Source organism: Typopeltis vanoorti, chromosome 20 (genome assembly GCF_054136105.1).
Source record: "Typopeltis vanoorti isolate ZY-2024b chromosome 20, IOZ_Tvanoo_1.0, whole genome shotgun sequence".
In the NCBI taxonomy this organism is placed as follows: domain Eukaryota; kingdom Metazoa; phylum Arthropoda; class Arachnida; order Uropygi; family Thelyphonidae; genus Typopeltis; species Typopeltis vanoorti.
The window spans coordinates 10,304,547-10,448,725 of record NC_143568.1 but is presented as its reverse complement, the minus strand read 5'-3'; the positions used below and the strand labels follow the sequence as shown (position 1 = coordinate 10,448,725).

Sequence of the window (144,179 nt, the reverse complement as noted above, 5' to 3'; positions counted from 1 at the left end):
CCCATTACATACAGTTCCATATATATATATATATTTTTTCCCCACCTTTACAATGCGTTGCCCTGGTGTTGTACCATCTTTAGACTTGAACTATGTTTCAGGCGCAGACTTAATTGTTTGCATACTTGGGTTTAGGAGTTAAATAACCAAGTTTATAAAATTACTTGGTAAGCCCAAGTTAAAAAATACAGTTTCCCCAAGTTAAAAAATTAAATATATATATATATATATATATATATATATATATATATATATATATATATATATACAGGGTGTCCCAAAATTCACGCAAGAAGTAATTTTGATAGAAAACACAGGTTTTTAATTAAAAATTGTAATTTCTTATTGATTCATAAAGCATACAGTATAGGGTTATGCATGGAATAGCATATCGGGTAAATGGCCTCCACGGCTTTGCTGGCACATACGCACTCTTTTGTCGAAATTTTCCATGACCGTTTTGCATAAATGTGGCTGAATTTCGTTGATACAGCGCTCAATTTCCTCCTTCAAGGCGTGGATGGTGGTGGGCTTGTTGGCATAAACCTTAGACTTCAAAAAACCCCAAAGAAAAAAGTCCAACGGCGTTAAGTCACATGATCTGGGCGGCCAATTCTGATCACCAAAACGGGAAATTACACGACCAGGAAATGACTCATGCAGTAATTGAATTGTTTCTCGGGCTGTATGGCATGTGGCACCGTCTTGTTGAAACCACATGTCGTCCACATCCATATCTTGCAATTTAGGCACAAATAACTGGATTATCATGTGTAGCGATAGCGAGCACCATTAACTGTTATTGCCTTACCAGCCGCATTTTCGAAGAAGAATGGACCGATGATACCTCCAGCCCAAACTCCGCACCAAACAGTGACACGTTGTGGATGCATTTGTTTCTAAACAATCACTCGTGGATTTTCTGAACCCCAAATGCGACAATTCTGTCGATTAACGAAGCCATCAAGATGAAAATGAGCCTCATCGTTGAAGATGATTTTGTTCGAAAAATAAGCATCCACTTGTTGTTGTTGTTCCATAATCCATTCAACGAACTCTCGTCGCTGTGTGTGGTCAGTAGGCTTCCGTTCTTGAGTCAATTGAACTTTGTAAGCATAAAGATGCAAATCTTTCGTGAGAATACGCCGTAGAGAGCTTCTCGCAATGCCCAATTCAAGACCACGGTGCCGAATTGATGTTCCTGGACTCAACTCAGCAACACTCTCACGAACTGCTTCGATGTTTTCTGTTGAACGGCTTGTTGATGGACGGCCAGAGTGTATAAGATCACTAATTGATCCAGTTTCCTTGAATTTTTTAATTAATCTTTTCACAGTTGATGAAGTTAAATCACTATTCCGACCATATTTTGTACGAAAATTGCGAACTGTAGCTGACAAACCTTCATTATTTTTAAAATATTGCTCAACAATGAAAATGCGTTGTTCTTTCGTATAGCGCTCCATTTTTAATAACCCTGAACTGTCAGCTGTCACGCTGTCTTTTTTTTTCTTGTTGGCAACACTTTACCGCACAAATGGCGCTAAATTTAAATCTTGCGTGAATTTTGGGACACTATATATATTTGGGACGCTATATATATATATATATATATATATATATAGCCAAAATTCAAAAGTATTCTCAATAGGTTGCGAAAACTTTATACTTCATATCAACAATAAACCCTTAGAAAGAGTAAAGGACTTCCAATACCTTGGATCGTACATCAGCAATACAAGCAAATGATATCAGAAAACGTAAATAGCTGGCCGTAGTCTCCCATAACAAACTCCTCCCCAACTGGAAATCACCATTAATATCATTAAAGACAAAATTAAGACTATACCAAAGGGCGAGACTTCAGGATGTCTGAGTTGATGCCCAAGCCATCTGAGTTGTAGTTTTTTGACTATACTGACAAGTAGGTTCTTGCTTAGCCAGATTTAGCACAGCAGATTTAGTGACGCGATCTATTCAGGTGTATCTAAGGATCAGTCTGAGACATGTAGTCCCAAAGGAGTTAATTAGATCTGTAGTATTTTTGGTGTTTATTGTCCAGGTTTGAGAACCATACAAGAAGGTGGATCTACTGGTTCTCAAACCTGGACAATGAACACCAAAAAACTACAGATCTAATTAACTCCTTTGGAACTACATGTCTTATACTTATCCTTGGATACACCTGGATGGACCGCGTCACAAACTCTGCTGTGCTAAATCTGGCTAAGCAAGAATCGCTTGTCAGTATAGTCAAAAAACTACAACTCAGATGGCTTGGGCATTAACTCAGACATCCTGAAGTCTCGCCCTTTTTTAAATCCCTCATCCTGTACAAACGAGAAGATGGCAAACGCAGTAGAGGAAGACCATGCAAACAATTTTGGCAATACATTTGTAAAACCATTAGTAGGCTGAACTGCACAACTCCATTTGACATCTACCAGTTAGCTCAAGATGGAGAGACTTGAAAGACCATAATTTGCAATATTTAATTATTAATATAAATCTCTTTTCCCTTTTCACATTATATCATATTGGGAATAAATTATGTATGTATATATATATATATAGGCCACTTTCTGGGTATTATAAAGTTCGATAAGAAAATATTGCTAAAAGGAAAATATTTCACTGTTTCTATATTGTCACAGTATACAAACAGTGAAAAGAAGCACAATCTGATGAAAGGACCTTGTCCAGACACACGCAATTCGAAAAGTGGAGAAAACTATGCTGTGTATTCTATTTACATCGTTAACGCTTTCACACAATCTGCTGTTTAGCACCTTTTTTTATGTGACTCGTGAAAGTTAACTGTTTCTGCAGTCAACACTTAGCCACTCCCTTTCATGCTTCTTTAGTTAGTTGGTACACATACAGTTGATTCACTGTAAGTTCCTGAGAGTTTTAAAAAATATATATGGGGACTGAAACAGTTTGCAAAACATTTTGAAAATATTAAGTCAGCAATAGAAATATTAATATTTGGAATCATCTTGTGGGGAGGGGACGAAAAAAGAAGGATGTCATACCTGGGTGTTCTTTGTCATGCCAATAAAATGTTGGTGATGCAATTCACATAAGCAGTCGACAGCAAAACTATGTGAACTCTTAGTCTCACGGGTCATACTGTTTTATTTCTATAAGTAAAATGTGGAAAGAATGGATACGTAAAACGATCTAAAATATGGATTGGAGAATGGAAGAGATTCGGAAAAGTGAATCATGAGTTTATGGCCTTTGTAACCAGAATCGATAGTATTTTCCAACTTGCGAAACGAAATGGGTGAGTTCACTTGTGATGGCATCTCGGTGACAGTCTCATACGGAGACAGTCACTGGGTTGAACTCTACAACTCAGATCTTTTCCTAATTTAATAGGACAATATTCTATAAGAAAGTGGGTATCGAACTCATTTTCCTTCTTGACCTTGCTTCATTGAATTCATTGGCACTTGTAAATCATAGAGTGTAAATGGCATCCTAAGTTATCAGTGTTACAACGTCGCGATGCAGAATTTCTTTGATGCTCTCTTCCAAAGGTGGCATCCAATGAAAACAGCAGTGAAATAGTAAGTTCGAATTCTGTCTAGTATGCGAAGAACCTCTTGAAGCCATTTCATAAATGCTAATTTTAAAATAAACTTCTACTTAAAAAGTAGCAGCTGACATGCTGTATAAGTTTGGGGGAAATGTGACCGCTCAACGCGGAAGCATGCATACTCTAAAGCTATTCCCAGCCGGCGGTTTACGCACTTGCAAACACTAACCGGCTAGGACAAGGACGTCTATCCGAAGATATGTTAGCCGGGGTTTTCATGCGACAGAAATAGGAAAACCGACGATAAAATACCCGAAATTGATAGGCAATTGATAATGCTCTTGTCTTATTATCTCATTTGCTTGACCAGAATTCCAAACATAAAGAATGGCATCCAATGCTCCTGACCACGGATGATATATTTGTTACTGAAATACAGAAATGGATTCAAACTCTTTTGCATCTCTCTCTCTCTCTCTCTCTCTCTCTCTCTCTCTCTCTCTCTCTCTCTCTCTCTCTCTCTCTCTCTCTCTCTCTCTCTCTCTCTCTCTCAATCTCAATCTCTTAACTTCACAAACATATCTGGACTTTGCGTGTAAGCATGCCCTTAGCTGTATGCTCTGTCTTCCTCAGCTGGCGAAAATTGATAGAATATTGGCTTTTCTTAATGAGCTCCATAACTGCACATCTCACACGCCTCCTGCTCTACGTTACGTCAAATGACATTCGCGTTTCTGTTCTTGATTATCTGGATATTTTCTAAGAATCCAGTAATGTCCAAAATGACCCATCAAACGTGTAAAACATTTTAATTCTTTTATGTGAACTCTCAGCGAAAGGTTATAAATCGAATCTTTAGATAATCTAAAAACTTTTTCAAGCCTCCAGGCCTCGAACGAGAAGTGCTGTAGTCTGGCACCGATCAGTGAAATTCATCTAATACCTAAGTGAACCCGAATGTTGGAAATCAGTGACAATATTCACTTTGACAACAGTTTATAATATAAGGAAAATCTTACTCATAATAGCATGTGGTTCAAGTAATAATTCTAAGGCAACTCGTTGGGGAAAAAAATCCTAAGTCAGAGTTTAGTATTTGTTCTTAATTCATTATCGAAATAGACTTGTACGAAACAGGCTTCTAGACTTGTGAACTTAGTTAATTTGACAAGATCTTTCACGCTCTCTCTCTCTCTCTCTCTCTCTCTCTCACTCTAAGAACTAATACTGAATTAACAAGCGGAAAAAAATTCCAAAATACAGGAGTAATATGGATTGAATGTAAGTATTCACTTTATCGCGATAAATCATTTATCCATACGTGTTAATAGCCAAACTTTGAACATATTATTTAAAATTGAATATTCACATAAATCCCGGATAACCGATGCTACTACTCTTTAAGTTGATTTTTTTTTTATTTCTTTGATTTTCTTTGCTCAAAACGTCATCTCTGGAATACTCTAGCTGTATTATCATTATCAAATCTCCAATCTAGAATAAATGGACACTAACGAAACATGAATATAAGTATCTCTCTGCGCATGATTTATCATAGAAACATTCTCTAAAATGTAAACTAAATATTACTCTTTTTTTTTTAATTTCCCAATCAGAATGTCTTGTATATCGAAATATTTGTCATTAGGGTTAAATCGTACAAAAGAATTTCCATGAACGATAAGGAATATTAAAGTTTGAATTTTGAAATATGTCATTAGCAACAAATTAATGTCTACCTAGATAGCTAATTTGTTCTTTTAAACACATATTGGATGATTAATAATAATTAATATAATTCTTCATTCACCTGCTACATCAATAAAAATAAGATGAAAAAATATATTCATCAAATATTCTTTCAGTTCTTGCGTTTGCGAAGCTAGTGGCGACATCTATGAATCTTGTTTAGAAGTTATACGCATTTTTCCGTAGTTAAGAAAAATAATACTTTTTTTATAACATTATTTAAATGGCTTTATCATGACCATAATTATCGTAATTAGTTATTAAAATTGCATAATTGACCCTATAATTTGAACTGTCACGTTTTTTAATGAAAAGATAAGCGTTTTTCAATTTTTGAAAGCGATCATAAATAGGTGATAAACACAAATTTAGCACAGCTGCAGAGATTCAGTTTCTAGTTTTTTATAATTATTATTTACTGCGACATCGATAATTCCTTAATTCATTTCTGATTATAATATTCCTTCTTTCAAATTATATTTAGTGTTTTTTTCTGTTGCATTTAAATAGACATGATAGCAAACATGTTTTCGTTGCAAAAAATTCCATAGCACACCCAATCTGGGGACGTTTATTGTTCTTCTAAATCTTACTGTTGGTATCAAAATTCGGATTCTTTCTAGTGATCGCGTGTTAGTCAATTTGGCTATTCAGTTGCTATGTTTCCATGAGCGATAAGGAATATTAAAGTTTAAATTTTGAAATATGTCATTTGCAACAAATTAATGTCTACCTAGATATCTAATTTGTTCTTTTAAACACATATCGGATGATTAATAATAATTAATATAATTCTTCATTCACCTGCTACATCAATAAAAACAAGATGTTTTGTTTTTTCGAGTAATTTGCCATTCTTTGAATTGTAGTTCGATAAATTGCTTATTAAATGAACTGATTTTTCTGTCAACTGTCTTTCGAAGAACTAGCATTCGATAAACTTCCTTTTGATAAATTGCTTTCCATGATTTTTAGGGAACCGGGAAATAAATTATCATAGTCCATAAAAAAACTAGGATCGGAACCAAACCTGGTATTAATAATTGTTAAATTTGGATCCAGGATTTTCTAACTTACCTCTCATAAACAAAGATATGTTTTATTAGGCTGAAAATATTTGAAATCTCATTTATAGTTGATTACTAAAGACATTGCATACTAAGATTCAGATTATAATTACTGTTATTTATAGTACAGCAAATGATAATTTGGAAAGAATTTTAGATTTTGACAAAAAAAAAAATAATAATTTTCTTTCTTGAAAAACTAATTATTGAAGCTTTCGGCTCTATATTTCATTCATCTAATTCTTTCTTTACATTCAGTGATATCCAGATTCTCAGGCAATACCATATGGCTTTAATTGGATATGATAATCACTACGAGCCAGTAATGACTGATGACTTTCTTAGCATAAAGATATCGTCCATAGGCATAGATACAGCGGTGTAGCTAGAGCTTTTGTCGCCTGGGGCGATCCCTGAGTTTGCCCCCCCCCCCTCTCAATACACACCAAAAATACTACAAAAAGTGAAAACGACGTATAGGGAAATAAATTAAAACACTATATTTATTTTTGAAGTAAAACTTTAATTCCAACATTCTAAAAATGTTGTTTTTCGTGCTTTTCCGTTAGCAAAATCGTCGATGACATTGGCGAAGTCTATTTCATCACTCAGTTGCTGTTCTATAAACAGTATGGCAAGATTTCTTAAACGCAAAATGCCGCTCGGGTCGGACGGCCCCCTCCTCCCCCATAGCTACGCCACTGCATAGATATCCATATGTCTGTGGACGGATATATTTATGCCAAGAAAATCGGAGCGTCCTCTAAGCCCTAGTTGTCGACTGTATCAATTTGTTTTCCACGAATCGTAAACCCACTTTAACATGGAGCAATTCTTCTATTTCGAGAGATATCAAATTGAAATTGAAACACTGAAGAATAAATGAAAGTACAAATGAAAATATAATACAATAGATGCAACACGTATTTAGAACAACACACGTGATAAGAATAGGTAGTAAAAACGTTACGCTATATGTGTTATAAAAATATCCTACAATTATTTTTCAAGTGGCAGTAGAGAGATTGATAGTTAAAAAAAAAGAGTTAGGAATAACGAACAGAAAATGGAAATAGATGAGAAAGAACTATACGATGTGTGTAATTCACAAAAATTTACAATGTTATTTCTTACATATAGAATACAATTATATAAAGAGGGTTTTTGTAATTGCAAAATGTTATGAATGGCAGACAGGTCATTGATTGAATATCCGAAGTCAATAATGGCTGTAGCTCTAATTATTCAATTTTGTATTCGTTCCAAAGGGATCAGAGTGTTACCGTAACAGGTAATACGGTATTGCAGTAAAGAATTCACCCATGAAAAGCGCACGCATCTAAATACTTCACTGATTTTGTTTTTTGAATAAACTACAGTTCCAACTTTGAGGTTCAGTACAATTCGTTTGATGCCATTTTATATTTCAAGTCATATCGTTATAGTTAGAGGTTCAAGAAATTCCTTAAACATTTAGGCCGTTCAAAAAATAAGTTAACAGCCGTAACCACCGTCAATACGCAGTTGAACTCTCATAAGGTTCATCCATCCCTCCACTAATATCATTCATTCCTGTCTACTTCTCATCCTCTGTAGATAATACCTTCCTCTTCCTTTCAAGAAGGGTCAGAAAGCTTTCATCCGAATTTTATTAGGTTAGATATTATTTTTATTTTAGATATTAGATAATTATTGAGAGGTCTACTTTTCAAACTTTCTAAGTTTTTATACATTTAGCTATCAAATAAGAATGGATTTATGATATCCCCTGTTTCTGCTAGTTATTAGATAATATTATATTGTCTGCCTGGTTAGCCAGGTGGTTAGCGTATCCGTTCTTCAGCCAAAAGTCTGCGGGGTTCGAATCCCAGTTTGTGATGGTTGGTGGAAATGCTAGTGTTGTTGGTGGGCGGTGGATGGTGTTGTTGTAGTTGTGGATTGAGTAGTGGAGACAGAGAGTTATAGAGTTGGTGCCCTCCCTCGCTGAGTCTTGGACTCTCTGGAGGTGTCACGTAATTAACTATGATTTTAGAAATAATTACATTAACATAATTGGTGTTTAAATTATTACAAGCTGTACAGCACACCCAGATGCCTTGAAGAACATGATAAGGATTGGATGGGGGGTTGGTTTTTGGAATTACAACCAAAGCAACTATTATTGATATGTTGATGTATTATGTCTGTTAATTCTTCTGGTTGGTTTGGCTGTTTTCGCATAAAAATCCTTGCCACGGTTACTTCACCTTATTTGAAGGATTTTTAGAAAAAATTTAGACAAATTTAGAAAGCTCTTCGCCCATGAGTTCCGAAGACGACGGTTGGCCAAGCGGCTCATACCAGTCACTCCCACCCCTGATTTTTTCCCTTAAATCCCTCCTCTTCCCCCCCCCCAAAAAAATCTGTCTTCAGCTCCATCTTTCATCCCTCCCTAAACGCTTTCTACCCACCCTTAATAATAATAATATTATACATATATTAAAAACCCGGGTTTTTTCAAATAACTCCCCCACATTACTTTATCCCACTTCCCCAAACCCCCTTCCTTTAACAGTCCGCCTGGTTAGAGGAGTAACATGGGAATTTTCCCAGAAATAATACCTATTTTTAGAAAAGTTCTCTGCTTCTTGAATTGGATTCGAACTCAGGTCTCTCCAACAGACGACATCGTCATTACACAACTATGAAACGGAGCACAATAAGAGGATTAGTCCACATGGATTTAATTCTCAATATAACCTCACGTTATACTGAGAATCAAAACTTGATCAACGTAATCCACTTCTATAAATCAGCGAATGATTTGTAGAAGTGGATGCTCGGTGGTTTTCTAGGACAAAACCAATAAAAGCTGAACGCGCTCTTGTAAACTCCGAACACGTGTTGCAAGCAAGTAGAACAAAGGACAAATTATTAGCTATAAATGTAGGTAGGAATTTCCTCATCTGCCCGTTAAAGAAATCGAAAAATAAACATGATCTACGTACAATCCTACACCATCTGTTAGACATCGATAGGATATGGAGACATCCCAAGTGCTATGTGGTCTGCAACTCAACATAATTTAAAGCACAGCGAAACTAAATTAACGCTGCTGAACTTTTATTATAAACTTAATTTTACTAACATTTATGTTTGTTTAATTTAAGTTAAAAAGGGCAGCATTAAAGAAGCAGAATGTTTTTATTTATTTTGGAATTATGTAAATGATGTCAACTATGATGACATTTGTCATCATAGTTGGCATATAAACTTTTAAATATCTAACAGTTATCTGTTAGATATTTAAATATCCGAATGAACAATTATCATAGCCTTAGGGTGTTCCACTGATGGGACACCCAAAGGCTATGCGATCATCATGCCACGTCTTTCAGTTCAATGTGTTCTTGTCTTTTATATACCTGTTTTATAGAATGAACACACCCGAGTTTCCAGAAGGAAATATTCTACCACAGACTAACCAACTCGTTTTATCTGAAAAGCCGTTATAAAGATTGCTCTCTTAGACGAGCTTCACACTCAGGTTTTTCCAAACGAAAGACAAGTATTACAACAACCTCGCGAATGTTTTTGATCCTAATAGAGGATATCCATTTTCGAAATGCATCCATAAACTATTAAAGAACAGTTAAATCGGTTTTCCTACTACTGTTATTCTATCTCATGTTTAATAAGTCCAATGAAGAAATCTGTATAAATGATCCCATTTCTTACCTACACTGATAAATGATATTTACGCTGAGTTAGCTTTGCCTTAGGAACGCCCACCTAATAACGCATTGGTCCTCCTCTCTGTGCAATCACAGCTCACAGACTCCTAGGAACAGATTTCACACGGTGTCGAACATCCTCTAGAGCATAACTCTAGAACATCCTCTATGCATAACTCGAGCCATGTCTGCTGCAGCAACTCCGTCAGTTCACACTCATTCTGGAGGAGGATGAGCAGTTCTTACACCCCGTTCTAGCATATCCCACACATGTTCATTTGGGTTACAGACAGGGAAGTTTGGGAGCCAAGGCAATGTGAGGAATTCGATGTCGTATTCCCCCGACCACTCAGTAGTTGTAGATGAAAGATGGCACTGTCGTCAGGGTAGACCTTCTGCAGATATGGATGGAGATGGTCAGCTAACAAGTCCCTGTAGAATTCATCATTCAGTGTTTGTGGGATGATAACCAACAGACCTATGGCGTGCCAGGAAAAGCTCTCTAGACCATAACACCACCTCCACCGGCTTGTTGGATCCCAACTGTACAACCAGGGGATAGAGTTTCATGCTGTTTATGCCAAATGCGAACCCGGCCATCAGCAGTGCAGCAGTAAATGAGACTCATCACTCCAGACGACCTTCCTTTACCCATGAGAGGCGTTGTTTGCGATGCCTAGTCATCATGAGTACCCTTGTTGGTCTCCGGCTGTAGAACTCCAGGCGAAGCAAGGTACGGCGCAAGGTGTATGTGGAAATGAGTCGAACTGTCCCGCTGTTGTACTGGTGGGTGAGCTGTATGACTGTTGCACGTTGTTGCTGAAATACCAATCATGACAACCGACGCTCACCTCTAAGATTAACACTCATGGTTAACAAATGTAGGCCTTTCTGCTGGATGTCTGTTCATGGTTAATCCAGTCCTGGTACACCCTTGATACAGTAGTACGGGAGCAACCAAGTGCGGCTGTTTCCGAAATACTAGCACCTGCCCTCCGGATCCCAACGATTTTCCCTCGGTTAAATTCGCTATCCTTGTACCTTTCCATGTTTCCCCATTCCTGGCAAATGTTCGCTGATTACGTACAGAGGATAGGCGTCTCATTTATAAGAATGAAGCTGCAGTCAAAATTTTTAACCTTTCATCATATAAAGACTTGCTTAAGTTGTCAACTTATTAATTGTCTGTCTTATTTACAAATAGGTATCCAAGTTTGGAAAGAGAATGAACAATAAAAAGATGTATCCAAGAAAAACGACATTCAAGTTATAAAGCGTTGTAGTACGGTTAGTGTGTAATGACAAGAGGAAAGCGATTCTGTTATTTGAGTATGCAGGTTGACGGACTGACAAGCGATTCTTAGGTAGATATCCAATTTGCGAAATGCATGTAAAAACTAAGTTAAGGACACTTAGATTAGATTTTTTTTTCTCTGAAGTGTGGCGATTATTTGCATTTTCTGAAAATAACTACGATATGCAATTTTGATTAGTCGTTTACCAATACGGTTGGCTGTTTTCGAAGAAGTAACTATCGCTTTTTTTCTGATGAGAATTACATTTATATTATTATATGTATTCAATCTTTAAGAAATATCTTCTTATGGATATCATGGATGATGTTTGCAAAATTTATGGTGTCGAATGCTCTTGTTTTCTGTTGTATTGTAACTTACCAATTAGTAAAGCAAGAACATCACGTTATTTCCAAAAAAAAAACTGCGGTTGATCTAAAGAGAAGTTAGTTAATTTGTTTGCTTGTTTCGTGCTTAGGAAATAGATTTTGTGTGCCGTAGGTCTGTTTATAAAAATCGAAAGACATGCGAACATTCGTTATTTTTTTAATGTCGTGTACAGTGGCGGCTTGTACTACAGAAATTAAATTTTGTTTGTGTTTATAAAGAATAACAATGCTTACAACATTATATAAATGCAATGCAACATGTTAAAGTTTACAGCTTATGTTTCGACATTGATCGAATAGTTAATAATTGGAATTGTTCGGTTATCCTTTAGATTACGAAACAAATGCACTGCGATCTAACGCAGTGTCGGAATTATCACGTTCGGCCAATTGCAGCTAGACTTTGCACTTGTCATTGGACGTAACAAGTGAATCTGACACTGCTCGTTGAGCAGTGTCGCTACACGTAAATAGTATGCTTGCGCGCGTTATATCTGTGAGATACGAAACTTTTATTATTGGCGTGGTGAGGGTGAAATATTTTTAATAAAGCAATTTTAATATGTAAATTTATTTATTAATAAATTGGTTACTGATTAGGAAAAAAGATTTTTTTTATTTTGTATATTCAACACCCCCCACTTAAAAATTTTCACCGGCCGCCACTGGTCCTGTATTTATAAAAAATAATAAAATTAAATCCTCTAATCTAACACCTTTTATTTTCGAAGGGTGTAAAGCGTAACGTTATTACCTCTCACTAACTTTTTGGAAGATCGTGGGGATCGCCAGTCTTTACCTTTAGTCAACACTGACAACTAATCCCAATGCCAGCTGGTGGTCTTGTTGCAGGAAGCAACGCCATTTCTACAGCGATGTCCAGGAACCCACTGGTTCTTCATTTGTTTCATTTTATTTTTTTAATTTTTTGAAACACGTTTGCAAATTATATCGTTTGGAAATAATTTTTTTTAAGCAGATGTTTAACCATAAAGAATTGTTTAAGTTAAGGGATATTACATCCCATATTGTTTCTTAGCCGAATAAGGAACTCAAAGAGTTTCATGCCGAATATAGAAACTATATAAAGTTCGGCGATTCTAAGTGTAAGCAAATACCTGGATAGAGCAGCAACTGACCCTTGAAGGTAGTGCAAGCTGAGGCAACTCATAAAAAGGGTGGAGCAAGCGCCGATTACTATTCTTGATATTTACCCATAATGTGAACTTTACTCCTAGGAGCTAAGTTTTTGAAGCCTTTGGCTCTTCATTATAATTAATAAAGAATTGTATTTTTTAACCATTTTGGGAACAATAATTTGTCCCGACCCTTTTTACTCAATACTTATGGGAATGAAGTTCAGTTTACTCTAATAATAGTACGGAGTGATTCTCCCATGTGAAAAGCTTTAACTGAAACTTTTTGAATTCTAATCCCATCATCAAAGTGAATAATTTTAAATATATTTATTACAAAACCGGCCAAGAACATGAACTAACCATTACTAACTTATGTCTATCAAAATTGGTTATAAAAGCCTACATAACATCGGTTGTATCTTCATATAAAACACGAAACAGAACAATAATTGAAATGTCCATGTTTAATTCATATTTTAAGAGAGGTTTAGATCTTTATAAAATTATAATGATGAATTTTACTAAATTGGCTGCGATTTAAAAAAGAAATGTCATTATTTATATATTTACGGCCAAAAAAATCTATTGCTTGCTAGATTTCATGCGATGAAGTTTTGTTCGTCATGTTTTTAAGATAATGATATGAAATGCAAACAAACTTTGAAAAGCTCTCCACAAGCTAATGATGTTGTTGAGCCTTCGTAAATAATTATGACTTATTTGCACCTCTTGTGAAATTTCATCAATTATTTATTCTCGAACTACAGAAATTACTACAAAACTTTTAAATGAGATTTACTTTCTGAAAACTCGTGAATATTGTCATTCTTTCGCCGTAAAAAATCTTCTTATACTGCCTATCTCTTTAATAGAAAAATTAAATGTAGCCGTAACCTAGGGGGTGGGGATGAATCAATGTATAGAAACTCGTATCGTCTCACTTGTATTCCCTTTGTGTTCAAGCTAATGAGATGACTGTTGCAAATAATCGTAACTTAGTTCGTACCAACAAGGTCCTTCACGCAAAACAGACAAATTGGCCATAACACACATTTAACAGGTATAATATATTGGCTTCATAACCTTAAATGCTTCGGCCATAATTCCCAACAACTGAACATAATGCTACAAATAACATATATTTTTCTGATAATTCCAGATGATAAATTATTCACCATATAGCACATGGATATCCTCACCGTATATCATCGATGGACAGAAAAATTAGCAGAAAGAGAGAACTGTATACATTAGATTGAATTGAAAAAGTTGCAAACTGTAGTACGTTTTAGAAAATATATATAAAAAAAAAGAAATTGTTCCAAATGGCAGCAGTGGAAGGAATTAATAAAGAAGAATTGAAACTCGTCTATGAGTCTGTAATCCAGTAGGACTAGTGATTGCCATTTGCAGCATCTGCACTGGTTTCTTCTTCTTCTTCTTCAACCTTTTGGTTCTGTCCACTGCTGGACGAAGGTCTCCCCCATGATTTTTCAGACCACTCGGTTTTCTGCCTCTTCTATCCATCTCACTCCTGCAATTTGTTCCAGTTCATCCCTCCACCTTCTTCTCGGTCTTCCTCTTTGTCTTGCTCCATCCATTGGCGTCCACTCTGTTGTTTTTCTAGTCCATCTCCCGTCACTGCATCTGGCAATATGGCCAGCCTATCTCCACTTAGCCTGTTTAATGTATTTTACAATATCCATGACATCTGTTTGAGATCTTATCCAGGTATTTGTCTTTCTATCTCTTAATGTTATTTTTAGCATACGATGCTAAAAATAATATAACTCCATAAAAATAAAAATAACTCCATGCGATGTTGTGTTGTTCTCAGCTTTTTGTTTAGGGCTTCTGTTAAAGTCCATGTTTCTCCTCTATATGTTAGGACAGGAAGTATGCACTGGTCGAAAGCTTTCCTTTTAGACTCATAGGGATGTCACTTCTGAATATGTCTCTCATTTTCCCACGAGCCATCCATCCAAGGTGAATTCGTCGTTCAATCTCTTTTCTTTGGTACTCCTCAAAGGATAACAATTGGCCCAAATATACATATCAAGTAACTTGTTCTATTTCATGGTTTTCAACTTTGACAGTTCTATGGTTTACGTATTTATTCATCATTATTTTTGTTTTTTCTCTATTTATTTTTAATTCAATTACTTTGGAGGCTTCATTTAGCTGATTTATCCTTTCTTCCACATCTTCAAGATTATCTGCTATTAGGACAATATCATCTGCAAATTTCAGATGGTGCAGCCTTTCTCCATTTATGTTTATTCTTTTTGTTTCCCAATCAAAGCTTCTAAAGACTTCCTCTAGTGCTGCAGCTGTAAATATGGGAGATGTGGTGTCGCCTTTCACTGGTTTAAGCAGATGTAAATGAAAGGGCAAGATTCTGCCGTTTGCCAATTATGATGACCAATGAAAATAAAAAATACTATAGAAAGCAGAAACTAGATACAGCTTTTAGGAACAAAGATAACAATTTTAGGAACCTCTTGAGTATTGCCCGAAATATAAGTGAACATTATTGAATGGATAAATAGATTGTAGTTTACACGAATTTAATAGTTATCAGAGATAAATCCTAGACCGGAAAGGGAAATCTAATGTGTTCGATATTGTGCGGACGATAATATTGAGATTTAACCTTCATAGAACCATCTTCACTTGTCCAGATATATGGATATTGTCAAAAGAGAACTTTCAGAGAAATATTCAAAATCCCATTAAAGAATAGTTGAAAGATCAGAATTTAAGATTGCAGAAGTAGATATTTAGGAAGTGTTGGCGATTTGTGTAGTGAAAGGTTTCTCAAATGGGAACGAAAAATTCGATGTATAGTCATCACCGAAGCTGGATAATATTCGTAGTCAGTTGGAGAAAGTTACTCACGTACAGAAAGACGACAGAAAGAATGGAGTCCCGTGGAATTGCTTTATTAATTATAAAGTTTGGGTATAATAACGATTAGTCAGCATCACACGTGATGTATGCTACCGGTTGCAAAAACCAGGAAACAGACGTTTAGCATAAAGTTTAGCTTAGCACAAAGGACTGTCGAACTTTATCAGGTGCCTAGATGTATCAAGAGCAACCACCCGAGTTACTTCGAACTTTTCCATGGCATTTCTCCAAAGGTAGTGACTTAAGCGGGAAACGTCTCCTGTTTATTAGTTCAAGAATTGGGAAAAAACGGAAACCAGAAGACTGGCTTTTTATATAGAAATGGTGCAATAGAGCTATTCGAGCCAGTTTGATTCTCCGGTCACACACACGCTCCTTCAAAAAAAAAAAAAAAAAACACAAATAAGAATTCCGTATTTCATTTAAAATATTAAATGGAACAATGAATAAATATATTCATACGCATGTATGAATAAATCTCGCATGTATGAATAAATATATTCATACATGCAAGAATAGTTCCAATAATGTGTTCAGTGGAATTTTATAGAAATCATACGAACAGTTTGTGTGTGGTGGTTGTTGTTGAGACAAAATGCAATCTCTACCAGCTGAATCAGCGCAGTTGGAAAAGGAAATCAAGTTGGAGTTCTGAGCATTAAATCTTCGGCGAAGACAACTTGGCAATTATGAAAGATGGACTGTTAACGTCAACATTTGAATAAAAAATAAATTAGTTCAAAAACATTGGCGCGATCAGCATTGCAACAGGGACAATTAATGAATCTATTCCTTCAAGTAGAGGATATTTGAATCAGAGAGAACCCAAGAAGAGGAGATTTTAAGTTAGATACTCTCTGATGCGGGATATCAGTTAACTGAATGATTGCCAGTGTTTCTGATGTAACAATACTGAAAAATGGAAGCATTCTTTTAAACCCAGCCCATCGTTTTTTGCTTCATATTTTCTACTTCGATAAGCTCGTTCGACTCTAATACATAGTGCTAAGTAAAAAAAAAGTCCTTGGTGCTAATGCTTCGCATTAACTGAGGTAACTTATAAAATCCTATTGCATATAAATGAAAATATCCAAAAGGGAACGTCATGTTAATATCGATAAAATAACTTGATCTGAATAAAAATACTAAGCGCTTTCTGGTGATAAATTTTAACAGCTTCGCTAGTGGTCTTATTTTGTTGCAAATACTTTTCTTTGGGAATAACTGTTGTTTTCATCGCTGATGACAACAATTTAAAAAAAAATGTAGAAACAATCTGCATAGCTTTCTGGAAATGTTGCCTTTTCCATAATACCTGATCGCTAGAATAATCGGTATTGGTTTAATCTGAGTCTATGACTGGATGATCGTTAGTCGGCCTGTTCTCAGTCATTTCCAGAGTTTATCAATCTTTTTCAGCCGTTCCCCCCCCCCCTCGAAACTTGGATTTTTAATCCTGAAATTCCAGACAATCAACCGCAAAATTCACTATTTCAGACAACACTACCGATGTCAAGGTTTGGGATCACGAGACGGAACCCTTGTCGACTATATTCTCTCCAAGAGATCTCACAAATCATCGATAGCCTAGGACTCAGTCGTCATTTATGTCGGAGGGGTAGAAATCGGCTGCCAACAGATTTTTGAAACAAGTTAGGGCTAAAAATGTTCCACAAACTGCTTTTGGGGAAGAAAACGACATTACTGGATTTTTTTTCCCTTTGTACCAGTACGCAATCTTTTCAGAAATATAATTCAAAATATTACTGTTACTCATTTCATGATGAAACCTCACACTGTTACATCTGGCTTACATCGCGACTTGTGGGAAGTATTCATATGCCAATGAATTCTAGTGCAAAGAGTTACTGATTTATTGTAAACTATATTACCATTAATTTATTATTATGCAGAGCTTGTACATGTTTACACTTGGCATTATAAAAATTAATATAAATTATTTTTTTTTTAATTAGAAAATAAAAAAAAAATGTTTTCATCTTTCCCTCTACTCTGAGATGAGGGGAAGAAAAAAACAAGTCTAGTATATATACAGATGAATATCTTTCTTTTTGTTTGTCTGTTTATCCAGTATACGAATTTCTTCTGTTAGTCAAAACACCGCCAAATTTTCCATAATCTTTAAATGTCATTATCTAAAGACAATAGGCTTATTTTAACTATTCTCCAATCAAATGATAAAAATAAAAAATCGTTTGCCCCTGTACATGTATCTTTGCTGCAGTGTTTACCTGCAGTGTGAATTTGCATATCATCATCATCATCACAAACCATGGGCTCACTGCCCGTTGGTGTCCAATTCCTCCTTCACTATCTTCTTCCACCTTTCTTCGTCCAGTGCACAGTGTCGCAGTTTCTGTACACCCAATCCACACCAGTCCTTTATGTCGTCTATCCATTCTCTGTGTGGTCTACCTCGTCTGTTTACACCATCCATAATACCAAACATGAATGTCTTTATCTTCCGGTCCTCACTCATTCTACAGATGTGTCCAAATAATTGCAGCTTCCGTTTTATAATCTTTTGCATTAGATTTTGTTTTGGTATCTTCCGATAGAGCTCTTCATTGGTGATTTTCTGTACCCATCCTATTCTTAGAATCTTCCTGTAACAAGTTCTTTCAAATGCCAAAATTCTTTTTCTTTATTCCTTATTTATTACCCACGTTTCACATCCACACAGTACACCTCCGAAGATGCATGTTTCCGGTACTCTTAGTTTTGTTTGCAGGCCGATCACTTTACTTTTCCAGATGCTGTCCATGGCTTACAGATATGTTCTTCCCTTTGTAACCCTGATCTTTATTTCTTTTTTACAATCCAAACCATACGTCATTTTACTTCCCAAATATGTGAATTGTTCTACATTTTCTACATGAAATCACTTATATCCTTTGTTCATGTTCTTCTCACCAAATACCATTGTCTTTGATTTTTCCAAGTTCATAATAAGTCCAAATCTTTCTCTTCCTCATTTAACAATTTCAATGTGTTTTGTAGTTCTCTTTCGCCTTCTTCAATAATAACAATGTCATCTGCAAATCTCAGATTTGCATATCACTTATTTTTAAATGTTGAATAATTTTAATGAAACGACCATAAACAATGTTTACGAGTAAATATTTTTTCCTCAAATGCAACAAAAGCTTGATATCTTTAACGTATGATATAGAAAAAGAAGTGCGATCATTAATACTTCAAAAAGAGCTCAATCCGCATATTTTTTGACACTTCAATGTTTTCTTTTCCTTTCGTTCTTCAGGAAGCTTACAGCCTTAATGACATTTACCACTGGATATGAAATGTTGGGTGTTACTTTTTTTTATCAGATTCAACTCTGTTTAATGGCGCCACACTTGAGGAAGTTGCTAATAGAGTGAATGTCTGTGATCGCTCGTGTGGCACTGATTAGGAGTTTGGAAAGTAACAGTCTGTACAGTTTCATACAAATTAATTGTAACATAAACATGAATTTAGAGCATCATTTCGATATATATTAGATGGCGTATAATTACTCAGTGTTTAGTATTATTCTCAGATATATACATTCCGACTGCTATATATATATATAGCAGTCGGAATGGCGCCATGTCCTTTGCTATTCTATTCGAAAGATCTGGGTTCGAATCCGATCTAGGAAGCGAGTGGCATAGTTTTCATTAAGATACAGATTTTCATCCCGAAATACAGACAAAATTCGTAAGATATTTGTTTCATTTTAACCATCTGTCCCTATGCATAATAATAAGAGTAATAATAATAATGGTCTGGGTGGAGAGATGTGATAAAATTTAATATTGCGATTGCTACAAATATGAAATTAATGAAATTTCATATTTAAGTGTTTTACTGAAATTGGTCTCACGTCACTTCACTATTGGTTGAAATAGGACGTGTTGGAGGCAAAATTAGTCTTACCTATTCGAAATACGAAATTGATTTTTTTTTTTTTTTTTGAATGACATAAAGTAAAATAAAACAGGATCTGTGCGATTTTCATAATTCTGGAAGTAGTATCAAAGGTGAAGGCGGCTGCACTGAAAATGAATGCGAAATTTCATTACACATATAAAGACTTTTCTACTTAATGTATCGTATATATATGTTTTTCATATGCCATCCATCTTGTGCATTTATTAGGCCACGATAAGCTGCTTATACGACATTAAAAATGGTCTCTCTTCGTTGTCCTTATTTAAATTACAGTCATTTTAATTTAATTTATTTATTATTTGTTTTTGCCAATGCTGTCGATTAGCACATGTATGAAATGTTACCCGAATACTCTGGTTTTGTTTTCTCCTCACAAACATAAAACTTCGTCGGAGCCATTTGAGAGTAGTGTAATATATAATTCAGAAACAAGAGCTGGGTAATTTATGAAATTTCAGCGTTTGCTAACTAGACAGGTTTGATTTTTCCACAGAAAATTCGAGAATAATAGTAAATGATTGATCCCAAGAGCAGGGATTTCTACAGTGTCTAAGAACTTGTCCACCTACAGCGATGCTGTACGATAGTCTTACAATTTTTCTTGGGTGGAATTCACATTAAAAATTGTATAAAATAAAGTTTTTATCATAATAAAAAGCAGATACATGATTACTCACTGCAGCGAAAACTCCATTATCTAGCATTTGGTTTGCAATTTTACGTTCGATTGGCTGATAACAATAAGCGGAACCTATGCTATTTTATTCAGGTCAAGCATATACACGTAATACCGGATACCATAAATTTAGTCACCCCGTGTGGTAGCCGGGATAAGAATAGCTCCACTGTAGCCCATGCATGTCGTGCGAGGTGACTAAAATGGGTACCTAGGGTGGGTAATGGATGGCAATGCTGTAGCCAATGAAGTTTTAACTGAGGCTCAGCTATTGCTGTTACCCTCCTGCCATGATCAGAGCTTATAGCACTATATTACCCTATCCATACATTTTCTTTACAGATAACGTGGAATATGAAAAGCATTTTTGCTTCACCCATCTAGCCAAAATAAATAAATAAATAAATAAATTTAGTTATCATTAGCACTGCACCCCTCTTATAAAAACTTTAACAATGATGGATCATTTGGGTCTTTGATAGCTACCCGTCCACCCTTAGTGTCACACATTTACATAACTCTCATTATGAGAGTTCTTCGGCTTCATATAATCCAGGCAACCAATCTGTGCATAGACATATTGTCTAACCAATAGGCCTCTTATAGAAACAACTTGTACAGTCTTGATCACGCTTTGCAGTTATTGGTTAATTGGCAATTATTTACCATTCTTCTCAGCTCTCTTACCTCTTCAGTTTCGTTCAGTAAAATTCACCTTTAGTGGAAAATTTAGTTATGCGCAGAACCATAAACCCAATAAAATTCGGTTTATGGTTCTGCGTTTTATCTTCTCTTGCACTAATGTAGATGCTTCAGAAACGCAGGCATGAGTACTTACATTTTCCCTTCACATGAAAAGAATAGAATTTGAATTCAGTCTACGATGTGAGGAGGAACTTTATGAGCACTTTTCAGCTGAAGTAAATTAGCTGTCTCATATTCGGGCCGTAACGTTTTACTTCCACAACACTTCGCAAAACAGTCAAATTACGATTATATAGTAACCCTCGTATAATAATACGTATAATAATAATCGTATAATAATGCGGTTTCGATATAACGCAGTCTGCAAATTGTAGTATCCCTTTAAAAACACTGTCTACAAACTGTAGTACCCTTTATCTTCTCATATATTTTTCACTGCGCGACTTAAAAATCAAATTTTATCTTCGTTAAATTTGCGTCTGCCCGTATTACGCATGCAGTTATAAGTAGTGAATTTATATTAGGGGAAATACCCTTCAGCACGAATGTACGTCAGTTGTTTACAGTGTTAGATCCTGAATGGAGAGCTTTACAAGGAAATTCTTTATTCAGGATTTAACATGATAACTACTACTAATTAAGGAGATATCTGCACATCAGCTAATAATTATGAAGTATTGTTTTATGTTTTGTAATAATGTGTAGTCAGTGTGTGCCATATAGTGAGAGTTATTGTTAGGTTATTTGTAATTCCCAAGTAAGCTGTCTAGTACATTGCGAGATGCTGAGAAAAATTATAAGTAGTAATCCGGAATTATTGCGTATAATCTGTACGAGTCGGGCATAGCGATGGAGGCTATACCCACGCGGAAAATTGACGTCAGAGCGGCTACCTAGAATAATGTAACCTGACAGGTTAGGGAGAGTGTAAGATCACCCAAAGGGCATGAACGATGGGGTTCGTGGGTGAAAACCACATCGAATAGAGGGCGCCCGAAGAGGGCGAATAAAAGACGAAGCACGCCGTTTTAGGGGGCTTTTTGCTGGATTAAGCAACCTTTTGATCGAAGATCAAAAGGTTGCTTAATCCAGCAACCTTTTGATCTTCGGTTGCTGGATTAGAGTTTTAGGGGGAGTTGGTCGGAGGATTCGTGAGAGAGCGATGGATCGACTACGGTAATGACGGGCGGCAGGTTCTTTTCTTGAGAATGCTTGAAGATTTTCAAGCAGAGTTGATCGCGATATGACGGCCTATGTGGAATCGAGCCTTAACAGAATGTCCCATTGGAGAAAGTTTCCTGTGGAGCGGTAGACAGCACGCAACAGTCGGAAACGATTAGAAGAAAAAACGTAGTACATCACCAGGCGCAAAGATGGCCGAAGAATATGCAGTAAGGTAATCCAGACCTACTGGCGGCATGAAATCTGAAAAGATCCGGTAATGTAAGAGTTTTCGTTCTATGTTAAAATTCGTTTAGAAGAACAAGAAATTTGTATGCATTGTAACTAAAGGACACTAGTAGAGAACTTTTAGTGAGAATTTGACTGAATTAATTAAGCCCTTGTGGGACAAAGAAGAGTTGTTAATAGGCAGTAATTTGTGAATGGCTAGGCTTGCTAAAAATGAAATTTAGAAATAAGATAATTATTGATAGAGTATTAATGAAAGCGTTCAATGCGTGTTCTGTGAATAACTTGTGAAAGGAATTAGATAGTTGTAGTATTGTGCTTAAACCTAATCTTATCCTTTCATAATTGAAGGATTTAACTTACTCAGATTCATTGTGATTTAGTATAACCCTTAACTTAGAGTGAATTTTGATCCATTGAGTATTTAAACTTATATAACTGTAAATGTTTTATGTTTTTCAAATAAACATGTCTTGTACCTTATACCTGAGTTTACACCTGATTACGAATTCATACCACCACTTATGAAATAGAACCTTTTTGGCGGGAAGGAATTTTGATATAATTGCTTAAGTGAGATTCAGTTAGCAGTCGTAGACCGAATCTCACTTAAGCAATTATATCAAATTAGCTTCACCTTCAGAAGTGAACAGTCAATCTGAGACTTACCAAAAATCAAGCGTAAAATTAGCAAATGACCAAGGTGTTACAGAAGAAAATTTAGGGGAGGATTGTCCGAGAACAATCGGGGTAAACTACATTGAAATAGTTAATAGAACTAGAAATGCCTATAACAAACCGAGACGGAACAAGTACAGAAAACATGAAGTTATTATACAACATCATCGGCAGTTTGATTATGCAAACTTCCTCTGTTTTCTTTTTGTGCTTAGAAAAGCTATAAGTGGTTTGTTGTGTTGGAATTTAGCAATTGCTACAAAGAGTGCGCACTTACTAACTGAATCTGCACAGCGCTAGCGTGAGATAAAATAACTGTGTGTATCCCTTTAGAATTTAGAAATATTTCCCTGAACAAGAGTCGCTTCTGTTATAGGATATTGGCTGGCGCAGCAAAATATAAGTTTTGCCAATATCCGAAGAGGAGATAGATCTGAATTAATATCTTAAGGACACGACAGTAGATTAGAAGGAGAGTTATTATAGAGGTAGAACAAGATATAATATAGAGAACGCAGCGACATAACAATAGTGTAGCCGGTTGGATTTTGATTGTATAAGGTTTTATGTAAGCAAAAGGATAGATTCAAGAAACAGTAAATTACCGAATAATAAGATAAACTGAAGATTTAACAATAGACATTACTATATAACAAACAGACTATTAACTATTTAACAACAATAAACGAACGCAATTAAAATTGTCTTCGTTTTCTGCCAGGAAAGCGCATTCAAAATCAGAAATGTGTTAATCTCAAGCTGAGCACTTTATTTTTTGGTGAGCAATATGTAATGCAATTTGAAAAGCAATATGTAATGCTTTTCTTATGTAAAAAATTTACTTTTATAGTAATGGCATTTCTATGGAACCTAACATCCGCGTTATACGAGGGTTACCTGTGCAGTTATAATCTACTAATTTGATAGTAACTTCAGCCATAATTCCAACCAGCCCAACCTAATAGCTCTGACAATAATGCTAAAAATATTTTGTACTTAAATGCTATATTATTATTATTATTATCGCTAATATTCGTTTATCTTTTAATAAACATGGTCCTCCTTAAAGTGCTGCGCCCTAATCACAGATGGAGGTAGTATGGTTCTCTTTCAAAATAATCAAGTGTTTCATCAAACAAATAGCCATACAACAGGGTCAATCACGAATATTGTGACTTATATTGAGCTTGCATAAAGGAGCCTGAATACTAGTGCGTAAGTTCTAGAACTGGATCATTGCAGAGGATTTATTTACTTGATAGCACCTATGGTTCTGGGATAATAGCACTGAAAACCTGCTCTAAAGGAAGGGACTGAAATAATCACGTTCCCAGGTAAAAAATCTATGTATTCCGCCAATCAAGTTCGTGAAGGAAGAAATCAGCAGATTTCTTCCTTCACGTGATCCACCTCTGTATATTTCCCATGGAAAGGTTTCGAGAAACCTATATGTTACATTCAACATTTCAAAGCATTTGATAAGGTTTGGCAGATCACCATCCATCACATAACCAACCAAATAACTAGGATTTAAAACAGTTGGGAAATCTATAACCATTCATCACTATAAAACATCATCTGCAATCCCCCTTAGCCCAAATGTAAACTTATACGAAACAACATTGCAATGCCGTAAAACCTCCTTGTCCATAATATCAGCTTTTTGAAGATACTATATGAGAATCATTACTTATCGCATTCCTTGAAATGCATCGCCTGCAAATAACTGCGTATTTCAAGAAGGACAATTCACAATATAGAAAATTATAGAAATTGAATAGTAGTGATCCAGAGAAAGAAAATTGAGGTAGCCTAGTAGTCACCTTTCTTGTCTTAGATTTTACAATTCCCTATATTATTCCGATCACCAAGGTTATTATTTATCACTCATTGTCAATTTACACAGTTGCTTCGCATCTTGTATTCTATAAGAGTCTTTCAAAGTTTACGAATATCACGGTTAATTCATTTCCCTCTTCTGATTCAATGTCAGTTTGTTATAAAACTATATAAAATGTGAGAATAGCATACTAAGAAAAGATATATCTTTCTACCTATTCAGTTCCTTTAAGACATTAGTAATATGAAAACATAAATTATCCTGGTCAGAGATACAGTCAGTCTTCTGCATTCTTAGCATGCTAGGTGAGACCTTATCTAATCCTTTCATCCTACACAGATGAAAGGATTATATATGAAACACAGTAGCAGGAAAGCGTGGTTCTTACTGAAACAATTATCTGGTGACCCCACAACAGCAACAATCGAAGTTAATATAAATGCAAATCAAATTGCAACTCAGCTATTTCTGAATGGTAAACCAAGTACCGAAGGAAAAATACCTAAAGATTATATTGCAAAACTTAGGGATTAAGAAAATAATCTCTTCGAAGCACCACTTACTAAAGAGGAACTAGAAAATGCCCTAAAAGCCTTAAAACCAGGAAAACCTGCCAGTATAGATGATATCAGAAACGAGATACTAAGCAATCTGGGAGAAAAGGCAACAGAGTGGTTGTTAGAATTTTTTAGCTTTTGTTGGAAATTTGCTAAAATAGGAAAAGAAAGTAATACCTATCCTGAAACCGGGTAAATCTGCTGAGGATCCAAAGAGCTACAGGCCTGTAGCTCTCCTATGCACAACACTGAAGCTGTATGAGAGGTTAATCTTGAACAGACTAAGTCCTGAAATAGAGAAAGTGCTGATAAAAGAACAGGCAGGATTTAGACCAGGAAGATCATGCACTGGACAAGTATTAAACTTAACAGTTTATTGAGGAGGGCTTTAAAACTTCAAAATTTACAGCATGACAAACAGCTATCGGTTAGTGGAGATATTTAGGTCGCTGCTGTTCAGCAAGAGATTCTTTGTTGATTTTCAAGGAAAAAAGAGCAGATGGCGTATCCAGAAAAATGGTCTACCTCAGTGAAGTGTGCTATCTTTCCTCCTCTTCAATATATATACTAATGACCAACCTATAAACCCACGGGCAAGAACCTTCTTATATGCAGATGTCCGGGCAATAGCTTAACAAGCAAAATCCTTTGATGACATTGAGAAGCAGCTCACACAAGAGCTAGAAACCCTTACAGTTTACTATAAGGAAAACCAACTGAAACCAAATCCCAATAAAATCCAAATGTGTCTTTTCCATCAATAATAGGGAGTGGAAGAGAGAGTTGAATATAGAATGGAATGGTGTGAAACTGGTCAATTATCCAAATCCAACTGTGTAGCTCAGTGGATGTGGCGTTTGCACACCACCGCGCTAGGCCGCACGAAGGAAGTCTTGGTTTCGAGTCTAGTCGGCGACTAGAGGAAATTTTTCTAAGCCTTTTTTCGACCGGTTCCCGAGTTAGTCGATCTCTGGCACGGGCAAGCAGGTTTTTCCTCCCGGAAACTCGGGTTTTTCGTCCTGTAAACTCAAGAAAATCGACCGTAGAACCCACATTATTTCAGACATTAAATATATTGTGTTAGGGTTAGAGACCACGAGATGGCGGCACATTTGAGCCGTCTCTCTTCACTGCGTACCGCTTAATTAGTGATAGCCTTGGGCCATCTGTCTCTGATTGGGTACCAGTGGAGATTGAACTGCCCACTCAGTCTCCAAAAGTTAGATAGGGCTAAATGGCCTTGCCTACTCCCGTATATACGGGAATAAAAAGGCGTTAGCTGAACTTACCTAAGTGTTACACTAGATAAGACCTTAAATTATAAGCGTCACATAGAGAAGACAGCAGCTAAAACTCAAACACGTAATAATATTCTGAGCCGATTAACATCATCTCGGTGGGGTGCAAATCTATAAGTACTGTGTACTTGTGGATTTACACCCCACCTTTGCACTGGCACTCTGCTTTTCGACAGCCTAGTATGCTAGCCCTGTTTGGGAAAGATCATCACATGTCAAATTTATTGATAAGGTTCTTAATGAAACATGTCGGTACATTACCGGCTGCCTTAAGCCTACAAAAATTGACCATCTATACTCACTGTCTGGTTTTGCACCTCCTCACATCAGAAGGACTATACAGAGTAGATATGAGCGGAAACAGCAACTAAATGATTAACGGCATCCTTCGTATGGACATGTTGCAGTATAAGAGGCCAAGATCAAGGAAATCACTCAGTGGAAACGTTGGTTGGTTGAGTCCATAAAAGCCACAAGGTTAACAATGTGGCGAGAACAATCTCCAGAGGCTCTGAACTTAAACGAATCTCTTCCTTCAGGTTTACATCTTGACTGGCAAAGATGGAAGACATTGAATAGACTTCGTTCCGGAATGGGCAGATCAAAGCACAATATGGCCAGATGGGGCTACACAGACAATGACAGCTGCTCATGTGGTGAAACACAAACCATGGATCATCTTCTGCAATGCTGCTTTTAATCCCAATTCTTTTAATGTCTATTTCTTTAAATGTATGCGTTTAATAATTTATATGTATGCTCTTACATTTTCTGTAGTTCGCACACGAAATAAATAAATAAAAATCCTACACACATTTAGACTCTGCAATATATTTAGCATCTTTACGTCGTTCACCTCTATTTGCTTAGCTGTTCCATACCATTCATCTAATTGTATGGAATTTATTCCTGTATTCGTTGACGAAATTATCATTAAATAATTTAATTGTCTTTCGAAGCCACGTTTTCTGCCAGCTACATTCAGCAGATGTATTCTCTCACAGTCTGGGTCCCTCCCCCCTCTAGTGGAGAGACTTCAGTCGATATCAATGATGCCCTTTTGTTGGACACACCTGGGTTCGAATTCTTCCAAGCGGCGAAAAACCTTGCTAAGGGTTTTTAGAGACCACGAGATAGTGGGTAGGCCATACTCTCTTACCGGATGCTGTTTAATCATAATTCGGGCCGGCTATCTCTGATTGGCTAAGGGTGGAATATATCCCCCCCCCCATCTCCAAAAGTTAGATAGGGCGAAAACGACCACAGCTAGTCCCTTTGGGGAATGAAAAGGCATTAGGGGAGTCCATTTTATTTTATAGGGTTTTTCATGAGAAGGTGCGTTAACCGGGCGCATGGGAAAATGGCATGGCTTCTCTACCGGATACTCTGGTTTTTAAAACAGCAAACTGACCAGAATAGTACATAATTTACAGAAATACTATACTAGCCTCATAGCCTTGGCAGAAATAAAAAAAAAATTTACTGGAATTATAACAAAAAACCCACTAGGATGTACATCTCCCTTAAATTATTATAAAATAATTCCCTCGTCAATAGATCTTTGGCACTTGCAAACTGGTTTTTACTCCCGAAAACTTGGGAATAAACCCGGAAATTAGACCGTAGAACTCATACTATTAGACAATAATAAATAGTGTTAGAGACCACGAAAGGGCGGTTGCTGTCTGCTGTATTCTTCACCTGCCACAACCTCCTGGGTACCAATTAAAATGACTAATAGTTTGAATAGCTATTCTGCAACTGGCTAGCTTCCTGCTTGTCTTCAAAAGGTAGACTAAATGGTTTTGCCCACTCCCTTTGGAAGAATAAAAGGCGTTATATATAATTTTTTTTATATATAAAAATTTTATCTTAGCTTACTTCTCATTATTCTAGGTTGCAGTGATTTACTGCTTATATACCTTTTCATTGATTCTCTCCCTCTCTCTCTCTCTCTCTCTCTCTCTCTCTCTCTCTCTCTAAAACATTGAATTTTTTTAATAATTTAAACCGCCCAAATAAATTAAAATAATAATATTCCATGCAAAATAAATAATTCTGCATAATTTAATGAACATTTGGCGTTTCAAATATAAATATGAATTATGCACAAAAACCCGATATATCTGATTTACGTTAATGAACCTCAACTGGCACTTTATAACTGAAGTTCATTTTAAGTATATACAGGGTGTTCGGGATAAATTTGACATATTTATAATTAATTATATTTTTCCGTAAGTTACATGTATTAACACACACTTCTCTTCATTTAAAAGTTTGGACCCTTCTTCATTCATATACAAGATGTCAGAAAGGATGGATAGCTGGAACCCACCTGAATCATGGAAGAGAATAACTTGTATCATGATGATTCGTGCCGCCATCGAAATAAGGATATTACGACTGCTGCCCAATGCTCCCTGAATACAGTAAAAACAATCAGGCATGAACTAGAGACTTGCAATGGTGACTACGAGGATGTAGCAAGAAGAAAGATCCCTAGCAGACGATCTGATTGCGTTCGTACAGCAGAATTCCTCGCAAATCTGCAGGAACAGGTGTTGAAGAACCCTGGCATTGGAATTCGGGCTTTGTTCGTGGAGTTGCTAACTGTAGTCAAGCCCTGGATAACAAGGGTAGCCAATGGTAGGCCGTATGTATGGCAGCAGGATTCGGCCCCTTGCTACACCTCTGGGAAAAGTCAAAAATGGTTGTCTGAAAATTTGTACGACTTCACCAGTCCAAATGTTTGGCCTCCAAACTCCCCAGACCTTAACCCCATGGATTATTTTGTATGGGGCGCAGTTGAAAAAGACACCAATCGCACTTCCAGTAATACAAAAGCCCAGTTAATGGATAAAATTAAAACAGTTTTTGCGGCCCTTCCCAGGGAGACTGTAGCATCAGCTTGTTCGAGGTTCCGAAGCAGAATTGAAGCTGTGATCGATGCTAATGGTGGTTATTTTGAGTAAATCTTGTTGATAGTATTGTAATTAACTCTGCCTGTAATGTTTTTTTTGTCAATTCATTAAATTTAATAGATACAAAGAAGATTTTCTTTTTCCTTACGAAACTGTCAAATTTATCACGAACACCCTGTATATTGACTACATTCTGTATGATTCCTTCCATAAGAAGAGCAAATCATGTGCAGTTGTCACATCTGAATTCCATGCTAGTTGTTGCTCATTCTTGAATCTCTATATGATTTGCTCTGGCTCAAGATTTCATTTCCTCACTTTGTTATATTCATCTGCTGCCATTATCACTCTCCAGTCTAATTACCCAAGTGGTCAGAACATTTTTATTGGAGAGTTGATTGTTCTTTCAAACTGACTTCTCTTCTCTAACTTCACAGATCAACCTAGAGACTCAGTCCATATTATTTTCAACACCACAGAGAGTTGAAGTTTAGAGAGAGAGAGAGAGAGAGTGTGTGTGTGTGTGTTGTAAAGTTAGCTGGAAAATACATTAGAATTGAGTGGTTGTTGAGAATTGCACTGGCAGACGGGTAAGAAAGGTTATTGTTGTTCTCCTTTCTAATCTTGTACTGTTGCCTGGATTCCGTGGGAATGAGGAGGTGAAGATGATCCATAGACGAGTAATTAAGATTGTGGCAAGTCTGTGGAATGATCCCTGTGGAGATGGATTGAAGGTGTGGATTTCCAAGAATGGTGGATTGGTCTGCAAATAGTGCCATGATAAAAACGTATATGTTATTAAGTTTTATAGGACTGGTAGTGAAAACTTTTTTCATCACATAGCAAGAGGTGAAGAACAAGAGATCTCCCCTTCTTTATGTGGGAGTGTGGTTGGTAAAGGTATTAGGATTGGATTTTTTGGTTGAGGATGGTGAAGATGTGGAATGGGTTGCCAGAGGAGTTGTGAATGTTTCTTCGGTAAGCGAGTTCAAGGCGAGATATGATAAGTATTGTATGAACAATATTTAATAGGCCTCCAGCGATGTCTTTGATTTCACGTAATAACCCGAGAAAATAATATTTGCTGTCATCAATTAGTTAACATAAAACGATCACCTACCGATGGGGCGAATATTGGATAATCGTCATCTTTCTCCAAACGTCATAGACCTTTTCTTAACAGCTCCTTCTATATATTAGCTTTACCAGAGTTTTGATGTACAGTGCTGGGGGAAAAGTCAAGGACACGTAGTATGAGAAATAAACAGCCATGACGCCCAACTTGACAAGATGTAGGACCTTCTTTCGCTGCGATCACTGCAGCAATTTTACGTGGAATACTTTCCACTAGCATACCATACGGATCAATGAGAATTTTGAACCATTCTTCCTGAAGGCATATGTAATGAAGTCCTGGACTTCATTTGATTAGGATTCAAATCACGGCTATATAGAAACCACTCAAGTGTGGCTACGTTCATATCCACACACACAGCAGCCTTATGACACGATGCATTGTCTTGTTGAAAGAGACAATGGTCAGTCCCGCAGAAACGTTACAAAGTAGGAAGCACTGCATTTTCCAAAATGTTCAGATACCACTCGGAGTTCAGAATTCGTGGCACCACAAACAGAGGTCCAAGTCCAAAGCAGGAAAACGATGACAACCATCATACTGCTTACTCCAAATTTCATGGATGGGGTTATACACTTTAATAGGAGACGTTCACTGAGCATCCGATGCACCCGTTCATCTGCTCAGAGAGGATGTAGCGTGATTCGTCAATCCACAATAAAGCTTTTCAAGCTTCCACATTCCACTGTACACTCTATTTGCATTACTGAAGAAGGCACTTCATTTTGGTCAGGGTAATGTAGGACTTACATATTTTGGTCTTATCATGAAAACCTATGTTCTTAACCGCTATTTTGAATGTTTTTGTGCACATTCGTATTCCAGTCGGTGCCCGGAAATCTACATTCAACTTGTTGGCCGATGAATGGTAGATTTTACATATTATCCTTCGTAGGTCACGTTTGGTGAGTGTCGTGGGTTGTCAACTGCGGGTAGCACTTGCAGTTGACTCCATGCGCTTATATCTCAGTAGGGTATCATTGGTTGTTGACCTGGGATGGCCCATTTTGTCAATAATTTGCCGAACAGATAGGCTTGCAACATGGCATCCTAGCACAACGCATCTTTCAAACTTCGTCTGTTCCCTTCTCGCAGCCATTTCACCTGGACACAGTTGTACTAACTTGGGAGCATCATATTTTTTGCAATTTGTACCGGCTAGAAACGTGACTGGGTATATTGCACGATGCACCTTGCTGGTGGTGGTGGGGGGGGGGGGCTCTTCACTTCTTTCCAAGCAGTGCACTACATATTTACAAACTTTCTTGGATGGGAAATATAAAGAAATAGTTTCATAGACAACCAATTGTCCTCTATCTTCCTTTCAACATGCTGCTTCTCGCTTGCACAACTCTTAACTCTTCATAAATTCCAAATCCTCCCGACCTTTAAAATTTTCTTCTGATTTAGACTGATGCAGCAAAAATCTGCCTAAAAATGCTCAATGCTCCATCTCCTTATCAGATTCTCTCCCTCTCTCTCTCTCTCTCTCTCTCTCTCTCTCTCTCTCTCTCTCTCTCTCTCTCTCTCTCTCTCTCTCTCTCTCTCTCAAAAACGGTCTTTCAAACTCAATATTTGATACGTCCACGTTCTGGTATAAATATGAATTTAATTAATTCGTGGAGGTCATAATATTGCTACCGTAGACGACTTATGTCTCCAAGAGAAAGATGATAATAATAAGATTGCTCTATCACAGACGCAATGTTTCTGTGCTGTATCCTTTCTGTCAGTATTTCTTAAGCACTATTCCATCCTAGTTCCTCAGCTTTCCTCTAATCATGTAAGAAAAGAAGCTGCTGCCGGTCAACATCCATACATAGTTCAGCTCCAAAATTATTACATCAACTTCTTAGCCTGTTCTTTGGTGGGGGGAGGACGTTTTCATACCATTAATAAATGCAGCCTCCAGCTGTTGAAAAAAAATTATTTCTTCTTAATTTCCCCACATAAGGGATTATTGAGTTATAAATTTTTTTATCTGTCATGTGTATGGTTTATAAAATGCTAAACGACTCCCTTGATTTCTCTTAATAACTCTGGTAATACATATCGTGAATGCCTTTTATAAAATAAAAGTTGACTTTTAACGCATTATGAACATCTATTCCTTTTATTTTAAATACTCTAATATGTTACTAGCTACCTCTTGTCTTTAGTACAATTGTATCCATGTTACCTTTTGAAACTGAATAACTCCTCTTCATTCGAAAAGCAGTATTCTCCTAATGATGAGAATAGAATCCAGATCTTTTCCAGTCGAAGTGCTCATGTCCTGTAATTTTATAATCTGCACTATTTTGGTATATTGGCACTTTTTATGTTCACTTCTTTTTGTTGCTCTTAGAATATCTAACACTAGCAAGTTGCTAGTAGCAACACTTATATACATCTAGCCATCCATGACATGACATGATAGCAAAATGAATGAAAAATTTCTTATTGTGCTTTCCAGGTGCTAATTTCTCCATTTATTAATGTCCTTATTGCTATAATCTGCCACAGTAATCACTGAATCTGTATTCAATGAATAATTGATTTATACGTTTGATCCTGTTTATCAGCTAACTCCTTTTATTCATTTATAGAAAGAAGTAGGCCATTTTAGTCCTATCTAATTTTTGAAGATTGGGAGAGTAGTTCAATATCCACTGGTAGCCAATCGGAGATAGTTGGCCTACTACTATCACTAATTTTCGGCATCCAGTGAAGAGACTAACAAACAAGTGCTGCCTGCCAGTTCCCAGTCCCTAACTCTAGCACAATATGTTATTGTCTGAAATAGTGTGGATTATAAGGTTGATTTTCACGAGTTTACGAACAAAAAAAAACCGAGTTTCCGAGAGAAAAGACTCGGAAATTCGTGTTTTTTTAGGGAAAAAAAAAACGAGAATTTTTAGAAAAAGTTCTTCTAGTCGGCGACTATCATTGAATCTAGTTCCTTTCTTTGGAGAGCCTAGTGCTGATGAAGCAAACATCACTTCCACTTAGCTACTCAAGCTTTGGTCTAATTTATTGATATCTTAAAATTGCTACCATTTTGCTCGTTTTGAATAACTACCTGTATGAGGATTTACGTCTTCTGGTTTTAATTAAATTTTTTAAAAAATAAAAAATAGTGGCCTTTGCCAGTGTCATCATCTTCCACCCCTCTGAAAATACCATTATCTAACAACCAAATAAATAAATTGTGAAAAAAACTGTGCTAATCAGAAAGTTAATCTCCTTTATTATGCATGCTTCTGGTATTAATAAATAATCACAGTAAAAAAATAACGAATTGTATAAAAGTCATAAAACACAAAATCAACCTCGATCATATTTGATGGTAGTTACATCTACATTCTGGTATAATTATGATTTAAGTAATTCGTGAAGTTCATGATGTTGCTACTATAGATAACTTTATGTTACCTAGTGAAAGGATAATAATAATAATAATAATCGATTCTAGTCATTGACTACAGGAACTTTTTGTACACCTTTCTTCGTCCACTCCCCGAGTTAGTCGATCTTTGGTTCTAGCCAGTAAGATCTATCCCCATAAACTCTTTTAACCGGACATCTCAAAAGCACCACTGTATAACTCACACTATTATATAATTAATACTATTGTTAGGGTTTACGAGCACAAGATAGCGTAACTCTCTCTCTCTCTCTCTCTCTCTCTCTCTCTCTCCCCTGTTTTAGCTTTGAATCATTGATAGCCCAGGGCTCACTATCAGTGAAAGCTTGAACAACGAAGACAGGGCGCTCATGTATCTTCAGAAAATTAATCAGGACTAAATGTAAAGGGACTCCAGCTTACTTCGTTTAGAGAAAAAGAGTGGTAGAGTATTTATTTATTTTTATTTTAGAAAACTACTTGACTTGGAAATATCATGGTTGCAGGTTTCGTATTGTCAGAAGATCTTATGTTGTAATAGTGTAACAATATGCCACGGTATGTAATGCCATCACAGAGCTGGATTCGTTCTGGAAGGTGTTTAAAAATGCTTTGTCTGATTTTTGATAATAAGATAATTACGGGGCGGGGGCGATGGTTATACCATTATAATCCGAAATATATTTCATATTATGCAACAACAGAATGTCTGCAGTGCCATCTATCGATATTGGTATTAATAGTGTTTAAGAATTGGAAGTGTGAATTTAAAGTTATGTTTATAGGTAAGAAATGAATGCTTAATTGATGTGTCAGGAGAGCAACATTTTCGCACGTTTTATGTTTGTGGTAGAATAATCAGACATGAATAAAGTTAGTTGACTTGTCGTCTTTAAATTACAAATTGTGATTGGACCAATTGTTTATCCAACAGATTCAAGTTAATTCTAGTTTCATATGGCTTAATATTTGTAACCATACCTTAATAAATTTAGTGTGTTCGTGAGTATACCACTTCGTGATAGGATAGCATGTTGAAAGTATAATTTTATGTTTTTTATCGTTCTAGAATTGCTTACGCTGAAGTTGTTATGGCAATTATTAGAGTTGTCAATATCGTGTTATATTCTTATAATAGTAAATAGTTTTATAGCAAGTAACGTCAACCTCGATCAATGTAGTGTGACTTCGATGGATAAGAGCCTATTTTTTTTTTTTTTTTAAATATACAAATTTCAAGCTTACGGTTACTATTGACTTTCTCAGCTGCAAAAGGGAGTTTTATCCATCCATACCAATAATGGGTTTTCTTTCAGTGTGGCAAAATGTAAAGTGATACATTTTGGAATGAAAAGATTTCAGTCTGCATATTACAATTTCTGCTCAGCATTATGCACACTGTTAATTAGAATAAAATAGCACTCAATGTTAAGGTCATCATCAGAAATATACACACTAGGACCTAGATGCATCAAAATAGACATGAGCTACAGCATAAGTAACTGTTGACCCTAGTTTTACCTCCAGCAAGAGAGAGAAAAAAAAAAAAAATGAGTTCATACATATACAAAAAAAAAAAAATAATAATAATACATGCATACATATATTGTTGTCCTTGTTGGGGATCTAAATAGCAGAGTAGGAAATAATTGTCAGACATACAGAAATATTTTGGGAAAATTTGGAGAAAAGAGCAAAGCTAATAACATTGGCAAATACCTGTTGGATTTCTGCTCAAGAGAAACTGGTTATTATTATTAACACAAAGTTCCAGCATAAAAATATGCATAAATTCACATGGAGAGAAGAAGCAAGGAATAAGAAAAGTCTCATTGACTATGTTATTCTTTATAGTGATGTTTTCTCACTGGTACAGGAGTATGGTTTTCTTTCAGTGTGGCAAAATGTAAAGTGATACATTTTGGAATGAAAAGGTCGCATATTACAATTTGTTGCTGATTAATCGTAGAGTACTCTGTAGACACCAGGATATTGAACATTATTATGTCTATTCTTTGGACGGCTTAAGATATATAATTTAACTTGGTAAAATATATATTTGAAAGAGTGACAAAAAAACCAATTACATATTACAGGAATATATTAAAGAATAGAACTGAAGCAAATAATAACAGAATGAGAGAATGAATCAGACTTTCTTATTACAGAAGGAACATTATACACTAGTGCCCAAAACCTAAGGATTAACACTATTTCTGAAGATTTGTCTGCAAATTCAGATGAATCAGCTTGTGACTATTTCAAGTAGAAAGTGGGTACATTCAAATTTCAAATAGCATGCAAAGGGATCACATGGTAGTACTCAGCAGAATAAAAGGCAAAAGGAATAAAGTTGCAAACTTGGATGTCTTGTTATGTCTCAAAGAGATCATCTGGATGATTTAATGTGTGGAAGAATTAATGGAATGCTTGAAGAAGGCTTCAAATTACTGATATTGCCAGAGAGTTTGAAATCTCACATAGGCTCTGGTCAGCATTTCAAACCATTGGAATGTGTTTCAGATATTTGCTAAGAGGTTGCCACTGCTCTACCATAGAGCATGAAGACAGATTTTTGGTTATAACAGCAAAACATAATTGACGCACCATGGCAGGTCAGCTCCATTCAAGCACAAGTGCGTGGATATCTTGATAAAATGTGACAAGTAGGCCTATGTGCCCAAAGGCCTGTAATCCACATTTCTTTATCCACAGCTCATTCTAGAGCATATTTTCAGTGGTGTTATCTCCATAAAAATTGGACAAAACACCAATGGGCTAAGGTACTCTTTACAAAATGAAAGTGGTACTGTTTACTATCATGAAAATATTCTTGAAAGGGATAGATATCACAGTGCTAGTGTCGTGGTGTGGGGAGGTATTATGCTTGGACCCACCGAGCTACGAGAAAAGAGACCATGACTGGTGAACTATATTGCAGCAAAGTTCTTCAGTGTCATGTTCGATTGTTCCGTGGTGCTGTAGGCAAAGAATTCATTTTCATGGATGACAGTGCTACACCGCATCATACATAAGCAGCGGAGACAGGAAATTGAATCAAGTGGCCAGCTTGTTTCTCGGATCTCAACCTCATAGAACACTTTTGGGATGCAATAAGGAGACGCATTGCTGCTTGAAATTTTCCTCCAGAAAACAAACAAGGCATTATCCTTGTTCTGGAGAAGTGGGCCAGATTGCCTCAAGAATTCCTGAAACACTTGGTGCTAAGCATGGTACAATGTTGTGAGAGCTGCATTGCAGTTCAGGATGGACATGTTCCATACTGAAGTGTCTCTCTGGATAGTTTTTCTGTAAGCACTGTACATAGATTTCTTAACTATGTCCTTAGGAATAATACTCGAATATCATACTGACACGAATATAACGCCCTCACATATAACTCGCACCTCTAATTTTACTTTTTCGAAAAAGGAAATTAAAATGTTTCGCATATACCTCGCACATGAAAAAGAGCTTAAATACGTTCACGTTGGGTGACAGTAACTTGCTTGCAGCAGTAAACAACACGCCCTCCCCAATAGCCACTATACTGCAGAGGCAAGAAAAACAAGTACTTTTATTCTGTCAGTGAATAAGGTATGAGCAGTCTCTGTTGTAATATATTTCTCAACAAATATTGCAATTAGAGACAGCTGGGATAAAAACAACACTAATTAATGAATCACATGCCCCCCCCCCCTCATAGACTCAAGCAAAACCATATGTTGCACTGGCAAACACAGTATCTAATTAAAAATTATTGCTATTAATTAGATGTGTGTGACTAAGCAGCCATTAAAATTCATAAACGTGTTAAAACTAAGAAATATATCATCATCAAATTCCTGCCATGTACCCTCAAGGGGTGTACAGGATATGATAGTACTACATGAAAAAATTCCATCATTACTAACTTCCTATCTACAATTTTCCTCCAAATCAGTCTGTTACTTGTCAAGACTCCAACATTATCAGATCTTATATTTCTATCGTCTAAGGCACTTTGTACCGTATCAATCCACCTATATCTTGGTCTTCCTCTGGGTCGTTTTCCTGCCTACCTAGCAAAGAACACTTGTTTTGCTAATCTTTCCTCTCCCATTCTATTTAAGTGACCATACCACCTGAGATTAGCTCTGTTGACGCATTCCTGGATGCTGACAATGCCAAGTTCTTTCCTAATATACTCATTTTTAATATGATATTGCCATTGATGCCATCTGTTCATGCCTCTAATCTTTCTCAGGACTCTCATACCTGCAGTCTCTAATCTTTGGTCAAGTGTTTTACTTCTGACCCAGCTCTCGGATCCATAAGTTAAAACTGGTTTGAACACCGTCTTGTATACAGCTAATTTAGTGTTCCGACTAATTTCTCTCTTATTCCATATGAATTTATTCAATTGACTTCCCACCATACCAGCTTTGCTGATTCTGTTGTCTATTTCTATATTTAATTTACCATCTTCACTAAAAATCGTGCCTAAGTAGCTGAAATGTTTTACTTATTCCACAGGTTCTCCATTCACAACAAAGTTGACATTTTCAATGATTCTGCCTATTTTCATTGTCTTTGTCTTTTTATTGCTGACCTTCATACCATATCTATTACAAAAGTTATTCAATTTAGTCAGAGAATCTTGCAGACTTGTAGCGAATTTATTTAGAAGTATAACATCTGCATAAAGCAAAGAGCTGACATTAACATCTCCAATTTTGATATCATGTTTAATACCACTTTCCTTCATAATGTGATCCATATAGATAATGAATAACAGAGGGGATAATGTACATCCTTGTCTCACACCAGATTTAACATTAAACCATCTTCCTGTACTTCCTACAATTCTAACTGCTGACTTACAACTCAAATAAAGACTAAGTATTGCTTGATGTAATGCCCCATTGACACCATATAACTGCAGCGTATTGAATAGCTTCTCTCTTGGTACCTTGTCATATGCCTTTTTCCAAATTGACAAAACTCAAATACAGATCTTTGTTATATTCCCATGATTTCTCCACTATTTGTCGTAAAGTCAAGATCTGATCCTGACAGCCTCTATTTGACCTGAATCCAGCTTGTTCTTCACCCAGCTTTTCTTCCACAATTCTTCTCAACCGTTTCTCAAGTATATTTGCATAGATCTTGCCAGGAACACTCAGTAGGGAAATACCTCTGCAATTCTCACATTCAGCTTTATTTCCCTTTTTATATATGGGCAATTTACAGTGGCTGCACTGAACTATGCAGTGCAGCCACTGTTAGACTTTTATACCACCATACTTCAGCATTTCTGGTCAAATATCATCTACTCCTGCTGCCTTTCCACATTTCAAGCCTTTGACGGCTTTTTCTACCTCAAGTATGGATATGTATTCCTGACTGCATGCCTGATCAGTGTTTTTTACCACTGTGCTGTCATCACTGCTTGTTTCATTTAGCAGTTTTTCAGAGTAATTACTCCATACTTCAAGGATATCTTTTTCCCCTATTTTCATGTCACCTTTATAATCTCTAACTCCTTTTACAGCACTCTTTCTTCCATTCCTAAGCTTCAACAACAACCTCCAGAATATTTTGCCACCTTCTTGATATTTATTTTCTATATTCTTGCCAAAGTCCTCCCATGACTTTTGTTTAGCTAGTTTTACACAGTGTTTCACTTTCTTACATTTGTCTCTGTATTCTCTAAGAGCAAAAGCTGACTTATTTGCCAGGAACTTTTGATATGCTTTCTTCTTTTCCTTCACTGCCTCTTTAACTTCCTGTGTCCACCAGGGAGTTCTGATTTTTTTATCCTTGCAGACAACCTCACCACATGTTTCTCTGGCAGAAACAGTCAATGTTTTCTTCAGAGTTTGCCACTGAATCTCCAAGGTTTGATTCCTGTTCTCAAAATCTTTCATTTTTTTTTTCAATGATCTTTCTGTATTTTAGTCTACAGTTCACATCTGAGAGCTGCTCAGCTTTTATTCGCTTAAAAATTTCTTACATGTTATTCTTTCAATATGAAATTCAATTTTATCCTGCTCAAGACTAAATAGTGATTACTTCCAATTTCAAATCCTCTGTACACTCTGGTGTCCTGCACAGGACACCAGACCCTTGACCCTTTAAGGGTCAAAGCTGTATAACTGAGAGGAGATCTCCACATAGCCTTTAAAGGAATGCGGAGAACCGACTAGGGCTTCTGACCTAATGTCCAATCTTCACCTTCTCGTGGTGCACCCTGTTGGATATTTACTTTGATACTGAACAAACGAGGATGGGCTGGCAATTTGGGATTTAGCCGACCCAATTGTATTCTTATTGGTTAAACCAAAATAAAAAATAAATTAAAAAAAATAAGAAATATATATATATATATAGTGCATGTTGTTATGGTAGTTTCACATATGGAATTCAGTTAAAAGGAGTTATCATTTCAACTCAATTGTCGGCTACGCTTTTATCTTTAAGTCTCTTGATCTTTTGTTAACACTACACCAATCATATGCATGTCTTAATAACCTGTCATTGCTGTCTGTTTCACTTTAGACTTAATTACCATAAAGGGAGAAAAGTCACAAAACAGAAAAATGTTCCTGTTTCGGCACATAAAAAGTTCCGGGGCCAGAACCCAGAGAGCCCTGGCTGAATTTAACCACTGTCTCTGAGTAAGTTGTAAATGACAACCTTGGTGTAGATAAAGAGAGAGTTACATATTCTGTGTCTCTTCTTATCTGTATCAAGTAGATAACAATAGTCTTCTTAGCTGTTTGTAGTTATGGGCACCAGAGGTTTTTAGGACATAGGTGGCCAGCTTGGCTGGCCGAGTGGTTAGCGTATCCGCTCTCCAGTCAAGAGGCTGCAGGATCGAATCCCGCCGTGGGCATGGATGCTTGTGATTGTCTGTGGAAATACCAGTGGTGGCAGTCTGCGTTAGATGGCGTTGGCCGGTCAGTTGGTGGATTGTGAGTGGTGGAAGCAGAGTTGTAGAGCAGATGTCCTCCCTCGATGAGTCTCTGGACACCCTGGAGGTGACAAATAATAATAATAATAATCAATTTCTTTGCAGGACAAGTCAAATATGTGTGTTCTGAGGTATCTGGGATGTTGCAGAAAAAACAAAGATCCCATTCACCATCCTTCAAGCAAAAAAATCTAGTCCCTAACACCCTTGCTAACCATAAGCGTACACAACTTCTGCTGGTGACCCCCCCCCCCCCCATAGTTCTCCCCCTTCTTGCCATGCACTGAAAAAAAGTCTTCATTGTCAATCCTATAAAATCCCTCTAATAATTTAAATACTTCTATCATGTCTCCTCTTTTTTACCTATCAGCTAGTCTTTGTAGCCCATTGACATTTCTCTGTTCTCATAGGGAGCATTTCATAGAGCTGGTGCAATCTTTGTAACTCTGCTTTGGGTCCTCTCCACTGCCTCTTTATCCCCACAGAATCCAGGAGTCCATATCTGTGGGCATTAGTTCAGATGTGGCCTTATTAAAACTGTATATAGGGGAACAATAACTTTTCTATCTCTGTTTGTTACTGTTAGTTCTTCAACAATCATTTAATTTAATGTGCTGTTTTGGTTACCTTCACAACATACCCTCTAAACTTCAACTTCCTTCCACAATCGCCCCCAAGTCCCTGGCTTCATCACTTTCTTGAAGTTCAGTTCCATCGATATAGTACACTGCTTGTTGATTTCTTCCCAAAGTGGCAGCATTGGCCGAGTTGTTAGCATATCCACTCTTCAGCCAAGAGGCTGCTGGGTTCTAATAAATCAAATAAAAAATCTTCCCGAAGTGCATCATCTTTCACTTGGCCACACTAAATTGACACACATTTACCTTTGCATGTAGCACTACATGCAAAGGTAAATAGGTGTCAGTTTAGTGTATATAGTCTATTTACTATATACACTATTATTATTTCCTATTATAGTGTATATTATTTACTGTGTACACTATTTGTTAGTGTATATAGTCAGTTTAGTGTATACAGGTAAATAGTCTATTTAATAATCTATTTGAAATTATTGCATTTATATCCTCAAGATGCTGCACTTAGGATTACAAAGAGTGGATGAGATTTGGGATCTGGAGTTAGGGATGGTTGATAGTGGATTGAAATTCAGAGAGTACATTGCAAATGTTGCAGTGATTGTGATTTCATCACATTGAGGTAGTGCATTAATAAGTAGAGATAAGAAGGTGATTATATCGCTGTATAAAGGCATTGGCCTGACCACACACACACACACATAGACAACTCATCATCATCATCCATTATTGATCCACTGCTGGATAAAGTCCTTTCCACAATAACTCCAAGACCATGTTGTCAGTGGCTTTTCTTCCCTATGTTACTCCTGCAAATATGGTGATTTCATCAATCCATTGTAATTTTGGTTGATTTTCTTCCTGTGGAATCCATTCCAGTAATTGAGGAATATTCCCAGCCTATTTCCACTTCAGATGTTTCAATCTTTCTATAATGTCACAGAGTTTGGTTTGATTTCTTTTTTGTGATTTATTTTTTCATAGTCTGGAAACCTTGCACTAGTGACCAAACATAGAACTTTTTTTTTTTTGAACCACTTCAGGCCTCCAGAAAGTGGAGCGATGGTCTCACACTGGGAGATGAAATTCATCTCCCACTTAAGGAATATGTAATCATTCACACATTCAGACTGATTTCATTATCATCAATTTAAAAATCGATGATGATGAAATGTGGTTACACATAATTGTTGAACATAGCTTGGGTCTTCCTTAGGTTTATATTTAAGCCTTGCTGTATAATTTTATTAGCAATATGAAGTTCACAGATATGAGTCTGGACTTCACTTGGATTGGAGGTAAACATAACTATGCCATCTGTGAAATGTAAATGGCTTAAATATTGCCTGTTTATCTTCAAACTTTTCAAGAGTTTGAAGGTTCCCTCTTAACATACTGGAAATAGTTTGGGGAAAATTGTGTCACCTTATCTTATGCTTGTCTGTGTTTCCATTAAAATAAGGTAAACTTCCTATTTTCAGTTTGATGATGCTTAACTGTTTCATTAGTCTATGCTGATTTCATAGTCCTCTCATATGGTTCCTCCACTTGGTTTCATAATGTCTTAAGTATGGCACAAGTTTTTACCAAATCAAAAGCATTCTCATGATCAATAAAACCAAGACATAACAGGAGTTGGTATTCATTACACCATCTAATAATCTGTTGTACAGCTTGAATATGGTCCATTATGCAAAAACCACTTCTGAAACTTTCTTTTCTTTTTGGCTGTGCAAAGTCTATAGTTATCCCAAACCTATGAGATGATAAATCACTTATGGATGGGTCAGTGGTTCTTCAAGTCTTCTACTTCACCTTTTTTTTATGTATCAAATAAGGGTGACCTTTTGTCAGTGCTCTTGGTACATAATGTTTCTTCAGACATAGGGTAAAAAGTTTAGCCAAGATATTGCAACTTCATACTAATATGAATTTTTAATATTTCTTCCTTGATATGTTTTCCAGTTGTTTTACACATCTCAGTATATTTAATAAGCTTCCATTTTGTTTCATTTCTCTTTGTTTCTTGAAATAGCTGAGACCACAAAACAGAAATGAGCAAAATTTCTCCAGAAATTTTGTTTTTGTTATGTGGTACCATCTATGTCGAGTGAACACAGCAAAAGGTTCTGAGTAATACTTTCTGGTAAATCATCATTGTCTAAATTGTTTAATTCATGTTGGAATGTTTATTTATTTTTTTATGTTTATTTTGTATACATTTATGCCTTGATTTCATCCTTAAAACATTTTACTTCTTTCTTTTTGGAAGTTTATTTGAATTTTGCTATGTATCATATGATGGTCACTTTCAGTGTTGAAGGTGCTGATAATCAAACAGTCCTGATATGTTTTTTTTTTGTTACTGAGGATAATGCCAATTTCTTTTCTTGAAAAAAAAATAATCCATTATGTATAAGTTTTCTTTTTCTTCAAATTCTGTTAGTCTTATTCCTCTTTCATCTTTTGTACCATATCCAAAATTTCCCCTTGAGCTTTCATTTAATTCTTGTGTATTTATTTGGCATTAAAATCTCTCATGACAATTTTGAAATGGTGTTTTTCTTTGTTGTAAAGTTGTGAAACAATATGATAGAAGTCTTTCATTTCTTTATCAGTATATGACATATTGTTAGTGGTTAGTATACCTTGAGGGTAAGTTTTTAAGATCTGGACAATAACACTTGCTGTTCAATCAGATATATTGTAAGATTCTGTGATACTGTTCTTCAGTATTTTTGTTGATCATGAACCTAACTCCACTGATTCTTTTCTTATTCTGGCCTCCATAGTACAGTATGTCTCCATGTTTTAATGGAAGAATTTCTTCACTATTATATCTTCCAAGATTATCTCATTTAGTTGCTGGACTTTGTGCTCAGATTTGGTTACTTCATTTTTATTGTAATGTGGAAACACTGGAGAAGGTCCAGAGACAAATGACTAAGGTAATATTGTGATTCTAGAATTTTGGTTATGCAGAGTTGTCTAGGAAATGGAGATTAGCAGAGTTTGGTGGATAGGAGGAAAAGAGGGGATATGATAGAGATGTTTAAATTAGTGAGCCAGGTATATCAGATTAATACAGAAAAAAGTGTGGAGGGTGAGAGAGGAACAAGAGACCATGGAAACTTTGTAAAGTTGTGTTGAATGATGTGAGGAGTACATTTTTTTTGCGTGGAGAGTGGTGGGTGAATGGAATGCATTTCCAGAATTTGTTATGAATGTAGGTTATGGAGCATAAATGAGCTCAAAGTTCAATATGATAGATGGCATGTTGCTAGTTAAGTGGGCCACCCACAGTGAGTCTATCAACTCCATTGAGGTTACTGTAACAATAATAAATGCGTGAAGTAATTTTGGAACATGACTCCTCCCTCCAAAATAAATCCCTGTCAGATAATTCTTGAACCAACATAGTGATACAAATGTAATTTATGTCACTTTTCTTATGTTTGTGCATTGCCAAGAGGCAATTCCAACTTCTGATGCTCTTTTATGCATTGATTTCATTAGCGATCTCACAGTTATCTATGCTGTTCACAGCCTGTTGAAAGGCTCTTACTTCTGCCACCTTATCCTTTACACTTCTAGTGCTGAAGAGTTTCTTCTTCCATCATTAGTGTTTGTTTTGGTAGAGGCACTGTAAATTAGCTCCCAGCTCTTCATTTTCTTTTCAGTTCTTTCTCTGCCATGCTTTCAGCAGCTGATTGTGACACATTCTTCAGTGTAATTACTCTGATCAGCCATTGTTAAACTTGAAAATATAAAATATCCATGGTCGGCACTTAATTGGATCAGACAGCACCTGGGATGCAAACAGATGCTCTTCAAATGATAATGGTCATACTGTGAACTGTGGCAATTTAGCCCTAGACCATTAAACATATTGTTAATGATCTGGGCTATGGACTCTTCTGATATTAAACCTGCAGCAATAATGTGATTCATAATCTTGTTGTTTAAAGCTTTCTTTCTTTCACTTATGTATAGTTCCACTTGTTCATCCTTTTATCACTTTCTATATGTGCATCATTTACTAAACAAATAATTACACATGCTCTTGCTAGCTTAATGGTTAAGAGAATCCTTTCGCAATTTAAAAAGTATGATTTATTGATAGTTGACTATTTGAGAATTTTTTTTTATTTTCTTTCTCAGATTTTTTTTTTAAGTATATCTCTAAAGAAATGGACATTTTTTCCCTTCCAGATTGAAATTTGAAACACAAAGATGTCATCATTATACCCTTCCCTAGAAGATATGAAGATTGATCAGATGATGAAGGTAAGGTAAACTTCCTATTTTCAGTTTGATGATGCTTAAATTTTCTATAAAGGATAACTTTGTTTGTATCTGTAAAATAAAATACTTAATCACTTAACTCTCAGATGAGATCTTTGCCTTCCTTTCCATTTGGTAGCAAATTAAAAATTAAGGTAAGATACACAGCAGGAAGGTGGATATCACACAAATTATAACAAGACTATTATTATTTTAATAATATACAAATAATAGTGTTATAATTTGTTTTTGAACCTTTTAACCAGCTAGTTCAGTTAAACATCTGTACATGTTTCTCAATCTTTAGTCACATTTCTAGGCTTGTTCTGTTGTTTCATCAACATGTGTTGTGTTTAACATAAAATCTGATTTTGCATGTTTTTTAAACATCAATCCCCACACAAAAAAAAAAAAAATTGCAAACACTATAGCACATTAGTGCTGCTATGTGTGGGTAAGAGGTCAAAGGAGAACAGAAGAATCTGTTGATTTATTTTTTGAACTCTGTTGATATTTTTTTGAACAGCTAGAGGCTGTAGTCCTCTGCATCAATCCTGTAACATTTCTATCATATCCACTCTTTTCCACTTATCAACCAGCTTCCTGTAGATCCTCTAATACTTTCTCATCCCAAGAAACCCGAGTCACCAGATCTGTACACAGTAATTCAGTTGTAGCAGTATCCAAGTCTTATTAAGAGGAATGGTAACTTTCTTATCTCTCCTTTTAGTGTTTTCTGTGAATAATCCTGTGAACTGCTTTGACTACTTTTGCATTATATCTTTGAACTTAAACTCTCCTTATCCACCAATACCCCCACCTCTAGCTTTGTCAACTTCCTGGAGTACAGTTCAATCAACATAATACACATCTTATAATCTTTTCATCCCAAAATGAAAACCATTTTAGGATGAAAAAGGTGTATAATAAATAATCATCATGATCATCTATTATACTAGCTAATTTTACATCATCAGCAAGCAACTGAATCCCTCCCTTTTTTATATCATTAATGCACAAATTAAATAGAAGTGGTCCTAATGAATAACTCAAGCACCTACCTGCCCTGCTCCTTCAATGAGACTTTTTTTTTTGTATTTCTTGTATTTGTTCTCTCTACGTTTATTTATTCTCATCTTTGTTTTAACATGTTTGTGACGATCAGTATGTTCTGAACAGAAATCATGCAAAATATCGTACAAAACTTTTATAGTTTCTGTATTCAGCTCTGAAATTATGTTGGATTTAATATCCACTTAATTTATATAATTTTGCATCGCCGAATTGAAGCCTTTTGGCTCTTTATTTTAGTAAATACTTTGCACACCGACCAAGAGTTCGTTTATGGAAAATACACCTCTTCTGATCTCTGACAAAAACCAATGAGTTTGAAACAGCTGTCAGATCAGTGAAACCTTATAAAAATGGACCAATAGTAGGTGAATATACCGGTGTTTCGGCGTGCTTGCTATTAGGTTCGGCTAGGGCAACTCGTACTATGGCTGCGAGTGTATTCCTGCAAGCTCTCTGGTCAGCTTTCAAATACGAAACTTTTATAGTTTTAATACAAAACATTTATAGTTTCTGTATTCGGCTCTGAAATTATGTTGAAAAACATAATCTTATTGAAGGCCTAAAGAGTCATCTTGGTTTATCAACTTGATATTTCTCTAATTGTTGCTAGTTTCACTTCTTGTCCAATGATAATTCGTATGTTGTGGTACCTATCTTTAGTTCTGCTAAGAGGATGCCTATGATACCTAGGTGAAAATTCTATTTTATAATTCAGTTTTCCCTAATAACAGGGTGCACTATTAGAATGCAAGGATTGGACTTTGGGTTAGAAGGCTATGTGAGGTCTCCTCCCAGTTACCTACTTTGTCCCTTAAATGATCTCCATCATGGAAGGGCAAATAAGAAAAGGAGGTACAGTGCATTTCTGATTTTCATTTGAATATGAATTAGATGTGCAGTCAGCAGAAAATCATTGGAATACAAAAGAAAGAGAGTGGATGAATAAACAGAACCCCATAGTATCCCATCACTAGTTGCAAAATTCGAATGTAAATATTCATTCATACATAAATAGTCATATATGATGTATGACTGAAAGGAAAGCTGGTGATTAGGTTATGAAAAACAGAAGACTATAAAGGTGGATCTTACTCATTAAGCTTTTTTGCCAAACCTGAACACATCTTAGATAAGAGCAACCACTTAAGTTCTTACAGAGGTTTCCATGGCATTTGTCCAAAAGTGGATAGCACATACAAGAAAATTCTCTGTTAGTTAACACTGAAGGAATCTAGTGAATCCATACTAGCATTAGTTGATAGATTTTTAATTGAAAAGTCAAAGCGACCATAGAATATTGCATGGTTATAATGGACAGACATTTACTGAGATTATTAGTGCACTTGAGGAAAATTAGGAAGGTAGAAGATTGGTTTTCTCTTTGGTAGGTGTATGTAAAAACATCTAAGATACAAAGGTGGTGAGAGAGCAGGGTAAGACAAAAGTAGCATCTAATAGCATTGACAAGAGAAAGCATGAGGGCCATTTGGACATAATTCAAGTTTTTTGCATTTCTCCCTTTCAAAACAAGTTCTTGATGTTTTGATCCATTTTCATACAAGTATACCAGAAAGCTAACTGCAATACTCGATTCTTCTCTCATGTTGCCTTGATGCATTTCTTAAGGAAAACTAAGGCTAAGATAAGGAACAAGAATTTAAACTGGAATGCGGAGTAAATGTTTCCATGCCTATAAGTCTTGTAGATGTTTGAATCAGAAGACCAGAAATAGTAGGCTATTCAGTAAGCAGATAAAAAAATTAATGTAATTATAAAAATGGAAAAAAAACTCATGTAAAAACCTTTATTAACATAGAATTTTCACCTGGGTATCATAGGCATTGTCAATATAACATCACAGAAAGGCAATTAAACAGTAGACGATGCCTATGATACCTAGGTGAAAATTCTATGTTAATAAAGGTTTTTTTTTATATGAGTTTTATCTGTTTTTGTAATTCTTTTAATTATGCAAATTCACCATAATTCATTATTGAAAAAAATATATAAAAAATAAATCTGCTAACACCTATATTTTTCTTATAGGGAGTAGGCAAGGCAGTTATTCAAAAAAAAAAAAAAAAAAAAAAAAAACGTAAATCTTGAAGATTATCTCACTTGGTATTCTTATGATGTTACACCAACACACGATTAGAAGCAGTTTTGTGCATATTGCTCACTGAAAGAGAAAAATCGACATTGTATTTTCTTTGCAGCAAACAAAATCAATTATAGGCAAATCAAATATTCCAGTGGTCATTCTAGCAGCTGGCATGAAGGAAGGATGCTGTCAACTAACATAACAGCAGTGAAATAATTAGTGTGTGTCTTTATTTACATTCACTGTCTGCACTGTGTTATTAAATCACATTATCTGCTCCAGTTATGTTAAAAATCCTGTCAGCTATGCAATTTATATTATATGTCTCTGTAAAAAAAAACTGTTTTTACACTGAATGTTAAGTAAACAAACAAAACTTCAATTTGATTGGTACAGTGATCAAATTTTTAACTGTATTCTTTTTAGAATCCAGGCAATGATTGATTTGAGACCAGATTAAAAAAATATACATTTAATGAAACTAAAAATTATGTACGTTGTAAATAAAACTAAATTAATAACTATAAAACTAATTGGATCCAAAGCCTTTTAAATTAAAACTATACTTTAGAGATCTCTTGTATCTTTAAAGGATAAATTCATTCTCTCACTGACTCGTTATATTACTAGTTTGTTTTCCTTGAGCTTAATCAGTCTACCAGATTGAACATTTGTTTTTTAACAACAAATTCCTACAAACAATAAATTTCAAGATGTGAGTGAATCATGGCCTTATAAAGAGGGATAATAACTTTCCCGTCTTTACTCGTTAGCATGTTTTTCAACATCTAAGTAATCCTTTAAGCTATTTTATCAACTTTTGCAATATGGCATCTGAACTTAAACTCTTTGTCTGCCATTATCCCCACGTCTCTAGCCTCATCAATTTCCTGCAATCCAGTGCCATCAATATGATACACCATATGCAACGTTTTCAATCCGAAGTGTATAACCTTACATTTTGCAACATTAAATTGACAATCATTATCATTTATCCACAATGCCAATTTATTTAAATCATCCTGCAAGATATCTACATCACCTTTATGAACTGTTGCTCTTCCCAATTTTGCATCATTAGCAAACAAGTGAATATCCCTCTTAAATCTTTCTCTATGCCATTGATATACAAATTTATGAGTAGTGACCCCTAGTACCAAACAATGAGTTTGGTACTAGGGGTTTGGTACTTTACTCCACTGGTCACCATCATTCTCCTAGATTCTACTCTGTGGTGTCTGTCTGTCAGCCCCCTCCCCCATCCATGCTTCTAGCCTCATATCCATTCCAGTTTTTATAATAGTTTTCCATGTGGCATTTTGTCAAATGCCTTGTCAGAGTCTAGTAGTATCATGGTGTAGCCATTACCTTTATCCAATTCTGTCACTTTATTATAAAATATGAATAAGTTACTAAGATATGACCTACCCTTTATAAAGCCATGCTGCCCACTATAGATTATCACATCCTTATTCACCCACTGTTGTATTTTACCTTTCACCAACTTTTTCCAATACCTTAGCAACTACTCCTGATATGTTAATTGGTCTGTAGTTTGCTACCTCTGTCATGGAGTCACCTTTATGCAGTAGTACTATCTTACTCTCTTTCCACTCCCTTGGAACTCTGTCAAAGCTGAAACTTAGATTGAACAGCTTCATCAGAGGCAGTGCCAATTCTCTTGTGTTAGATTTACTACCTTTTGTAAACAGTATTTACATTTAAGAGAGAGGGAGAAAGATAATTAAATTTGAAGAACTAAAACAGAAACTGATGAATCCGCCATGCCCCCCTGGCACCTACGGTGCCCAAACCCCCAAGTTCTGAACTGATAGGCCGGTTCTCCTTGAATTCTGATGACTTAAATTTTGAAGACTCGACACTCAGGGTAGTCCCTGAGTTTCAAAATATTTCAAAAAATGTGACATAAAAAGGCTTATCATTTTATGTATATAGGGTAGATTGTGTGTGTGTGTGTGTGTGTGTGTGTGTGTGTGTGTGTGTGTGTGTGTGTGTGTGTGTGTGTGTGTGTGTGTGTATTAGTTAGTCTTTATAACTATGAGGTAATTCAGAACAGTAATGCTTAAAAAATTATACTATAACCTCTAAATTAAGATTGAGTTTATATGGAATGCGGGGCTAGACAAGAGGGGCGGGAATGCAAAAATCATTATCATTAAAGTGTACTTGTACGACAAACATGCATACATGGTGAGCACGAACAGTTTCTTCTCTGCCCTAACCTTTCATGGACGGAATTGTCATAAAAAAATAGTCTGAACAAAACTGGAATAAGGCAGCAAAAGAATTATGCAAGGAGTTAATTTAGGTCAGAACATCTGCAACAGTTCCAACAGACTTGAACAGGACATCCTCTTCAAATAGTTCTACATAATTCGTCAGTCTCTCATGTAAATATCTGTGTATAGTTAGTTGATTGCTTTGCAGTGGAGAAATACTCTATGATGTGACCAGCCATTCAGTTATCCTTCATCATATTTTCTTCAAATTGATAAATACATTTATCTGCAACCCAGTGAGTGCCATAACACACCACTTTGTAGATTCCTTTTCTTGATAGGTCTTTTTCATTCACTCCAATTAGAAGGCATGGTTAGTGTGGTATGCTATGCTAGTATCTGGCTGCATGCACGATTCATTGTTTTGTACCTGCTCTGAAAGTTCACTGTGGTCTCTCACCAGTAACCACATCTAAAACTTAAACATTTGTTAGTCTTTCCACGTTAGTAGTGTGATGTGCCTACATCAAACTAGTGAAATTGACAGAACAATAACTTGTCATTGATTGAGGTCTATAACTGTTCACTGTTTCTAGTGAACAGTTCTAGATCTTCTGATCCTTCAAACCACATTGTATCAGTATGTTATTCTGTCCAGTAACTAATTTTATTTTAGCATCATCATCATCAAATTTCTGCCATGTACCCTTGAGGGGTGTACAGGATATGATAGTACTACATGAAAAATTTACATCATTACTAACTTTCTATCTACAATTTTCCTCCAAATCAGTCTGCTACTTGTCAAGACTTCAGCATTATCAGATCTTATATTTCTGTCGTCTAAGGCACTTTTAACTGTATCAATCCACCTATATCTTGGTCTTCCTCTGGGTCATTTTCCTGCCAACCTGGCAGAGATCACTTGTTTTGCTAATCTTTCCTCGCCCATTCTATATAAGTACCATACCACCTGAGATTAGTTCTGCTAGTGCGTTCCTGGATGCTGACAATGTCAAGTTCTTTCCTAATATCCTCATTTTTAATATGATATTGCCATTGATGCCATCTGTTCACACCTCTAATCTTTTTCAGGACTCTCATATCTGCGGTTTCTAGTCTTTGTTAAAGATCCAAGCTATTTTAAATATAAACCTGGTTTTTTACTTGATTCCCATGTAAGCAAACAGACAAGTCAGTCAAGTTTGCACCTGCAAGTGTTGCAAGTCAAGGCAACTCGTGGTAAAGAGAGTATAAGCTCTGATCACTATTCTTAATATTTACCCTTAATGCAAAGCACATCTGGAGGAGATGTATTATGCTATGCATTAAAGGCAAGTGCCACTACCCAGACCGGTTTTGACCTTTATTGAGGTCTCGTCAGTGGGTGCCAGGCTAAGAAATACTAAGTTTTAAGTAATACAGAGCTTATAAATATTTTACCAAAACAAGTTACCATAAGGTGCTTTGACCTTATTAAATAAAAATCTCAAGATGAGAGATAGATGTAGAAAGTTTTTTACCTTGGGTATAATATATGTTAAAGATACCAAGCTATTTTAAATATAAACCTGGTTTTTTATAGCATCATGCATCTCCTCCAGGAGATGTGCTTTGCATTAAGGGTAAATATTAAAAATAGTGATCAGAGCTGATACTCCCTTTACCATGAGTTGTCTTGACTTGCACTACGTGCAGGGTCAGCTAGACTTGCAACACTTGCAGGCACAAACTTGACTGACTTGTCTGTTTACTTACTTGGGAAATGGAGTAAAAAACCAGTTTTATATTTAAAATAGCTTGGTATCTTTAACATATATTATACCCAAGGTAAAAAACTTTCTACATCTCTCTCTCATCCTGAGATTTTTATTTAATAAGATCAAAGCACCTTATGGTAACTTGTTACTTGTTTTGGTAAAATATTTATAAGCTCTGTATTACTTACAACTTAGTATTTCTTAGCCTGGCTCCCACTGACGAGACCTCAATAAAGGTCGAAACCGGTCTAGGTAGTGGCACTTACCTTTAATGCATAGCATCATGCATCTCCTCCAGGAGATGTGCTTTGCATTAAGGGTAAATATTAAGAATAGTGATCAGAGCTTATACTCCCCTTACCACGAGATGCCTTGATTTGCATTACGTACAGGGTCAGCTAGACTTGCAACACTTGCAGGTGCAAACTTGACTGGTCTGTTTGCTTACTTGAGAAATGGAGTAAAAAACCAGTTTTATATTTAAAATAGCTTGGTATCTTTAACATATATTATACCCAAGGTAAAAAAACTTTCTATTTCTAGTCTTTGGTCAAGTCTTTTACTTCTGACCCAGCTCTCAGATCCATAAGTTAAAACTGGTTTGAACACTGTCTTATATATAGCTAATTTAGTGTTCTGACTAATTTCTCTCTTATTCCATATGAATTTATTCAGTTGACTTCCTACCATACCAGCTTTGTTGATTCTGTTGTCTATTTCCATATTTAATTTACCATCTCCATAAAAAATCGTGCCTAAGTAGCTGAAATGTTTTTCTTGTCAACTGCGTTGTGAATGGAGAACCTGTGGAACATTTTCAACGATTTTGCTTATTTTCATTGTCTTTGTCTTTTTATTGCGACCTTCATACCAAATCATTACAACAATTATTCAATTTACTCAGGGAATCTTGCAGACTTGTAGCGGATTTATTTAGAAGTATAACATCATGCGCATAAAGCAAAGAGCTAGCATTAACATCTCCAATTTTGATATCAGGTTTAATACCACTTTCCTTCATAACGTGATCCATATAGATAATGAACAACAGAGGAGATAATGTACATCCTTGTCTCACACCAGATTTAACATTAAACCATCTTCCTGTACTTCAATTCTTCTGTTCAAAATTATTTTTACATTATTTTTTTTTATTGTGATACACTGGTTTCTATAAATTAAGGAACAAAGAGAAAAACCACAACAACTCAAAAACTGTGTGATGAATTTTTTATGCAATTTGGTGAAAAGTGGCATGATATGAGATGTGAAAGAAACACTCACAAAAATTGTAATTGAATAGTTTAATCATGTAACATAAAAACAGTGGGCAAAAACAGAGGTCGAAATAGGATTATCAAAGTGCCTCAGTAAGGAATGTGGTCACCTGTCAGCAATACAGTGCTCAAATGATGTTTCATACTGTTTATAATAGTCTCCAGGAGCTCAGTTGGTAATAACAACCATTGCTCCTGCAAATCTGTCTTGAGTCTCTCATTGTTTTGAGGAGGGGTTTGAGAGCAGCAACCATTCCAGACATGCTTAATAAGGTTAAGGTCAGGATACCTTGCTGGCTATTCCATATGTACGATGATTCTTTTTAAAATATTGTTAAAGAAGCTTCGCTTGATGAAGACAAGCATTGTTTTATAGGATAAATGTCTTGCCTATTGCACCTGCATACAGATGAAGATAGGATCTACGACCTCATCTGTATAAGTTGCAGCATTCATGTTTCTACTAGGAAGAACATCCAAGTCACTGCATCCACCCAATAAGATGACTCCCCAAACTCTCACACTACCCTCACCATAAGTGTCCCTTTCACGAATATTAGAGGGATGATAATGTGCCCCTAGTTCTCTCTAGATCATAGCCCACTTGTTATTGCTTTGTAGAGCAAATTGAGACCTGTCAATAAAATAAACAGTACCTACCTCCAGGTGACATGGAGCCTGACCTGTTTCAAACTTTTTCTCCTGTGGCCCCACGCCAGATAGGGGCATGCAGAGTATCGGTTGACTAGAATACAGACTACCTTTCAAGTGCTCTGGCATCATAGCCTGAGTTGCTTTCGCTGAAAATCCAAATAAACCAATAAAATCCTTCATGAAGCCTTCTTCAGACAGTGGAAGCATCATCATCAGATTCCTGCCATGTACCCTCAAGGGGTGTACAGGATATGATAGTACTACATGAAAAAAATTACATCATTACTAACTTCCTATCTACAATTTTCCTCCAAATCAGTCTGTTACTTGTCAAGACTCCAACATTATCAGATCTTATATTTCTATCGTCTAAGGCGCTTTGTACCGTATCAATCCACCTATATCATGGTCTTCCTCTGCATCATTTTGCTGCCAACCTGGCAGAGAACACTTGATTTGCTAATCTTTCTTTGCCCATTCTGTTTAAGTGACGATACCACCTGAGATTAGCTCTGCTAACGTATTCCTGGATGCTGACAATGTCAAGTTCTTTCCTAATATCCTCGTTTTTAATATGATATTGTCATTGATGCCATCTGTTCATGCCTATAATCTTTCTCAGGACTCTCATTTCTGCGGTCTCTAGTCTTTGGTAAAGTGTTTTACTTCTGACCCAGCTCTCAGATCCATAAGTTAAAATTGGTTTGAACACTGTCTTGTATACAGCTAATTTAGTGTTCCAACTAATTTCTCTCTTATTCCATATGAATTTATTCAATTGACACCATACCAGCTTTGCTGATTCTGTTTTCTATTTCTATATTGAATTTACCATCTTCAGTAAAAATCGTGCCTAAGTAGCTGAAATGTTTTACTTGTAACACATGTTCTCCATTCACAACACAGTTAACATTTTCAATGATTCTGCCTATTTTCATTGTCTTTGTCTTTTTATTGCTAATACCATATCTATTACAACAGTTATTCAATTTAGTGAGAGAATCTTGCAGACTTGTAGTGGATTTATTTAGAAGTATAACATCATCCGCATAAAGCAAAGAGCTGACATTAACATCTCCAATTCTGATATTATGTTTAATACCACTTTCCTTCATAATTTGATCCATATAGATAATGAATAACGGAGGGGATAATGTACAACCTTGTTTCACACCAGATTTAACATTAAACCATCTTCCTGTACTTCAATTCTAACTGCTGGCTTACAACTTAAATAAAGACTAAGTATCTTGATATAATGCACCATTGACACCATATAACTGTAGTGTATTGAATAGCTTCTCTCTTGGCACCTTGTCATATGCCTTTTCCAAAGCGACAAAACTGAAATACAGATCTTTGTTATATTCCCATGCTTTCTCGACTATTTGTCGTAAAGCGAAGATCTGATCCTGACCGCCTCTATTTGGCCTGAATCCAGCTTGTTCTTCACCAAGCTTTTCTTCCACAATTCTTCTCAACCGTTTCTCAAGTATACTTGCATAGATCTTGCCAGCCAGGAACACTCAGTAGGAAAATACCTCTGTAATTCTCACATTCAGTTTTATTTCCCTTTTTATATATGGGTACTATGAGAGCTCTACTCCAATCATCGGGAATTTGTCCCTCTGTCCAGGCTTTCTGAACTATGCAGTGCATCCACTGTAAGACTCTTATATCACCATACTTCAGCATTTCTGGTCGAATATCATCTACTCCTACCTGCCTTTTGACATTTCAATCCTTTGATGGCTTTTCCTACTTCAAGTATGGATATGTATTCCTGGCTGCATGCCTGGTCAGTGTTTTTTACCACTATGCTGTCATCACTGCTTGTTTCATTTAGTAGTCTTTCAAAGTAATTACTCTATACTTCAAGGATATCTTTTTCACCCATTTTCATGTCACCTTTATCATCTCTAACTCCTTTTACAGCACTCTTTCCTCCATTCTTAAGCTTCAACAACAACCTCCAGAATATTTTGCCACCTTTTTGATATTTATTTCTATATGCTTGCCAAAGTCCTCCCATGACTTTTGTTTAGCTAGTTTTACACAGTGTTTAGCATTCTTGCATTTGTCTCTGTATTCTCTAAGTGCACAAGCTGACTTATTTGACAGGAACTTTTGATATGCTTTCTTCCTTTCCTTCACTGCCTTTTTAACTTCCTGTGTCCACCAGGGAGTTCTGATTTTTTTTTATCCTTGCAGAAAAATTCACCACATGCTTCTCTGGCAGAATCAATCAATCTTTTCTTCAGAGTTTGCCACTGAATCTCCAAGGTGTGATTCCTGTTCTCAAACTCTTTCATTTTTTCTTCAATAATCTTTGTGTATTTTAGTCTACAGTTCACATCTGAGAGAGCTGCTCAACTTTTATTCGCTTTAAAACTTTCTTATATGTTATTCTTTTCAATATGAAATTCAATTTTAACTCTCAAGACTAAATAGTGATCACTTCCAATTTCAAATCCTCTGTACACTCTGGTGTCCTGCACCAGGGAGAAAACATCACTATCAACAATAACATAGTTAATGAGACTTTTCTTATTCCTTGCCTCTTCTCTCCATGTGAATTTGTGCACATTTTTATGTTGGACACATGGTGTTAGTAATAACCAGTCCATGTCCTGAGCAGAAATCCAACAGATATTTGCCATTATTATTAGCTTTGCTCTTTTGTCCAAATTTTCCTAAAATATTTTTGTATGTCCCACAATCATTTCCTACTCTGCTATTTAGATCCCCAACAAGGACCAACTTTTCCTTTTTCATTGTGTCAGTTGCTTTTTCTAAAGCCTCAAAAAATTCCTCCACTTCTACCTTAGTAGAACCTTCTGTGGGACCATAGGCACAAATAAGTCTCATTGTCCAGTTCCCCATTCTCATATTTGCCCACATTACTCTACTTGAGACTGACTGCCATTCAAGAAGATTAGCCTCATATTTTGTGTTGAATACTATGGCCACTCCTTCTTTTCCTTGATTGTCATTGCCTGAATATAACATTTTGTATTTATTGCTCAGAAAGATCTCACCATTTTTTGTCTTTTTTGTTTCTGTCATTCCTATTATGTCGATCTGGTACTTATCTAATTCCTCAGCTAGCTCCATTTCTTTCCCATTCAGGCTTCTTATGTTGATAGTACCGATCTTTAATTCTGGTGATGTTGAGTTGGGGTTTGTTTTCAGATTTGTTTTAGTAGCTGACTTTTCGCTGTTCACCCTGGTTCCCTGGCAAAAACAACGGGGGCCTTGTTTAACCAGGCAACGCCCCATCCGGCATGAAATTTTGTCATGTTGTACCATCATTTTTTATTTTGGTTTAACCAATAAGAATACAATTTGGTCGGCTAAATCCCAAATTGCCAGCCCATCCTCGTTCATTCAGTATCCAAGTAGATACCCAACAGGGTGCACCACGAGAAGGTGAGGATTGGACATTAGGTCAGAAGCCGTGGTCGGTTCTCCACATTCCTTTAAAGGTTATGTGGAGGTCTCCTCTCAGTTATACAGCTTTGACCACTTAAGCGACAGTGGAAGCAGATACTAATAATCCTTTTGCTGAATTTGATTCAGCCATGATCTGAAGTCAGATCATAGCTGATTCAAAGTAGCACTCCTGTTTATCGAACAAATAATCACAGATATTGGTCGCTCACGGTCTGCTTTCACTGTATCTCCAGGATGCTCTTTGTTAGAATTAGTTTCACAGTCTGTGAACCATGGAATGACTCACTCACCCATCTGGCTTCTTCCTTCTGACTTTGGCCAGCCTCTAGTCTTATGATGGATCACCACCTGAATTTATCGGTTAAATGATGTTTTAAAGACATAGCCAAGAATTTTGCTATCACAAAAATAGCTTTTTCTCACTCTAGACAAGAAATGGATAAACCACTGAAATGCTCCCTTTTATTCCCATGGCTCATCTGCATGTGCTGCTGGCAGCACTACACACACTTGTATATGGTAACTCCTTGATAACTCAGCATCTCTTTTTAAATAATGCCTGACTTTCAGATGTTTCATTCCTTTTCCTTCCGAGTTGTCATGATTTTTCTCTTTGTTCCTTTATTTATGGAAACCAGTGTAGTAGAAAGTAGTAAATAATAAAATCATTTCAAAATCCATGAAGATAATTTTAGCCCACATTCAAAGTTTTTTCATGAGTCTGTTCTATTAATAAAGTTTGTGTTGCAACTTAATATACACAAAGTGATCTTTCTGTTAAAGTTCCAGAAGCAGATCTAGTATTGTTGCATTGTAATTCATGAAACCCCATTGGTGTTCTCATTAATAACACACACACACACACTATCATGTGTTAATTTGCATTATGAATAATTAACATGTTATTTTTGTTTGATGTAAGCTCTCATCATTTATTTTTAAAATAAATACATTTTGCATCGGTTGAAATTTTGCATTCAAGTTATTTTTATGTAATTTATTTTATGTAATGTAATTGATATGAATTTATATTGAGTCATTTACTGATTTAGATGTCTTTATTTGATATATTAAATATACATGTTCCTATTTCAGATGCAGAACCAGTCCTTTCTACAAGAGGGACACAATCAGCTTCCTTCAGCTCCAGAAAATCTGCCATATCCATTAAATCCCACTTCAATTCCTTCATCTGATAAACTTTCTGGACTTTATCCTGCACTTACTGAATACATGGGCCTCTCTATAACACCAAGCGATATTGCTACATATTCTTCAGAAATTTCCACCTCATTAGTATGTTTTTTTATCATTTTACTTATCAAACAATAATCTAATCATTTTCCAAAATTTGTTTTTCATCGCATGGCAGCTAATCTACCTCTTCTTTTGTTGACAGAATCAGGATATTCTTCCATCACCATCTTTTAATCAGATGGTTGCTCCACTTTCAGGCAGTTCGCAAAGTTTGATGAGATCCCAAGTGACACATGGTATTCGAGAAGTCATTTTATGTAAAGATGTTGATGGAAAGATTGGAATTAAAGTACAGGCAGTAAATAAGGTGAATACAAATAAGATTTTGAATATTTTAATTACTTCTTTCACATATCATCTTAGGATGTTTTAGTTTTGCTTAAATAAGCTGACTTGTTTCATATTTTTCACACTACAGAAAGATGTAGTTATCGTTATATAAAATGCACCAAAAAGTTTCTTTCCAGTTTTTTGTTTTTGGACTCCAATGCATCTTTAAACAAGTCATTTGGCATTTCAAAATTATTATTATTATATTGGTGTACTCCACTGGAATTCTGGGCTTTTTATGAGTGGCTTACCTTAACTTACTGCTGTCTGTCTCCTTAAATTTACTCATGGGCAATGTGTTCACCACTTCCTTCAACCCTTTGTTGATGCACCATCATTCATTTTTAGATATATCCCTTCTTTTCCCATATGTTAGCAAAATCTATAATACAATCCCTCACATAATGATCTATTATATCTCCTTTTCCAACAATTTATCAAATTGCCTAAGCACTTTTTATCCATTTGTGTACCTTCTTCTTCTGCAGTGAGAAAGATGTGCTTACTTTTCGATTTGAATCCTGTTTACAACACAGGGAAGATTTCCATAGATCCCTTTCTGGAAACTTAAGGTTCCCTCTCCCCTCTCTTCCTCACTAAAAATAGACAAACCAGTTAGTGAAAACATGCCATCACTAATAGATAAAATACACAATCATGCACCATAGGTTACTTATCATGTATGCTGAATAATTAAGTTTATCTAGGTCCTTTATAAAGTGGAACAATAACTTTATTATTTCTGCTCATTGGTTAATTCTTCTCTTCACAAATGTAAGCCTTTGTGTGTCTTTACTACTTTTGTAATGTGTTTACCAAACATCACTGTCCAATTTCTGTCACTCTTGGATTCTCACACTCTTTCAATATATTGTATATCCACTAGCATAATTCATAGTCCCTGGAGTCTTCTCAATCCAAAATGCAAATTAATTGCAGCATTGAAGTGGATAGCACTCTGCTTCCCAACCTGTTGTCTGCAAATTTAACCTAAGCATAAAATGTGGTAATTAAGAAAAGCCATATAAAAATGTTAATTAAACCAAAATAAATTATTTGGGCTTCTCTACCTGATAAACTTTCTTGGTTACAGAATTACACCATTTTCAAAAATTTATCACAAGAAACTGGTGTAGAACCAAAGTACAAGTGTCCATGGAGGTTACAATAAATAGAAAGAACAGTGTCTTTTAAACGTTGGTCATGTTGTATGCAAAAGATTGGTGAGGGACTTGTTCCACTTCAGAAAAGCGTTCCTAAAATAAAACAAAATATACTGTAAAAATCCCTTCTAACACCTTTTCATTCCCAGTACTCTTTTAGTCCTAACTTTTTAGAAATTAGTAGGTGGTGAATCAGTCTCCACCTTTTGTCACCATCCACAGCTGAGTCAGTACTAGATTAAATGATGATATTCCTGATATTCCTATTCCTAACCAGTAGTATGGTTAGGAGCATCATCCCAGTAGTATTTCACTCATATGTTTTACAGCCAGTTTTAATGAATTTTGGTATTAAAACCCTACACATCTTTGAAAAGAAAAAAGCCTGATATTTCAGAGATTGACAAACTCTGGAATTGACTGGAAAGGGAAGAAAAAAATAAGAAAAAAAAAAAGGCTAGAAAAATTCCTCTAGTGTTGACTAGAATTGAACGCTGTTGATCATTGGTTTAGTAATGCAGTCAGTAGAAATAGATATTGATGACAAGATTGAAAAAACATTGAAAAGGGATGACATTAGAAGACTGATTCGTTTCATAATTATCTTAGTTGGTCAGGTGAATAGCACCTTAATGGTGTTTGTTCACATCCCACTTTGTGATATGGGATATTTGTGGCTGTCTGCAATGAAACCATTAGAAGAACCACTGCTCTTCTTAATTGGAAGCCTTATTTACTTTGGCTTAAAGAACCAAACAATTATATTTGATCTCCAGAGAGAATTCCCAGATTCTTTCCCTTAACATTATCCCTAATACTAATGTATTAAGAATTGACAACCTTTCATGGATAGAAATCCATGAAAGGTTGCCAGTTAGCTGATCTCATATGGTGGTAGCAGGGTTTTTCATCCCACGTACAGGCACGGCCATGAGAACATATGCAATTTACAAACAAAAAATACGGTTATTAGTGATAATGTTTAGTAGATGGCATTGATGGTAGTAGTGTTGTTGTATATAGTTGGAATTAAGTAGTAGGGGAAATGGTGGAATGTGTAGCAAAGTAGAGTGCCCTCTGCAATGAGTCTTTGGAGGTAATAATAATCAAAAAATCTGTAGCCAAAAAAAAAAGCTATTTTAAACCCCCCCCCTTAGTCTATCCATAATACATTAGTCCTGTTATGGATGAACTGAGGGGTTTTGTGAATGAAAATACTTAGATAATCTTGGAGCCTTGCAAAACCAAACATGGTACTTTTTTTTTTAATCTACTTTGGGCTTATAATAAGTAGGGCAGTGGTCTCACACCTCGCAACAAAAATCATCTCCCACCAAAAACTTTCATGACCCATCCATGCTACCATGGGATTCGTACCTCACAATCTGTCAGTTGAAGAATAGTAATCCCATCCACTTGGTCAACCAGGCTACCACCAATCCCATGTAATTGATTCCTTTTCTATTTTGAAATTTTGTATTTTTCTGTTATTAAAATGTATCCTTTTTGCTGTTGTATACATTAAACATGTTTATTGATATCAGAGGTTAAAAATAATGATTTATAATCATTAGGCAAAACAAACCAGAGATTGGCTAATTTCATGATAACATTATCATGAAATTTGAAATCTATAGGAAAACGTTAACAATTATAGCAACAATTTATTTGTTGCTATAATTGCCACAAAAAACCACCTAAATCATATGATTTGTACTGTTTATATATATATATCTCTTGATGCACCCATATTTTTATATTAAATTATACTTTAAATAAGTATATAACTGTTAAATGAAAATAAATGTGATCTGATGATCAGTTTTATTTCATTTAAATTCTAATTATTATTTTTGTAGGGTATATTTATAGCATTTGTACATGTAAACTCTCCTGCAGCTAAAGTTGGATTAAGATTTGGAGATCAGATATTAATGATTAATGACATCAATATGGCAGGTTTCAGTACAAATAGAGTTCATGATCTCCTTAAAAAGGTTTCTTCAGAAAGAATCACTATGGCAATAAGAGATAGGTGAGTACAAATAAAAAGCATTAGTTATGTACATATAAATTATTTATCATTTATATGATGTATATTTATATCACAATCTTAAAAAAGAAAATAATAATTTTTGAAAAAAAAGTAGTATTTTATGTACAATGCATAAGTTCAGGGAAAATCAATATAAAAAAAATATTTTTTTTATGATTTATTCACTTATATAATGTTGAAATCAGTATTAGAACATCCTTTTTTAGAAACATACTGATTTCATATTTCTCATCAACACATTGGTCAGTCATGCTCTATAAGGCAAACAAATGGATGTAAGGACCTGTATGTGTCTGATGGACTGCGCTTAATGGTTTTTGGAATTAGGTGCTTGGAAAAAGTGTTGTTCAGTGAGAGTTTGGAAGTGCAAAACCAGGGAAACTAGATATATTAGGGGGAAGCAATCAAGCATGTGTCTAGCCACCCCTGGGACAAATGATTGTGAGTGCAGGAATGACGACTGTGTGGAAATAGCCACCCCTGAAATAGATAAGTATGGGTGCAGAAATTGTGAAAAACTGGGTGCAGTTTCCCAGGTTTCGAATCTGAATAGGCAGGTAATGATATTATGTAAAGCGTAACCGTGTGCCCAAGGAGATGTTTAAATGTATGTACTCGAATGTCTGAAGTATATCGGAAAATAGGATGGGAGTTTTTGGCATTGGTCAGCTCAACTTGGCCAAAAATAATTGGCATCAGCAACACCTGGTTGTCAGGGAATGATGTAGTTACAGGGATAAAATGTAATGGATATTGTATTTGCAGAGAAGATGGAGGAAATAGAGCAGGAGGAGGGGATATTATTAATGATAGCTGAAGAACTTCAACCAACAAAAGTAGAAGTTAAAGAAGATTGTAGATCTGGTGTAAATGGTTCATTTGAAGCTGTCTGGTGTGAGATAGAGGCCAGTAATACAAATTTTTTGTTGGTTTTTGCTATAGACCTGGGGATCCAGAAGAAGATGTAGACAACATGCATCAGCAGATAAGCACAATGAGTTCAGGCCAAGCAATTATCATGGGGGACTTCATTTATATTGATGTAGATTGAAAGAATGAAGGGCACGTGGCAAAATGGAAATGAAATTTATACAGTTACTGAGGGATAATTACCTGAAACAACATGTGATTGAAGGGACCAGGGGTTTGAGAGTGTTGGATCTGGTAATAGTATCAGAATAGCCATCTATAACTGCAGTAGCAACTCCACCTCCAATTGAGGAAGTGACCATGATAGCAACCTCCCTTCTTGTGCCAGGAAGTTGCTCAACATGTGGCAATATGTAGTCAAATAAGGGTTTATGCACAACTACAAAGCTGATGATTATGATGAACTTAGGAGGCAACTTGGCGCAGTACCATGGCATAAAAAACTACATGGAATGAATGTCATTAGTGCATAGGAAGTGTTCAAGGATTGTTTGAGCCAGACAGTATCAGATTTCATACCCAGTATCAAGAGGATAAACCAGGGAGGGATTAAGTGGGTAACTAACAATATAATGCAGGAACTTCAAAAAAAGAAGGCATTGTTGAAAGAATATAAACTGTGATCATCCATGAGCAGTATAAAGCACAAGCAAGGAGAGTAAGGGAGTGTGGTAACAGAATCAGATTATGAGAGAAAATTAGCTAGCTGGCCAATGTAAATCCAAAAGAGTTTTTTGCTATGTAGCAAGTAAGAGAAAAAATGATAATGGAAAAATAATTTTAGTGTTGATGTCAGGAAAGTGACAGAAGCAGAAGAAATAGTTCGGTTATTACTTAAGTGATCACTTTGCAAGAGTATCTCATCCAGGAGATAACTTTGCAGTTACTGGCATGAGAGAGAGACTGATATGATCACTGAGGTAAATGAACTGGAAGTACTTAATGTATTGAAAAATATTAAGCTGAAATACCATTCAATCCCACTGCTGTATTATCATTGATATTTTTCAATACATTAAGTACTTAAATTAATTAAGCACATTAAGCTAATCTGGTACAAAAATGTGCAAGAGAACTGTCAGTGCTGCTTGCGAAGTTGGCAAGGTTCTAAGGGAATAGAAAGAGGGTAAGGTAGTTCCATTGCATAAAGGGGACTCCTAGAACAGAAGTAGCAAATTACAGACCAATTAGTATCTCTGGAGTGGTGGTTAAAAGTAAAATTCAGGAATGGGTGGATAGGAATATGGTACTCTATAGGAAGCAGCATGGCTTTGTAAATGGTAAGTCCTGCCTCAGTTTATAATAAGGTGACAACAGAATTGGATAAAAGCAGTGGCTACACCATGATACCACTGGTCTTTGCAAAGACATTTGGCAGAATACCACGTGGAAAACTATTACATAAGTTGGAGCAAATGGGAATGGATACGAGGCTGGTGGCATGAATGGAGAGGATAAATTAGCAGTGTGGGCAAAGGATAATGATTGTTAATTCACCATTGTAAATTGTAAGGTTAGGGATGAAAAGATTACACGCTTCATATCATATTGATGGTACTAGTTTATAGGACATTGATGAGGGTAGGGATCTGGGGTTGATGGTGGATAGAGATTTGAAATTCAGAGGACATATTTTAAGAGTTGGCAAAATAACTCAGAGAATTATTTCAATGCTGAAGAACACATTGACACCTAAAGATGGGGAGGTTATTATCCCTCATTACAAGGCTATGATTCAGCCACATGTTGACTACTATGCACAGATTTGGTCATTTGCATTTCTTGGGGATCAGGAAGTGATGGAAAGGATTCAGAGACAGGTAACCAAACTGGTGACAGGTCAGAGTTTACCTGACGGGCAGAGGAGAGTGAATATGATAGAAACATATAAATTATTAAAGAGATTCTATAATATTGACTCAGAAGAAATTAGGGAGAAAATTAAGGGAAAAGTAGGGAGAAAACATAGGGGTCGCACTTGGATGCTGTCTGAGTGTGGTTAGTAAGGGTGTGCAGAGTGGGTTCTTTACCTGAAAAGTGGTAAATGAGTGGAATCAATTTCCAGAGGTGGATGTGAGCACTTCAAAACAGGGAATAGGTTAAAGAGATATATGATAGATATTGTGTTAATGGATAGAGTGACTATTCTGCGACAAGTCTTTTGACTTCATGGAGTATCCAATAATAATAAAATATAACCGAAGAGTAAACTCTACATTTATATACTATCAATGGTATGCAGAGAATTTAGACTTCAAAAGAAATGTTATCGTGGGATGCCATATTGATGACATAACTATTCCTGACATTGGTGACTACATCATCAAAATCAACTGTAGTCACATTATTAGCTATTGAAATGCAAGAAATGCTTCATTCTAACTATGAATCTGATGGTAGTAGTGTAATGGTCTGGAGCTGTTTCTTCTGGTATGGATTCAGACTTCTAGATGTAGTAACTGAAAGGATGAACACTGATGGATATACAATACTTCTGGGTAATGCAATATTGCCTACATTGTACTAGTTTTTACAAAATATGCCCACATCTATTTTTAACATGATAGTGCAGTATGTCATACTGCCAGCACCATTTCAACATAGTTCGATGAAAATATGCAGGAAAACTTTTTCTGATCTCAACCCATTAAATGTTTTGAGACGAACTGGAACATTAGGTTCCAGTTCATCAGACAAAACAGTACATTCCACAGAGGTCATGTTGAAGGAAGAATGGTCCAAAAAGTATTCTTGATAATGGGGGACTCTCCTTAGAATCCTGTTATCACAGTCTGGTAAAAGTGTACTAAGGCCAATAGAGAGCCCACACACTGTTGAGATACGTGCAACATGTGATTCTTTGAAGTAGAGTGCTATCCCCATTACTTATTTCAATAACAATGTATGTAATCATTCAGCGAAGATCATTCACATTGATTTTGTACCAGATGTAAATACTATATTAGTGACCATCAGTAATTTACATCAGCATGGTTGGCTAAGTGGATAGGGTATTTGCTTTTCACCCAGCAGGCTGCAGATGCAAATCATGCCATGTGCATGGATGTTTGTGATTGTCTTTAGGTGGAAGATGAATTTCATTACCCAGTATGAGACCACCATGCTTAGTGGAGGCCTGAAGTGATTTGAAAGAATTCCATGTTTGTTCTGTAGAGCAGAGTTTCTGGACTATATATATAAAAATAAAAAATAATAATTTAATTTAAATATAAAAATAAAAAATAAATCCTTCTCGTCCACAGTATGAATGTATTAGGTTTACAAAAAATAAACTTTTATGGATGAAGCCACATAAAAAAAATTATATTTTTTTATTTGCTCATTAATCTAAAGAAGAGATTAAAGTGATGTAAGTCAGTGGATGGATATATATTCATGTACTGGCATTCACGAGATGCTACTAGCACGTACTTTTCCAACAATACCACAAACGAAAGAACAGCTTTAAATACAACCACAACGTTTTAATGTTAATTATGTATAGAGACTCTCTATGATGTTCTTAGTTTATTTAAGCTTCAGTGTTTTAGTGTTTTTTTCTTTTTTCTTTCTTTTATAATGTCACCTGATGAAGGTTGTTACAAGCCGAAACTAGTAGTGTTTTAATATTAAAACCTTTTTACTTAAATCTCGGTTCTAGTCATTCAATTCTTTTAAAAAATATGTATGTTAACTGAGTTAATGATCATTCATTCATATATATAAAATGTTTTTTTTTTTATTTAAAATATACATTGGAAGATAGGCAACAAAACTATTTAAAATCTTTAAACTATTTATGTATTATAAGAATATATTGCAGAGAAAAAGGATTTTCTTTTTGGATATACAATAGAAAGGAGGCAAATGATACGTGAGCGGTAGAGAGAATTTGTCTTTTTAGTAAAAGAGTCAACATTACAGTTCAGTGTCACTCTTTGCTATCTTTCAGTTGAAATGTATCATCAGCAGTGTCAATCCAGAACAGGGTACTGGTTGGATTCTTCTACTCAATGAAATTTTTTTTTTTTTTTTTTTTTTTGTCATAATACTATTCCAGTGAAAGCCTGCTTTGTAGGTTCCAATTCAGTGATTGATGGATACTGGTTATTTCTTATGTGCTTAAGGTAGAAGCTGTAGATGACAGCTTTGGTGCAGATGAAGAGGAAGTTGCATATTCTGTGTCTTTTCTCTTCTATATGGACTAAATTCCAGTAGTCTTCTTGGCTGTGTGTGTAGTTACAGGTTACAAAGGGGATAATTGGAACACACACTGTGTGTGTGTGTGTGTGTGTGTGTGTGTGTGTGTGTGTGTGTGTGTGTGTGTGTGTGTGTGTGTGTGTGTTCCAAGGCACCTGAAACTTCACATAGCCTCCACCACTGTGTATGTGGGAATCTGGCTTGGCACACTTTGATTTATATGGGAGATCAATTGGCTGTGTGTGTAGTTACAGGTTACAAAGGGGATAATTGGAACACACAGTGTGTGTGTTCCAAGGCACCTGAAACTTCACAGAAGAGACACAGATCTGATTGTCTAAGTTGAAATTTGTAGAACTTAGGAGTTGTCAAGATGCTGTGCTATAGCCTCCACCACTGTGTATGTGGGAATCTGGTTTGGCACACTTTGATTTATATGGGAGATCACTCTGAAAACTGGGTGGCATGTGCAAGTTTGTAGATAAGAGGGGTACGGATGAATACGTGAAGGGTGATGGAGGCAATGACATGAGGAAGTGGCATATTTTCTTGTAGTTGGAAAGAAAAATTGGAAGTGAGGCTTCAGTTGATACAAGATGAAAGGTAGGCTCCCTGCAGTTTTTAGAAGAAATTTGGATTCTCTGAGGCATAGCGATATCTGGAAAGGCTTTTATAATAGCAGCTTCCATCTGTTGATGTTGCTTTTCAGTTTTGGGTTTTTTCAATGGTAGGCATGTGAATATTTTCCACTTTAGGGTCTGGGCCAGGAGGTCCCCCTATGATTCTTATTCCTGCTCAGTTCCATGTAAGGAAAAGAAAGTGCTGGCTGGTTGTGAGACTTTTTATGTTTCTGTATGAAAACAGTGGTATTATAAGTACAGCTGACTCTGCTGATTCCGTCAGTGTGTGTGTGATGAAGTGTAGAGCATCTCTGTGAAAATGAGGTAGTTTAGGAGGTAATGGTGCAGAACTGGCCATTCGGAGGATTGTGGACAGTGTAAGTCCTCTGGTGGATGATTTCATAATCTAATCAAAGGTGATCACATAAGTATGGACTTCAGGATCATCTTTAGCAGAAAGATGATCCTGAAGGATGTAATCTATTTTTCAAGGGAAATCAGACCTTTACCTCCCTTATTGAGTGGCTTACAGAGTGCAGAGTAAGTTGTCTAGTTAGTATTGTTCAAAATGAGACGTGATTTCCTTTTGAATGTGATGGAAAAAGTCTTCATGGGGTGTCAGTACTTTGAGGGTATGCCAAAGCACACTAGCAGCCATCTGGGTTGATTATTAGGACTCTTCCTCTAAGTGAAGATATTGAATGTATGCTGTTTCATTTTCCTAGTACCTGTTTAAAGTGGTTGTGCAATTGTATCTTGTTCAGCATATTATATATTTTAGTGTTGCCAAGGTGTATGCCTAAGTATGTTTGTCCTTCATTTGACCAGATACATTCAATCAGAGAATCACTTCTAGCTTTCCATCTGCCCGACCACAAGCCAGTGGTTTAATTTGGCCCCTGAGGCTTGTGCATACAATCTGTGTGCTTCATCAGTTTAATGCCTTCCATATAACTTGACACAGAAATTCCTTAAATTTTGGAGCTGTTCAGCTTCTTAGTGATTAAATTTTATACACTGCTTGGAAAGAAGTCAACAGATACCTCATGACCAAGGTGTTTCGTGCCATGTAACAAGTTGTGTATTTGTAGCCAGTATAAATTGGAGGAATATCATGCTCCTAAGTCTGCAACTGTGTCCATGTGAAATGGCTGCAAGAAGGGAAACTGATGGAGTTAAAAAAAAAAAAAAAAAAAAAAAAAAAAAAAAAAAAGTTGGGATGCCATGTTGCAGGCCTATATGTTTGGCAAATTGTTGACAAATTGGGCCATTCCAGGTCAACAGCCAGTGATACCATACTAAGAAATGAAGTGCAAGGAAGCAACTGCAAGTCCTACATGAAGTGGATGACCACCACCACACTCACCAAAAGTGACCATAGGGGTGATTCCAAGGATAATAGTAAAAAACGCCATTCATCAGTCGGCACATTGAATGCAGAGTTACTGGCAGTGACTGGAATGCAAATCTGCAAAAAAAAAAAAAAACATTGAGAACTGAGGCTCACAGCTGGGTTTCCATGGTAGGACTGCAAAATGCGAGCCCCACATTACCCGAATGAACATGCATCATTATCTTCAGGGGTGCAAAGAGCATGTACAGTGGGATTCAGAAGCTTGGAAAGTTGTTATGGAGTGACGAATCACACTACATCGTCCACCAAACAGATGGACAGGTGCAGCAGATGCCTGGTGAAAGTCTCTTAACAGAGTGCATAACCCATCTATGACATTTGGAGGTGGCAGTGTGATAGTATGGTTCTGTTTTTCCTCATACCTCCATTTGTGGTGCCATGAACATTCAACTCCGAAAGATATCTGAACATTCTGGACAAAATGGTGCTTCCTACTTGATGTTTCTATGGAACTGACCATTGTCTCTTGCGACAAAAGACAATGCACTGTGTCATAAGGCTGCTGCTATAATTGTGTGGTTTGTGGATATGAATGTCATCACACTTGACTGGCCTCTATAGAGCCCTGATCTCAATTCTATTGAGCATCTGTGGGATGAACTGGAGCATCGGATGAGGTCAAGGAACATCCATCCCACAATAGTCCATGACCTCATTACATGCTTACAGGAAGAATGTTCCAAAATGTCCATTGATTGCTAGTGTACACTTGTGGAAACTACGCTCTGTAGGATTGCTGCAGTCATTGCAGCAAAAAGAGGTTCTACATCTCATTAAGGTAGGCACCATGGCTGTTTGTTCCTCACACTATGGTATCCATTGACTTCTTTCCAAGCCATGTATTTCATGATATTCATGGGCCAGTAAAAAATATAAATCTCAGCTTAAAAATAGTGTAATTTTATGTGATAATAAGTAGTATTAAGTTCCCAAGAAGATGGCAACGTGACATTTGCCGAAATATCGGAAAGTATATATTAAAGTTTATTTAATTTATATTTCTAGTATACGCTGTCAATTCCTTAAATATTAGTTATCATGTTTAACCAGCGTATAAGCCTCTCAACAAGAATAATAAGTAATAATTTGATAATTATGAATAAAATTTATAAAAAATTAAGACAAAAATAAATTTAGAGATTAAAAAAAATGAATTAAAAAAACTCATTAATTATTCAAAATTAATTAACAATATTCTTCCATTTAATGAGACAGAATGCAGTTTATTGGCATCTGCAGTATTAATTGAGTATTAATAGTTTTTTATTTTTACTTTTTTTTTGTTTTTACAAATTATTTTGTCCTTATTAGCAAATGTCCTTCTGATAATTGAAATAAGTGTATCATAGGACATTACTTAAAAACTTTTATTATTTAACTGTACTACTGTTCCTAAAATTTTTTCACTTTTCATTGTTTTAATTTTAGCCATACTGATATGTTAGACCAACTGTAGATTATGTTTTTAATATCTAAATTAAACAAACTTGTGATATTTGTGCTGTTTACATCTTAATCAGTATTTCTGAAGTCTGTGAAGTGTCTTGTTTGTGTACCCAAAGCAGCATTTCTTGCTCATTACTGACTACTCTTCCCATTTCGGTGTCATTTGTAACTTTGACATTAAAGTTACCTGTCTGTTATCTTTTGGGGTTCTATAAAAAGTTTCATGGATAGCAAAGCTGTGTTTCCCATATTCACTGTGTACATATGGTTGTAGATATTTTAATATGTTGGAAGTTTTTCCACTTGGTTATACTATAAATTAAAGATGCCAAAAAATTATATTCTTGGTTTAATCCTTTATCCAAGTGTAAGCAAACAAAGTTTGCACCTGAAGTAATTTCAGGACTGGGAAACTTGTATATAGAAGGTGCAAACTTTGTTTGCTTACGCTTGGATAAAGGATTAAATCAAGAATATAATTTCTTGGCATATTTAATTTATATTTTAATATGTACAACGAAACAGTAATAAAATTTATTACAAATACTTAACAATTTAAATTAAATGAAGGAGAGGTTTTTTTTTTTCAACTTGAAGTTATTAACATTCATATTGCAATAATACTGCTTTTATAAATAATTTTCTATACAAAATTAATAAAGAGAGACTTTTTTTTTAGAAATTGCAAGTTGAAAAGACAGGAAGCGGGATCTAAGATAACACAGAATTACAAACTAGTGCAGGATTAATTAATTCCCATATCAACATTTGATGATGTCAGAATTATTGAAAATCCCTGGGTTTCTGTGCCTATAGGTAGTTATTCTTTGTTTTAGAAAATGATGCTAGGTGTACCCACATGAATTTATTAATAACTGTTCTGCTTATATTAATGGCATGGTGATGAGCTTCTTAAGAATAAGCTATGTTAATTTTGAAGTACCTTAGTATCAAAGCATTAGCTAAATCAAAGAAAAATCTTTTATATTTCTCTCGTTCAGTTCATTACAGTTAATATAGAGCTTGGTAAGAAACACAAGATTTGAACTGCTGTCTTCTTTGTTAATCGGCAAAATATGCTTGGTATCTGATTGTCCTTTTGATTGAAACTTTATCACAAGGCAGTCACAACCTTAATTAGTTTTATTTTACTTTGAGATGGGAGGAGGGGGTAGTGTATCGTGATTTTGTTTTGTACACAGATTTTGTAGGAAATTTTACCATTTCTGTCTTAGTTCAAATAGCCTATTGCTTCTCTTTTGTAGTACAGTCTTTACATGTTTCTGTTTGCTTATCTAGCAGAAATATCTTTAGAGAGATCTTCTAAAAAAAAAAAGGACAGTAGTTTATTCAGATTTAGCTTTTCATATAAAAAATATAAATAAAATAAAAAACACATGATACCGAGACAAAAATTTGACCATTATATACAAAGGTCATACACAATTCAAAGAAGCCATGGAAGTCAGACTATAAGAGCAGTAAAAGCCAGAGCATGATTCTTAACTATGTATCCTATCCTATCCCAACGGCTTTAACAGGCCTTTAAGGCCCACAACCTTCCAAGCATGCTTGGATTTCGTAACCAAAATAGGAGGATAGAATGGTCACTCCTATGCCTCAAAGTATTCTTGGCTGTATCCCTGTGTGTTCACGGGGCCGGTTTGCCTGCTTGCGGGATGAAAAACCCCAGATAAACTGGAAAAAATCTGCTATCCGTGCCCAAGAACTTGGCTATGGCTGAGGAAGATCCTTGAGCTCCTCATGTCTCCAATGGGAATCGAACATAGGACACTCCTTCCCCAGGCATATGGTTGCGAAGCGGTAAGCCACTAGGCTAACCGCGTGGACTCTTAACTATGTATGGGCAGCTTTAATTACTATATCCAATCCAAACAACACCAAACATAAAGTTATAAGTGTCAAATCAGCAATGAATATATTTGAAATTACACATTGCATGTTGCTTCTATATGCGTCCTTTATTCGGTATAATAATATGAACCAGAAGTGTAAAGGATTTTCTCTCTATTTATATTAATCAGTGTTTTGATATTAAAAGTACTTAATATCAAATAGTAATTCATTTCAATAATTCAATTGACTTTGCTTATTCCTGAAGAAAATGATTGTTGTACCATTATAACTAGTAGAATAGTTATTATGATAATATGATTTCACCTTAAGTATTGTATATTTAAAACAGTTAATTAAATGAGATTTTATTGGTTTATGTGTTAAAAAGAATACCAACATGCTTCATTATCTCATAGACAGATTGCTTCTTTGGGAGTAATAATAATATTAGCAGGTAAATAGAAACAAAAATATTAAACAAATGTAAAGAATGCAAGCCTGAACTTGGAAGTAACAGATATATTATTTTGAATGCCAACAAAGGGAATGTCCCTGTTCTCTTGAATACAAATATATTCAAAACAAAATTTCAGCTTTACTGTCTGATTCTTCCTTGCATTCAGTTCGAAACCTAATGTGGTCAGATCATGAAACCACAGTTGATCTTCAAAATCATATACCTAACTAGAGAGAAGTATTACAAAAAATGCCTCAGATCTGGTTGTGTTTTAACTCATCTGTGTGAGTTGTCAAAGAACCACATGTCAAGCATACTCATCAATTTGTCCTATCATGGATGATATTGATGTTTCCTACTAGCCTTCTGTGAAAACACACTTAGCTGTGGTCTTAAAAAATCATACTGAAGATGTGGATTTTCAAAATACCTTTTATCCAGTTCAAAAATTTTGAGTTGAAAATTGCTCTTGCAGATATTCAATCTAGTCTAGATATTACATAATTATTCACCAATGTCCACCAGTTGAGAACTTACACTGAAAAATCTGTTCCATCTAGATATTTTGATTTCAATTTTCCAGATTAAAAGACCAAATATCATCATTGTCATTGATTCTGAAATATACTCTCAAGGGATGCATTATAATACATCCCTTGAGAGGATGTATTATATATATCCTCTAAATAATTACAACATACAGGTATCCCTCGATGTTACTGCATATATCAAAATCGCGTTAATCAAATCTAATAATCAATGGTAAAAATTACAATTCATCCGTGATCGATTACTGTGTTAATAATTCGTTTAATGTGGTACTCTTTTAGGAAAGATAAAAAATGAATGCAAAGTAAATGTTTAATAAATGCTTGTACCTACATTATTTACTGCAATGTTTTATCAAAAGAAGATATCAAGAGTCGTTTGAACAGTTTTAGTTTTTTTCTTATCGGCATAAATTCTATGATAACAAGCAAAACGATTCTCCAGACCTCGGCAAAAAAGCAATAAAACAAAGAAAAAACACTTCAAATATAATACATGATGGTACAGATTAAGTGGATATTGAATCCAACGTTATTTCTTAGCCCAATATAGAAACTACAAGAGTTTTGTGCCGAATATATAGAAACTAAAAGTTTCGGTGGATGCAAGCATAACCAACCTTATGGGCAACTCATAGTAAAGGTGGAGTAAGCTCCAGATCACTTTTGCTTAGTATTTTCCATAAATGTAAAGCAAATCTCCTAGAGGACATGTATGATAAAGAAGTCTCTGGCTCTCTATTGTAATACATGATGGTTTATTTATTTTCAGTTACAATCTAAAAATTATTGAACAAAGAATAAAAAAAAAAAAAAAAATCTAAACCATACTGTACTGACATCGGAGGTCGCGGTATCTTTCAGATACATTTTAGTGTCAAATATCACAAACCTTTACATAACATGTGTTAAACCAAACTGACAGCAAAAAAACAGTGTGGAATATCACTCATAATATATGAATGCACAGCTACTCATGACCTCCAAGCTATACACTGAATTGTGTGAGAATATTTATAATAAGCATTTTGCTTGTATCTGTCAGATCAGCTGTGAGCTCCTCAGGGTTAAAGGCGCATATATCAAGGGAGTGCCGCAATTAATTTCGCCACAATAATCAAATCTGCATTAAGCAAGGGATACCTGTACATTATTAAGCTACATTATTACATCCTATGAACAAATTCCATCCAGATTAATCTGCTCTTTGTCAGGTCAGTCACCAGTATTGTCAGATTTACATTAGTCTTTTGAGTCAGTACTAACTGCATCGTCCACATACATCTTCCTGTGGTCTTTTTTACTGCAGTTTCACCATCAACACCCTGTTTCGTTAAAATTTCCCTTTTTCTTACCACCTTAGATTAACTCTACTCACACATTCTTGAATGCCTGTAATATCAGACTCCTTTCTAATATCTTCAATTTTTACCATGATTCTACCATTGATGTCATTTGTTTACAATCCTGATTTTCCTCCGAACTCTCAAATCTGTGGTCTTAAGTCTTTCTAATCCAACTTTGGGATCCTTAGGTTAAATTGGTCTATACACTGTCTTGTATACTGCTAGTTTAGTGTTTTGGCTAAGCTCTTTCATATTCCACATATTATTTTATTCAAATAACTCTCAGCTTTAATTATTTTGTTTTCTGTTTCCATATTTTATTTGTCACCTGTATTAAAAAATGAAATAGCTGAAATGTTTTACTTGATATATAGGTTCACCAGCAAAAAAACGGTTCATATTCCTACCTATTTTTATGTTTTATCTTTTGATTAGCTGATTTTCATATGAAACTTATTATAGCAGTTATTTAGTTAAAGATTCTTGAGGACTTCTAGTGGATTTGTTTACAAGTCTGACGTGATAATCTGAAACCGCTGAGATCAGTATTTCCAATTTTGATATCAAATTTAATGCACTTTCATTCATAATGCTGGTCGATTGGTAGAGCCTCTGCTACTAATGGCTTAAGCAAGTTTGAGCGTGGTTAGTAGTTGGACGGGGTTCAATCATTCGATGCTGTTGGCACACTCTCCCTTGATGAGTCTTTGGACTCCCTGGAGGTGTCACATAATAATAATAATGTGATCCATATAAGATCCGATGAATAACAGTGCAGGTAATATGCATAATATGCATCCTATCCGTGATGAGATTAATATCTTCAGTTTTGATAAAAATTTGATGCATTTCCCTTCATAACATAATCCATATAAATGAGGTGAATAATGGTGAAGATAGCATGTTCTTTGTCCTACTCCTCATTTTTCATCTAGTTGTCTTCCTGTCCACTCTTTAATTCTAACTGCAAGGTTGACATATAGACTAATATAGTTTAAATATAGACTATATGTGACTAGCTGGCTGGCTGTGTGTAACATACCATTTATATAATTGTTGTTGTGTTTTGAACAGCTTTTCCTTGTCACCTCAGTAGTATGGCTTTCTTGTTATATTCCCGTTATTTCTCAATAATTTGCCATTACATAAAAATCTCTTTATTTGATCTGAATCAAGCTTGTTTTTCTACGTTTCTTTTTTCTTAACCTCTTCTCAAGTATGCATACTTGAACACTCAGACTGTGATGAAAAAGAAAAAAATCAGGTTAAAGCTTTTGTGTCACATCAGTATTTAAGAAAATTTCTTAGTGTATCATTTTACAGAATCTAATAAGATTATTTTCTCACACAAGATATTTAATATCAATCAAGATCAAATTTTACACAGTATATGGAAATATGCTATATAATTATATAGCACATTTTCCCTACTTACCTGTTAATATTATTATCCCAAGCTGAAAAATGTACCAGTCATTAGATTACAAACCATACATGTTAGTGTTCTATTTTAATGTTAATAAAATCCCATTTTATTGGTTGTTTCAAATAGAATAGTGATTAATAAATTCATGGTGGCATGCAGTTTGTCATTTGTCTAAAACAGTAGATTGCTTACTAAAAACCTAAAGTGGCTTCAGGAAAAAAAAAAAAATACTCTGTTTAGTTTCTATAGAGCGGGGTTTTCTGTACTATTTAATCCTTAGCTCATTCACAATATTAATATGGCATTGGCTTTTACAACCTTTAGGGGTGTTGTCATGCTAGTAATGGATTTCCATTGTAAAAATATCTGGCATGTCATTCGATTCATTGTTACTGCCTTGTGAAGTAGTTAAATTTCATCATCATCTTTTGAAAATAATCACTGTTCATCACGCTCAGTCTAGTCTTCATTTGTCAAATTCTTAGCCTGAACCAGCAACTCTCCTCCATTCTTATCCATGTGATCAAAGTCCATATCCTTATCAAACCTTTACTACAGAAGTATAATATAAGAAGATAGCAAAATATATATATATATATATATATAAGAAGAAGCAAAATACTGTCCTTCCACGTTAAGGACAAAGTTTGACAGTAGGTTTTACTTGCTTGAGGATGGGCTTACCTAATCCCTTTCAAATACGTTATTTTTTCAGTTAGTAGGCTAACTGAAAAAATTATGTGGAAATTATGTCTTTGTCTATCACTTGGAATAATAGCATTTTGTTTGGCAGAAGAAATGTGAAATTTAAGATGGGCACAAGCCACACTAAAGTAATGAAATTGTGAAGAATAGATTGTCCGATATGAAAAGAAACTTGAAGTCTGTGTTTTTATTTGTTTTATTTTTTTCTCAAGACTAGTACTGAGTAATTGTCAAATAGTCTTTAAACACCACTTTTTATATATATTAACATCACACTCATGAGAGATTGCAGAACCTCAAATTAGCATAATCAAAAAAAAAAAGACCTATATGGATGCATAGACCAAACCTGTGAAAATAGGCAGGAACATAGAAAACTTCAGCACATTCTCAATGGAGAATCTATAGAAGAAGTAAAATGTTTCAGCTATTTAGGCACAAAATTAGTGGAAATAGTAAATTAAATATGGAAATACAGTAGATAATAGAATAAGCAAATATGTATGGTGAGGAAATAAATTAAATTAATATGAAATAAGAGACAAATTAGCCAACTAACCAGGAATAATACAAGACTGTTCATGCCAAATTTCAAAGACTAATCAAAGATTAGATACTACAGATATTGAGGGTATTGAGAAAAATTAGGAGACTGAACAATCAATTGCAGAATCATATTAAAAATGAGAATATTAGGAAGGAACTTGACATTGTTAGGTTTAACACTGACTGTCATGTGCAACAAGTGTGCCTCACACATACGCTTTCTGCTAGAGCCATGTAATACGTATCTGTTTCACAGGTTAACTTGTTATTATTCCTAGTGGCCTGTGAAGACGGAAAAAAAATTAGTATTGCTGCAGTTAATGTGTTAAGTGTGTGAGCAGAGCTAATCTAAGGTAGCATGGTCACTTAAACAGAATGGCAAAGGAAAGGTTAGCAAAACAGGTGTTTAGTGGCAGAAAAAAAAGACTCAGAGGAAGACCAAGGTCTAAGCAGATTGATGCAGTCAGAAGTATCCTAGAAGACAGAATATAAGATCTGGGAGTATTGAAGATGCCAAGAAATGGTAGACTAATTTGGAGGAAAATTTTGACAAGATATTAGCGAACTTAATCATGTGGATGTGTACTCCTTGAGGTTATATATCATAAAATTGAAATTGATGATAGTCAAAAAAGGAACCTGAAGATGTTTTTTCTTGAACAGCAAAAGGCTGTAGTACCTTGAAAGAGAGAGAGAGAGAGAGAGGGGAAGAAAAAAAAACACTACATAGGAAGGTGGTCTATAGATGTATGGATATATGAAAACAGAAAAAGAAAAAAAGAACAGACCAGTAGTTTGTTTAGTAAAGTGGACTATGAATGGGTATTGGCTAGCAGCTCATGTTTTAATAGGCTAGAAAAACTGTTGGAATATTTGAAGCTTCCGGTATATAGTGCCCATGAAAATACCTATTAAGACACACAGCATAAACAGAATATTTCCAAGAAGTGGTTGAAATGAGCCTGTGAGAGTGGGATCATAGGTTAACTGGTTTGTCCTCTGCTGGGTAGCAAAAAGAACTTTAGGAAAGTTTTTGGTGCATCACTCCAAATATTAAAACAATATTTCAAACTTGAGTAGTTTGGAATTTGTAGAGTATTAACAGCTGTATAGATGAAGAAGTATGTCTTGGAAGAAAAAAAAAATCCAAGTTTTTGGAGGATGACAAGACAAGTAATATGGATGTGATTTGTGCCAGGAAATGCTCAAATGTGTGTCAGCCCAATTGTAATTGGACATTATAGGTAAGCAGATGAAGTCTTACTTGCAAGGAAAAAATGAGACTGTTTTGTTAGTAATGAAATTAACAAAGTTTCTTTTCACTTAAGATTATGAAGGAAATCCATGTTTAAGTCATGATTTATAAAAAAATCTTGATGCTTGCTTTGTATGAAGAGGAGGAATGGAGATTAGCAGAACAATGGATGTAATTTGAGAACAGTGAAAGATGATCCTATATGTTAATGAGAAAGAAGGTGGATGAAAATATAGATCCCTGGATTACATTGGAAATGGGAAACTTGCAGAGAGGAAACCATCCATTATGACATGCAATGAATGACCAGAAAACTGTTTATTGTTTTGTTACCAGGTGAATACTTTTCCATTCACCTAGTTACAAAAGTGTAGAAGTTAAACCATGAAATGTTAGTTTGCTAAGTAGGCCTCTGTGGACCTGATCAAATGTCTTAGAAATGTCAAGAGTAACCAGTTGTCTCTCCTCAAACTGTTTTCCATTGCTGGTGTCCATAGGTGGGTAATGCTGGCTTGTGAAATCTGCTGTGGATCAAAGAGTGTGACCATCCATATTGATGGTCACTGATTAGTTCATTATCTCCTGTTGATGGGCCATTGATGACTTTCTGTATTATTTTTGAGAGAACTAAGAGATGAGGGTAATGGGACAATAGTTTGTTGTATGTTCTTTTTTGTTGTAATGGGCTGAATGTATCTTACTGCCATGGTGTGGGGTAGATGTTGGATGGTTAGAGCTTGTAGAAGCAATACAGGATAAATGTTGGTTCACTTAGGTTTGTACATTTAGTATCCAGTAGTAATACAATCCAGAGTATTGAAGATTCTTATGATGCCTCTTTGCTGAAGAAAGATGTGTTGCAATTTCTGATATATTGTAGGTGAGTTATTTGCTTGGCTATCTGCAGAAGATAAAAATAATGTCCAAAGGTAACTTTGCCTTCAGGTGCCATGTTACATTGGTACTGTCTGTCTGGATGTGAGAAAAAAGGAAAAGTTAGCAAAACAGGTGTTTGGTGGCAGAAAAAAAAGACTCAGAGGAAGACCAAGGTCTAAGTGGATTGATGCAGTCAGAAGTGTCCTAGAACACAGAAATATAAGATCTGATAGTAATGAAGATGCCAACAAGTGATACACTAATTTGGAGGAAAATTGTTGAAGGCAAAAGTAGTGTCTGGTCCTTATCAAGAGACCAGAGGGTATAAATGCCTTTTTGAGCATTTCAACATGAGTCAAGTTTTCTGTATCTGGATCTTATTAAAGTTAAATTTAGATTTCTTTTAATGTTTTTTTTTTTTTTTAAGCTGTTCCATTCCAGATTCATACAGCAGTACAATCTGTATGAATCTGGAATATTTGTCTCAAACTGTTAGTATCATGATATTTTCTTGGATTGTTTTGACATCATTGATTCAATCAAAATAGTTATTTTGATCACAGGAATAGAAACAATAATGTGGCAATAAGAAGAATAGGCTTTGTGGGTTGACCCAGCATACCATGGTATTGACAAAGGACATAAGATTGGGAGTTGCTGAGGGAAGGACATTACAATAGAGAGGAAACTTACACATGGGGGTCTGGATTACTGAGAAGAGTGACCTCTAAAAGCAGTGGTGGCTCATCCATAAGGGCTGCATTGAATGCAGCTCCAGTGTTCAGAATACTAGCCAGTACTACTCAACACCGGAGCTGCATTCAATGCAGCCCTTTGGACGAGCCACCACTGCTTAGAAGGCAAACTAGTTTAACAATCAAAAGTGTTGGAGCAGAGAGAGAGAATAGTATTAACTAGTGTTCTGGTAGGTAACTGAGCAATATGCATTAAGTCATTGCTGATAGTAATTTTTTTGGCATTTCTTCCAATGTGATCAGTGAAATTGGAAAGGAAGACCTTTTCATATTGTGCATATTGAAGTCCCCAAGGAAGGTGACCAAATTGTTTGGAGTAGTTGTTCTGCAGAATATTGAGCTTCAGGAATAAAAATTCAAAGTGATCAGTGGATTATAAAGCTTGTAGAATAACATAGATAGCAAATAAATGCAACAAAATGGGACAAACAATTTTTTTTCATCACAGAAGATAAAAAATAAATAAATGAAGAGAAAGAAAAAAAGGGACTCTGGATTTGGCATTCTTTGTCAGAGTGACAGATTTCCAGAATGCCCAAGTACTACTTCTCTTCCATAGAAGAATTATGTAAAATGTACTTTTAGTACTAATTTAATAAGCCAAAAGGCTATTTTACTGGCAAAATTGTTAATAGAAAAGGAGGAATGGTAAATCCCTTTATGTTTTTAAATATTTCATCCCCCTTTCTATTAACAATTTTGCCAGTAAAATAGCCTTTTGGCTTATTAAATTAGTAATTAACATTAAATATAGGAGTACACCACTTCGGCAATTCGATAGTAGAGGTATGTAAGTTCATGTTCACTTAAAACCTTGATATTACAGGTCTACCTACTCACTGATGAGACCTCAAAAAAGGTTGAAACCGGTCTGGGTAGTGACCTCTTCTCATAATGTAAAACAATATATATACATCTCTTAGGAGCTGGCTTTTACATTATGAGAGAATATTAAAGTTAGTGAGGGAGCTTGCTCCACCTTTGCTCGGAGTTGCCCTGGTGTGGTACTACCCAAATGATCGTTTACACTTGGGACTGCCGATTGTTTTTCGGCATGAAACTCTATGGATGTCGATCCGAGTTTCGTACCCGGCTATTTAAAAACATAAAGGGATTTGCCATCCCCCTTTCTATTAAGTACTTTTAGTAATTGAAGGATAGTGGTTGTTATGGCTACTAGTTGTGGTTCTTTTAGAAATAAAATCTCATGTCTAGATGTTTGTTGTGATGGCCCATGTCATTTATTTTTACATTCAGCCATGAATGTTGAAATGGATTTTTTTTTTTGGTTAGATTTTTATTTATTTATTATTTTTGAGTATGTTTTTGCAGTGTTACCAGTATTGTTTATATTTGCTTTCATGATTGGTATTGATGGATAAATAATTAAAGTATAATGAGATACAGTGTGGAAGAGGGCAATAAAAATTCCTAACATGCATTGAGTTTATGGAGTTTCGTGCCAAATTGTGGCCTCATCAGTGATTTCTCCCACATGCCACTATATTCACACTTGTAAAAGACATCATTTAGAGCAGCAGTATTATTGGCTAGCTGATCAGGAGGTTTTATGATGCTTTACCATAATTTTCAGTTCCATGTTTTTTCCAGCAGCTATCGTACAGAACTACTTTATTGCTTATATCCTCAAATGGGATATGTGTTCCAAAGGGAATGCATGGAATACTAAGATAGTGGTACATAATTAATCTTATATTATTACTAGCTCTGTTATTTGTCAGGACTCCACTATTGTCAGATTGCATTTCAGTCTTCTATAATGCTTCTAACAATTCACCTTGATCTTTGTCTTCTTCTGGGTCTTTTTTCTGGCCATCAAGCAACAAATGCCTCATTTGCTAAATTTTCCTCTACCATTTTATTTAAATGATAACATCTTAGATTAGTTCTCTTCACACATTCTTGAATGCAAACAATGACAAGTTCTCAAGAAAGATTCCGGATATTGGACCACATGTTTATTAAGATAAATAACGATAAAAAAACAAACCCAACAAGTTTTAAGTCATTTGACTTTCATCTTCAGGGGTCAAAGGTAACTAAAAGTTTAAACACAAGAAATGAGAAATTACTCAAAATAGTTCATTCTATGCAGTTGTGGCCGTCTAACTGTTCATTAAATTAAATATCCGAATACAGATTCAGTGCAATGCTGGATGCTGTCACGTTTTGTTGTTCATGTTCACATTATCTGAGGTCTGACTTATGCATATTTTTTATCAATGCTGATCAAATTTGGTGTAGAATTAGGCCCTGGTTTTTGTTGCATTGCGTTGGAATTCTAAGCATGTTTGCAGCTTCTTTAAATTTCCTTATGTAACTGGTTTTTTTTTTCAATGTAAGACATGTTTGTTTTTTGCCAGAGTACATTATGGCCGGCAGAAGTTGTATGGTATGCTAGGCCTGATTTGTGTTCTCTTCTTTTTTCGTCTTTTTGGTGTTTGTTCATACGAATTTCCCTTGATCTTCCCGTTTGGCCTACGTAGCAGATGCCACAGGAACAATGAATTTTATGAACACCTGGTTTTTTTAAGGGATGATGTGGAGGTTTTTGGTGATATAGAAATCTTGAAATTTTTTCCAGCGGTAGAAAAGCAACTTTGATGTTATGTTTGTTTAGTAATTTGCCCATTTTGTCTGTAACATTCTTGATGTGTGGAGACTTGATTTCGTTCTTGAAATCTTGCTTTTGTGAGATGCTTGTAGGAGGTGTGTTGTGGATTTTTTTTTTGATCGTCTTAGGTTCATAACCAGTTTTTTTTTTGAGGATCTGTGTTAAATATTGCAATTCTTCATTTCTCTGTTTTTCTGTGCTGAAAATATTATAAGCTCTGTCCCTCAAGGTTTTTATTAAACCTATTTTTTGCAAGGGGTGGTGGTGCAAGGCTGCATTAAGAAATCTTCCAGTGTTGGTGGGTTTCTATAGATGGAGAAGGATAATTTATTATCTTTTTCATTGACTTCTATTAGGATATCAAGAAAGGAAAGTTTTTTATGTACTTCTTGTTCCAAAGTAAATTTTATGTTGTTGTGTATATTATTCAGGTAATCTTTGAAAGCAGTTAGTTCCTCTGTTATACCTGGGCATATGATGAATATATAGTCTACACAGCGTAGCCAAATTTTCGTTATTTTATGATAATTGTTTAAAGCATTATTTCCAAAATTTTCCATATATAGGTTAGCTAAAGCCAGGGAGAGGGGGGGAGCCTATAGCGTCCTTTTTTTTTTTTTTTTTTTTTTTTGTTCCCAAAATTTGTCTTGATACATGAAAAAAGTATTTTTTATGCAATGTTTATAAAGTTCTACGATGTCCGGAGGAAAAAAGTCTTCAAGGAGATTCACTGTTTCATTTCTGGGATCATTTGTAAACATCCAAACAATAAAATGTGCACTGTTCTTAATGAAAGATGTTGTTTTTCCTATGTGTGGTAAAATCATGTTGGTGAGGTGTTTTGCCAAATTGGAAGTCGGAGAGTCTCTTCCATTAACTGTCAGTCTTAAAGGAATACCTATCATGTATTTTTGATACTCCATACATTCTTGGAACTAATGGGTGTTTTGATTGTAGAGTTATTTTTAGTTCTTCAGTCCAATTGAGTATATTTTTAACTAGATCATTGGTTTTATTGCGAGCTCATTAGGTGGGATCTCTGTCTAAAGGTGTATAGGTATTAGAATCTTCAAGAAAAGTTTTCATTTTTTGTTATAATCCTCAGAGTTCAAAACTGCCATTGCATTCTCTTTATCCGCCTTAATTATAACGATATTTTTGTCTGATTTTAGTTCTTTGAGGGCTGTGTATTTTGTTGAAGGTAGGTTCCTGGGTGGTAATTTGCTTTGTAATAGCAATGCTGTGCTCTGTATACGGATGAGATCTGATGTATCACCAGGCAAATTTCGTATTCCTTTCTCTATTTGAGCTATGATGTCAATTTTTGGTAAGTAGTGTGGCGTTAAAGCGAAGTTGAAACCTTTCAGAAGTAGATTTTTTTCGTTTCTTGATAGAACTCTTGAAGAAAGGTTAATTACTACTTTGGATTAATCTAGATGTTTTCTTTGTTTTTCTTTTTCATGAAGTAGTATATTAAATTTTTTAATTAAATTACGCTTCTTTTGATCAGAAATCGCTGCAGCGTAATTTAAAAATTTAATGTACTACTACATGAAAAGAAAAACATAAAAAAACATCTAAATCACTCCAAAGTAGTAATTAACCTTTCTTCAAGAGTCCTATCAAGAACACAAAAAAATCTACTTCTGAAAGGTTTCAACTTCGCTTTAATGCCCCGCTACTTACCAAAAATCGACATCATAGCTCAAATAGAGAAAGCAATATGAAATTTGTTTGGTGATACATCAGATCTCATCCATATACAGAGCACAGCGTTACTATTACAAAGCAAATTACCACCCAAGAACCTACCTTACATGGAATACACAGCCCTCAAGGAACAAAAATATCATCATAATTAAGGCGGATAAAGGGAATGTAACGGTAGTTTTGAACTCTGAGGATTATAACAAAAAAAATCAAAACTTTTCTTGAAGATTCTGATACCTATACACCTTTAGACAGAGATCCCACCTAACGAGCTCGCAATAAAACCAATGATCTAGTTAAAAAGATACTCAATTGGACTGAAGAACTAAAAATAACTCTACAATCAAAACACCCATTAGTTCCACGAATATATGGAGTATCAAAAATATATAAGATAGGTATTCCTTTAAGACCGATAGTGGATAGAAGAGACTCTCCTACCTCCAATTTGGAAAAACAACATCTTTCATTAAGAACGGTGCACATTTTATTGAGAAGGTAAAGGATATATGCATAGGACCTTCAGACATCTTAGCAAGTTTGGATGTAATTAGACTGTTTACAAATGTTCTCAGAAATTAAACAGTGAATCTCCTTGAAGATCTTTTTCCTCAGGACATTGTAGAACTTTATAAACATTGTATAAAAAATACTTTTTTCATGTATCAAGACAAATTTTGGGAATAAAAAAAAAAAAAAAAAAAAAAAAAAGGACTGGCTATGGGCTTTAGCTAACCTATATATGGAAAATTTTGAAAATAATGCTTTAAACAATTATCATAAAAAAAAACACGAAAATTTGGCTATTCTATGTGGACTATATATTCATCATATGCCCAGGAACAACAGAGGAACTAACTGCTTTCAAAGATTACCGAAATAATATTACCGAAACAACATAAAATTTACTTTGGAACAAGAAGAACATAAAAACTTTCCTTTCTTGATATCCTAATAGAAGTCAATGAAAAAGATGATAAATTATCCTTCTCCATCTATAGAAAACTCACCAACACTGGAAGATTTCTTAATGCGACCTCACACCACCACCACTTGCAAAAAATAGGTTTAATAAAAACCTTGAGGGACAAAGCTTATATTTCCAGCACAGAAAAATAGAGAAATGAAGAATGGCAATATTTAACACAGATCCTCAAAAAAAAAAAAATGGTTATGAACCTAAGACAATCAAAAAAAAATCCTCAACACACTTCTTACAAGCATCTCACAAAAGCAAGATTTCAAGAACGCAATCACGCTTCCATACATCAAGAATGTTACAGACAAAATGGCCAAATTATTAAACAAACATAACATCAAAGTTGCTTTTCTATCGCTGGAAAAAATTTAAAGATTTCTACATCACAAAAACCTCCATATCATCCCTTAAAAAAACCAGGTGTTTATAAAATTCATTGTTCCTGTAGCATCTGCTACGTAGGCCAGACGGGAAGATCAGGCGAAATTCGTATGAACAAGCACCAAAAGGATGTGCAAAAAAAGAAGAGAACACAAATCAGGCCTAGCATACCATACAACTTCTGCCGGCCATAACGTACTCTGGCAAAAAACAAACATGTCTTACATTGAAAAGAACAATTACATAAGGAAATTTAACTGCAAACATGCTTAGAATTCCAACGCAATGCAACAAAACCCAGGGACTAATTCTACACCAAGTTTGGTCAGCATTGATAAAAAATATACATAAGTCAGACCTCGGATAATGTGAACGTGAACAACAGAACTTGACAGAATCCAGCATTGTTCAAACTTAGCATTGCACTGAATCTGCATTCGGATATTTAATTTAATGAAGTGTTAGATGGCCACAACTGCATAGAATGAACTATTTTGAGTAATTTCTCATTTCTTGTGTTTAAACTGTTTGTTATTACCTTTGACCTTTGAAGATGTAAATCAGACGACTTACAAAACTTGTCAAGTTTATTTTTTATTGTTATTTATCTTAATAAACATGTGGTACAATTACCGGAATCTTTCTTATGAACTGTTAAACCACAGAAACCTACGTCTACAATGACAAGTTCTTTTCATTTGAATATGATTCTGCTATTGATGCAATGTGGGAACAGAGGTGAATGAATTATAGGTTCTTAGAATATTACAGAAACTCATTCTAAATAAGCTTTGAGATTCTGGAAAGGAAATTGGCAATGCTTCTGACTAGGCTGTTTAATTTAAGTCTCAACTTTGGTAGAGTTCCAAGGGAATGGGAAGAGGGCAAAATAATTCTCTTATACAAATGAGGTTCTAAAACTGCAGTAGTAAATTATAGACTAATTAGTATCTCAGGTTTGGTGGTAAAAGTACTGGAAAAATTGGTAAAAAAGAGAATTCAAGAATAGGTGGATAAAAATATACTGTATGAGGGGACTTTTTGAAGGGTCTGTCATGCCTTTAGTAATTTACTGGTTTTTTATAATCGAGTAACAGCTGAGTTGGATAAAGGACTACACAATGATTCTGCTGCTGTATTTTGCAAAAGCATGTGACAGAATACCATGGAACTCTGTTACATAAATTACAACAAACGGGGATAGATTTGACACTGGTTATGTGGATAAGAGAATGGCTGCTGGACAGATATCAAAAAGTGGTATATTGAGGGGCAGAATCAGGGGCAAAACAAGCAACTAGTAGTGTGCCACAAGGTTCAGTGCTAGGACCACTACTGTTTAATTTGTACATTAATGATATAGGAAATAACCTGAAAGGAAATATTCAGTTGTTTGCTGATGATGTGAAACTAGGTAGAGGCTATATGGAGAGCTTGCAGGGTGATTTAAATAGGCTGTCATTATGGGCAAAGGATAATCAGTGTCAGTTTAATGTGGAGGAATGGAAAGTTTTGCATTTTGGGATGAATAGATTACAAAGTGTGTATCACATTGATGGAACTATACTCCAGAAAATAAATGAAGCTAGAGATTTTGGGGGGGGGGGGTGGGGGGGGGGGGGGGTGGGGGGGGGGGGGGGTGGGGGGGGGGGGGGGTGGGGGGGGGGGGGGGTGGGGGGGGGGGGGGGTGGGGGGGGGGGGGGGTGGGGGGGGGGGGGGGTGGGGGGGGGGGGGGGTGGGGGGGGGGGGGGGTGGGGGGGGGGGGGGGTGGGGGGGGGGGGGGGTGGGGGGGGGGGGGGGTGGGGGGGGGGGGGGGTGGGGGGGGGGGGGGGTGGGGGGGGGGGGGGGTGGGGGGGGGGGGGGGTGGGGGGGGGGGGGGGTGGGGGGGGGGGGGGGTGGGGGGGGGGGGGGGTGGGGGGGGGGGGGGGTGGGGGGGGGGGGGGGTGGGGGGGGGGGGGGGTGGGGGGGGGGGGGGGTGGGGGGGGGGGGGGGTGGGGGGGGGGGGGGGTGGGGGGGGGGGGGGGTGGGGGGGGGGGGGGGTGGGGGGGGGGGGGGGTGGGGGGGGGGGGGGGTGGGGGGGGGGGGGGGTGGGGGGGTATCTTAATGGTGGTTGTGGACAGAATCCTATTCATCCTCTTCACAATTCATTTCATATCCACTCCCATTTCTATGGGTGGATGGGAAGAATATGATACATAGTGTTGGGGGGGGGGGGAAGAGCACAGCATTTGAAGGGGAATTGTGTATGAGCTAGACTGAGAGAATGGCCACACTAGTCACCAGACACTGCAAAGGCATTTGACAGGATACCACAAGGAACCTTATTATGCAAATTAAATGGGTAGGGGGATTGACATGAAGTTGGCAACTTGGATAGGCATATAGGGTGGCTGATGGACAGACATCAGAGAGTGAGTATATGATAGAGTTGAATTAAAAATAAGGTATGTGATCAGTGGTGTGCCACAAACTTAGTACTTGAGCCACTGCTGCTAAATTGAAGAGGACAGTAGTTAATAAAGATGAGACTTCTAGTGTTTTATGATTCTCACCATGGAATGTTGTAAAGCTGTAGTACATTAGTATCACAATTATTTTATTTATTTATTTTTAATATTTATTGTTTTTTACTTAATCTGGAAACCCTGCTCTAGATACCAAACATAGAACTTTTTCGAGTCACTTCAGGCCTCCAATAAACAAGATTCTTCTTCTTCTTTGGCACTACAGCCCCATGTAGGGCCTTGACCTTCCTTTTTGGGTTTCCTAATGCACTACGAGGTGGGATCATTACCCCCACATGCATCCATGTGTAATTATCTGTGAAGTGTTGTGTTCTTAAGACCGGTGAGGAAGCGTTTGTTCTTAGTGAGGAACTAAGGATCTGAGAAAGATCCTTAGTTCCTCACGTCAGCGACGATAATCAAACGCAGGACACTCCTTTCCCAGGCATATGGTTGCGGAGCGGGTAACCACTCGGCTAACTGCGCAGACCCAATAAACAAGATAGTGGTCACATACCGCTTGATAAAATTCATCTAGTTCATAAAATTCATAAATTTCATCTTGATAAAATTCATCACCTAGTCACCTGAGGCAGGTGACTAGGCTGTGTGCAGTGTGCCTCATGAGGATACACTGAAGGTTTGTTGTGTACACAGTTGAGCTGTTAGATAGAAAAACATAGACATGATAGAAATATATAAGTTACCACTCAGGTTTTATGAAGTAGATGCTGAAGAAATTTTTCAGAACCTGTCTGGAGACAGAGGGGGCAGAGGAATGGGCTCACCCTCTGGAAGTGAGTTTAGCAAGAGTGTGGGGATGAGATTTTTTGTGTGAAAAGTGGTAAATGAGTGGAATGGATTGCCAGAAGTAGTCCTGAAAGCTTTGTTGGTGAATGAGTTTAAGGGGAAATATAATAGACATTGTGTGAATATGATAACTCCTGACTTCAGACTGATGGTTTCACAAGATACCATTTCAAATACAGTTTGTCTTGGACAGTTCTCTTTTTGAGAACTTTGTATCCTATATTTTTCACTTCATTTTATGCCTTCATTTTACTTTGCATATTGTTGTTCCTTTTAGCAAGATGCATGTATAAAACAGAGGCAAAAATCAGAGTAATCATGTTATTTAAAGCTTTTCTCTGTGGTTACTCTGGTTTTCCTAGACTTAATAAAAGTATAAAATATGGCTTACAAAGAATTTCGTGTAGATCACATATGGGCAAGCCTGTGGGCCGGATCCGGTCCTCTACTTCTTTTGATCCGGCCCTAATCTATTTCAGCGAAGTTTGTCTGATTCATGATGTGGTCTACTAACTCACATTAAACTGACATCATATGACTTGCGCAAAACACACTGTTTTCTCTAACCAAGGTCTCTTTCTCACTTTGACTAGTGGCGTGTATGAACGTGTTACAACGTGTCAGTTCGGTCCTTGCATTGGTGTTGTGCTTTGTTCAGTGCCTGCATTGATGTTGTGTTCTGTTCAGTGCCTGTGGTGTAGAAGACAGTTTGTTTGACAGTTCTGAATATCACTTATAAATTTGGGACAATGTCAGGAGTTATTGCAAAAAAAAAGAAAAGTAGATGCAGAGAATCGTCAATTTCAAGACAACTGGACGGAGGATTATTATTTTATTCTGAATAAAGGTTTGCCTGTTTGTTTGCTATGCAACGAATCTGTATCTGTCAACAAAGAATACAACTTGAAGAGACACTTTACTTCGAGACATGCGGATCACCCAAAAATTGATGGTCAACTACGAAAAGATGAAATACAGAAGTTGAAGAAGAACTTGGATACCCAGCAGCAAATGTTCAATAAGCAAAGAATGCAGCACCACAGCATTGTCAAAGCCAGCTTTGTGGTAAGCGAAAAAATCACTAGGCATTCTAAGTCATTTGGTGAAGGAGAATTTATCAAAGAATGTCTGCTGGATGTTGCAAGTATAATATGTCCTGAAAAGAAAAAAGACTTAGAGAATATTCTTTTGTCGAGACGTACTGTTGTCTGAGGGATAGAAATTATGGCTGATGATATCAAAAAAAGTTTAAAAGAGAAGATTGCTAGATTGGAAGTATTTTCAATTTCTTTGGATGACAGCACCGATGCCTCCGATACAGCACAACTAGCAATATTTATTTGAGGAGTTGATGCAGATTTTAACATCACAGAAGAATTATTGGCGCTTCAGCCTTTAAAAGGAACAACTACCAGTGAAGATATATTTGAAACAATCAACACAGTCTTCGAGAGATTTGGGCTTAAATGGAGTTCACTATCTGGCATATGCACTGATGGAGCCCCTGCAATGGTTGGTGCACAGAAGGGATTTATTGGAATAGTTCATGAAAGAGCAATAGAACTACAGATCCATCTGGAAAATTTAACAAATTTTCACTACATTATCCACCAACAAAATCTGTGTGCAAAATCGATTAAATTCAGAAATGTTATGGAAGTTGTAGTAGCCAGTATTAACTTTATTAAGTCACATGCACTTAATCACCACCAATTTAAGGAGTATTTGGCAGACCTATTTTCGGATTATGAAGATGTGTCTTATTATTGTGAAGTGAGGTGGTTGAGTAAAGGTAAAATGTTAAAACGATTTTATGATCTGAGACAAGACATTGCAGATTTTATGAACATAAAAGGAAACACAATTAACCAAGTAAAAGATGATGAGTGGGTATGTGATTTAGCATTCTTGTAGATGTCACCGGATACCTAAACGAACTGAATCTTAAATTGCAAAAACAAGGACAATTAGTTCATGAACTGCATGGACATGTCAAAGCTTTTTGTAATAAACTAAGATTGTTAGAAAGTCAGATAAGAGCTAAAAATTGTTATAATTTTCCTACTCTAGCAACTCATAAAAATATCCCTTTGGAGATGAAGTGAAATTTGATACAAGGTTTGCCGACTTCAAAAACAAAGACTCCACATTCCTATATTTGCTCGTCTGATGGATGCTGATGTAAATAATGTGCCAGAAAACTTACAGATGGAACTTATTGAGCTTCAGGCAGATTTAGTGCTAAAATCACAATTTAACAACATTGCTTTGACGTATTTTTATAAATTTTATTTGGTGGAAGAAAAATATACTAATTTACATACCTTTTCAAGAAAAATCATTTGTCTTTTCGGCAGCACATATATGTGTGAACAGTTTTTTTCGAGGATGAAATACAATAAATCAAAAATTCTATGTGATTATCCTTAAGTAATATTAACATCAATATTGATAGTCTAGTAGTTGAAGTACAAGGCCAATCTTCACATTAAATTGTTATGTCGTTCATTATATTATAAAATTTATGTAGAGCTTTATACCAAAGCATTATATTATAAATAAATATATGAAGTAGCAATTTGTCTTAATTCATTTAATATTAATTTATTTTATTTAATAATTTGGTCCGGCCTTTGACTTGGAGACAGAATGATAATTTGGTCCCCAAACTAGGAAAGGTTGCCCATGCCTGGTGTAGATAATATAAAGTTTTGCATACCTACTGCAGCTTTTATTAAATAAATTGTTATTTTAAACAACAACAACAACAACAACAAAAAAAAGACAGACGTCCATGAATGCAAGAACAATGCAACCTGTTGTATTTTACTGGAATTATTTGTTTCCCTGATTAAATACTTTCAAGCTCAAAGAATCCCTTTTGAACCAATTACTGTTTAAAAAAAAAAAAAAGTTCAAGTGATACTCTCTAATCTAATCTAATCTAATTACTTTCATTGTAATTTCCTTGTAGACCTTTTGAACGCACTGTTACACTTCATAAAGATAGTAATGGTTATTTGGGGTTTCTCTTCAAAAATGGAAAAATCGCATGTCTTGTGAAAGATTCTTCAGCTGCTCGAAATGGACTTCTGGTAGATCATTATTTACTAGAGGTAAGCATTTAAGCATTCAAAATGTGTTTGGTGTTTTTCAGCTTTTTTTTTTTTTTTTTTTTTTTTTTAATTTAAAATTACCATATATTTCAGTACTAGCTGAGTATGAATGCAAGTTGATTCTAGAATTTGTTATTTATGCGACAAATGAAAATAAAAAGCCTGATCCAAAAGTTCCAGAATACAAACAGTAAACAGTAAATCCACCCTGTATGGATCAGATAACTACAAAGTTAATTTAATAAATGTATTTTTTTTTTTTTATTCTTGGTGTTGTTTTATACCATTAAACATTATTATTATTATTTGACACCTCCAGGGAGTCCAAAGACTCATCGAGGGAGAGTGTGCCAACAGCATCGAACAATTGGTCCCCTTCCAACTACTAACCGCGCTCAAACTTACTTAACTGAGCCATTAGTAGCAGAGGCTCTACCAATCGACCAACCTTTGCCGGCATTAATATGAATAATGAACGACACCTAATTAGCAACAACTAGCAATGTTCAAAACATGCACAGTAATGAATTTATCTTGTGTATTCTGGTTTATCAACTATATGTAACAGTTGTAAGTTATCAAAACATCAAATATGTGTAATTAATTGTTGATAGGCTTTTCATCTTATATCATCAGGTACTAGTACCCTGATGATATAAGTTTTATGACTGACGAAACTTGCCAGGTTTTAATTGCTGATTTTTATTAAACTCTTTATTTACATCATAATGGTTTCATAGCAACAACTAGCAACGTTCCAACATGCACACAGTAACAAATTTACTGTTTGTATTCTGGTTTATCAATTATATGTGATAGTTGTGACATTATCAATGTATAATTAATTGCTAATAGGCTTTTGTTGTGTAAAATTTTTCTGTACCAGTACCCCTGATAATGTAAGTCTTATGACTTATGAAACTTGTTGGATTTTAATTACTTGTTTTTATTAAACTCTTTCTTTATTTACATCATAATGAGGTCTCATCACCAAAAACTTCTCAAAAGATGTATTTTTTTTTCCATCTTGGTGTTGTTTATGTTGTTGTAAACAACAGTGTTTGTTACAGTGATGATTATGTTTGTAGCCATATTTTCATGGCCATAAGCACGTACAGTAAAGATTTAAGAAATTTTTCAAGATGTCTCATAATTAAAGAGAAATAGCATATAACCTTAACATAAAGCATATAAAATTTGTAACTATTATTTTAACATCCACCACTGAATATTGATAGCTATAACATTTATCTGTTCAGAAAATTGCTGGGCTACGTGCTTTTTTAAATTAAGAAAAAATAACCACACGTTTCAAGTACCTCCATAGTGTAATTGGAAAAACAATGAGAGATGGTGTGTCCTTCAATCAGAAAAGACTTGAATTCTATTTCCTTGATGATGAGAAGAATCTCTATATGGGCTTTTCCACTCAAAGGTAAGTTCGCAAGTCTCATTCAGAAGTAACAAGGTTTTTCATCCCATATTGCAAATTTGCCAGAGATCATGTTCAGTTAACAGACATGGCATAGTAGTTCATCATCATAACCAAATTCCTGATATATACTCTCAAGGGATGTACAGGATATGATAGTACTACATGAAAAATTTACACCATTACTAACTCCCTTTCTACAATTTTCTTGCCAACCTGGTAGAAAACACTTGTTTTGCTAATCTATCCTCTCCCATTCTCCTTAAGTGACCATACCATACCACCTGAGAATAGCTCTGCTAATGCATTCCAGGGTGCTGTTCTTTCCTAATATTCTTGTTTTTAATATGATATTACCATTGATGCCATCTGTTCATGCCCCTAATCTTTCTCAGGACTCTCATATCTGCGGTCTCTAGTCTTTGGTCGAGTGTTTTACTTCTAACCCAGCTCTCAGATCCATAAGTTAAAATTGGTTTGAACACTGTCTTGTATACACCTAATTTAGTGTTTTGGCTAATTTCTCTCTTATTCCATATAAATTTATCTATTGACTTCCTACCATACCAGCTTTGTTGATTCTGTTGTCTATTTTCATATTTAATTTACCATCTTCGCTAAAAATCGTGCCTAAGTAGCTGAAATGTTTTACTTGTTCTATAGGTTCTCCATTCACAATGCAGTTGATATTTTCAATGTTCTGCCTATTTTCATTGTCTTTGTCTCTTTTTAATACTGACCTTCATATCAAATCTGTTACAACAGTTATTCAATTTAGTCAGGGAATCTTGCAGTCTTCTAGCAGATTTCTTTACAAGTATAACATCGTCTGCATAAAGCAAAGAGCTGACATTAAGGTCTCCAATTTTGATATCACGTTTAATACCACTTTCATTCATAATGTGATCCATATAGATAATGAATAACAGAGGGGATAGTATGAACATCCTTGATAGAATGATACATCCTTGTCTGACACCAGATTTAACATTAAACTGCCTTCGTATACTTCCTTCAATTCTAACTACTGACTTACAACTCAAATAAAGACTAAGTATTGCAATAATGCCCCATTAACACCATATAACTGTGACATTTTGAAAAGCTTCTCTCTTGGCACCTTGTCATATGCCTTTTCAGATCTACCAAACTTAAGTCCGAAATAAAAGTCCTCCCATGACTTTTGTTTAGCTAGTTTTACACAGTTTTAGCTTTCTTAAATTTCTCTCTGTATTCTCTAAGAGCACAAGCTGGCTTATTTGCAAGGAACTTTTGAAATATTTTCTTCTTTTCCTTCACTGCCTCTAATTGCCTGTGTCCATCATGGAGTTCTGATTTTTCTAACCTTGCAGACAACTTCACCACATGCCTCTCTGGCTGAAGCAATCAATGGTTTCTTCAGGACTTGCCATTGAATCTCCAAGGTTTGGTTCCTGTTCTTAAACTCTTTCATTTTTTCTTCAATAATCTTTGTGTATTTTAGTCTACAGTTCACATCTATAAACTGCACAACTTTTATTCGCTTCAAAACTTACATGTTATTCTTTTCAATATGCAATTCCATTTTATCCTGCTCAAGACTAAATAGTAATCACTTCCAATTTCAAATCCTCTGTACACTCTAGTATCCTGCACTAGGGAGAAAATATCACTATCAACAATAACATAGTCTATAAGACTTTTCTTATTCCTTGCCTCTTCTCTCCATGTGAATTTGTGCACATTTTTCTGTTGGAACATTGTGTTAGTAATAACCAGTCCATGTCCTGAGCAGAAATCCAACAGGTATTGGCCATTATTATTAACTTCGCTCTTTTTTCCATTTTCTCAAGATATTTTTGTATGTCTGACAATCATTTCCTACTCTGCTATTTAGATCCCCAACAAGGACCAACTTTTCATTTTTCATTGTATCAGTTGCTTTCTCTAAAGCCTCAAAAAATTCCTCCACTTCTACCTTAGTAGAACCTTCTGTGGGACCATAGGCACAAATAAGTCTCATTGTCCAGTTCCCCATTCTCATATTTGCCCACATCACTCTACTTGAGACTGCCTGCCATTCAAGAAGATTGGCCTCGTGTTTTGTGTTGAATACTATGGCTACTCCTTCTTTTCCTTGATTGTCATTGCCTGAATGTAACATTTTGTATTTATTGCTCAGAAAGAGCTCACCAGTTTTTGCCTTATTTGTTTCAGTCACCCCTATTATGTTGTTTTGGTACTTATCCAATTCCTCAGCCAGCTCCATTTCTTTGCCATTCAGGCTTCTTATGTTGATAGTACCAATCTTGAACTCTGTTGATGTTGAGTTGGGGGGGCGTGGTTAGGATATTTGTTCCAGTAGCTGACTTTTCGCTGTTTGCTCTGGTTCCCTGGCGAAAACAACATGGGGCCCTTGTTTAACCAGGCGACACCCCAGCCAGCATGAAATTCTGTCATGTTGTACCATCATTTGAAATTTTTGTTTAAATCAATAAAAATACAATTTGGTCGGCTAAATCCCAAATTACAAGCCCATCCTCGTCTGTTCAGTATCCAGGTAGATACCTAACTGGGTGCACCACGAGAAAACGAGGATTGGACATTAGGTCAGGAGCCCTGGTTGGTTCTCCACATTCCTTTGAAGGCTATCTGGAGGTCTCCTCTCAATTATAAAGCTTTGACTCTTCGGCACCCCAGGCATAGTAGTTGGATTAAGTAATGTAGATGGTCAGTTGTATGTAGAGAATCCTCCCATGATGAGTCCTTAGAGTGTCACATAATATTTTGCACATAATATATTCTTCAGTAGTGTCACATAATATTTTGCTATGTTTTTAGTGGCAAATAGTAGAGCATGAGCCTTGCTGTTTGTTATGTTAAATACTTAAAAATTAAGATCAAAGAAGGTGAACATTGACAAGCACAGATATGGAAGTTATTATCTCTCTTTATAAAGCTTGGATATTGCAATATTTTGACTACTGAGCACAGATTTAGTCATCTGGGTTTCTTGAGATTAACAAATTGTAAGGAGGATTCATAAGTGAGTGAAAGATGGTGACAGGTCTGTGGAATTCTCCCTATGAGGTTTATACTTAACAAAAACTGAATGATAGGAACTAAATATGGGTTATGATAGAAACATTTAAGTAACTAAAGAGTTTAATGGACGGATCAGAAGTAAATTTATAATACATGAAGAAGGAAAAAGATGGGACAAGAAGGGAGAGGGGTAATCCCTGCAAATTGTGTAAGGCTGGTTAGTCAACACCGAAACAAAAATGAGCACCAGGATAGTTATTCGCATAGCTCGGCAAATATGCTTGCCAAGTGCATGTCAAGTAGATTTTGCCAGCTGGTAAATAGCTGCAGATTGGATAAAATATCATCACCATCAAATTCCTGACATATCCTGTACCCTTAAGGGGGTACAGGATATGATAGTACTACATATAAAATTTACATCATTACTAACTTCCTATCTACAATTTTCCTCCAAATCAATCTATTACATGTTATCCATGTAACAGATTCCAACATTATCAGGTCTTATATTTCTATCTTCTAAGGCACTTTATAGCATATCAATCCACCTATATCTTGGGTTCCCTGGCAAAAACAATATCAATCCACCAAAAAGACACAATTTTCCTCTGTGTCTTTTTCCTGCTAACCTGGCAGAGAACATTTGTTTTACTCATCTTTCCTCTCCCATTTTGTTTAAATGACCATACCACCTGAGATTAGCTCCTCTAACACATTCCTGAATGCTAACAATGTCAAGTTCTTTCCTAATATCCTCGTTTTTAACCCATTAACATACAAAGACGTCTGTGACACGTCTTTTTGTTTATTGCACCAAAATTGATTTTGACGTATCGCAGACTTTACGAAGTTCGCATCAATTTCAAACAAATTTAGAGTTTAAAAATGATTTGTATATCACAGGGTTAATATGATATTGCCATTGATCACATCTGTTAACATCCCAAATCTTTCTCAGGATTCTCATATCTGCGATCTCTAGTCTTTGGTCAAGTTGTTTTCCTTTTAACCCAGCTCTCAGATCCATAAGTTAATATCGGTTTGAACACTGTCTTCTATACAGCTAATTTAGTGTTTTGCTAATTTCTCTCTTATTTAATATAACTTTATTCAGTTGACTTTCTACCATACCAGCTTTGTTGATTCTGTTGTCTATTTCCATATTTAATTTACCATCTTTACTAAAAAATCATGCCCAAGTAGATGAAATGTTTTACTTGTTCTAAAGGTTCTCCATTTCTAATGCAGTTGATATTTTCAATGCTTCTGCCTATTTTCATTGTCTCGTTATTTCTGACCTTCATAGCAAATCTATTACAACAGTTATTCAATTTAGTCAAGGAATCTTGCAGGCTTATATTGGATTTATTTAGAAGCATAATATCATCTGCAGAAAGTAAAGAGCGCATATTAACATTTCTAATTTTGATATCAGATTTAATACCACTTTCTTTGATAATGTGATCCATATAAATAATGAATCACAGAGGGGATAATTTACAACCTTCTCTGACACCAGATTTAACATTAAAACATCTTCCTGAACTTCCTTCAATTCTAACTGCTGACTTACAACTCAAATAAAGACTAAGTATTGCTTGATATAATGCCCACTGACACCATATAACTGTAGTCTTTATATGGATCACATTATCAAAGAAGGTGGTATTAAATCTGATATCAAAATTAGAAATGTTAATATGCGCTCTTTACTTTCTGCAGATGATATTATGCTTCTAAATAAATCCAACTTCTCTGGATTAGCTTCTCTCTTGGCACCTTGTCGTATGCCTTTTCTATATCTACAAAATTTTAATACAGATCTTTGTTATATTCCCATGATTTCTCCACTATCATCATCATCATCATCAAATTCCTGCCATGTACGCTCAACGGGTGTACAGGATATGATTGTACTACATGAAAAATTTACATCATTACTAACTTCCTATCTACAATTTTCCTCCAAATCAGTCTGTTACTTGTCAAGACTCGAACATTATCAGATCTTATATTTCAATCTCGGGGGTGCTTAAGGGTCAAAGCTGTATAACTGAGAGGAGACCTCCACATAGCCTTTAAAGGAATGCGGAGAACCGACCAGGGCTTCTGACCTAATGTCCAATCCTCACCTTCTCGTGGTGCACCCTGTTGGGTATCTACTTGGATACTGAACGGACGAGGATGGGCTGGCAATTTGGGATTTAGCCGACCAAATTGTATTCTTATTGGTTAAACCAATATATAGAATGATGGTACAACATGACAAAATTTCATGCCGGCTGGGGCGTCGCTCGGTTAAACAAGGTCCCCGTTGTTTTCGCCATGGAACCAGGGCGAACAGCGAAAAGTCAGCTACTGGAACAAATCTGAAAATAAACCCCAACTCAACATCACCAGAGTTAAAGATCGGTACTATCAACGTAAGAAGCCTGAATGGCAAAGAAATGGAGCTAGCTGAGGAATTAGATAAGTACCAGATCGACATAATAGGGGTGACTGAAACAAAAAAGACCAAAACTGGTGAGATCTTTCTGAGCAATAAATACAAAATGTTATATTCAGGCAATGACAATCAAGGAAAAGAAGGAGTAGCCATAGTATTCAACACAAAATACGAGGCTAATCTTCTTGAATGGCAGTCAGTCTCAAGTAGAGTAATGTGGGCAAATATGAGAATGGGGAACTGGACAATGAGACTTATTTGTGCCTATGGTCCCACAGAAGGTTCTACTAAGGTAGAAGTGGAGGAATTTTTTGAGGCTTTAGAAAAAGCAACTGACACAATGAAAAAGGAAAAGTTGGTCCTTGTTGGGGATCTAAATAGCAGAGTAGGAAATGATTGTCAGACATACAAAAATATTTTGGGAAAATTTGGAGAAAAGAGCAAAGCTAATAATAATGGCAAATATCTGTTGGATTTCTACTCAGGACATGGACTGGTTATTACTAACACCATGTTCCAACATAAAAATGTGCACAAATTCACATGGAGAGAAGAGGCTAGGAATAAGAAAAGTCTCATTGACTATGTTATTGTTGATAGTGATGTTTTCTCCCTGGTGCAGGACACCAGAGTGTACAGAGGATTTGAAATTGGAAGTGATCACTATTTAGTCTTGAGCAGGATAAAATTGAATTTCATATTGAAAAGAATAACATGTAAGAAAGTTTTAAAGCGAATAAAAGTTGAGCAGCTCTCAGATGTGAACTGTAGACTAAAATACAGAAATATTATTGAAAAGAAAATGAAAGAGTTTGAGAACAGGAATCAAACCTTGGAGATTCAGTGGCAAACTCTGAAGGAAACATTGATTGATTCTGCCAGAGAGGCATGTGGTGAGGTTGTGTGCAAGGATAAAAAAATCAGAACTCCCTGGTGGACACAGGAAGTTAAAGAGGCAGTGAAGGAAAAGAAGAAAGCATATCAAAAGTTCCTGGCAAATAAGTCAGCTTTTACTCTTACAGAATACAGAGACAAATGTAAGAAAGCTAAACAGTGTGTAAAACTTGCTAAACAAAAGTCATGGGAGAACTTTGGCAAGAATATAGAAAATAAATATCAAGAAGGTGGCAAAATATTCTGGAGGTTGTTGAAGAAGCTTAGAAATGGAGGAAAGAGTGCTGTAAAAGGAATTAGAGATGATAAAGGTGAAATGAAAACAGGAGAAAAAGATATCCTTGAAGTATGGAGTAATTACTTTGAAAAACTGCTAAATGAAACAAGCAGTGATGACAGCACAGTGATAAAAAACACTGACCAGGCATGCAGTCAGGAATACATATCCATACTTGAAGTAGAAAAAGCCATCAAAGGCTTGAAATGTGGAAAGGCAGCAGGAGTAGATGATATTCGACCAGAAATGCTGAAGTATGGTGGTATAAGAGTCTTACAGTGGCTGCACTGCATAGTTCAGAAAGCCTGGACAGAGGGACGAATTCCCGATGATTGGAGTAGAGCTCTCATAGCACCCATATATAAAAAGGGAAATAAAACTGCATGTGAGAATTACAGAGGTATTTCCCTACTGAGTGTTCCTGGCAAGATCTATGCAAGTATACTTGAGAAACGGTTGAGAAGAATTGTGGAAGAAAAGCTTGGTGAAGAACAAGCTGGATTCAGGCCAAATAGAGGCTGTCAGGATCAGATCTTCACTTTACGACAAATAGTCGAGAAAGCATGGGAATATAACACAGATCTGTATTTAAGTTTTGTCGATTTGGAAAAGGCATATGACAAGGTGCCAAGAGAGAAGCTATTCAATACGCTGCAGTTATATGGTGTCAATGGGGCATTATATCAAGCGATACTTCAGTCTTTATTTGAGTTGTGAGTCAGCAGTTAGAATTGAAGGAAGTAGAGGAAGATGGTTTAATGTTAAATCTGGTGTGAGACAAGGATGTACATTATCCCCTCTGTTATTCATTATCTATATGAATCACATTATGAAGGAATGTTTTATTAAACCTGATATCAAAATTGGAGATGTTAATGTCAGCTCTTTGCTTTATGCGGATGATGTTATACTTCTAAATAAATCCGCTACAAGTCTGCAAGATTCTCTGACTAAATTGAATAGCTGTTGTAATAGGTATGGTATGAAGGTCAGCAATAAAAAGACAAAGACAATGAAAATAGGCAGAATCATTGAAAATGTCAACTGTGTTGTGAATGGAGAACCTGTGGAACAAGTAAAACATTTCAGCTACTTAGGCACAATTTTTACTGAAGATGGTAAACTAAATATAGAAATAAACAACAGAATCAGCAAAGCTGGTATGGTGGGAAGTCAATTGAATAAATTCATATGGAATAAGAAAGAAATTAGTCGGAACACTAAATTAGCTGTATACAAGACAGTGTTCAAACCAATTTTAACTTATGGATCTGAGAGCTGGGTCAGAAGTAAAACACTTGACCAAAGACTAGAGACTGCAGATATGAGAGTCCTGAGAAAGATTAGAGGCGTGAACAGATGGCATCAATGGCAATATCATATTAAAAACGAGGATATTAGGAAAGAACTTGACATTGTCAGCATCCAGGAATGCGTTAGCAGAGCTAATCTCAGATGGTATGGTCACTTAAATAGAATGGGAGAGGAAAGATTAGCAAAACAAGTGTTCTCTGCCAGGTTGGCAGGAAAACGACCCAGAGGAAGACCAAGATATAGGTGGATTGATACGGTACAAAGTGCCTTAGACGATAGAAATATAAGATCTGATAATGTTGGAGTCTTGACAAGTAACAGACTGATTTGGAGGAAGATTGTAGATAGGAAGTTAGTAATGATGTAATTTTTTCATGTAGTACTGTCATATCCTGTACACCCCTTGAGGGTACATGGCAGGAATTTGATGATGATGATGATGATGATATTTCAATCTTTTAAGGCACTTTGTACAGTATCAATCGATCTATATCTTGGTCTTCCTCTGGGTCGTTTTCATGCCAACCTAGCAGAGAACATTTGTTTTGCTAATCTTTCGTCGCCCATTCTGTTTAAATGACCATGCCACCTGAGAATAGCTCTGCTAAAGCATTCCTGGATTCTGAAAATGTCAAGTTCTTTCCTAATATCCTCGTTTTTAATATGATAATGCCATTGATGCCATCTGTTAACGCCTCTAATCTTTCTCAGGACTCTCATATCTGCAGTCTCTATTCTTTGGTTAAGTGCTTTACTTTTGACCCGGCTCTCAGATCCATAAGTTAAAACTGGTTTGAACACTGTCTTGTATACAGCTAATTTAGTGTTCCGACTAATACGCTGCAGTTATATGGTGACAATGGGGCATTATATCAAGCAATACTTAGTCTATATTTGAGTTGTTAGTCAGCAGTTAGAATTGAAGGAAGTACAGGAAGATGGTTTAATGTTAAATCTGGTGTGAGACAAGGATGTACATTATCCCCTCTGTTATTCATTATCTATATGGATCACATTATGAAGGAAATTGGTATTAAACATGATATCAAAATTGGAGATGTTAATGTCAGCTCTTTGCTTTATGCGGATGATGTTATACTTCTAAATAAATCCACTCAAGTCTGCAAGATTCTCTAACTAAATTGAATAGCTGTTGTAATAGATATGGTATGAAGGTCAGCAATAAAAAGACAAAGACAATGAAAATAGACAGAATCATTGAAAATGTCAGCTGTGTTGTGAATGGAGAACCTGTGGAACAAGTAAAACATTTCAGCTATTTAGGCACGATTTTTACTGAAGATGGTAAATTAAATATAGAAATAGACAGCAGAATCAGCAAAGCTGGTAGGGTGGGAAGTCAGTTGAATAATTCATATGGAATAAGAGAGAAATTAGTCAAAACACTAAATTAACTGTATACAAGACAGTGTTCAAACCAGTTTTAACTTATGAATCTGAGAGCTGGGTCAGAAGTAAAACACTTGACCAAAGACTAGAGACTGCAGATATGAGAGTCCTGAGGAAGATTAGAGGCATGAACAGATGGCATCAATGGCAATATCATATTAAAAACGAGGATATTAGGAAAGAACTTGACATTGTCAGCATCCAGGAATGCGTTAGCAGAGCTAATCTCAGGTGGTATGGTCACTTAAACAGAATGGGCGAGAAAAGATTAGCAAAACAAGTGTTCTCTGCCAGGTTGGCAGCAAAATGATGCAGAGGAAGAACCAAGATGTAGGTGGATTGTTACGGTACAAAGCGCCTTAGACGATAGAAATATAAGATCTGATAATGTTGGAGTCTTGACAAGTAACAGACTGATTTGGAGGAAAATTGTAGATAGGAAATTAATAATGATGTAATTTTTTTCATGTAGTACTATCATATCCTGTGCACCCCTTGAGAGTACATGGCAGGAATTTGATGATGATGATGACTAATTCCTCTCTTATTCCATATGAATTTATTCAAATGACTTCCTAACAATACCAGCTTTGTTGATTCTGTTGTCTATTTCCATATTTAATTTAACATATTCACTAAAAATCATTCCTAAGTGGCTGAAATGTTTAACTTGTTCCACAGGTTCTCCATTCAGAATGCAGTTGACATTTTCAATTGATTCTGCCTATTTTCATTGTCTTTGTCTTTTTATTGCTGACCTTCATACTGTATTTATTACAAAAGTTATTCAATTTAGAAAAGGAATCTTGCAGACATGTAGCAGATTTATTTAGAAGTATAACATCATCTGCATAAAGCAAAGAGCTGACTGACATTAACATTCCCAATTTTGATATCAAGGTTAATACCACTTTCCTTCATAATATGATCCATATAGATGATGAATAAAAGAGGGGATAATGTACATCCTTCTCTCACACCAGATTTAACATTAAACCATCTTCCTGTACTTCCTTCAATCCTAACTGCTGATTTACAACTCAAATAAAGACTAAGTATTGCTTGATATAATGCCCAATTGACACCATATAACCATAGCATACTGAATAACCTCTCTCTTGGCACCTTGTCATATGCCTTTTCCAAATCGAAAAAACTTAAATACAGATCTTTGTTATATTCCAATGATTTCTCGATTATTTGTCGTAAAGTGAAGATCTGATCCTGACAGCCTCTATTTGGCCTGAATCCAGCTTGTTCTTCACCCAGCTTTTCTTCCATCATTCTTCTCAACTGTTTCTCGAGTATACTTGCATAGATCTTGCCAGGAACACAAAGCAGGGAAATACCTCTGTAATTCTCATATTCAGTTTCATTTCCCTTTTTATATTTGGGAACTATTAGAGCTCTACTCCAATCATCGGGAATTCGTCCTGATGATTGGAGTAGAGCTCCAATCATCGGGACGAATTCCTTCATACTTCAGCATTTCTGGTCGAATATCATCTACTCCTGCTGCCTTTCCACATTTTAGGCTTTTGATGGCTTTTTCTACTTCAAGTATGGATATGAATTCCTGATCACATGCCTGGTCAGTGTTTTTTTTTACTACTGTGCTTTTATTGATTGATTCATTTAGCAATTTTTCAAAGTAATTACTCCATACTTCAAGGATATCTTTTTCTCCTGTTTTCATGTCACCTTTATCATCTCTAATTCCTTTTACAGCACTCTTTCCTCCATTTCTGAGCTTCTTCAACAACCTCCAGAATATTTTGCCACCTTCTTGATATTTATTTTCTATGTTCTTTCCAAAGTCCTCCCATGACTTTTGTTTAGCTGGTTTTACACAGTATTTAGCTTTCTTACATTTGTCTCTGTATTCTCTAAGAGCATAAGCTGGCTTTTTTGCCTGGAACTTTTGATATGCTTTCTTCTTTTCCTTCACTGCCTCTTTTACTTCTTGTGCCCACCATGGAGTTCTAATTTTTCTATCATTGCAGACAACCTCACCACATTCCTCTCTGGCTGAAATCAATCAGGGTTTTCTTTAGGGCTTGCCACTGAATCTCGAAGGTTTGGTTCCTGTTCTCAAACTCTTTCATTTTTTCTTCAATATCTTTGTGTATTTTAATCTGCAGTTCACATCTGAGAGCTGCTCGACTTTTGTTCGCTTTAAAACTTTCTTACATGTTATTCTTTTAAATATGAAATTCAGTTTGATCCTGCTCAATACTAAATAGTGATCGCTTCCAATTTCAAATCCTTTGTGCACTCTGGTGTCCTTCACCAGGGAGAAAACATCACTATCAACATAACATAGTCAATGAGACTTTTCTTATTCCTTGCTTCTTCTCTCTCCATGTGAATTTGTGCACATAAAAATGTGCACAAATTCACATGGAGAAAAGAAGGTGTGTGGAACATGGTGTTAGTAATAACCAGTCCATGTCCTGAGCAGAAATCCAACAGGTATTTGCCATTATTATTAGCTTTCCTCTTTTCTCCAAATTTTCCCAAAATGTTTTTGTATGTCTGACAATCATTTCCTACTCTGCTATTTAGATCCCCAACAAGGACCAACTTTTCCTTTTTCATTGCATCAGTAGCTTTCTCTAGAGCCTCAAAAAATTCTTCCACTTCTACCTTAGTAGAGCCTTCTGTGGGACCATAGGCACAAATAAGTTTCATTGTTCAGTTTCCCATTCTAATATGTGCCCATATTCCTATACTCGAGACTGCTTGGCATTCAAGAAGATTAGCCTTGTATTTCATGTTGAATACTACGGCTACTCCTTCTTTTCCTTGATTGTCATTGCCTGAATATAACCTTCTGTATTTATTGCTCAGAAAGGTTTCACCAGTTTTTGTCTTTTTTGTTTCAGTCACCCCTATTATATCGATCTGGTACTTATCTAATTCCTCTGCTAGCTCCATTTCTTTGCCATTCAGGCTTCTTATTTTGATAGTACCGATCTTCAACTCTGGTGATATTGAGTTGGCGTGTGTTTTAGGGTTTGTTCCAGTAGCTTACTTTTCGTTGTTCGCCCTGGTTCCCTGGCAAAAACAACCAGTCGGCCTTGTTTAACCGGGTGACGCCTCAGCCGGCATGAAATTTTGTCATGTTGTACCATCATTTTGTATTTTGGTTTAAGCCGATAAGAATACAATTTGGTCGGCTAAATCTCAAATTGCCAGCCCATCCTCATTTGTTCAGTATCCAGGTAGATACCCAACAGGGTGCACCACGAGAAGGTGAGGATTGGACATTAGGTCAGAAAACCTGGCAGGTTCTCTGCATTCCTTTAAAGGCTATTTTCTCCACTATTTGTCATAAATTGAAAATCTGATCGAGAAAGCCTCTATTTGGCCTGAATATAGTTTGTTCTTCACCCGGCTTCCGTTTCCCAACCCCCCCCCTCTCAACCATTTCTCAAGTATACTTGCATATATCTTACCAGGAACACTCAATAGAAAAATGCCTCTGTAATTCTCACATTCAGTTTTATTTCCGATTTTTTATATATGTGGGTACTATGAGAGCTGTACTCCAATCATCTGAATTGATCCTTCAATATTATGCAGTGCAGTCACTGTAAGACTTTTATATCTCCATACTTTAGTATTTCTGGATGAATATCATCTACTCCTGCTGCCTTTCCACATTTCAGGCTTTTCATAGCTTTTTCTACTTCAAGTATGGATAGGTATTCTTGATTGCATGCCTGGTCAGTTTTTTTTGTTTGTTTGTTTGTTTTTTTACCACTGTGTTATCACTGATTGTATCATTTAGCAATTTTTCAAAGTAATTACTTCATACTTGAAGGATGTCTTTTTTCTCCAGTTTTCATGTGACATGTGACTTTATCGTCTCTAATTCCTTTTACAGCACTCTTTCTTCCATTTCTTAGCTTTTTCAACAACTTCTTGTTGAAGTTGTTGAAATATCAGAATATCTTGCCACCTTCTTGATATTTATTTTCTATGTTCTTTCCAAAGTCCTCCCATAACTTTTGTTTAGCTAGTTTTACACAGTATTTAGCTTTCTTACATTTGTCTCTGTATTCTCTAAGAGCACAGGCTGACTTATTTGCCAGGAACTTTTCATATGCTTTCTTCTTTTCCCTCACTCCCTCTTTAACTTCCTGTGTCCACCATGGATTTCTGATTTTTCGATCCTTGTAGACAACCTCACCACATTCCTGTCTCGCTGAATCAGTCAATGTTTTCTTCAGTATTTGCCAGTGAATCTCCAAGGTTTGCTTCCTGGTCTCAAACTCTCCTTTTTTCTTCAATAATGTTCGTGTATTTTTAGTCTGCAGTTCACATCTGAGAGCTACTCAACTTTTATTCGCTTTAAAATTTTCTTATGTTCTTTTTTTCAATATGAAATTCAATTTTATCCTGGTGAAGACTAAATGGTGATCACTTCCAATTTCAAATCCTCTGTACACTCTAGTGTCCTGCACCAGTGAGAAAACATCACTATCAACGAGACTTCTTTATTTCTTGCCCTCTTCTCTCCATGTGAATTTGTGCACATTTTTATGTTGGAACATTGTGTTAGTAATTACCAGTCCATGTCCTGAGCAGAAATCCAACAGTTATTTGTCATTATTATTAGCTTTGCTCTGTTCTCCAAATTTTCCCAGAATATTTTTGTATGTCTGACCATCATTTCCTGCTCTGCTATTTAGATCCCCAACAAGAACCAATTTTTTATTGTGTCAGTTGCTTTCTCTAAAGCCTCAAAAAAATTCCTCCACTTCACGTAGAACTTTCTGTGTGAACGTAGGCACAAATAAGTCTAATTTTTTAGTTCCCTATTCTGATATTTGCCCACATCACTCTACTTGAATTGCCTGCCATTCAAGAAGATTAGCCTGGTATTTGGTGTTTAATACTATGGCTACTTCTTCTTTTTCTTGACTGTCATTGTCTGAATATCACATTTTGTATTTATTGCTGAGAAAGATCTCACCAGTTTTGGTCTTTTTTATTTTAGTCACCCCTATTATGTCGATCTGGTACTTTCAGTTAGTTCCATTTCTTTGCCATTCAGGCTTCTTATGTTGATAGTACAATCTTGAACTCTAGTGATGTTGAGTCGGGGTGTGTTTTAGGATTTGTTTCAGTAGCTCACTTTTTTGCTGTTCACCCTGGTTCCATGGCAAAAACAATGGGGGCTTTGTCTAACCAGGCGATGTCCCATCTGGCATGAAATTCTGTCATGTTGTACCATCATTTTATATTATGGTTTAAGCCAGGGGTCTTCAACCTTTCAGACAGTGCAGGTCTCATTAAAAAGTTCAATGAAGCCCGCGGCCACTAGGCTGTACTGCGGTATTTAGAATTGTAAGATGCTTTCCAGATTCACAAGGAACTCTTTGCATTTCATACTTTACATAACATCCTATAAAAATAAACTAAACAAACTCTTTTAAGAACGTAGGTAGGAGTCGGGATCATGTAAATACAATTAATACTTGAAAAAAATAATTTAATGAAGAAAACATTCATTTCTAACAATTGCAATGGGCATCTCGGCAATGTTTTTTCTTGACCAGCTTGTCGATGTTGGCATCAGTGTTGGAAGTCACTATGGGCAGAATGTTCTCAAGATGTTCGTCCGTAATCTGAGTTCTTGTCTTGGACTTCATATGCTTCATTCTGGAGAAGAACTGCTCACATAAGTATGTGCTTCTAACAAAGCGCACATCCTTCAAAGCATGGCAGTGAAGATTATTGAATGCATCCTCAGAAATGTAGTGTTTGTAAAATGTAAGCAAGGGCACATTGAATAATTTTTCCCTCAAAGAAGAGTTGTTTTGGTGTTCAAGCTGCTTTATTTGTACTGAGTCTGGCATTTCAGCAGCATTGACACTGAATGGCATTGAAAATTAATCTAAAGAAGACTGTTAGTTACATAAATCACTAAATCTCTCTTCGAACTCACTTCGCAACAAGGCTAATTTTGTAGCGTATTCATCAAGAGACGAACAGTTGGACTCAGCGAGAAGCTGAAAATTAGTTAAATCTTTTTTTTGCGAGTTGGGCCTCCCAAAGTTTGAGCTTGGCCACAAAAGCTTTGATGTGATCAAACAGAGTGTGCACCAGTTGATCTTTGGATTGTAGCCATGTATTTAGGTCATTCATATGCAACGAGATGTCAGTCACAAAGGCAAAATCTGTCATCCACTTCGGATCGTTAAATTCCGCAATCGGATTCCCCTTGATTTGCGTGAACTGCTGTATTTCGCTCCTTAAGTCAAAGACACTTTTAAGAACCTTTCCTCTGCTCAACCAATGCACATCACTATAATAAACCACATCGCCGTGATCCGCTTCGCACTCTTGGGTCAAAAACTCTTGGAATTGACGATGATTCAATCCCCTTGCCCTAATAATGTTGACGTCAGTCACAATAACTTTCATGACATTCTCAAATCCAATAGTTTTTATGCACAAATTTTCCTGGTTGATTAAAACAGTGGTATTGGATGAAATCTTTTCCTTCTAGTTCCGGTTCTTTTCATAGCAGTGCAACAAACCCTTCATTCTTTCCCACCATAGCAGGGGCACCATCAGTTACCACACCCTTGAGGTTGGTTAAGCTGAGGTCGAAACGCTGGAGCGTTTTCTTGGCGGCTTCAAAAATATCAGTGCCTTTCATCATTCCTTTCATAGGTAAGAGCGCTAGCAGTTCTTCTGTCACATTGAATTGTTGATCGATGCCACAGACAAAGATAGCCAGTTGTGCTATATCCTTCACATTTGTGTTATCATCTAAAGCAAGTGAATATGACGGAAAATGAGACGACAGTTTTTTTAAAGTTCCTTCAATGTCATTGACAAGTTCTTTGACATGTCATGCTACAGTTACCCCAGACAAAACTCGATTTTTTAGACACTTCCTTATTATTCGGGCACAGAATATTCCCAGCAGCGATGAGACACTCATTCACAAACTCGCTATCCAAGAAGACTTTTGATTTTTTAGCAATTTTTTAGCTATTACACAACTTACTTTGACGCACGCTTCGCTCTCTTCCTTTTAAACGTACCCTGCTGGCATTTTAAATCAATTTGGAGACGGTTCACTTTGTCCACACAAAGCCACCCTTGGAGGTGATCGAAATTGGACGCATGCTTTGTCTCATAGTGTCGTTTTATATTGTATTCTTTTGATACCGACACTGACTCACGACAAATTAAACACATTGGCTTATCGTCGATCGGCACAAAAAAGTACAAATTGGTCCACTTTTCATTAAAAACCTGACAAGAATCACTTGAATTATGCTTTTTACTAGATGCCATAGAGATGGAAGGTGAACCTGAAAAATGAATCAAAATGGCCGTGTAACGGTTATTATCCACTAAATATGTCTCACACTAATGAAAAAAGTCTGGGAATATGAAACCACAATAGGCTATGGCTGACATGACGAACCTGCGTGTGCTTATACATGAATATCACACTACTGACTGACTGACTGTGGATATGATCCTCTTGTATTTATATGAAAATAACGAAGTATCGAGAACCTTCGAGATGTATCTGGAAGGCACTAGACAGCCCGCTCGAATGAACTGCTACTTCAGCCATCTACCTCTGATATTGTTACTAGTACTTAAATACCACTTGGTGCCGGTAGATGGCTGAAGAAGCATGTCTGTTTAATATTTATTTTTATAGGATTTTATGTAAAGTATCAAATGCACAGCGTTCCTTGTGAATCTGGAAAGCTTTTTACAATTCTAAATACTGCAGTATAGCTTATTGGCCTGCGGGCTTCATTAAAATTCTTTTTTATTTAATCGCGTTTTAATGTTAAGTAGTAGTTTTTTCAAAATGGCCAGCTGGCCATGGCAAAGAGCTCCGCGGGCCACCTGTGGCCCATGGGCCATGCATTGAAGACCCCTGGTTTAAGCCAATAAGAATACAATTCAGTCGGCTAATTCCCAAATTGCCAGCCCATCCTCCTTCGTTCAGTATCCAGGTAGATACCTAACAGGGTGCATTACGAGAAGGTGAGGATTGGACATTAGTTTAGGAGCTCTGTTCGGTTGTCCTCATTCCTTTAAAGGCTATGTGGAGGTCTCCTCTCAGTTATACAGCTTTGACCCTGAAGCACCCCTTGGATAAAATAGGATATTTTTATTTAATAAAGCATAAGTTTCTAAGGAAAATCTTTTTAACTTTAAGGAAACTCTGAAGAATAATTACTAAAGAAAGAGCCATACAGCTTCATTTCAATGAAATTACATAGAAAAAGTGGATATTAAAGATCCAACATTATTTCAAGAATGCTTGTAGTTTGTGAAATGAAAGTTTTGTAAATTTGATCTGAGAGCTTACAAGAATACAATTCTTGGCATTGGAATTGCCCCAACTTGCACTATTTAAATGAACACAACAACTGCCCAAGCATCCATATGTTAACTTTTATTAGTGCGTTTTATAAGGGTATTGCTGGCCTGACAGCTATTTGGAACTGGTTGACTGACCTCAGAGACCGAGCAGAAACTTTAAAAGAGCACCAACTGTTATTCAATACTAAAGAAATCTAATGTCAGAGAAATTGTATTTTTCATAAGTGAACTTTCAATTGCTGCATAAAAGTAATTACCAAAGAAAGATCCATACGGCTTCATTCTGGCAAGTCCATTCTAGTAACAAAAATGAATGCAAATAAATTACATTTTTCATAAAATTAACGTTTTTACTGTTCTTTCTGTACTTGTTATTTATTGACTTTTCCTTCTTTGAATAGTAGTTCTCACACAAAGGAAATCACCAATCTTCATAATCACTAATCACTTTATTAAACTCCTGTTGACTACTTGGATATATTATTTTTAAAAATGGGGGGGGGGGGGGATCTTGAGCAAGTACATTTTTTGCTTGGCAAGTAATATTTTACATAATTTGTCAAGCCCTAGTTATTGGGGTAGATGTCATTGCTGCAATGTTCAATTTCTTTCCTTCTTCTTTAAGTGTGGCTGGTTTGCTTCTGTACACTACATTTTTCAGGTAGATCTACAAGTAAAAGTCAGCCAGGATTAGATAAGTTGGGAGCTTACTTACACTTCAGCTTGACATAGCACCTGGATAATGGAAAAGGAACTTAGTGTTGTTGGTAACAAACATTCTCATCTCCTCCATGCAAATGATAATGGCAGTCACAATGGATATTTTTAACATGTTAAAGTGTTACACGTTACACCATGTGTGACTCTCCTGTTCAGAAAGTATTGTCCCACTTATATCCCTGAATGATACATCATAATACAGACTATAAGTCCTATAAGACCATAGCCAAATTTTCCTCAGCCAATGATGAGCAATCTCCAGAATCATTGCTTGCTCACATCTTAAGTACTGTTCCTAGTAATTCATTATAATTTCTTCAAATCATTTTTTGCGATGGAGTTCTGTTGAAAATCCGCATTTCTGCCACCTTTGAATTTCACATGCATTTTCAGATACCACTACTACTACTGCAAACTAACTTTGTGTTATTCAAACAGTTATGTACCGTATTTTTTTTTTTTTTTTTTTTTAAGATTTCCATTATGGGTATCTTGTTTTGTCTTTGCAAACTAATGCCATCTGTTAGATGTATACCCTGCTAATTAGAGAATATTAAAACATTAAAATTGTGCTTTGCCATAACTATACATATTTGTTTAATAACTATATGCACATCTTTTCCAAGATGCTCTGTATATACGTTATTTGTTAATATTGCACATTATAATTATTCATCATCGGAGACCTCCAGGGAGTCAAGGACTCATCAAGGGAGGCTGTAGATCACCTACACCAGATGTCATACCTTCTCTTAAACTCATTCACACTGGATGCGCTCACCAGTTCAACAGGCAAATTGTTCCACTCGCTCACTGCTCTATGAGAGAAAAATTTAGCCCTCACTCCTTTCTTAACTGTAGATGAAGAAAACTTCCACAGATGCCTCCCCTTATCCTCTCTTCACCTTAGAATAATGAAAAATATCATCAGTTGATAAACTCTAATGCTCTTTCAGAAGTTTATAGACTTCTATAATATCACCCTGCTTTCTCCTGTTTATCAGTGTCTGCAGGCCATTAATCTGTCTCCATAATCCTGATTTCATCTTTGTTACTCTTCTTTTCACCCACAGCTTCTTTATCCCCTAGGAATCCAGGAAACAAGTCCAGTGCAGTCATATCAATACATTGTAAAGAGGCAAAGTGACTTCCTTATTCTTACATGTCATGTTACATGTGTTTGTTTCAATATTGCAGTTATTCTCTGAGTTAAAATTCATTTTCCTTATCCTTTTCTTTCATTTCATTATCCTTTAAATTTCAGTTTCCTCTTCACCATAACTCTAAAGATATACCTCATCAACTTCTTGTAACCTCTCATCAATTTCTTGTGACATAATCCCACCAATATAACATGCCATTAGAAATCTCATCATGCCAAAATGCATAACTTTACACTTGTTCACATTGAATTGACAGCCATTATCATTGGCCGCTGTTACAACTTATTCAAATTATTCTGTAATAATTGTATATCGGTAGCATCCTTGATTGCCCTGCATATCTTTGCATCATCAGCAAACAGTTGAATGCCTCAGATCAGATCCTTCCAGTATCATTAAGCTTAATATGGATTGAATAACAGTGATCCAAAGACTGATCCCTGGGGAACACCACTGTTCTCCTTAAGTCTGGTAGATTCACACCCACCATATACCACTTTCTGATACCTATCCATCAGCTACCCACTTATCTGACTCAGTAGTTCATATTCTAATCCCATATTCTCCAGTTTATGCAACAGCCTTTCATGTGGTATCCTATCAAATGCCTTAGCAAAGTCTAACAGTACCATAGTATGTCCATTTCCTTTATCCATTTCAGCCTTAATATTATTATAAAATTTGAGCAAATTGCTAAAACATAACTTCTGTTTAGTAAACCTATTCTGTTCTTTGTCAAGTGTACCTTGTCTGTCAACCCATTTCTGATGTGAGTAGTTCTTCCCAACTTCTCTAACATCTTCACGACCACTCCAGAAATACTGATACGTCAGTAGTTAGACACATCAGTTTTTGCACCCCCCCCCCCTTGTACAATGGAATTATCATACATTCTTTCCATTCCTGTGGGAGCTTTCCTGAGATGAGACTCAAGTTATACAAACATATCCAGGGCCAAGCCATTTTAGTTGAACATTCCTTTAGCACACATGCTGATATCCCATTGGCCACCCTATTGCTGAATTGATATCCAGGTTATGCAACAGCTCATGAACTTTATTCTTATGCACCTCTGTCTCTTCTTTTAGTAGTGGTACCACTTGCACCATGTTACATACACCTGGTTGATAGATTTTAGAGAAGTGAACAATCTCATCTCTTCTGACACAAGGATACTGTTGGCATTCACTAAAGTTATTCTTCTAATTCATTTTTTCTTTTACTTGCAGTATAGTGATAAAAATTATTTTGGGTTGCATTTAGTGTGCATGGCAATTTCTTTTCATACTCTGATTTAGCTTTCCGTACAATACTCGTAAATTTTCTGGCCTGCACTTTATATATTTCATAACTCCTCTCACCCTTATTCTCATGATATTCTTTCCATAGTATCTTTTTCTTATGGATCTCTTGCTTAATAAGCTTACACATCCATTTCACTTCCACCTTATTTGCAATTTGAACTCTAGGGACACACTCAGATACTGCCTCATTTAAGTACCTTTTCGAAGGTTTCCATGTATTGCTGAATTCACTTAATTCATGTATTGCTGAATTGAGTGAAGTCAACAATATTAATTAAGGTATAATTTTATATTCATTTTGTATTGTTATAATTTTTGTAGGTTAATGGGCAGAATGTTATAGGACTAAAAGACAAAGATATCAATTCTATTTTAGAAGATTGTGGTGATATCATTACTTTGACAATTATGCCTGAGTTTGTTTACAGCCACATGATGAAGCAGTAAGTATAAGGTTTCATTTTTTGCAAATGGTATTATATAATAATTTTTTTCAAAACAATACAATAATAAATACATACAATAATAAAAAGTTGCACTTTCCTTAACTCTGACCATGTTCCTGATTACTCTCCACGTGTCCCTCATTGTCTACTTTCCAGCCAGTCTAATTTTTAGTCTAATCTGCTGCAATTGCTACAAAACTTGAAATTAACCTCTTTGTAAAGAGTACAAAACATCCCTTCATTGTTTGTCCTAACTGTTTTCAGTTTAGCATTAGAGAAATGCATTAGAATAGCAACTTAAACTTACTGTACTGTAACTTGCAGTACAGTAAGTTTAAGTATAACCTCTTATATTTAGTTAACAGAATTTACAAAGCATCATCAAATCTACATGCATCTATGTAGACCAAGATGAATTAGCATTAAATTATTTGGAACATCAGAATAAGTATTCAAGGAGAACAAAGTATAGTGTCAATAATTAAAGTCTGCTAGTAATAATAAATGAAATCTGGCAAATTGAGAGAGCTGAATACATTGGAAGAATAGTTGGTTTCATCCAATAGGAACAAAAGAATGATCCCAAAGACAATGCAAACATAGCATCTATCTTTTGTAGACTGAGCTGAAAAATTAAAAAATAAGAATGGAGGGAAATAGTTCTTATTGTTATAAACCTAGGAGGCCCAGAAGTTTATATTACATTGCCTTTTTGTACAGACCCAGAATAAACAGCAGAATTTCTACATTGAAAAACATACATGAGTGAGCCAATAAGAAGGAATCGCATGATTCGTAATGACTCAGTATAGTAAGTTTGTTATGTGATTCCCACCCATAAAAGATTGTAAACCTGTAGTACATTAATGCTGTGGATAAGCTATAAACTTTCTTCTGTTTTTTTATTTATTTTATAGTATTTTTTATTTTTATTTATTTCTTATATAATCCAAGAACCCCTACTCTAGAGAGCAAACATGCTTTTCAAGACACTTCAGGACTCCAGTAAGTGGAACAGTGGTCTCATACCAGACAATGAAATTCATCTCCCAACTAAGGATGATCACAAGCATCCATGCTTATGACAGGATTCATATCTTCAGCATGTTTTATTGGAGAACAGATATATTAATTACTCAGCCATTCAAGTGAACAAAGTTGTCCAGTTTCTAAGTTGCAAGTACTAACCTAAGTTGCAACTTAGGTTAGTACTTCACTCCCCAACAGGCTGTGGATTCAAATCTCACTATCCTTATGGATGTATATGAATTTGATTGCATACTATGAGACCATTGTTCTTCATTTGAGACAAAGTGGTTTGGAAAGGTTCCATGTTTGGTCTGTAGAGTAGAGTTTCCAGATCGTCTGTTCCTTAGCCCCCATAGTACTAACGTATGATAGTCTTACAATATTACATGGATGGGATTCACATTAAAAAAAAAACAAAAAAACATTGTATGCCTACTCTTGGCACATTGCCAAGGTCGGCTCTATGAAGCGTCAGCATACAATGTTTTTTTTTTTTTTTTAATGTGAATCCCATCCATGTAATATTGTAAGACTATCATACGTTAGTACTATGGGGGCTAAGGAACAGATAATCTGGAAACTCTACTCTACAGACCAAACATGGAACCTTTCCAAACCACTTTGTCTCAAATGAAGAACAATGGTCTCATAGTATGAAATCAAATTCATATAATAAGTTTGTTGGTGACCAATTCGTACATCCTTTATTTCTTTCTCTTTATACATAAATTTTCCAACTGTTGTACAAGCAAAATAGTTACCACTTTAAGAACTAAAATTTTCATAAAAGAAAAGCTAATTTTCCCACTTATAATAATAAACATTCATCCCAAGAAACACATTGATTACCTAATATCGGAATGGATTCTCCTTCTTTTGACATGCGCAGAAGTGTCGAAGGGTCTTACATCTGTGGGCGTATGGTATATATATATATATATATATATATATATATATAGTTAATGAAGCCATGATATCATTAACATTTTAAATCAGATATCATTAACATTTTAAACCTTTTCATCAAGAGGATATATTAATATTAATTATAGTAACAGTACTTCACTTTTACTATAATAAATAATAACAATAACCTCACTATCAGAACCCTGTGAATACTGTTAATTTATTACTGCTGAAAGCAAAAATTAGTTCTTTGATATGGGTTTAGCGGCTTTTTGCTGCTGTAGAAAATGGTATGGTGCATACATTCTTATCAGTTTTATTGGATGATGAGGAATTTATTGAGCATTCACTTCACATATTCATCTGTTCTGTTAACATAAATTATTCAACTTTTTATTTTAAACTATTGATAAATGATATTGTAATTGAAGAAATGCATTTAAAAACAATAATATCAAACTAATTTTTGGTGAGAGCCTGTGTAGCTCAGTGGATGTGGCGTTTGCACACCACTGCGCTAGGCCGCACGAAGGAAGTCTTGGTTTCGAGTCTAGTCGGCGACTAGAGGAAATTTTTCTAAGCCTTTTTTCGACCGGTTCCCGAGTTAGTCGATCTCTGGCACGGGCAAGCAGGTTTTTCCTCCCGGAAACTCGGGTTTTTCGTCCTGTAAACTCAAGAAAATCGACCGTAGAACCCACATTATTTCAGACATTTAATATATTGTGTTAGGGTTAGAGACCACGAGATGGCGGCACATTTGAGCCGTCTCTCTTCACTGCGTACCGCTTAATTAGTGATAGCCTTGGGCCATCTGTCTCTGATTGGGTACCAGTGGAGATTGAACTGCCCACTCAGTCTCCAAAAGTTAGATAGGGCTAAATGGCCTCGCCTACTCCCGTATATACGGGAATAAAAAGGCGTTAGCTGATTTTTTTTTTTTTTTTTTTTTTTTTTTTTTTTTTTTTTTTTTTTTTTGTGTCTGACTCCAGTTTCTATTATTGAATCTAGATGTCTCTAATGTTTGATTTTTTACTAAGTAATGTGGGGGGTGAGAGAAACAAAGTAAAGCACTTCAAACCAACTCTGGAAAAATTCCACTTGGATGCTGTTAAAATAGCATATCAAAATGAGATCCGTCAATGCATAAAGGAAGAAGTTAACATTGAAAATGAATGAAACTTTCTGAAAAATAGCTAACTCAGCAGACAGATTTTTAGAAAAAAAAATTTAAACCAAATAATCACTGGATAACACCGAAATAATGAGATTATGGGAGCAGAAAAGACAGGCTAAGAACATCTGAATAAACTGTATAATGGCAAAAATAGAATATATTACAGAAGCTTACAAAACCAGATGGACAGTATGTTCCCAAATGCAAAAATAAATTGGCTGAATGATAAATCAGACAAATATACAGAAGCCTATTTACAACATGACTCCAAATTTCTTTACAGTTAATGAGATTACTAAAGACTACATTCCTTCACCTCTCACCATGAAAGATTTTTCAGACAAGATATCTGGAAATATTACAGAAATAGAACACATGTGGTACAACTATTTCTCTAACATCTTAGAAGATAAAAGGTTTAACCACATATACTGACAGCATCCATAATACTAGAGGAAGAGGTAATCCTTTCACTTAAATGAAATCACCAAAAGCGCCTGGAATTGATGAAATATCCACAGAGCTCTATGACAATGGTTGACCTGATCTAATTAAACAACTAACCAAACTTTTCATTGGGTGTATCCCAAATGATTAGAAAATTGGCAACATCTTGCCTATACATAAAAAATGTGATATTCAAAACTGTAACAATTATAGACCAATTACTCTTCTTTGACATCCTCGTGAAATCTTTCTAAAAATAATACAGAATCATCTAAATAACATTTGCAAACAGCTAATAGAAGAACAAGCTGACTTTACAAAAATACAAGTTAACAAATCTTTACTCTTCATACTCTGACTGAAATGACCTTTATTGCTGATTTGTGGATTTTAAACAAGCACTTAATTCTGTTATTAGAGGACAACTTATTCAAATATTAGCAAAGAAAAAAATACAGTTTGAAACAGTAAGATTTGTTTCAAACTACTATCAGAATACAAATGCAGTAGTTCAATATAAAAATATCGCAACTAAAGAGCTTGAAATCAAATGAGGAGTTAAGCAAAAATGTCCACTCTCCCCCATTCCTTTTTAACATATTCATCCAAAAACTCATTAAAGAAACATTGTCCTTGACAAAAGGAGTAAGTCATTGAAAGACCAATCACACATTATATATGCTTGCAAAATTACAAGAAACCTGCAGAAATTCTATTAGGATTATAAGTTCAAGTAAAAGAAAGATAATGAAAAATTTGAAACACACAGAAGATATACAGCTTGCACTTAATCAGGAAACCATAGAACAAGTTAATGGTTTTAATTACCTAGGAGCATACTTGACTTCAAATTTAAATGATATAGCAGCAAAAAAACACTCTCCACAGTATATCTTATGGTCAAAGAAGAATAAACTTAATAAAATTTTGAAAAACCTCAAAATTCCTCTCTGTTTCTTAAAAAAAGAAACAGAGAGAAAACTGTTATCTTTTGAAATGAAATGCTTCAGGAAAATAAACAGAACTTATTGGACAGAACATAAGACCAATGCACAAGTTCTGTATTTCAATATCTAACTCAACAATTCTTAACATAGTTAAGCATCAGCTCTGCTGGTAGACAGACTTCCTTGCCTGGTATTTGAGGGCACAATAAGCCCCAGAGGAATACCAAGACCAACATGGCATGAAGCTCTTTGGCCAACAGCATTGGCCTTTCAGAACTGTTGGCATATCAAAGAGCTTGCTTTAGACTGAGAATGGTGGACGGCTTTTATCCATGCATGTGGGACTCAACTCATCTTGAGAACAGAAAACTTCAAAACTGTTGTTTACTTAGAAGATTTCCTTAAAAAAAAAGAAACAGATGGGGGGTGCAGTTATAAATTCATTACTTTCCAAAATCCAGGCCCATAGTAAAGTGCAGTTAATTCACAGCTGAACACATTGGAATTATATAATCATTTTCACAAAGTTATTACCAGTTAGGATTTTAAAAATTCACACCACATATACAAAATTTACAGAGAAACTTAATTTCTCTAGTTATTTTTTAAACAGAAATGTTTTAATGAGATTTCCAGGAATGATTTATGCATACATTTTTGATAAAAGTTTAAGAAAAATCACTGAAGGGAAAACTTGTGAAAAACAAGTTGGGTTTTAAGATAAACAAGAACTCATCACATCAAATTCCTGCTATGTACCATGAAAGATTTACATCATTACTTCCTATCTACAATTTTCCTCTAAATCGGATCGTTATCAAGACTCCAACATTATCAGATCTTATATTTCTATCTTCTAAGGCACTTTTTACCATATCAATCCATCTATATCTTAGTCTTCTTTTGGGTCTTTTTTCTGCCAACCTGGCAGAGAACACTTGTTTTGCTAATCTTTCCTCTCCCATTCTGTTTAAGTGACCATACCACCTGCGATTACCTCTGCTAACGCATTCCTGGATGCTGACAATGTCAAGTTCTTTCGTAATATAATCATTTTTAATATGATATTGTCATTGATGACATCTGTTACCGCTGATCTTTCTCAGGACTCTCATATCAGCGGTCTCTAGTCTTTGGTCAAGTGTTTTACTTCTGACCGAGCTCTCAGATCCATAAGTTAAAATTGGTTTGAATACTGTCTTGTATACAGCTAATTTAGTGTTTTGACTAATTCTCTCTTATTCCATATAATAGAGAAATTATTCAGTTGACTTCCTGCCATATCATCTTTGTTGATTCTGTTGTCTATTTCCATATTTAATTTACCATCTTCACTAAAAATCATGCTCAAGTAGCTGAATGTTTTACTTGTTCTATAGGTTCTCCATTCACAATGCAGTTGATATTTTCAATGTTTCAGCCTATTTTCATTGTCTTGTTATTGCTGACCTTCATACCATATCTATCACAACAGTTATTCAATTTAGTCAGAGAAACTTGCAGTCTTCTAGCGGATTTCTTTAGAAGTACATCGTCTGCATAAAGCAAAGAGTTGACATTAAGGTCTCCAATTTTGATATCAGGTTTAATACTTCATAATGCAATCCATATAGATAATGAATAACAGAGGGGATAATGTACATCCCTATCTGACACCAGATTTAACATTAAACCATCTTCTTGTACTTCTTTTAATTCTAACTGCTGACTTACAACTCGAGGTGCTTAAGGGTCAAAGCTATATAACCGAGAGGAGACCTCCACATAGCCTTTAAAGGAATGCGGAGAACCGACCAGGGCTTCTGACCTAATGTCCAATCCTCACCTTCTCGTGGTGCACCATGTTGGGTATCTACTTGGATACTGAACGAATGAGGATGGGCTGGTAATTTGGGATTTAGCCTACCAAATTGTATTCTTATTGGTTAAACCAAAATAAAAAATGATGGTACAACATGACAAAATTTCATGCTGGCTGGGCGTCGCCCGGTTAAACAAAGCCCCCATTGTTTTTTCCAGGGCGAACAGCGAAAAGTCAGCCACTGGAACAAATCTGAAAACACACCCCAACTCAACATCACCAGAGTTAAAGATCAGTACTATCAACATAAGAAACCTGAATGGCAAAGAAACGGAACTAGCTGAGGAATTAGATAAGTACCAGATCGACATAATAGGGGTGACTGAAACTAAAAAGACAAAAACTGGTGAGATCTTTCTGAGCAATAAATACAAAATGTTATATTCAGGCAATGACAATCAAGGAAAAGAAGGAGTAGCCATAGTATTCAACACAAAATACGAGGCTAATCTTCTTGAATGGCAGTCAGTCTCAAGTAGAGTAATGTGGGCAAATATGAGAATGGGGGAACTGGACAATGAGACTTATTTGTGCCTATGGTCCCACAGAAGGTTCTACTAACGTAGAAGTGGAGGAATTTTTTGAGTCTTTAGAAAAAGCAACTGATACAATGAAAAAGGAAAATTTGGTTCTTGTTAGGGATCTAAATACAGTGGTATCTCGCTAATCCGAACTAATAAAAACCGTGCTCATTCGGATTAGCAAATTTCCCCCAAGAGGCAACAATAACTAGCGTTTAAGACAAAAATAATCAGATTCTAATGATACGTTAATTTAATTCTGTAAATAAATGAGGTAACTAATAGAAAAAAAGCTACTGTACTGTAACGTAAAAATTAAACGTCGCTGTACCAGCCTTGATGATCCACATGAAGGATGCCCAAAAAGTGTATGTACTGTATTATTGAGGACTCTGATTTAATAAAATTGCATAGTGCAGTAAATAATTTAATTTGCGTAAAAAATATCACTTTCTTGTACAAAACAAAAAAAGTTTCACAAAATAACACAAAAAGTTTTTTTTATTTCTTTGTAAAAAAGGTTACTGAAACTTTTTTCGAATGCTTCTTCTCAGAGCTGCATTAGAAACAAAATTTTGTGGTATGGCGTATCATTCTGCTTAGCCCATTCTATACACATATTGAAGCTGTCAACTGCCTCTCCATGTTTTACTTTTTTTTCTTCGAGTTCTTCATCGTCATCATCGTCTTCTAATTCATTCTGCATTGTCATATTTATAATTTCAGCATCTGATTTGATTTTTAATTCACTTTCGGTTCTACCTGTAATCCATTCCGTAACATCTGTTTGTGAAATTTCAACATCTGGATTTATATTTTTAACCATAACATGCATGTTTTGAATTTCCTCTTTTTGTGTATCACCATAGTTATCTTGGTAAATTCTAGAAGGCCACAGTTTTTTTCCATGACGCTCGAATTGCTTCAGGTTCAATATAGAAAATAAATATCAAGAAGGTGACTAAATATTCTGGAGGTTGTTGAAGAAGCTTAGGAATGGAGGAAAGAGTGCTGTAAAAGGAGTTAGAGATGATAAAGGTGACATGAAAATGGGAGAAAAAGATTTCCTTGAAGTATGGAGTAATTACTTTGAAAAACTGCTAAATGGAACAAGCAGTGGTGACAGCACAGTGGTAAAAAACACTGACCAAGCATGCAGTCAGGAATACATATAAATACTTGAAGTAGAAAAAGCCATCAAAGGCCTGAAATGTGGAAAGACAGCAGGAGTAGATATTCGACCAGAAATGCTGAAGTATGGTGGTATAAAAGTCTTACAGTGGCTGCACTGCATAGTTCAGAAAGCCTGCACAGAGGGACAAATTCCCGATGATTGGAGTAGAGCTCTCATAGTACCCATATATAAAAAGGGAAATAAAACTGAATGTGAGAATTATGGAGGTATTTCCCTGCTGAGTGTTCCTGGCAAGATCTATGCAAGTATACTCGAGAAACAGTTGAGAAGAATTATGGAAGAAAAGCTGGGTGAAGAACAAGCTGGATTCAGGCCAAATAGAGGCTGTCAGGATCAGATCTTCACTTTACGACAAATAGTCGAGACAGCGTGGGAATATAACAAAGATCTGTATTTAAGTTTTGTTGATTTCGAAAAGGCATATGACAAGGTGCCAAGAGCGAAGCTATTCAATATGCTACAGTTATATGGTGTGAATGGGGCATTATATCAAGCAATACTTAGTCTTTATTTGAGTTGTAAGTCAGCAGTTAGAATTGAAGGAAGTACAGGAAGATGGTTTAATGTTAAATCTGGTGTGAGACAAGGATGTACATTATCCCCTCTGTTATTCATTATCTATATGGATCAAATTATGAAGGAAAGTGGTATTAAACATGATATCAAAATTGGAGATGTTAATGTCAGCATTTTTGCTTTATGCTAACAATGTTATACTTCTAAATAAATCCGCTACAAGTCTGCAAGATTCTCTGACTAAATTGAATAACTGTTCTAATAGATATGATATGAAGGTCAGCAATAAAAAGACAAAGACAATGAAAATAGTCAGAATCATTAAAAATGTCAACTGTGTTGTGAATGGAGAACCTGTGGAACAAGTAAAACATTTCAGCTACTTAGGCACGATTTTTAGTGAAGATGGTAAATTAAATATAGAAATAGACAACAGAATCAGCAAAGCTGTATGGTAGGAAGTCAATTGAATAAATTGACTTCCTACCATACAGCGGTAGGAAGTAATGATAAAGTTGTGGAATAAGAGAGAAATTAGTCGGAACATTAAATTAGCTGTATACAAGACGGTGTTCAAACCAGTTTTAACTTATGGATCTGAGAGCTGGACCAGAAGTAAAACACTTGACCAAAGACTAGAGACCGCAGATATGAGAGGTCTGAGAAAGATTATAGGCATGAACAGATGGCATCAATGGCAATATCATATTAAAAACAAGAATATTAAAAAAGAACTTGACATTGTCAGCATCCGGGAATGCGTTAGCAGAGCTAATCTCAGGTGGTATCGTCACTTAAACAGAATGGGCGAAGAAAGATTAGCAAAACAAGTGTTCTCTGCCAGGTAGAGAACACTTTAGCAGCAAAACGACCCAGAGGAAGACCAAGATATAGGTGGATTGATATGGTACAAAGTGCCTTAGACGATAGAAATATAAGATCTGACAATGTTGGAGTCTTGACAAGTAACAGACGGATTTGGAGGAGAATTGTAGATAGGAAGTTAGTAATGATGTAATTTTTTTCATGTAGTACTATCATATCCTGTACACCTCTTGAGGGTACATGGCAGGAATTTGATGATGATGACTTACAACTCAAATAAAGACTAAGTATTGCTTGATATAATGCCCCATTGACACCATATAACTAGCTTTTTGAATAGCTTCTCTCTTGGTACCTTGTCATATGCCTTTTCCAGATCTACAAAACTTAAATAAAAATCTTTGTTATATTCCCATGATTTCTCAACTATTTGTTGTAAAATGAAAATCTGATCCTGACAGCCTGTGTTTGGCCTGAATCCAGTTTGTTCTTCACAAAGCTTTTCTTCCACAATCCTTCTCAACTGTTTCTCAAGTATACTTGCATAAATTTTATCAGGAACATTCAGTAGGGAAATACCTCTGTAATTCTCACATTCAGTTTTAGTTTCCTTTTATATATGGGTACTATGAGAGTTTTACTCCAATCATCTGGAATTTGTCCCTCTGTGCAGGCCTTCTGAACCTATGCAGTGAAGCCATTGTAAGATTTTTATACCCCTCCATACTTAAGCATTTCTGGTCGAATATCATCTATTCCTGCTGCCCTTTCACATTTCAGGCCTTTGATGGCTTTTTCTACTTCAAGTATGGATATGTATTCCTGACTGCATGCCTTGTTGAGTGTTTTTTTACCGCATGACAAATTTGTTACCACAGTTAGTCGGTTTTTTGTTAAAGAATTATGAAGACTTGGTCTGGATTTATTTAAAAATATAATGTCATGTACTAAAGTAAAGAACTGAGTTTAAATCACCAACTTTGATTAATGGTTCAGTTTAATTTCACTTTCCTTCATAATGTGATCCATATAGATGATAAATAATCGTCGAGATATTTTGTAACCTTATGTAATACCTGATTTAACATCAAACCATCATCCTGCACTTTCTCCAGTGCTAATGGTGACTTACAACTTATCAGTAGGATATATCAGAGATTGATTCTCAAAGCAGTGGTTTGCCCTTTCCCTGTGATGAAAGTTGTCTTCTTGGCAGGATAACACATGCTGTTGATACAAAACACTTTACTGTATATGGAAAAGCATTTTTAAAATCCTTTACTTGAAGTAGTTTAACTGTCACAATATTGAAGAATACAAACTCATAGTCTCAGCAGTTTTAGAAAGTAAAAGATGACATACATGCTTAACTTAGGCATATTTTAAAAATTTAAATTGACTTAACAGTATAACACAAGAAGCCACCTCTTGCAGCAATACTTTATATTTGAAAAGTTTAGATTTGACTTTGTCATGAAATAATATTTATATTCTTAACCTAATTTTCATGTCATATTTGTGTTTTGTACTTATTCTGAAGGTGTGGCATGAAATTCATAAAATATTTTAGGAAAGCATGAGGTATGAAAGTTTCAGAATTTTGGTATATTATCCATTTCCACTTTTTTTATGTGTGTGTGTGTGTGTGTGTGTGTGTGTGTGTGTGTGTGTGTGGCTCCGACCATATATATATACATGAAAAGTTCCCACCCATAAGTAAGGTGAAGAATTAACGTGATAAAGCTGCAAATGAATAAAAAATATTCATTCGCAGCTTACAAAAACCTATAATACATTTGTACTATAGATGAGCTAAGCATTTATTTCCTATTTTATTTTTATTATTAATTATATATATTGTATTTTTATTTATTTTTTACATAGCCTAGAAATCATACTATAGAGACCAAACCTGGAACTTTTTCAAGCCACCTCAGTAAATGGGATGGTGGTTTCACACCAGAGTATGAAATTCATATCCCACCTAAAGACAACCACAAAGATCCATGCTCACAGCATGATTTGAACTCATAACCTGTTAGTTGGAGTGATATGCTGATCACTCAGTCAACCAGAACACTACATTATTATTGTAGTCCACATTCCTGCTGTTTTTGTCTTTTTATTGCTGATGACAAATTTGTTACCACAGTTAGTCAGTTTTTCAAAAACCTTTATCTATGGCATGTTGTCTGTTTTTGAGATCTACAAAACTTAAATATAGATCCTAGTTGTTTTCTTTTAGTGTGGTTGAATGGTGAATAGCACTCATTATATTAGATATATGGACTCAGCTACTGTTTGAGATAAAAAAAACTTTTATAACATTAAAATTCTATGTTTCTACTTTTATATTGTCAAATGTTTACATACATATACACTACATAATGTCTAAAACTATAATTTAACCATCCTAGCTTGACCTCTTGTAGTAAAAAAATAAATAGAATATTAAAAATAAGTAACTGGTGGGTATCAATGTAATAATGAAAAATAAAATAAAATAAAAAATAAAAGTTAATTAGATCAGCCAATCACATTCATTTTTGAACAGTTATAGTTAATAGTGTCACTTTTGTATTCATTCACAGCTTACTCCTGTTAATTCTTTGCCCTATAAGTTATGTATTTTAGCCTACAGTCATAAAAAAATTGCTTGTTTGTTAACTACCCCTCTTTTAATAGATAATATCAGATGTGATCTTTGTTAATTTTGTTTGTAGAGATTAGTGTTGTTATAGCTTGATATGGCAATCTGAGAATGGGTGTTGTCAGGATTGTATGTGTAGACCAAAACTAGAAATTTTTGAGACCATAATTTTTATTTAAATTTGTTTGTTTTTGTGAAGGTCTCGCTCATTTTTACTTATTTTTTTTTTATTATTATTTTAATTTTTTTGTTCCACAAGGTCTGGCTAGGCAGGTTAATTAGTCTAAGATGTTATGTAGCTTACAATTCATTTTGATCTTAATATAATGTGTAAATTGAATCTTAGAATTGTTTATCTCAAACAGTAGTTAAATCCATAAATCTAATTTAATAACAGAGCCTAGTTATGTTCCCATAATATCTTGACTATTTGTCATAAAGTAAAAATCTGATCCTGACCACCCTGTTTGATTGAATCCGGCTTGTTCTTTCCAAAGTTTTCTTCCAATTTTTGCTATCATCTTTGTCAATACTCAGCAGGGAAATTCTTCTGTAAAACTCACTTTAGTTTCCATTTTTTCAGATAGGTACTCTGAGAGCTGAATTTGACCTAACTAGAGTGTCTTTTATACCTCCATATCATTTCTTTTATATTTTATTTTTAATACTTCCATATACAGGGTGTTCGGGATAAATTTGACATATTTATAATTAATTATATTTTTCCGTAAGTTACATGTATTAACACACACTTCTCTTCATTTAAAAGTTTGGACCCTTCTTCATTCATATACAAGATGTCAGAAAGGATGGATAGCTGGAACCCACCTGAATCATGGAAGAGAATAACTTGTATCATGATGATTCGTGCCCGCCATCAAAATAAGGATATTACGACTGCTGCCCAATGCTCCCTGAATACAGTAAAAACAATCAGGCATGAACTAGAGACTTGCAATGGTGACTACGAGGATGTAGCAAGAAGAAAGATCCCTAGCAGACGATCTGATTGCGTTCGTACAGCAGAATTCCTCGCAAATCTGCAGGAACAGGTGTTGAAGAACCCTGGCATTGGAATTCGGGCTTTGTTCGTGGAGTTGCTAACTGTAGTCAAGCCCTGGATAACAAGGGTAGCCAATGGTAGGCCGTATGTATGGCAGCAGGATTCGGCCCCTTGCCACACCTCTGGGAAAAGTCAAAAATGGTTGTCTGAAAATTTCTACGACTTCACCAGTCCAAATGTTTGGCCTCCAAACTCCCCAGACCTTAACCCCATGGATTATTTTGTATGGGGCGCAGTTGAAAAAGACACCAATCGCACTTCCAGTAATACAAAAGCCCAGTTAATGGATAAAATTAAAACAGTTTTTGCGGCCCTTCCCAGGGAGACTGTAGCATCAGCTTGTTCGAGGTTCCGAAGCAGAATTGAAGCTGTGATCGATGCTAATGGTGGTTATTTTGAGTAAATCTTGTTGATAGTATTGTAATTAACTCTGCCTGTAATGTTTTTTTGTCAAATCATTAAATTTAATAGATACAAAGAAGATTTTCTTTTTCCTTACGAAACTGTCAAATTTATCCCGAACACCCTGTATATATATATATAGTTATAAAGCTTAGGTCTTTGTGAGAAGCTTAACTCTCAACTCTATTCAGGTCTTATTATCATCTCCAATAATGGGCGAGGAAAGATTAGCAAAACAAGTGTTCTCTGCCAGGTTGGCAGGAAAATGACCCAGAGGAAGACCAAGATATAGGTGGGATTGATACGGTACAAAGTGCCTTAGACGATAGAAATATAAGATCTGATAATGTTGGAGTCTTGACAAGTAACAGACTGATTTGGAGGAAAATTGTAGATAGGAAGTTAGTAATGATGTAATTTTTTTCATGTAGTACTATCATATCCTGTACACCCCTTGAGGGTACATGGCAGGAATTTGATGATGATGATGATGATAAATTGTCTGCAGGACTTCAATAATCTGTAATGAAATTAAATTATTTCTGCAGTAAATTTGATATGCAAATTATTCGTAAAACATAAAAATTCTGTAAAGAAACAGAAAAACAAACAGCATTCAATTCATTTTTACTAATGAACCAATGAAACAAGTAATGCATTTTAGTTATTTCAGCACAATTTTTATTGAAGATTGCAAACTAAATATGGAAATAAATAAAACGATAAATAAGGCTGATATGGTGGGTATCAATGTAATAATTATACATGGAACAAAAGACAAATTAATATCTAAGTTTGATTGGAAAAACTGGGAATTTGGGGGGTGGGAGGGTAGACATCATCAAGAACAGAACCATATTAGAAATGAAAATATCAGAAAAGAATTTGGCAACATTAATATTTAGGAATGTTTTAGCAGAGCTAATCTAAGATAACACATAAAGAGAATTGAAAATTAAAATTTTGCAAAACAAGTGTTTGAAACAAAAATGGACAGAAAAAAATGAACTAATGAGAGAACTGATAAATACTAGACCAGTTTCGAAGAAAGTCATCGATAGAAAACAAGTCAATGAAATATTAATTATGCCAGGCTAGTTGGTCGAGTGGGTAGTATCTTCCCTCAACTATGGTGGATATGTTTAATTGTTTGTCTCTTAATATGTGATACCTGCCTTGCTTGTTTGAGGCCTTCAAAAAAGTTTCATGATTGGTCTCCAAAGTATATTTAATCCATTTTGTCTATTCATGCTACTAATTATGGTATATGTTACCAACTTTCATGATGGGATTAATAAAAAAAAAAAAAATTGTGCATGTGTACACTTGGATAAAATGACAATAAAGATGATGAAATGTTTAAGAACAAGATGTACAGAAAGTGGAATATACATATGTGTGCGTGTATTAAAGATACCAAGAAATTTTATACTTGGTTTTAATTCTTTTCACAAGTAAGCAAACACAAAGTTGTGCTCGTGAAATATATTCATGCCTGAGCTACTTGTATATAGAGGCTAATGACTTCATATTGCTTGCCTTCGTCAATCAACAACAACCATGGGTTCAATGCCTGTAGGTGTCTGATGCCATCTTGGTAAGATTCTCCCACTGCATTCTATTTTGTGCAAGATGAGTCAGTTTGTGTATAGAGTTTCTGCATCATTTGACGATGTCATCGCCCCATTCTCTGTTTGGTCTTCCTCTTTTGTTCTTTCCTTCAATCATTCCAAACAGCAACGTTTTTAATTTTCTCTCATCGTTCATTCTACATATATGGCCAAATAGACATAGTTTCCTTTTGATTATTTTCTATATCAGGTTTTCTTTTGGTTGTATTTGTCTATAGATTTCCTCATTGTTCACTTTCTGGATTCGGCTTATCCTCAAGATCTTTCTATAGCACTTTCTCTCGAATGCCAATATCCTCCTTTCAGATTCTCTCAGGAGTACCCAGCCCTCACATCCATAGTGCATGCTGCTGAAGATACAGGTTTCCAATGTGCAGTTTAGTGTGCATCTTTATAGCTTGGCTCTTCCATATTTTGTCCATGGCTTTTAAAATCGCTGTTGCGCTGGCTATTCTAATTTTTACCTTTTTTTTGGGTCCAAGTCATGCATCATGTGGCATCCAAGATATGTGAAGTGTTCCACATTTTCCAGTTGATATCCTTCAATGATAACTTTGTTTAGTAACTCCTGCTGTCTGAATATCATTGTTTTAGTTTTTTTCAAAATTGACATTTAGTCCATATCTTTTTCTTTGTGTGTATAGTGTTTGTAGTGTCCTTTCCAGTCTTGCTGCATCTTCTCACTCGGATGATGTCATCTGCAAAGCAGAGGTAGTTTATTCTCATTCCATTTATTGAAATGCCTCCACCTTCTTCTTCGATCTTATCTAGTGTCCTTCCCAGATGTGTGATGAAGATAGTTGGTGATATTGGGTCTCCTTGTCTTGTGCCTTGACTAGTAGCAAACCAATCTCCAGTCACACCTGCTATCCTGACTGTTGCTTTCGCTTGGCTGTTTATATCTTTCAACAGGTGGATCAATTTATTGTCCACACCATAGGATTCCAAGACAGCCCATGTTATATTTTGGTCAATATTATCAAATGTTTTTGGAAGTCCACGAAACAGCAGTATATTTTTTTGTTCTTTCTTCGCACTTTCTCTGCTATTAATCTTAGTGCGAGTATTTGTTGCACTGTACTTCGATCTTTTCGAAATCTGGCTTGCTCATCAGGAAGATGTACCTCCATATGACCCTTCAGGCATTCTCTAAGTATTTTCATCAGCACTTTGCCAAGATGAGTGCAGTAGCTCTGTAATTGGTGCATTCTAAAGCACTGCCACTGCCTTTCTTATGAAGAACAAATCAAGACTGATTTCTTTCACTCTTCGGGGACATACCCTGATCTCCATATTTCATTGCATAGCTTATGCATTTCTTTTACAACCAATTCTCCCCCATATTTTAGCATCTTGCCTATTATGTTGTCATTTCCAGGACTCTTGTTGTTCTTGAGGTGTTTTGTAGCCTTATCCACCTCCTCTTCCGAGATGTCATTTTCAAAGATCTTTTCTGGTGGAGAGATTGCTTTTAGTTCTTTGATTACTTCTGTTGCAGTATTATTTAGTTGATTTTTGTATAGTTCACTGCAATATCTTGTCCATCTGTGTATGATTTCAGTCTTGTCCATCAGTACTTTACCATCTTCATCTTTGACTGCTACTGATCTTGTTTGCCACTTCCTATACATTTCTTATAAGTTTATAGACCTCTCTAGTTTTGTGTTCTCCATAGTACTGTTCAATGTCTTTGCATTGGTTCTCCAGTTTTTTGACGGTATAACTGGTCTGCTGCCTCTGAATTCTCTCTCTCTCTCTTAAGTTTCAGTTCTCTTTTATCTTGTATCAATTTCAGGATTTCCTGAGTTATCCATTTCTTATTAATCTTCTCTTTTTCAGGAATTACTTCCTCTAGTATTGTAGTTAGTCGTTCTGCTCGTGTTTATTTTGTTTTCCCTTGTGGTCTTAAGGTTAGTTTCCAGTATGTTTTGATATGCTGTTCTTAGCCTGTCTTCATTTAGTCTTGAGATGTCTCTAGCCTTTTGGAACTTTCCTTTGTATTTCTGTTTCAGTTTTAGTCTTATATTCGCAATCACTAAGCTGTGGTCCGAATCAATATTAGCTCCTTGGAATGATCTGCACTGTTGAACTGATGTTCTCCATTTCTGATCTATTAATATCAGGTTGATCATATTTCTATGCCTGCCATCGAAGGAGCACCATGTCCATTTACGACAATCTTTTTGTTGCAATTTGGTATTGCAAATAATCAAGTTGTTATCAGTGGCAAATTTCAAAAGCATCTCTCCTCGTTCATTTCTTTTTCCATATCCACATTTTCCCATAACCTTTCCCATCCTGTGTTATTTCTGCCAATCTTTGCATTCCAGTCTCCTCCAGTGATGAGTATATCCTGCTTCGGTACCTCATCAATTTCCAGTTGTAGATCTCTGTAAAATCTCTCAGTGTCTTCATCTGCGCTCTCTGCAGTGGGCGCATATACTCGAATGGTCATGATATTAAATGGTAGGGCACTGAATCTTGCAACTATTATCCTTTCACTAACTGGTTTGTATCCTATCATTGCCTGACAGGCCTTGTTACTTAGCAGGAAACGTATGCCTGCTTCATGCTTACTTTCATTTCCTGACCAGAGAACTCTTCCACCTTTTGTTTCTTCTGACAGTGTCCAGCTCATTTCTGAAATACCCAAGATGTTGCATCTGTATTTCTAAATTTCTTCCTGAAGCAACTGCAATTTTCCAGTTGCCCATAGTGTATGGACATTCCATGTACTTATTGATATTCCATCCTTTACAGACTTGAATTTTATTTTTTTGTCTTTGTTTTTAGTAGCTGATTTTTTGATCCAACCCTGATTGCTTGACTGGGGACTGTCTTTTCTCTTGTTCTTTGGCATCAGATTTCAATCGTATTTTCTTTTTGCTGTCAGCACATCGACACTTATCTGACAAACCCTCAGTCTTCCTATGCTTCTTCCTTAAGAGCTCGGGAGAGATGTAAGAAGGAGCATATAGTATGTATGTATATAATGCAATGCGCACCCCCCCCCCTTTTCGGGCATGTATAATGCAGTGCATAATGGGAAGGGTCACTACTCAAACACTGGTTTCGACCTTTATTGAGGACTCATCAGTGGGTGCCAGACCCAGGAGTGATACCAAGGTTGAAATAATGCAGAAGTTATATATATAAGTAGACAAAAGTTGCTTGATCTTATGAATAAAAATCTCTGGATGAGAGAAAGATGTAGAAAGTTTTTTACCTTGAGTTTATTATACATTAAAGATACCAAGAAATTTTATACTTGGTTTTAATTATTTTCCCAAGTAAGCAAAACAAAGTTTTGCGCGTGAAATATATTCACGTCTGAGCTACTTGTATATAGAGGCTAATGACTTCATATCACTTGCCTTAGTATGTATCCCATAATGCAAAGCACACCCACTTTCGATCATGCATAATGGGACTGGCTACTGCCCAGACTAGTTTCAACCTTTATTGAGGTCTCATCAGTGGGCCCCAGACCCAGAAGAGATACCAAGGTTGAAGTAATGCAGAAGTCGTATATATCTCATAAACAAGTAGACAAAAAGGTGCTTGACTTTATTAATAAAAATCTATGAATGAGAGAAAGATGTAGAAAGTTTTTTTACCTTGGGTTTATTATACGTTAAAGATACCAAGAAATTTTATATTTTTATAATTACCTATGTAAGAGCTTTCTCATGTTATTTATATTATTTAATATAAATAGCATGATATATTAATATATTAATAACATATAAATTATATGTTATTAATATATATATATATATATATTGGAACAGATATAAAGAGCATTTGCCATCTTCACTAAAAATTGTATCTTTAAGACACAGAAATTAAAACAAAAAAGCAAGTTCTGATAATTTTTTTAAAATTTCTTTTTCATAGTATTTCTGGTGGTCTAATTAAGAAATTTATGGATCATTCAGTGCCTGATATATAAAGGTTAGTTATAAAGAACAGAAAATCACAGTAATACATTTGTGAATAAGAAAATTTGTAACTTTCATTAACTTGCATGACTTTTTGTGAATAGTGAAAATAAAAGTGATATCTCTTGTATTATATAAAGTTAGAATATATGTAGAATGAAATACACGCTTTCCTAAAAGGAACTCTGACCTAAATATAATAAAAGTGTTTTTGATAAAAAACTTGTGAGCTTTAGCATGATGATATCTGTTCATACCTCTAATTTTTCTCATAAAACTGTCTCTAGTCTTTGATCAACCACTTGATTTCTAACCCAACTCTCAGATCCATATGTTACAATTGGTTCGAACACTGTATTGTATACTGCTCATTTATGTTTGACATATTTGCTTATTCTTCTGATTATTCCCATTTTTCAACTATTTAGACACAATTTTTAGGAAAATTGTGCCTAAATAGTTGAAATAGTTTACATGATCTATAGGGTCTTCTCCATTCAGGATGTAGATGATATTTTCCATGTTCCTATTTTCATAGTTTTTGTCTTTCTATTGCTGATTTTCATACCATATTTGTCACAGCAGCTATTCAGTTCTAGTCAAAGAATCCTGAATACTTGCACTGGATTTATTTAGGAGTATAACATCATATGAATAAAATATATAGCTAAGTTGAATATCTACTGTTTTGATATTAGGCTTGGTGACTTTCTCTTTCATAATGTTATCTATATAGATGTTAAAAATGACAATAATCTGCATCCCTTGTCTTGCACCTGAATTTATGAACCGTCTTCCTGTACTACTTTCAGTTCTGCTGTCCCATTTACACCATAGAATTATAGCATTTTAAACAGCTTTTCTCTTGTCACCTTATCATATATTTTTTTCTAGATCTACAAAACTTAAATACATATCCTTGTTATATTCCCAAGATTTCTCAAACTTTTTCTGTCAAATTTTCTTCAAAGTAAAAATCTGATCCTGACAACTTTATTTTTTTGTCTGCATACAGTTCTCCTTTCCACAATTTTTCTTAGTCTCTTCTCAGGAGACTAAGAAAAATTTTGGAAAAAGACATTTATGTTTATATAAATCTTACTGAAACACTAATTAATGAAATTCTTCGCTTTTTCTGTCTCATATACTGATATGTAAGCCCCCGATTGTATTCCTCTTGAATATTACTGTTCTGACCACAGATGCAAGATTGCTTGAACTTCTGCGCATGGCAGAAGAAGGAGAATCCATTCCAATAATAGGATAATCAATCCATCTTGTGGGATGAGTTGTATGTTATTACATGTCAGAAAATTAGCTTTTCTTTTATGAACATTGTAATTTTTAAAGTGGTAACTATTTTGTTTGTATAACAGTTGGAAAATTTTACGTATAAAGCATGTGATTTCATGTGTTGGTGACGAATACATACATTGCCTTATTCCTTCTCCCCTTCAACCCGAATTGACTTTTCTTGGTACAGTAACATCTAAGGTTCTCTCAACTGTAGGCGTACTGTATCTTTCATTACTACCCATTTCATTGAAAGTCTTTCAAAATAATTACTCCAGACATCTGGGACACATTTAAGTTGTTGTTGTTTTTTATCTTTGAAGCTTTTTCAGTTCTGTTTCTTCCATTTCTGAGTTTTTTTCAACAACCTCCAGAATGTTTTGCCAACTTTATGATATTTATCTTCTGTATTCTTACCAATCTTCCCATGACTTCTGTTTAGCTACTTTTACCCACAGCTTGGCTTTCTTACATTTTTCCCTAAAAGAAAGCAGAGAAAATGTAAAAAGTCTTTCTCTGATAGTATATGAATTAGTTGATGGGAATTTTCATTCTGCTTTCTTCTTTTTTCAGGACTGATTCCTGGCTGAAGCAGTCTGGAAAAACTAGAGCAGCCTCTAATTTTTCCAGACTGCTCTAGATTTATTTTTCTCAGTCATTGTTTTATTCTCTTTTATTTTTCCTTTAATATTATTTGTGTAAACCTATAGATACCTCTGAAAGTAGCTGAACTTTGATTCTTTTTCATATTTCTTAATTTAGGGACACAAAACGGAACACATTTAGGAACACAAAACGGAACACATTTAGGAACACAATTTGATTCTTTTTGAAACTTACATATTTTACTTTTATGGTATTCACTTTTATCCTGCTTAAAACCAAATGGTGATCTCTTCCTATTTCAAATCTCCTGTATACTGGCATGAAATTTCATCTTGTTGTACCATCATTTTTTTTTGTTTAAGTCAAAGTATACTATTTGGTCAGCTAAGTCTCAAATTGTCAGCTCATCCTTGTACTTTAGTATCCAGCTGGATACCTACTAATGGAGTGTGCCACACAAAGATTAGGATTGGACTTTAGAATTGGACATAAGACTCTGTGGAGGTCTCCTCCCAGTTATTTAGCTCTGACCCTTTAAGCAACCTTGGAAGATTTGAAGTTTGGTTATTGAAATTTTGGTAAGACAGAATGAAGAAAATTATTCTATTGCAAATAAAGTTTTTATTGTGAAAATTTGTGTGGTTAGATTTTTTTAGGTGGGGAGAAGCTCAATGCATGGCAGGGTTTCAACCAACAACCAGTTAGTTATAGAGCAGATACAGTAACCACTTGGCCAACCAGCCCAACCATTGGAAGAAAATCTAGAGAAAGCTAGTAATAATATAAATTTAATATGTACTACTATTTATGTAAACCCTGTGAAGGCACACATGACAAGAACTGATAACTAATGAAATAAATTTATAAATTTAAATATATGTGTATGTTGCATGAAAAATACATTATTCTGCTCATCCATGGTAAGTGAGAATTTTTAATTGATGAGTAAAAAAAAAAAAAAATCAGAAGAATTTCAATTTAATCATCAGTTTTAATTATGTAATGCTGATTCTATTTCATGTTTTATGTTGTCTTTTTTGTATTTTAACCTTTTCACATCTAATAGGGAATGCTGGTCATTACAAATACTTGTTTTGTTAATTATCACTGATTTTATCATAATGGAATATAGCAAATGAAAGGTGGGACACTTTTTTTTTTTTTTTTTTTGATAGGATGTGTGGGATAGGACCTCCCACACACACACACACACACACACACACACATGAAAGGTCACAGGACCTATAACACAAAGTTTCATGTGTAGTTAAATGATTTATGGAGAAAGAAGTAATCTATTGATATATTTCTTAAAGAGTTAGAAATTGTACTCAGTGGGGAAAACGGTATGGGGAGATTGTTCCAAAGAATAGAGGTGGATGGAATGAAAGAGGATGATGAAAAGTTTGTTCAGTATTCTTGGAGATAGACAGCATGTGGTGTTAGGCAGAGGCTGCTCTAGTTTTTAGATGGTTAGAAGAAAGTAGAGGAATGATATTGGCCATAAACAGTACCCAAAAAAAGGCACAGTACAGAAACTGAGCAATATGGGAAAGTGACTGAAAAGAGAAAGTTTTTGGGTGCACCACTCCAAATATGGGAGCAGTATTCCAAGGTTGATCGGATCTAAGACATAAAATATTAGGAGTTGAGCAGAAGAAAGATAATGCTTTGAACAGAAAAGAACAAGTTTTTAGAGACTGAGGAGACTATGTATCTAACACATTTGTGCCAGGATAAACTGGATGTGACAGTCAGCCAAAGAAGAAAAGGTTGATCTTGAAAGGAAATTGGAATGTTGTCAAAAGTAAGTGAGAGTTGGATCTTTCTTGCAGGTAATAGGGTGAGCCTGAGATTTTATGGCATTGAAATTTACTAAGTTATCTTCACTGCATTTCAGGATGTTGAGGATATCAGTATTCAAGTCATTGCTTATGGAAGATCTTGAGGCTTCAATCATACCACAGGGTTTCTCAAATGAGAAAGAAGAATTCAGAGTACTGTCATCAGCCAAACTGTAAATCGGATTTGAAGGTCATTGATGTAAAGGAGGAAGAATATGGGTGTGAGTACAGAATCCTGGGATACTCCATCATTGATAGAGAAATCTGATGAGATGAAACCACAACATTAATTTATTTTTAGCGAACACTCAGTTGCACTGTGAGATAACCAAATAATCGCAGTGTAGAAACGTAAAATAGATTCTCAACAGGCAGCAGTAGCTTATTTCTTACCCAATGATGATATATGCAGAATTCGACCATTCAAATAGGAAATATTAAATATAGTGGATATAAAATATTGATTCTAGCTTAAATGTTTTTCAATTGTTTTCTGAGTTGGTGTCATGTCACACAGCATGACTATCCCTGTCCATCCAGAAATGTTTTGTAGTCAATCAGAATTCAGAAACATATTAAATTAGTTATATGTGTAGACTTAAGATCAAGAGTTTTTATTATGCTGAATGTTATCAGCATTTATTTATAATGGCAGAGAAGAATTTTTTTTTTCCGTAAAAGTGATTCCAAACATAACTGTTAGAAGTGAAAATGTAGCAAAAAATACCATAATTAATAAAAATAATAAATGGCTTTATATCACTTATAAAATACATGAATTTTTGCTTGACACTGAGCAGCCAACTAATGTATAGTAATTAACACATTTGCTTCAACCCCACTGGTAGTTTATACGGTGTAAAATTAGTTATAGTTATTAACAAACTTATAAATTGACCAGATCCAGGATTAAACACAGAATATGATATATTAGGTGACCATAATAGAATATATAACCACACTAACATCTGACCAGTGAGATATTTGCCTGACTGGTGAGCCAGCACAAAATTTTTCAAACCCTCTATATGTCTATTCCTACATGTTAGACATGCTTAAACTTGGTTCTAATAATAGAAACTGCATTTAATAATAAGTGGGGCCTCACCTCTTTTGTCTTAAGAACAGTATATTCTCTGTGGCATTGATTCAGCTAAGTGTCTAAAATGTTCTTCTGGGATGTTTGTTCCACAGCATCACCCACTTATTGCAGATTTCATGGTGGCACTTTGCTATATAAACTACTTGTTTGTTGAACAGCTCATTCCACCTTATTCCCAGAAATGCTCTGTTGGATTGAATTCTGGGGACTAAGTTGGCCACCAAAGTAAAGAAAACTGTCATGTTCCTCAAACCACCTCAATACACTATGCATTTTGTGGCATGCCACATTGTCATGTTGGATGTTCCCATTTGACAGTGGATAAACTGCAGTCATAAATGGGTGAACATAATCAGCAATGATATTATGATGGGCTGCAGCATTCAGGCAATGTTCAGCTAGTATCAGGAGACCCAACATCTACCAAGAAAACATTCCCCACATCATTACACTTTCATCACCAGCCTGAGCTGTTGCTGCTTGGGGAAGAGGCCATGGTATCATGTTGATGCCTCTATATTCTGATTCTGCCATCAGCTTGATACAGTACAAACTGGGACTCGTCAGATCAGGCAACATTTTTCCAGTCATCAACTGTCCAGTGTGGGCGATCATGTGCCCTGCAGCTGCATCTTCCTGCTCTTAGCTGACAGCATTGGGACCGAGATGTCATCAGTTCCTGTACCCCATCCATGACAGCGTGTAGTGAACTGTGCACTCCAAGATGTTCGGACACCCACTTTTGTGCTGAGCTGTGATTTGACTAGTTGTGACCGTCATCTCATGTTTCACAATCCTTGCCTTCTTCTCTGACATGTATCAATAAGCTGTTTTTGTCCACAAGACTGCCACTGGCTTGAAATCGTCTTATTACACTACTCCTTGTATGTCCTAAACACTATTGTGTTTAGGACACTCCAGAAAAAGAGAGTAGGTGTTTGTGAGATGCTGGCACCAGCATGTCTTGTACCAACAATCATACTAAATTTAAGTCATGCATTTTACCCATTCTCATGCATCAAACACAAAACATAGAACTGTTAGATGTCTGGCTGTCTGATTTATATAGCAAACTCTAGCCATGTTACTCAACATCTTCTGAAACATATATTTTTCTAGATCGAAAGGTGTTCCTAATAAAGTGGCCACTCAGTGTGTATATATGTATATATAAAAGCCTTAATAGCTCATTTTGTATTGATGACATCCTCTAATTGGAAAGACTTGAGTTCGAATACATGGAAATGTATAGGGGAAATATGTCTTCTGCATTTATTTAACCTTGGTATCTTATTAGATTTGGCTACTGCTGATGAGACCTCAATCTAGGTTAAAACCAGTCTGGATAGTAGTAATTCTTCCCATAATTTTTTTTTTTTTTTTTTTTTTTTCGCATTATAGGATACTAAGGTAGTTGATGTGAAATCAATAGTCTCTATATACAAGTAGACTAATCATGAAGTTACTTCACACTAATGTATAATGTCTTATTTACACCATATAATTTTAAGTTTTTAAACATCTCTTTTCTTGGCTTTATTTATAGATATGGATATATTTATAGATATATCCATATCTATAAATCTCAAAATAGCCTCTATAGCTCAATCAGTATCAACAGTGCCCTTTGATTGGAAAGACACAGGTTTGAATTCAATCTAGGATGCAAAGAACCTTTATCAGGACTTTTCAAGTGAAGGTAAGTTAATTAGTCTCAGGGTATTTTCTCCCAGAAACTTAGATTTTTCACTTTGTAAAACAGGCAAACTAGTCAGAAGAATATGCACAAAAGGCAATGCAAATGGAATTAACTGCAGTGTTGCAATAATCAGGTTTCTGGTAGCTAAGTTATTTAAATATAACAGTCCATTGTGAACCTAACACAGAAATGAAAATTGGGTGGGATAAATCTTAGATACTGATCCTTCTTATATTCTCATAATTTCTTTATTTTTTTTTTCTTAAAATAAAAATCTGATCCTGACAATCCCAGTTGGGCATGAACCAAGCTTGGTATTTTTTCTTCCACAGTTTGCTTATCTAAATCTGGAATGCTTGGTAATAAAAATCCTCTGTAATGCTCACATTCAGTTTTATTTCCCTGTTTACAGAAGGGTACTATGAGAGCTCTATTCAAATCATTCAGAATTCACCACTTTCTGTGACACTTATATACTTCCATATTTGGTTTTTTTTTTTTTTTTTTGGTTGAATATTATATACTCCATCTGCCTTTCCATATTTCAAGTTTTGGCTTATCTCGGTAAATGGTCTTTCAGAGTAATTGCTCTAGATTTCCAGAATGTCTCTACAGGTTTTTTTTTTAATCACATTTTCATCTCTAAGTACTTTTCCTCCATTTCTAAACTCTTTTACTAGTCACCGGAATAATTTTGTCATCTGTGTGATATTTGTCTTCACTATGTTCTGAATAGAGCATTTTATGTTATTTAGAAGTATCTCATCTGTTTTCACTCTTTATCTCCATAATACCAGTTATTGATAATTTTGACATGTTACATCTCTAATTCTTCTGCTAGGTTAATTTATTTTCCATTGTTGTTTCTTACACTAGTGTCTTATCTTTTCTTGTCTCTTTTCACTGTTTACCTTTGTTCCCTGACAAAAAAACATCAGGTGACTTTGTTTAACTAGGCAACGCCTCAATCATCATGATATTTTATTACATTAACCATGATTTTTCTTTGTGGTTTGATCAGCTAAGTCTCAAATAGCCAGCCCATCCTAATTCATTTACTATTCAGCTAGGATATTTCATAAAAGGGCACACCACAAGAAAGTGAGAATAGGGTCATGAGCCTTGGTTGAACCTTAACATTCTGTATAGGCTACGGGGCAGTCTTCTCTCATTTATCTAGCTTTGGCCCTTGAAGCAACAATGAAATTGAATTAGGTGATATTAAATTTGGTTCTTTGCTATGTGCAGTATTCAACTTCTTAAATATATCTTAGGTTTCCAACATTCATTTATCATGTTTGAAGAATTTCATGAAATCTGGTTCTGGGGTGGGGGTTGAGAAAAATTACCTGTGTTCTCAGGTGAACTGATAGAAAATAGCATATATTTACGATTGTTGAGCGGCATGTAATGCTGTTCGGTACCCTCTCTTTGGGAGTACTGTTATGAATAGAGAAGCAAAAAAAAAAAAAAAAGTATTTGCATATTATATTATTCTAATCTTTAAAGGTACCTATGGCATGACTATAAACAATAAATTACACAATAACCACAGTAATTAACTTTATGGGTACATACCTTGTATGTACCCTATATTCCTGTTCCTTTGATTTGCTTGTTTCTACACACTGATG

General features: G+C 35.6%; 1 protein-coding gene across 2 annotated transcripts; it reads left to right on the top strand.

Moving 5' to 3' along the window:
• The first annotated feature begins 35,130 nt into the window (after window positions 1-35,130).
• On the top strand, window positions 35,131-136,183 carry LOC150095224 (syntenin-1-like). 2 transcript variants are annotated; one of them, XM_090410461.1, is made up of 8 exons: window positions 35,131-35,153; window positions 46,132-46,206; window positions 59,858-60,058; window positions 60,162-60,326; window positions 63,372-63,547; window positions 93,943-94,084; window positions 116,769-116,890; window positions 135,958-136,183. In XM_090410461.1, exons 2-8 carry the CDS (start codon window positions 46,153-46,155, stop codon window positions 136,010-136,012), a joined length of 915 nt encoding a protein of 304 aa, XP_090266587.1. In that variant the 5' UTR covers window positions 35,131-35,153; window positions 46,132-46,152; the 3' UTR covers window positions 136,013-136,183. The 2 variants fall into 2 exon arrangements, with proteins under 2 accessions (XP_090266587.1, XP_090266588.1); XM_090410462.1 differs by lacking the exon at window positions 35,131-35,153 and adding an exon at window positions 35,246-35,370.
• The last annotated feature ends 7,996 nt before the right edge of the window (window positions 136,184-144,179 follow it).

Bases quoted from the DNA above. Each gene is read 5' to 3' on its own strand.
- LOC150095224 (XM_090410461.1), top strand. From the start codon at position 46,153: ATGTCATCATTATACCCTTCCCTAGAAGATATGAAGATTGATCAGATG. The intron at 94,085-116,768 runs GTAAGCATTTAA...TAATTTTTGTAG, and splicing joins TAGATCATTATTTACTAGAG to GTTAATGGGCAGAATGTTAT. The intron at 116,891-135,957 runs GTAAGTATAAGG...TCTTTTTCATAG, and splicing joins TACAGCCACATGATGAAGCA to TATTTCTGGTGGTCTAATTA.